This window comes from Crotalus tigris, unplaced genomic scaffold, assembly GCF_016545835.1.
Source record: "Crotalus tigris isolate CLP2741 ecotype Arizona unplaced genomic scaffold, ASM1654583v1 scf7180000017774.6281472, whole genome shotgun sequence".
Classification (NCBI taxonomy): domain Eukaryota; kingdom Metazoa; phylum Chordata; class Lepidosauria; order Squamata; family Viperidae; genus Crotalus; species Crotalus tigris.
Window position 1 is genome coordinate 1743825 of NW_024096625.1, and position 138537 is coordinate 1882361.

A 138537-nucleotide genomic window follows, 5' to 3' on the forward strand; every position below is an offset into this window, starting at 1 on the left:
GCTCTTTTTCTTTACGTTTATGGGCAGCTCGTGTCATCCTTTGTTCTTTTATCTCAAAATTCTGTACAGCTTGTTCCATAACCATCATTGATGAGGCTCCTGCCATAACAGGCTCTTCCATTATCCTTGTTTGTGGGGGTGAAGACGATCTTGCCTTTAAAATAAAATGATAAAAATCTCTTGCCTTCAGAACTGTAGTTAATCTATGACGTATCCCCTCATAATTCACTATTATTCTTCTTGGAATCTCCCATCTAAACTGGATTTGACGATGCTTTAACTCATCAGACAGAAGAGCAAAGTCTTTTCTGCCTCTTAAAATTTTGGGAGGTATTTCTTTTAAAATTATCACATCTTGGTCTGCAATTTGAAACTTTTGTTTGTAAAAAGCCTGTATAATTTCATTACGAGTAAATCTTCTAGAAAAGTAGATGACCACATCTCTTGGTAAGTTTCTCTGTCTAGCAACCCGTGAGTTGACTCTAAAAAATTTTTCTATCTCATTCCCGATTATTTCAGGCCTCCAGCCCAGATTAAGAGCGATATCTTTCACAATAAGAATCTTTAAGTCCTCCTGAGGATTCTCTCTCAGCCCCCTGATACGCAATGCATACTCCATCTCTCTATATTGTGACATGATTTGTTCATCCTGTGTGATTTCTATCTTATTCTCCACCTCCTCCATCCTGGATTCCATTCTTATTGCATTTTCATTAATCTCCTCGATCCTGTCGTCAATCCTTTCTATGTGCAGAGCAAGGCCCTGAAAGGCAAAAAGTATGTCCTCCCTTATTTGCTTATTTTTAGCCTCCAATAGTTCTTCTGTAACTGCCCTCTCTGCAATTATAAGATCTTTTACTTCCTCCTTAATATCCAAAGCATGCTTTTTTAAAGCTTCTTGTAAATCTTTAAGAGAAATTGCAGGAGGAGGAGAGGGTGGAGGTGATTTTGGTTTCTGGGAGACAGGCTGGGTCATTGGGGAAGAGATAGTAGCTTTAGGAGGAGGAGGCAAACGTTTTGAAGCCATTTTCATTAAGTTCTAAGAAGAAAGATTCTTGTTTAAAAAAATAAAAAAAAGGAAAAGAAAAAATCACAGTTCTTTTAAATATTCCTTAAAAAAGAAAAAAGATTACAGAGAAAAAAGAAAAAACAAGAAATAAAAAGACAAATTCTTACTTCTATATTTGAAGCATTAGTCTATATCCGGATTTTAACTTTGAAATGCAGATCAAACAAGAAAGACACAATCGCCATTTTGCCTTTCACTTTCCCTTTCTTCAAAAGGGAAAGTAAACAAAAAAAGAGGGGGAAGATGCTAGTCACAATAAATCTTAAATCCACTTTCTCCTGGTCTGCTCCGTCTGCATTTGAATACTCACAAGCCTCCAAAAAAAGCAGATGTGGGAGCAACGCCTTGCTTCATCCCAGAACTTCGGGACAAAGACGTCCTGGAATGCGGAGTTGGCTCAGGCTCCGAGGGAGCTCTACCCTCCGATCCCTGAAATTATGGGGATCCAGGGGAGCTCTTACCTCTACCTGAGCAGCTCTTCTCTTCCCTTTCTCCCAGGGAAGAGATTCAAGCCACAGGACAGCTGATTGTAAAACTCCTGCTGCTTTTACACAACCCAGGAACGGGCTGCTTTGTGAAAAGCAGCCATCGTAGCTGCTTGATCCACAGGAAGCCTCTAACAAAATGAAATTCAATGGTGAAAAAAATAAGGTTCTACATTTAGGCAAGAAAAACCAAATTCACAGGTATAGTAGAGGTGTTACTTATATTGTAAAAGGGATTTTGGAATCCTAGTGGACAATCATTTAACTATGAGCCAGCAGTGTGCTGCAACTGCCAAAAAAAGTTAACACAGTGCTAGGCTGCATTAACAGAGGGATAGAATCAAGATCACATGAAGTGTTAATACCTCTTTACAATGCCTTGGTAAGGTCACACTTGGAGTACTGCATCCAGTTTTGGTCACCATAATGTAAAAAACATGTTGAGACTCTAGAAATAGAGTGCAGAGAAAAGCAACAAAGATGATTAGGGGACTGGAGGCTAAAACATATAAGGAACGGTTGCTGGAATTGTGTATGTCTAGGGTGACATGATAGCAGTGTTCCAATAGCTTGGGCTGCCACAAAGACGAGGGAATCATGCTATTCTCCAAAGCACCTGAAGGCAGGACAAGAAGCAACGGATGGAATCTAATCAAAGATAGAAGCAACCTAGAACTAAGGAGAAACTTCCTGACAGTTAAAACAATTAACCAGTGGAACAACCTGCCTCCAGAACACTGGAAGTTTTAAAGAAGAGTTTGGATAGTTATTTTTCTGAAATGGTATAGAATTTCCTGTCTGATCAGGAGGTTGGACTAGTTGACCTCCAAGGTCCCTTCCAACTTTTTATTGTTGTAATAGCAGTTAGACTTATATACAACTTCACAGTGCTTTACAGCCTTCTCTAAGTGGTTTACAGAATCAGCATATTATCCCCCAACAATCTGAGTCCCCATTTTACCGACCTCGGAAGGATAGAAGGCTGAATCAACCTTGAGCTGCTCAGAATCGAACTCCTGAAGTGAGCAGTGAGTTAGCCTGCACTATTGCATTCTAATCACTGTAACATCACGGCTCTTGCAATGCACTCAATAAAGAATTCCATTGTAGGAATTAAATAGGACTAAATGATGTAAAAATGTATTTGATTAAAATACTCTTTATGTGAGAAACATCCAGAAAATAAGAATTGGAAGAGAATGTTTATTAGATAGTTGTGCCTCAGAGGTAATTTTTTAAGTATATGACCCTATACGCATGTCTGTGCTTTTTAAAATATATGTATATCTATATACTACAGAACTCCACTCCACTATGCCGCTGCCAATTGTAATTACAAGTGTCTGTTTGCCCTTGTGGGTTCTGGAGCTAGTGTAAATGACCTTGATGAAAGAGGTTGTACACCAATACATTATGCAGCTGCATCAGACACTGATGGAAAGTAAGTATGACATTCTTTTTGAAATCACAACTTTATTATTATAGCTTCTCACTTGGACATAAACCTGATTCACATCTGAACTTTCTTTTGGCTAAAAAGAAATATGTTTTGCTATAAATATTTAACATCATGTTTAATATTTGCATAAGGCAGTACAGTAATACTTCTCTTCCAAACAGGTTTTTTGACAGATTACTTTATATTTAAAAGAAAAATACTTTTAAAGAGAGCAGCCTATTGTAATAGTAATGTTACTCTCCTGCATATTTAAACTGTGTGATTATGAAGCATTTATATGTTATCAAAGAAAAACCAATTCCTATTATTAAAGTATATGACACATTAAGAAAAAAAATTCCATGTTGATTATTTTTTTTGTTAAGATTTGTATTGTAAAATATAATATACAAAATTGTAATTGAAACACAGATCTTACTCAACCTTCTCTCCTCTCAAATTGTGCTAACCAATAGCTTCTATGATTCTCAGCATAGTTTGGCAATCAAATATTAATTATATAGTTACATAATCAGATAATAATGATATAGTATAGCTTTTTTACCAATGCAATTATCCTGCTCAAACTTTCCAGTAAAGAAAACAAGGTAGAAGCAAAGTCTCATTTGTTTGTTCTTAATTCTACTGTTTCCAATATTTTTTTTTTTAATGTAGATTAACTAAGTCATCAAAAGCTTTTGTGGGCTACTTGTTTTTAGATTTCCATATTGTGACTGCTGAATATGCAAAGAACATTGGTTCCTGTTGATGACAAATACATGCATATTATTTAAATTAAAAGAATATTACATTTACAGGAACAAATTATTTGCAATATTGTTGATAATTGTGATTGATTAGATAAGTATTTTTCAAACTTGAAACGTAGATTAGATCCTTTAGAATGCAGGGACATAGTATTATACGTAAGAAAATAAGCTTCAGTATATAATCACTTCACAGACCTAGAAAACTTGTAAGAAAATACTACTCTAGGTCGGATTAGATCTGCATCCCCAGCAATATAAGTCTTTGCCATATTTCATAATACCATCATCTGGGCATGGGAGAAGATTCAAAAATGACTATTTCATGTTAGGCTGTTCCTTCCCATTGAATAATTATATTAAAATTCTATTTATTTTGTTTAGGTGCCTGAAATACTTACTTCGAAATGATGCAAACCCAGGGATTCGAGATAAGCAAGGTTACAATGCCGTTCATTATGCTGCTGCTTATGGGCATCGTTTATGCCTTGAATTGGTAGGAGAAATAAATGTAAATTATATTTAGAAATAAATAATCATTGAAGGACATTACTCCGTTTTAGAAGTAAATTTTGATAAATTATTTTTAAAATTCAGAAGAAAAAAAATGGATAATTAAATTAATAAAGAAAATAAAAGTTTAGTATTGAGTTTTGGAAAGTTGCCAAATTTGGAAATCTTTATTATATATCTGTTCAAATGGATTCCAGATTATTATACCGTATCAAGCCTGTGGTCATTCTGTGCTATTTCCATGGTATCATGTAATACTTTAATTTGAATGTTATATAGCATGAGGCTCAATTTTAATCATGTTTGAATGTTTTTTTTAAAGATAGTCATAATATTAAAGATTTGATGAAATTACTGTAGTAGACAATATCATACTAAATACTACTGGAGGTGACTACTAGATTAATAGCAAACCCCACCTCCCCCCTACATTCCCTGATTCCACCTGCCCACCTTTTAATCTCATTATTCAATTTTCATTGTTTATTATATTATTTCATTATTTTGCTACTGTTATGTTTACACTTCTTTTTTTCTGTTTTTACTGTTGGAAGCCACTTAGACTAGCTCCACAATGAGATAAGCAGCAAATAAATTTAATAAATAAATATTGTATATATAGCTATTTTCATATACATTTTAAATTAGAATCTGCTTGCTTTTAAAAAAGAAAAATACAGTTATAGTTGTATCCAAGCAGTACAGATCCACTTGCTTTCTAGCAAATGGTTTGAGAATTTCTCTTAACTTCAAGGACAGTTCATAATTACCATTTATTCAGTGTCATTGTAACTTTGGATGGTTGCTCAGTGAATGATTGATTAAGCAAGAACTATCTTGCTTAATTTTAAATTGTTAGAATAACTTATCTTTTAACATTTAGACTTAACTGGTATTAAAATTGATTTCATTACAGATTGCCAATGAAACACCTTTAGATGTTGTAAGTACAAGAATCTTAGCTCTGGAAATCTTTATTATAAATATTCTGAAGTGTTGAAATCAAATTGAGAAATCAAAAATACTTCATTAAACAATATAAAGTATAATTCTATTAAAAGTTTTTCAGACTGCACATTCATTCATATGTATTGTCTCCAGCCTTTCGAAACAGCTTTCAATTTTTCTGGTTGCTGGGAAAGGTACTTCTCCAATACTGGGAAAATACATTGTTGCTATAAAGAGATGTAGAAAGGTGCTATGTTTTGTATTCTGACATCCAACTAGCAGCTTCTTACAATAGAATCCAAAGCATCTAAGATTATTATTCCCCAGATAGCTAAAAACACCATGCAACAAGTCTTCCATCCACCCACTTGCCTATCTAGTCATCTACATTTGTCATGTAATGTTTGGATTTTTTTTTTTAGCAAAGACAGTTGTATTTTACAGAGTAAGCCTTGATATTACTTATCTATTAATTAAGATGGAATATTAGGTATTTATGTTAAATTGATTGCATTATTAACTGTATTTTTATTTAGTTAATGGAAACATCAGGGTCTGACATGCTGAATGATTCAGAGAACAGAGCACCAATTAGTCCATTGCATTTAGCTGTAAGTACTCAATTTATCCAATATTCAATGTAGGATTATGTAAAGCTACCTGGTATCTGTCTGATTTAATATTTACAATTCAATAATTATTTTCCTTCGCTAACATCTAAGATATGTCTTTATTTATTTATTTTTTTGTTTAGGCCTATCATGGACATCATCAAGCTTTGGAAGTATTAGTGCAGTCTTTGTTGGATCTTGATGTCCGGAACAATAATGGAAGAACACCTTTGGATCTTGCAGCTTTTAAGGGACATGTTGAATGTGTGGATGTACTCATTAATCAGGGAGCCTCTATCTTGGTAAAAGACTATGTTATAAAGAGAACACCAATACATGCTGCTGGTAAATACATAGTTTTTATATCATAGTGGAAGATTATTTTGCAGATAGAAGCATGTTTATGGCCCCTCCTTTCTCTAAACTGTTTTCATTCCAGCAGGTCCATTATAGAAATGTTTTAAGCATTTGTGTCTTAGTATAATTTTCATCCTTTTCTTCTTCTTCTTTTTATTTATGTAGATGTGTGTGTGTGTGTGTGTGTGTGTGTGTATTTGTAAGCCTATATGCAGAAAATCTTACTGTATTGTTTACATTTACAACACTATACAAGAATTTCAGTTTAAAATGCTTTAAACATTTTAAAATATTTAAAATAATGATAATATTTTTCTTGTCTTTGTCTTGAGTGCAAAATAAAATACATTTGTTAATATACTTTTCTCTCAAAAATGCATAAGAGTAAACTGTTCTTGTATACAGGAAATCCTGCTAATTTATGCTACAGTCACATAATTCTATATTTAAAAGAAATCGGTTTATTTAATTTTATTTCACTGATTTGAATCTGGGCAGCTTACAATATAGCAAAAGCAAGATAAAAGCACAATATAAAATAGATTAAAAAGATGATAATCTGTCTGCTTGGCAAAAAAAATGTACAAAATATACATCCAGCAAAAGTTTTCACAAATACCTCATCCAAGCCCTGGGTCTGGGAGAACAATCAGATCTTTAAGGTCTTCAGGAACTCCATCAAGGTAGGAGTCATGTGGATCTTAGGGGGCTTCATTCTAGAACACCAGTATCATTGTAGAAGGCATAATCCCTGGCTCCCAGTAGATGGCACTTTTTAACCAAGTGGACCTGGCACATACCAGCTTGATCAATTTCTATTGGCAGAAATCATAGGAAATAAGCAGATGCTCAAATAACTTATTTCTATACCATTTTAGCTTTGTAGATGGTAACTAATATTTTGAATCACACATAGAAGCACACTGGCAACCAGAGCATATTAAATAAGGAAGTTCTATATTAAGGAATACATTTCAAAGAATTACATACTTAAAAAATATTTACATATAGTAGATTAGATACAGATATATTCAGATTTGAGGCGATCCATTAATTTCAGCATGAAAATTCGGGATTTTCATAAAACAACTGATATATCAGTGTGATAGCTATCACATCTTAAATATTTTTTAGATAAATCAAGGTTTTTTATGGCTATATATTTTAGATATTCAACTTATTATAAAATTGATAAATTACACAAGTAGAAGTAACTCTTCAAAACAGACTTGTTCTTAATCACTGGTTATGATTACTATTTGTTGATGGTATTTTGCAGCTACAAATGGTCATTCAGAATGCTTGCGGTTGTTAATTGGAAATGCAGAACCACAGAATGCTGTGGACATTCAAGATGGAAATGGACAGTAAGTTTCAAATAATTGTATCTAAAGTGAGGCAAATTGCATAGTGGAATTATCCATTGCAGATAACTATGTAATATAACTATAAAGTGTATCATAACCTTTTTAATGTATATATTAGTATGAATTGTTATATCAAATACATAAAACAATTGTTATATATTATATATTATTACATAATGTAATATAAATTACAGAATATCATTATTATTCTGATTATATACTGCCTTTTTGTGGGGGAGTTTGAGGTGGCTTCAGTAAGAGTCTCCCTAAATTATAACAATTATGAGAAGGCATGTTTGGCTTAAAGTCATCAGAATGTTCCATGGTCGATACAGAAATGACTCATGCACTAATAGCTGTGATAAGGGACTCCAGTCCAAGAAAAGCCACAATTAGTGGAAGAGATGATTCTGTATAAAGGCCTTTCTGGTCATAGCTATCCTTATTCAAAGTAAGGAAGAATTCCTTGATGGAATTACACCAGCTCCATTGCCAAGACAGTAAGGAGTAGCATATATTTTAAGTCCACAACAGCCAAATAAAGTTTGGAAGTAGGTCACCCAAGACACTTATCTAATTCGCTAAACCAGATATGTCAAACACAAGGCCCGGGGGCTGGATGCGGCCCAGTAGGCCGCACCCACCCTCACCATATACCCACCCGGCCCCCCAATGGCAACCGCAATGCTGATGCCCTCAGTGAAATTGAGTTTGACACTCCTGCACTAAACTGTAAGTTCCAACTACTATACAATATAATCAAATTTGCAAAATTCTGTAATCATAGCGACTCTCGATAAAAGCAGTTTTAGCTTTCCTGTGAATTGATGTATTAGTTTAGTTTACCTCATTTGGTTGATATCACCTGCTAATTGAGTAGGTGCTACAAGTTAAGGAAAAGCCCAAAATTACACACCAGTTCTGTCAAAGTGTATGCAACCCCATTTAGAACTAAAGATGACAAATCCATGATACTAAAGGAATTGGGAACATACTGCCACTGAGTTTTGTCACAGATGACTTTAAATCTGTTCCTTCCCATTCAGATTCTAAACGTTTTCAGGCACCGGGATAGATACGATCTCAACAGCATAACTTAGTAGACCCAGGGTCAAGATATACAGCTGAATATTATCAGCATAATGATAAGACCCTTTGTTGATGGTTGATCTCATCTAGACCTTAAACAAGAGGCTGCAAAATAATCAACACCTATGATATTCCACAAATCAGAGATCCAAAGCTCAGCCTCTATTTCCCTGCAAACACCAATTGGAACTGACTGTACAAAGCATAAAAACTATTGCAGCATTGTGCCCCCCATTCTTAAACCTTTCAGTCAGTTCCAGATGTATACACAATTGACTGTATTAAAAGAGCCAAGAAAAACTGGATAGTTGCAGCACTTCTATCCTGCTTCCTGCAGGAAGTCAAAAGTGTAATCATTAGTTTCTCTGTATGCTATCCAAGCCTTAATCACAATTGAAAAGGGTCCAGATGCTCTCTTCCAGATCGTCTGAGGTTACAGTTTATTTACCTTTTCAACAGCCTATCCTAAAAAGGAAAGATTGGAAATTAGACATAAATGTTGAAAACTATTGGGGCCAATGGTTGTGTCATGAAAAGAGAGTACATATATTAGTAAAACAATAAAATGAACAGAATGTATAGTGACTTGGTACACTAGTTCTTTTCATACTACTTTTTGGGGTAGGGAGGGAAAAAAAAGCTTGATTCCTAGTGATTTCATGGATATGTTTATGTAGTTTTCTGGTAACACTATATAAAAATGAAAAAAAATATTATATATTCTGGGATAGTTTTGAGTTTTCCTGGTCAACAACCATGATAATCTGCAGTGATCTCCCACCCAAGTAGTAAAAGGCATAAGGTTCTTTTGAGAAGGAAATGATTTGTATCATTTAAATGTACAGGACTTCGCTGTTGCAGGTTTAACAACTCTTGGATCAGGTTTCCTTGTATACTTCTCACTGCCTATTTAGGCAGGTTATGAGCATGATAATAGAACGTTGTTACTGTACATTGTATCATCTTTGTCTTTGTCTTTCAGGACTCCTTTGATGTTGTCTGTTCTTAACGGGCATACAGATTGTGTCTATTCCCTCCTCAACAAAGGAGCAAATGTAGATGCCAAAGATAAATGGGGAAGAACAGCATTACACAGAGGGGTAAGAGAGACAACAGGTGTGTCCTCCTACCCCCACCCTGCTCTTTGCTTCAATAGGTAGCATTGCTGCAGTTCCAACTAAGGTAACAGAAATATTATGTTGGATCCAGACTAAGCAGGTGTCTTTGAAATCATAACTTCTAAATGCAATTAATTGTGCTAAAATGTATTGCAACTAACTTAGTCTAAATCCAGTTCTGTATTAATCTATATTATTCATAGTGAATGTATAAATCTTATATTTTTCATTCCTATACTTTAAAAAGTATAATTTACATTACCATGGAAGTGTCTCTTCAAAACAATTTTCTACTGTATCTTCAATGTATTATTTTATTCTTTAGAAATATTCCATCTGTATCCAACTTCATATTTTCATCACAATTAGTCTGGCAGAATATATTTTCTCTTATTTCAGATTCTCTTTGCCATCAGCCATAAGGGATTAAAGTGCTGTAATGGGCAACTTAGTTTCTAGGGAGCTACTGATAAGAAGGGAAAATAGACTACCAAGAGCTGGAATTCAATAGTAGGCATTGACAAACATACAGAAAATTGTTCTTAACACTGCTTGCATCTGTGAGATAGAATAAATTGCTAAATATGTTTTATTTTTTATTTCAGAATCTCACCATTTATGGAACTGATAATTTATAACATAAGGATATTGCCCAAAACTTCTTTATTTTCTTATATTAAATTCTGTGTGGTATCCTAGGCTGGGGAAAAGAACTAAAGCAATACAAGAAAATATATTTATCAGAAAACAGAATGGACATTTATTAAAATGATACTCTTAGCAAACAATAATTAGACAAGAATCTTAATATTTAAGAGTACATTACTAGGGCAATTGATAGGAAGCAATTCTATGCCTTGAATGTCAGGACTGAAGATCTTAAACCTTTGTCCATAGCAGGACAGGAAATTTGTCCAAAGCAAAAGTACTTCTAAAGTTGGAGAATCAAGTCAAAGCTATACTTTTGATTTGATTATATATCATCTACAATTTAGTGTAGATGTTTTAGTATAATCCAGGACATCAGCCTGAATATAATTGTTTAGGTTTTAGCTCAGATGTGTATGAATGTATTTGATTAAAGGCATGGTCAGCCAGATAAACTATGGAACAAAATAGATTAATCACAAGATCACATCTGACTTTTTATATCCACAGCTGTCTACCTTTGCTCCGTTGTACTCTCTGAGCGTGTGTGTGTGTGTGTGTGTGTGTGTGTGTGTGTGTGTGTGTGTGTTAGCCAACTAGGTAATATTTTCAATGCACTAGAAGATCTTTAATGCAGTAACATCACCCTACTTAGATAATTAAAGGTCTGCATGAAAATAGCCAAGCTCAGAAAGCACCAAGAACTCCATAGTTCTACCCTGAGCTATAAATATTCTCTTCTATTGGTAGCTTTGCTCCTTTATTGATATAAAAACTAATAAACAACTATATTGCATATTAGTTTTTATATTAATAAAGTAGCTGTAGTAAAATAGCTGAAAGCTGGTTGGATAGAACAGCATTTTTATTTTTTTTATATCTACAAGTGCCTATATGCATAATGCACATTTTTAAAATTTTTTCTCAGGCTGTTACTGGGCATGAGGAATGCGTAGAAGCACTGCTTCATCATGGTGCAAAAGCCACCCTACGAGACTGCAGAGGACGTACACCTATACATTTATCTGCTGCTTGTGGACATATTGGGGTATTAGGAGCACTCTTACAATCATTGTCATCTGGGGATATGATACCTGCTCTGACAGACAATCAGGGATATACATCATTGCATTGGGCATGTTACAATGGTAAGAAAAGAACTATTGTTTCGGAGGGAAAGTGGAAGAAAATAAATTAAATTCCTAAAATGCTACAGGAATGAAAAGATTCTTGCCAAAAGCAGTTGTATGTTTCCAGGCGCTTGTTATGTTGATATGTATATATGAAATCTCTTCAAAATATTGTAAAGTGATTAGTCATAGAATATATAATCAGCAAATTTATAAAAAAGCAACCAATTATGAAGCTTAGGCAGATTTTAAATATCTAGAAGTAAAAAGGAATATAAAAACCTACACATGTACAACCTCACTTTTGATTTTATCCTATAATTATTGCTGCTGAATATCTGAAATACATATGCACACACATATCCAAATAATGGATGAGCAGTGTGGTGGCCTAGTGATGAAGCTGCTTGCCTCCCACACGGAAGGTTGCAAATTTAATCCAAGGTAGCAGCAGATGCTTCTCTCTTAGGGAACAAGAAATAAACATCTGTTGTGAACTCTGTATGGCGTTAGGAAGGGCATCCGGCCATAAGTGCTCAGCTCCATTCAGTTGCCCAGACTCTACCCCAAATTAAGGGATTACAGTGTTATAAAAAAGGAGTTTTTTATACCAGGATAGTTATATATTGCAGCGAGTTATATGTATATATATTCCTTAATAATAAAAAATGAATTGTATTGTGTGCTTACCCTCTGGTATTTAAAACTTTTAGGTCACGACTATTGTGTGGAATTTCTTTTGGATCAGGAAGTTTTTCAGAAAATGGAAGGAAATTCTTTCAGTCCATTACATTGTGCAGTGTAAGCAAATTCTGTACGACCCCAAAATACTTCATTATATCTTTTATCAAACTTTGGTTGTGGAATTAATTTCTTTTAAAATTCTTTGATAGGATAAATGATAACGAGGGTGCTGCTGAAATGCTAATTGATATACTGGGATCAGGAATTGTAAATTCTACAGATGCAAAGGCAAGGTAAAGTTGGAAATACTATACAAGAAAAATACTAAGTATGTTAATTACCCTAGTCCAGGGGTAGGCAACCTTGGCTCTTTTATTCCTGTGCTGGCTCAGGAATTCTGGGAGTTGAAGTTGAAGTCCACGAGTCATAAAAGAGCCAAGGTTTCCTACCCCTGCCCTAGCCTAAGTAAGGGAGACTGTCAAGATACTTATCTAGTGACTAGAGGCTAGATGGGGAGAAACAGACTATGGCTCAATCTTGACATAACAGTGACTCCACCTCCCTCCTCTGACAGAGATATCTCCATTGTTGGTCTTGGATGATGTTGTACTTCTCCATTGAAGACTGATGCACATTTAGGGGTCCTCCTGAAACTATAGCTACTGTTCAAAGAGCAGGTATCAATTGTGGCTAGGAGGCCTTTGTACAGATACATCTTATGCACCGATTGCATTCTTTTTTTGGCCTGCAGATAGTCGCTCACATTTTGGTCATCTCACAACTGCGCTACTGCAGCATGCTCTATTTGGAATCTATAATTGGCTCACAATGCAGCAATACAAGCAGTAATGGGCACTTGTGTCATTACTATTATATGAACTAAATTAGCTGCTAATTGGCTGCTGGGTGCAATTCAATGTGCTGGTTGTTATCTTTAAAATCCTTCATAACATAGGATCTGGTTACCTGAGGGAACATCTTTCTCCCATTGTTTATTCCCCCCCCCCATATTCAGGCAGAGTGGATGTATTCTAGGTCCCTTTTATTAATTGCTCCCATCTTGTGGAATCTAGGCAGCATAGCCTTTTCCGTCACAGTCCCAAAGAGATATGAATGGCATCCTCTCTGCTGATATTAAAAAAAAAATAAAATCTTAAAATCTTGGTTTGTTCCTAGGCTTTATATATAATTTAGTATTATATTTTGTAAACTACCCAGAGTTGGTGAGTGCTATAATATAAATATTTATTCTGGATGTGAGCAGCATCATGAGTTGCAACATTTTATATTTTTTTTGTGTTCTTCCCTTATGTTCTTCCAAATTCAAATTAAACTTTTTAGATATTTTTAAAGATTTATTAATATAGGTTCTCCTTCTATATAAAATCATGGCTGTATTAGAGTTACATTGATTCTTGGTTCTAAGATCATGTTTCTTTTCCTTCTTAGAACACCTCTCCATGCAGCAGCCTTTACAGATCACGTAGAGTGTTTACAGCTTTTGCTTAGCCATAATGCACAAGTAAACTCTGTAGATTCTTCTGGGAAGACACCTTTAATGATGGCTGCAGAAAATGGGCAAACAAATACAGTTGGTAAGACAAAAGCTAATTTTTATTATTACTGTTAGCCAATAATATATTACTGTAAAAAAACAGCATTAGAATCAAACATTTTAAATAAAAAGTACCTAGGTCAGCCCAGAAATTCAAGCAAACAATATTCTCTATTTTTTAATAATCGAATTGGATTTATAGCTAAAAATGTAAAGCTTTGTATAAGCATATTGTTCCTTGAAGTAGAATTAACAAATCCGTGTAGCGAAAGTCTGACAACCTGTGGATGACAGCAAAGAGACACAGGCAGTTCTGATTCTTTGCTACCATCTAATGGTCATTGTTGCTGGCCAGATCTAGTAGTCTTACATAGAGTTGTGAAATTAAAAGAAACTGGTTAGACTTTGCTCAGAAGGTAGCTGCCCAGCCTCCACTTGAAACTGTTATAGATCTTTCCATCAGCAAATCTTTTCTTACAATTGTACTTAAAGGTTTGTAAATCCTTTTGAATATTCAGTATCTCTGCATAAATTTGACCCAAAGTTATATAGCACACAAATATGTAGGTTGGAAAATAATCCAAAGTTACATATTTTCTGTGGCAAAATTATGGAATAATCTATGATTATCATTTGAATGGGAAATTAAAACTCTTTTAAATAATGAAATGATAAGTTTGAGTGTGAGAGATCCTGCCTTATTTAAAGAACAGAATTCTGGGTATATTCACTATCAAAATCTGATCTTCATAACTCAGGAATATGGAGGTGTGCCAGGGCTGAAACAAAACAGATTTCAGTGGATCTCTAAAAAACAGTTGCTGGAAAGCGTGACCAAATTGTTTACAAAGATTTTGGATTTGACCAGTTCATCATCATCCAGATCATGTACAAATGAAGGCAATTCAACAACATTGAATTCTCTAAGAATTCAACTAAGATCACATCAAGAGCAAAATGTGTAGTATTTTGGGAGATGTTTATCTTTATCTGTGACTTGTACCAAGAACATAGCACATTTTAGGCCATTGTGCAGAAATATTGAAACAAACTTTTAAGCACCACTGTATAGTGAAGTAAACCTAAATATACTGTAGGTAGTCCTCAGTTTTCAGTGGTAATTGGGACCAAGAACTCTGTGGGTAAAATACAACATCACAAGATAGTGGCAACTTATGATAGCAGTTCCAGTTGTAAATCATTAAGTGAATCCCACCCAGTTATGAATATGATGACATGTGATTGCCATTTGCGCCCTCTTGACAGCTTCCCCATTGACTTTGCTTGTTGAAAGCCAGCACTGAAGGTTGCAAATAGCAATCATATGACAATATGATGCTGTGACCATCATAATCATGAGCAGTTACCAAGCATCTAAATTGTAATCATATGGGAACATTGCAACAAATACAATTTTGAGGACCAGTCATAAGTCTCCTCTTCTGACCCAAGACATGCAAATGGCAATAGGTGCGAGCAGAGTATGTTTATTAAACAACTACCTTGCTAAAGTAATTTCCCCAAAAAACCTCAAGTTACAAAACCCCAAACTAGTAGATGGTCTCCAAATGCAAGAAGTTCAATAAGTTAATCCCAAAACAACAGATGTAAAACTCAGACGAGCAATGGAACAAAGCCAATAGGTTGTTCTACAAATTTCAAAAGATACATACACCTTATAACAAGTTCCACTAGACAGTCCAGCAGTGAGCAGTCTTAAGTTGAAGTCCCAAGAACTGCAGAACTGACAAGACAAATCCAAACTCCATGAGAGCTGGGTACTGGAATCGCAGAGCTGAAGATGTTATATGCTGATAAAGTGAATGGCTGTCTCCAATGCCATCCCACACACCTGGTTAAATAATTCCAAATACAGTGTTTCTCATTAGGAGGGACGAGATTGCTTCCTCGCAAGTAGCTGCCTCTGTGCTTCCCTTTATTTCTCTCTTCATGTCCGTGGATTGGGTAGGTGTAGCAGCTGTTCTTCATTGGAGGCAGCCTTTTGCCACTCTAGAGCACTAACTGGCAGCAGCTGTGTCTCTGTTTCTTTTGCTTCTGTGAGTGGCTATTCATCTGGTGGGTCGCTTCCCCTGATGCTTGACGATCTGAGATTCTTAGCCACTGGGTTCTCTGAGTGCTCCTGGGAATCCATGGTAACCCCTATCTCAGTGATGGCGAACCTTTTAGAGACCGAGTGCTCGAACTGCAACCCAAAACCCACTTATGCATCGTCGGGTGCCGGGTGGATGTGGCCCATTGGGTGGGTGTGGCCCATTGGGTGGGTGTGGCTGCAGTGGTAACAGCAGACTGGGTGGGACTAAAAAGTTCAATCAATCAATTCCAACTTTGCAAGATTTTTTTTTTCCACGAGAAGTTGAAATTGACTGACTGATTGAACTTTTTTTTTTTTTGTACATGGCAGTGGAGGCCTAAAGGGAAAAGGTTTTATAAAACCCAGCTGAAGGCCTAGGACTGGGGCAACGGCACGCGTGCCCACAGAGAGGGCTCTGAGTGCCATCTCTGGCACCCGTGCTATAGGTTCGCCACCACTGTCCTATCTGATGACCCTGGTTCCAGTTCATCCTCATCATCAGAGCTAACAACCGATGGGGCCATCCCATCTCCTCTTTTAAAGTCTCATAATTTTGAATGGTAGCTGACCAAACAACAGAATGAACCGAGAACTACCTATAGTTGCAATTTTTAGACCTTATTTCTGTTCCTACTTTCTGGTCGCAGTGCACAATATTTCCTGACTATCATCCCTATAGCACTTTTAATATATCTTAATATTAATTTATCCTATCTTTTCAGTTTTATAATTTCAGTTGTAGGATTAAATTAATTTTGCCTTTCAAGAGGCATTTGAAACTTATACAGTAAGTATAGGAAGTCTACATATTCTGGTTAAAATGCCAGGTTTTTGAGATGTAAAAAAAATCAGACCAAGATAGATCACTTCAGAATTCTTTCCACCTTTAATACAACATATAAACTGTATAGCTCAATTGAAAAACAAGTTGAAATATTTAAGGGAAAAAAATAGACATACAATAATGTGGTTGCATAAAGATACACATCCTTAAACTAATACTTTGTTGAAATGATTTTATGACAGCATTCAGTCTTTTGGGGCAGAAACCTATTAGCATGGCTTATCTTGCCTAGGGAATCTTTGCCCACTGTTCCTCGCAAAAGCGCTCCAAATCCAAAGATTGCAAGGGCATCTCCTGTCCACAGACCTCTTTAGGTCACCCTACAGATATTTTGTTGGATTCAGATCCTGGCTCTGGGCGGACCATTTCAAAACTTTGATCTTCTTCTGATGAAGCAATTTTTTTTTGTTGTTGTTGATCTGGAAGTATGCTTTGGGTCATTGTCATGTTAAAGGTGAAATTCATCTTTAATATTTTAGCAGAGGATTGAATGTTTTGTGCCAAAATCCTCTCCATTTTGACTAATGCCCAAGTTCAACCTGAAGAAAAGCAGTCCCGAAGTATAATATTGTCACCAGCATGCTTCACTATAGGTATGGTGTACTTTTGGTGATGCAGTGTTGTTTTTGCATCAAATCTACTTTTTGGAATTATGGCCAAAAAAATTCTACATTGGTCTTATCGGACCATAATATGTTTTCCCACATGGCTTTTGTCAGACTTGATATATGTTTTTGCAAAATTTAGCCAGACTTGGATATTGTTCTTTATAAGAAAAGGCTTCTGTCTTGCCACCTTACCCCACAGCTCAGAATAGTATGGGAGATTGTTGTCACATGTAGTAAGCAACCAGTGCTTACCAGTAATTCCTACAGTTCCTTTAATGTTGCTATAGGCCCCTTGGCAGCCTCTCAGAGTACTTTTCTTCTTGTTTTTTCATCATTTTTGGAAGGACATCGAATTCTTGATAAGGTCACTATTGTGCCATATATTCTCCATATGTGGATGACAGTCTTCACTGTATTCCATGATACAGTATATCCAGTGCACTAAAAAAAAATTGTACATTTTTCTTGATTAATACCTTCTAACAATAAGATCCTTCTGATGTTTTGTAAGCTTTTTGCAGACCATGGCTGTCAGAAAAATCCCAGTAGAGCAGCTGAATTTAATATATGGGCTTGATCGAATCTTAAGGGAATGGAGGTGTGTATTGACTACAATTTAATATCAGTTTGAGTGTAATTAGTTAATCCCTACTTATAAAGGATATGAACACCTATGAGCCACATTATTATTTTTATTTTTTCCTCATTAAGCAATTTTAGTTTGTTTTTCAATTGAATTGTATAGCTTATATGGTATATTAAAGGTGAAAAGAATTCTAAAATTATTTATCTTGATCTGAATTTTTTACATTTCAAAAACCTAGCATTTTAACAGGGCTGAATAGACTTTCTAATCCACTGCATGAATAATGAGCAATCAGCATTACAGAATAAAAAATTAATTCAGAAGTCTTTCAAATTATTTTCATATCAGAGCCATGAATAATCTCTGTTGATAAGAAATGAATTTTAGAGTATAAATGTATACCATGCAAGTGTTGACAAATTTAGCTTTTTAGTTAATAGAGTATTCTATTTTTTCCCCAGAGGTATTGGTTAGCAGTGCTAAAGCTGATCTGACTTTGCAAGATAAGTGTAAAAACACTGCACTACATCTGGCCTGCAGTAAGGTATATACGATTTTCTGATTTGAAGCTTCTGTGATGTATTGCTGCTGCTGTTCTTGTAATTTTTTCTTGATAAATTAAGCTGCTCCAGACCAGCAGTGGCAGTACACCATTTCAACTGCAGTAGGAAGTAAATATTTCTTCTCTACAATTATATGTGGTGAGAATAGAAGGGATTCTTTCTGATTATTATTTCTTGGTCATAACAAGATAATGAGCGAAAAACACATTTTTAACAAGAATCTAAGGGTTTAATTTATTTTATTCCTGAACTATTTTATTTATATAACATTCCATTTCCATAAAACATATCTAGGCACTGGATTTGGCAAAAAGAAAAGCAGGGTGATACCTCAATGAAAAGAAGCAAGAGATTTTTTTTTTAGAAACAGGAAATATAGCCACTAGTGTAAAGGCAAGTGAAGTATTATATAGAATATTCAAAAACCTTGAGCCAGCCATGAACTCTATTTAATAAACTATCTAGTAGACCATATTATTTCTTATTTGTCAATAAAATTCCAGCTATGTGTTCCTTATGTGTCTAAATACATTTGTTATGGATTATTTCAAGAGTAGAAGCTGATGTTTTCTAAGCCTTGAAGAAATAGATATTGCTTTTTTTAAAAAGAGAAATAACATACCAATCTTTCTTTCTCTCTTTTTTTAGGGTCATGAAACTAGTGCCTTGTTAATATTAGAGAAGATTACAGATAGAAATCTGATCAATGCCACCAATACAGCATTGCAAACGTAAGCAAATACTATTTGGTACACTATTATGCCATATTTTTGTAGTGAAAGATTAACCTTGGTTTATGTGCTCTTGGTCTCATGGCTGAGAGAAAACTCTTTCCCTTTTGAGTTAATCATAATTTTTGTCATCTAAACAATAAAGAAGTTAACATTAACTATTGTTTATAAACAGACTACAATAATCTATGGATTTAAAAGCTTTTTTCAATGTCATTAATCCTAAGCAGTCTGTGTAGTGCAAATAATATAACAGATAGTGTTAATCATAAACATTTAGATACAAGTAGATTGAAATCCATATAGCTGCCTAATTTCATGAAATATAGATTCACTAGTTACATATTCTCACTATTAACTCTATAGACATATAACAAGCAATTTATAGATCTGCTTAATAATTATGCTTATTTATTGGTTACAAATATTTTTATGCTTAAATCATGCAGTCATTTTTGGATAATTTATTCAAATGAATTGAGAATTGTTCTTTTTCTTGTTCTAGAAATGCTTTTTGTTACAATTTACATCCAAATTTCTAGTGCTAAAGATACAAAAAAGAAATGCTAGCTATAAAACATTGCTGTATATTGATTCTTGTGTACATTGTTTATTTTTTGTTGCAGTGTTTTCATTCTTTGTGGGTTTTCTCCACAGGCCTTTACATGTTGCTGCACGAAATGGATTAACAGTTGTAGTTCAAGAACTTCTGGGGAAAGGAGCAAGTGTACTTGCAGTAGATGAAAATGGTAAGTGGATGAAAACAGGATGAACTCCAGTCTAATCATGTCAAGCCAAATGCTGCTTAGAAGTCTACTTTGAGGCTCACTGTTTTTAAACAGGATGGCTTGAATTCGTCATTACAACAATTGGGATTTATCCATGAATTTAATGGTTCCTTTGATGGTTTCTATAATGTGAATATAGTAAATTTATTGCAAATATTTTCTTCCATTTTTTAAATACAGTTATACACATGACATTTCTTTAAAAAGATACTGAACAAGTCCATGCCAAATTATAGACTTTTTCTCTATTGCTTTAGCTATAATCTATGAATGGATTTATAAATAAATCTTGCCAAATATGTGTTTCTTAAGGATGGGGGAATTGGCATTCAGAAGGTTACTTATCAGCATCCCATCACAAGTGCACCTTTTGTTATTCACAGATATTTTTCCTCTCTCTATATTTGCTTTAGAGAAAAACAGTGTGATATTCTGTAAAGAAATAATAGACAAACATTTGATGTCGAAGGAGGCTGTTTTATGGCTTACAATATAATATTTTTAGCATTTCCCAAAATGTCATGAAATTGCATTACCAATTTTCAGTAGAAATGGGTTTAGTGGCATCGAGAAGGTATTCATGATATTAAATAATCTTTTGGCTATTACATGTTACCTGTTATTTAGGGTATTTTAATAACCAACTTGTCCAATAACGTTGCTTCTAATATCTTGGTTTAGTTGTAATAGATTGTGTATCTTTCACATTAGAAGTTCTGATTCATTTCTATTTTTAATTATTTTTAATGATTTCAGGAATATGTGCTAATGTTTTTCAAAGGTCTGGCCCCATAATTATTTAATTTAAAAAGCAAAATTATAATGCAGTCAGAATAATCATATATTTGTTTTTTAAGCATAATGCATTTTGCTTTTACATCCACTGACAGAACTGAAAGAAAGTAAAAGAAAAGAAAATTACTACATTTCTCTTGTCTCTAGGTTATACACCAGCATTGGCCTGTGCTCCCAATAAAGATGTGGCTGACTGCTTGGCTCTCATTCTGGCTACAATGATGCCTGTTTCATCAAGCAGCCAAATATCTTCTCTTACATTTAATTCCATTAATCATTATACCACCAGTTCAAAAACAGTCACCTTTGATTCTTCACCAATTACCCGAAGTGAACATAGTTCTTATTGTAGTTTCAACAACATTGGGAGGGAAGATGGCTATCCATATACAGAAGAAGATGAACTTAATGACTCAGATTCTGAAACATATTAAAAAGCTCCATTAGAGGTCTGAGAAGTGAACTTACTTGCTGAATTTCCAGTTTGTTATTGGAGAAAGCAGTCTTGCTGAATACAAAAAAAGGATAGCCCAAGGAAAATATTCCTTTAACGAAAGTATGGGGACACAACAAAAAATATGATTCAAGAGTTTTTTTAAAAGAAGGTTATGCAAAAGAAATGGTTGGAATCTGTGGTGAAAACAATTATCTAGAATGTTATTTAATTGCAATGTATTGGTTTCAGTGAATAATCCCAATAAAGTTGTGCATCTTTCTATAAACAAATATGCAATTATAGAACAAAATGGACAATACATTCAAATCTTAACTGCAAAAACTAAGATCATTTTGAAGGCAATAATTGAGTTTGGGACAGGAGGCATTGTTTATGCTGCAAATTGCCAAAGGACCAAATAACTTAAAACTTTTTTTAAATTTAAAAAACCCTTTTTGAGAACACTTGAACAGCTTAAATAAGTAATAGTCTTAACCATCCCTTAAATTATAACTAGCAATTAATCTCACATTGGTTTTAACTGTTGATTTGTTGTTTTAATCATCTGATATCCTTCCGACACTATTAAATATACCACAAAAATACAGCTTATAATTTGTTAGGCTTTTAAGGTATTAAAGCTGTTACTAGCTGAACCAGGAATTGTCAAAGTAAAATGAGTACAAAAACAGCAACGTAGTAAATCACTAGCTTTCTTTTATTACACAAATAGAAAAAAGAGAGAGAGACGCAAAGATACACAAACAAACACACCAACGGGAATTCTTTGAGTAAGTCAAACTGCATCAAAAATAAAACTGCAATATCCTGATACTTTGTTAGACGCCTTATAGAATACTATTTCTTACAATTCACCCAATGTTTTACTAAATTTAGTGAATGATATTGGTGCCTCTATTTGTGTACATATAATTAAAATGTTTTTAAGGCTAAGAATATGACTGAAGATAATATGATAAAATATTGTTACTCTATTACCAAAAAGGTACAATGTCGGATTTTAGAAACATACAGAAGAGCTTCATTTATAATTTTTTAAATGATGCAGATCCTTCTGTTACCTGTGTTTGTCTAATTTATAATAGGCTCCTGCAAATAACTAAAAATGGAAGAATGGCATTTTCCTCTCAAGTTTGTTTGTTAAAATAGAAGTATTTATTTGGTTGCTTTGGTTATGTACATGTGAGACTATCTTGCTTGATAAGGTTATAGCAAATGGATCCCTATCTTTTATCTTTTTTTGTATTGTGAAACTGGAAACCTTAATACCATTGCAAACTATCAGCTTGTTTTCTGAACATAGTGTGAAAACACAAAACAGTATTTTGATCTATTTGATAATTTTGTGGGTTTTTTGAAGAATTAATGAGCATGTACATAGAAATAGCATTTGCTTGAATACTGTACTTACCTGCACTCCTTTCAGTACATCAAGATTCCTGTGTATATTTTACAGAGTATAATAAAATTCAAATGTGAGAGTTGTATTTAATGAACAATTTATGTATCATTATGGAGTATTGAGAATTAATTCAAATTTATTGTATTGAAACCTCAGATTTATAAACCTTATTGTGCAATGCTTTTTAATTTTCTTGATTCTAAAGCAATAATTAGCTTAACTAGTATTTGAATTAGCAGTAATTCAGATATTTAAATATATATTTTGGAGACCTCATCTTTTTATTTTAACTGGATTTAATTTCTGAAAAAATCATAGATATTGTTATTGGGCAGTTGAAAATCTTGAAAGTCTGAGGTTTTCTTTTCTGTATCACTTTATATACATAATGTCTAAAATGGAAAAGATATAAAAGCCTAGTAATTAGCTGAGTATGAACATGTTCTTCATAAGACTTCCTTTTTACTTCACAATTAACTCTGAAAGCATTGTTTATTTTATAAATGAAGCTACCAACTTTTGGAACATTTGAATAATGATGAACTATGAGGCATTTAGTTACTTGTTTTACTCAATAATCAAATCATTGTTTTGTATTTTTCTCAAAATCTTTAGGCAGGCAAAAGAAAACATAATAAAGCAGTAAAGTCATATTTACCTTCCTTAAATAATATCCTCCAATAGCTTTCATTGATCGATATATCAACAATTAGCAACAAAATAAAATATATGTTAACCAGTTTTAAAAAGATGCAATTCTATTCAGATCCTTATAATTCAACCCAGAGCAGCTAAAATCAGCTAAAACTGATAAATAATGTATTCCTTATTTTTTCATTTAGATCTGATTTTTCTGGTCCAATATGGTTAGGACATAGTGTCTTTTGGAATATAAGCAGGAAATACAAGAAGGTAGACAAAAGATAACTGCTTGATAATTTCGAAGATTATAACTGACACACAATTCAGATAAAAGTCTGGAACCAGTAAAACTAAGACAACAGTAATAAGTACAATATTTGCAAAGAATAAAAAGAATACTGTAATAATATTCCAAAATTTAATACTAATTTTGCTGTAAAAGACAGCATATGAAACAACATAAAACTCATATTTGATATACTTCATATTTCAGAAGTCTTAGATCTGAGGTCCTAGGCAAATCTCCCCTCAACTCAGCCCTCTCATGTGAAATACAAATACACTGTTCCTCCTTGACCACTACATCAACATCTTATAGTCCAGTTTATATCCCAAGATGCCAATAATGCATTGATTTTAGTTTGTTCTAGGGAGATCTACTCAAGTCAGTTTCCTACCTACAGTCAGAATGTAATGTTAAAACAAAAGCAGTTGAATAAAAGGTGACACAGCTTTTGAAGTGAATATGCTTCTATAGTAAAGAATCCTTAAGTGCTTTTCTATAATTAATTGGATATAAAATAAAAGCAGAGGTTACACTCAACACTTGATACAGTGCAATAGAAGTCTCCTGAAAAGGTTCAGTCAGTCCTGTTAAAAAAAAGTGAAAAGTTTCCTTTAGTCCTAAGAAAGTTCAGTTGTGTTTAATATGTATACCTTGAAAATGGTGATTTTTTGTTTACATTTTATATCCTTCCCTCCACAAACCTCACAATATGAGTTCTCAAAAAAATAAATAAATAAAAGGTTATCACTAAATATTGCAATAGTTTTGAGTACAGTTTTATTTGTATTTTCTAAAAAAGTGAATGAATCAATTCAACAAAATTCAATAAAAGAATAATAATGTATTTTTTAACCCTAAAATCCCTTTATTTGGAGTGGAAGCAGGGCAACTGAGCCAGATGCCCCTCCTGATGCCTAGGTGGAGTTGCTATTTTCTCTTTGTGCCCTAATAGAGAAACTTTTGTTGCTGCCTAGGATTGAACTCTCAACCTTCTGAAAGGGAGGTAAGCATCTCCACCTGTAGACCACCTTGCTACTCAGAAGAAGAATAATGTATAAGTCCCTGATATTCTTGGTAGAACCTTAAATGTCTTGATCTCAAAATGGAAATCTGAAGGGATTTTTTTTTCAAAACAAAAAGGATTTTTTTAAGATATCAGCAAATCACTGATTTTCTTCATTTTGCTCTAAACTTTGTCTTATTTTTGTCTAATAGTTGTATTTGCTATGTTTTATTTAATCCTGATGTCTGAATATTAAAGATGGATATCATTTTATTCAAGAGGATTTCCAAAATTGAGTGCAGTGTTTTAAACTGTATAACCACAAAAAATCATTTTTTAAAATGTGAAGATAATTTTCTTTGGTCCAGTTAATCTATTTGCTTAATTACAGGTCAAATGCTACTTTAGTTTCTCCCCAAAGTTCTATTGTGCTGTTTTATTATGTTGGAAAGGTATTCCAGTGAGGGATGAGTGAAGGATCCTGAGAGTTGGCATGAAGATTATCCAGCTGCCCAGACAAAGCTAGCAATACATATGTTGGGCAATAGCAATACAGAAAGATGCTGGAGATAAATAATCACTTTAGTGGCAATGGTAAGAGCATCATTTCATATAGTACAGGAGATTGCAGTGATAAGCATTCTTATATTTTATCAAGAAAACAATGACAGACATTCTGAAATAATTGATGGTATAGTGCTAGATGACAGGCTCCTTGGGTCGGATGGTATTCAATATGCTATCAAGGAAAAGCTGAGGTACTTTTGGATTCTAGAGTTGGTGTTTATGACATGCCTAGAATAAAGCCTTTGGGATATCTAATTGCTAATGTTGCCAATCAGAAAAAGAAAATTCAAAAAGACAAACCAGGAGTATGGTAAGAAACATGAGAAAAGCAGAACTCAACACAGAGATGAAATCAATTGCTAAATGTTGCATTTTAGGTATTAGCAAATTGAAATGACCCTTCAAGTCAGAAAAAATATTGTTTACTAATTAGGATCCAAGAATCAAGGAATGATATTAGTAATGGTAAAAGAACCATACTTAAGAATTACACTGCAGACTGATACTTATTACAGTAGCAATAAAGGTCTTACAAATGTATTCAGATTCTGTGATGTGTCTACAACTACAAAAATAGTTGTCAGGTAGACCAGTTCAAGAAAGCAATTCCTGAACAAGAACAAGGGATAAACATCAAAGGAAAGTGTTCGGAAGAGAAGCATTGACTATGAGGAAGAAACACTGGAAAAAAATAGCTGATTATTCCAAAAGCACAATATTCTTAATTGCAATATAATGGTTGCAAGTTTAGGAATGGTCCCATTTCTAAACTTGAAGGCTTCAGAAAAGGGCAGTTTGGAGTTATGTCTGGATTTGTACCAAAGATATATTTGCTTCCAAATGTAAGATCTCAGAGATGGCACATTCTATACACCTGTGAAATGCACTAAAGGGCAAGGCATTTTGAAATAATTCAACTTTAATCATAGTATGTTCCATGTACTGTATATCTGTAATAAAGGTCCAAAAGCTTTGAATAATCTCATCACAGAATATTTATTTGGTTCTTGCAGTAATAATTTTAAGACATTATTGGTATCAAATATTATTTTTTGTCCCTCTCATACCAACGTCCATAAAGGCCAGCTGTTATTAAACCAGAAGATCCTCCCATTTTGTACATGACATAGGAATTTTTTTCCCAGCCCAAATAGTCAGGAAAATCTAGAGTGACCCCAGATCTTAGCAAGAGAGGAAAGATAAAAGTAGTACTGAAATTTCCTCGGAGCTGAAAATCTATCAATCCAGAAGCCTCTGTGATTTCTTGCCCACAGGTAGAATAGTTAAGTCCACCACATTTCACTAATACACAGGCTTGAACATAGTATGTTCCATGTACTGTATGCAAATCATCAAAAACTCCTAAAACATAAAGTTCATTTGTTTTTTCTAATCGCCTATAGATTAAATTACAACAAAGTATATTGGAACAAACTTCTATATTTCCTTCTACATTTAGTATGGGTATTAAGGTAAAATTATCATACATTATTATTTCATAAAATACTGGTAAAAATTCTTGGGATAGCTTTTCTTCTATTTCACAGTCCGTTTCTTGATCCTTATGGCAAATCTGTTTCTCTGCATAAAAATTCAAAGAACTCTTTTGACCGTTGTGGGACATTGCATTGTTTTCCATATTAGTTTCATGATCTGATGTAGTAACTGGGATTTGTACAACTATAAGTTTCCCATTAATGCTTTCCATATCATAATAAGTGAAAGATTTTGATGGTGTATATATACCACTACCTGTCATACCAAAGTCAGGATGATGGATATTTGCTGCCAAAAGATTTATTTCAAAAGCAGTTGCAAAAGCTTGTTGAAATTCAATAGCAGACAAAAGTGGAAGTTGATTCATCCATGCAGTGGGATATGCAACCTGAGTTATGTTGTATTGCTTTATAAGGGTTACAGCTGGCTCATAAAATAGAATATCAAAGCAAGTAAAGATTCCAAATCTGCCTGCAAAAGGTGTATCAAAAATTGTATAATCAATCTCTGGTGGAGTATTAAAGGCATACTCAAAATATAGGTTTTGTTTTCTATATCTGGCTATGAGTGTGCCATTGTCATTAAATACTACATTAGTATTAAACTGATATCTTCCATCTGGTGGACAGTGGGGATCACTTTGCATGCAGGGCTCTTTAGTTCCCAAATTTACAACTAAAAACATTCGATTTTTCAGCGCCATACAGCTGAGTCGATGCAGAACCTATAAAAGTAAAATATTTTTTAAATTAGAATCCTATCTTATACAGTGCTTTTTTTGTAAAAAAAAAAAAAAAAAAAGGTGCCGGAACTCACACACATCATACAACCCACCTTGCCTACCCTACAAGATTCCATCCAAAAAAGGTGTTGGAACTCCAGAGCGTTCTATGACAATATATATATATATATGTAGGTCTTTGGTTGTTCGGGTTTTCTCCCGCGTAAAATTGGAAGTGTCTTGGCAACGTTTCGACGAAGTCTCATTCGTCATCTTCAGGCTGGTGTTTTCAGCTTCGTGCTTTGAGCAGCAATGTGTGGTCTTAGCTGTTTCTTCCTTTTAACTGCCAGTGGGGGTATGAACTGATTGGGTGGGAGCTTGGCTGTGTTCTGATTGGGTGGAGGTGTGTTCTGAATGGTTAGGGGTTTGGCTGTGCTCTGATTGGCTGGGGGAGTGTTCTGTTTGGTTGTGCTCAGGTTAGTCTGAGTTGCAGAGGGGTTTAAGATTTTGGGCTGCCTTGCTATTTTTTGGCTTCTCGTTCGTGCTTGTGTCTCCTCTTCATGGAGGGTGTCAGTTTGCTTCATGTATGGATTGGAGGGGTTTAAAGTGGCTAATGATGCAGCTGTGGTCTGGCTTCTGGTTTGTGGTCGTGCCTCGTCATCGGTGTGGCTTTGGGTTTGTTTTTTGCGTGGATGTGTGGTGGTGACATCCTGTGTGGTTTTTGTGAGTGTGGGTCTGGTATCATTTTTTGTGTTAGGGAGTCGTTTGTCAATAAGGGCGGGTTTCCAAATGGCTGGTAGGCGGGAGGTATCATCTCGCTTGTTCATGCTGTGTGGGCGTTTTTCTATCTCGATGGCTTCTCTGATTATTCTGTTATTAAAATGTTCACTTTTGGCAATGGTTCTGGTATTTTTAAAGTCAATTTCATGTCCTGTGGCTTTAAGGTGTTGGACCAGGGAAGATGTTGGTTCCTCTTTTTTGACGCATTGAAGAACATAAGAACTGACACCCTCCATGAAGAGGAGACACAAGCACGAACGAGAAGCCAAAAAATAGCAAGGCAGCCCAAAATCTTAAACCCCTCTGCAACTCAGACTAACCTGAGCACAACCAAACAGAACACTCCCCCAGCCAATCAGAGCACAGCCAAGCCCCTAACCATTCAGAACACACCTCCACCTAATCAGAACACAGCCAAGCTCCCACCCAATCAGTTCATACCCCCACTGGCAGTTAAAAGGAAGAAACAGCTAAGACCACACATTGCTGCTCAAAGCACGAAGCTGAAAACACCAGCCTGAAGATGACGAATGAGACTTCGTCGAAATGTTGCCAAGACACTTTACCCGCGAAAACCTTAGAAAACATATATATATATATATATATATATATATATATATATATATATATATATATATATATATATATTCATATTTTTAACCTTTTTAATCGCATATATATATATATATATATATATATATATATATATATATATATATATATATATATATATATATATATATAGCTATTGAATTAGGTACAATTTTAGCCTTTAAATGATTTTTATTTGTAAGATTACATTAAGAAAATAGAGGAAAGAAATTAAATTAATTAAAGAAATTACCTCAGTGTCATTGAATAAGTAAAATTCTTTGCATGGATTCCATATTAGAGAATCCAGGTTTGGAATGAAATCCAAATAAGGATAAATGGATGTCCTTGTGAAGTTGAAACCCTGAATTCCATCTTCAGGAAAGATAATTATTTGGGCCCCCTAATAGTAATGAAAAATATTTATCAGCCAAAGGCTAACGGTGAAACAAAATGATATTAAATAGCTATGGTTTAATGCATATAATTGCTTCCATTAAAAATAATTTCATAATTAAAGGAATATGGACAAATTAATAGATTGTGTTTCAATGGAAATTAAATGGAAATTATGACTGAAACACTAATTTTGGAAATGAACGAATCTATCTTTTGCACATATAGAATGCAACAATTCCTTCCTCAAGCATTTTATAGAATACGTATAACAAACTCTTACAGAAAAGTATAATGCATCTTAACTATCACATTTTTAATTAATTAAGGTGATCGAAGATTCTGGGAACTCATAATAAAAACCAAGATGATAGTCTCTTACAATCCAAATATCCGAAGTCTACATTTTCTTAATCACTATAATACTACTATACTACTACATAATACTATTGTATTATGATTATACAACTGAACCTAAACCATTCACTATTATTTAGGTCTATGTCAATTTAGAAAATTGCGATAAGCTATTTCCAACTGACTTCCAATGGTAGTCAAATTTTATATTAAAAATAGCAAAGACTAATATTCTACCTGTTTTGCTGCATTAATTACTTGCTCTTCATAAATGTCTAGATTCCTCTTCATTAATTGTAATGCAGTGTATCGATCAATGATGGCCGCTGGATTGGGATTCAAGATGGCATGATGTTCATACACAGCAGCAACATAATGTTTTCCTCTTTTAATATCTATGGAAAGAACTTGATGACCAAGAACAAAAAAGATGAGCCTAAAATGAAAGCAGATGAATATGACCGTGACCAATGACATCTTAGATCAGTAATGTTGAACCTTTTGAGCTTGCGATGTCAAAAATTCAGAAATTACCTAACTTGACTGCTGGCATCTAAATCTCTCTCCTCCCAGGTCAGAAGAAAAACAATTCATAACGAAGAGTCGCTTTGGATAATGAGATGGGTGGTATGTAAATAAAATGTAAAAAAAAATTTGTCTCAGGAAAAAAAAAATGCCTATCCAAGGCAGCTCCAGATCACATGATGCCTGGAAACTTCAAAGAATGCAATTGTGTAGCGTTGCAGCCTCCAATAACAACAGGACAGCATGCCCCTTTATGTGCTTTTGGGATGCTCCAGAGTCCAGAGGGTCTGGGGGCCATGTTTTACCTTATTTTTGTGTGACCTTTGGAGGCTCCAAAAATTCACATAAGAGCATCCTGCACTTTTTGGAAGCTTCAGAGTCGGCACAAGAATGTGATATGCTCTTGCATGGCCTCCACATCCTCTTTACCCTTGTCACATGAGAGGGCCTGCTCTTGCAGTCTCTGGAGCCTCTGAAAATTGTACAAGAAATTCCTGAAGTTTTTGGATGTTGCAGAATCTGTTTGAGAGCGGGGTCCACTTGTGTGGCTTCCAGAGGGTCTGAAGGCTGTGTAAAAGTACACCACATTCTCATCGGTCTTTAGGTATGTCACAAAAAATGGCGTGGTATGTCATTTCTGACATAAGTGTCATAGATTTGCCATCAGTGCTAGTCTTTCTCAACTTCATAAATCTGGGGATTTCATGTCGATTACATTAAGTTCACTAGATTGGAAAAGAGTAGCTAGTTATTAACCTTTAATTTTTTTAAAATTGAGTTTGAGAAATCATTAATCATTAGAATCCCAACCACAAAGATAATCTAAAGTTGTCACCGACAACATACAAAAATGATATCAAATGAAATTTAAAAGAAGTACAGCATGGAAAGTTATTTGCCCATTTCATAATGGACAGATCAATATTTAAAATAGTTGTCTTAATACATAAGTTATACAATAATATAACAAGGGAACAATAGAGCAGAATAGTTATTTTGGGCAAATATATATGTCACTTAATATTCAAATCACATTTTCAACCTAATGTTCTCCAGAAGGGTTGGGATTACAGCACCTAGAATTTCAAGACAATGTGAGCTGAGAAATTTGACAGTTGTATACCCAACACATTAGGAAGGCATTAGATTGGGAAATGCTACTGTAACAAATGTGATTGTTAGCATAAGCTATTTTAAGGCAAATTCTGGCTACACTGCTCTGGAAACATGTGCTCCTCTAAGAATGTTCTCTTCTGGTAATTGATTTACTTGCTCTATGAGAACAATTCAGCTGCTGTTTTAGGAAACACACAGCAGAGTTTGTACAGCTTAAATACAAGAAGAAATGTTCCTTTGTGCAGAGCCTATTAAAATGCAGATGCAATTGATGTATGCAATGTAATATATGACTATACAGAAGAGCGATATATTATTCTGCCTAGGGAAAGAACATATTTTTATTTACTTGTTGCAACGCTGTGGAAGGCATGTAAGAAATATATACTATTTTTATGTATAATTTTTATTAAAACTTAAATAAAATAAAAATAATGTTTTTATTAACACTTATATGAAAAAACTATAATAATAGAAAATAAGGAAGAAAAAACAAAAAGAAATCAAAGAAAAAATGTAATAAAGGGGAGAAAAGTTAAAAAATAGAAAAGAAAGAAAAATATATAAAGAAGTAGGAGTATATGGTATTTCATGAAACTTGTTAGCTCTGTGTCAGTGAAACTGTTACTTAGGAAATCATCTTTTAGCAGCATATAGTGACTGAATAAAAAGTACAGCACTGCATTATTACCAAGAACTATACATAAGACCTCCAGCATCGAAGACTTCTGGAAGAAAATAAAGGTGACATTCTATAAAAAAAATTACCAGGATTCTAGCCAAAAGTCTGCTGACGTTGTCTTTATCTGTTAGGCCACACAATGGAAGAAAAATGGTGTTTACACTGTAGGAAAATGTAGTTGAAAAAAATTATTAATTTCTTAATACAGATGTTGTGATTTTTAATGACATTTATGAAAGAAATTGTTTTAATTATTGTGGATTTAGCAACACTTAGTTCTAAGTTTCAAAAGAAGAAAATTGTTTTTAAAATTCTTGTTTGATACAAATGGAAATCTAACTCCAGTGACTGTGTAAGTTAGTAGTTCTTCTACATTGCTAGTATCTATTGCATTCTTCCATTGATTGGATTTTGTGTCAGAGTGCAACATAAGGATTGATCTCAAGAAATTGTTGGATGGAGATCTTACATACATTAGGATGACATTTGCTATTATGTAAATATGTCCCAGCATCCCAACCCTTTAATAAATGCACTGAAAGCATATGAACAGAACGCATGGGTTTTAACTGGAATTGTATGCAAATTCATATTCCAATTTTAACACTAACATGTTAAAAGTTTGTTTCATGTACTAATTGCATTCAAAAGTTTTGCTTCCTTATAGTAAATATGGAGAATCTGTAATCTTTCGAATATCATCAAGGTTATATCAAAACAAGTCCAGCGAACATAACTCACAGGCAAGAACAATATCTACAGGATTTCAGACTTTGTACCGTGGCATACTTTTTGATATGTAATAAATAAAAAGAAATAACCCAACAATCACAACTAACAGAAAATATGATAATTGTTAATTTTATTACTGTTATTAATGTTATTGGTAGCTAATGTGAAATTGTATGAGAAGTGGAAAACCAGATGCTGTTATCTTTGGAAGCTACCAGTCAGTTGAGGCAAAAACCTGAATGCACTTGCCATGATCTGTCAAACTGAATGTCAATCTTTCATGTCGTTGGAGGTAAAACCTGATAATGATAATGAGTGAAAAAGACAGAGGCTAAACAGTAGCTAAAATGGTATTTCCTCCCTGTAAGATGAAACAAAATTATAGAAAAATCAAGATGCCAAACCTAACTGAAAAGTAATACATACCATATATAGCAAGCAGGCCTAGAAGGCTATATGCAAGAAAGTAAAAGTAGCAATGTAATGTAAACAAGTAAAATTGAAATAAACATTTAAGGAGAAATATGGAAAATGTATGTCACCAAGATGTTTTTAACATATTTTTTGTCCTGCAGTTTTCTTTAAAAAAAATTGCTGAACGACAATATATGCAGATGGATCTGTTTCTAATCAAAGAAAAATGGAAATTCTGGAAAACTTCAATAAAAATTAAGTATATTGACTTAAATCAGATTTAAACCTGATTTAAACCTGCAGCATTGTATTGGTAACAGCTTTCAGTTTTGTGAAAAACCTTCCTGTGGATTGATAATCTAGCTTTCTCATCTTCAGATTAATAAAGTACAAAATGTTATGGAAATCAATTATATTTATTGTTCAAATTAACTAAGTATTGGTAACTTAAGACCCAGAACTTCTCTGTGGCATTCATTTTCCTTCCATTTGTTTTATACTTGTGTGTTGGCTTTGCTAGCTGCCTCACAAGCATTCTGATTGGGGATTATAACTCTCTGAAGTAGAAGGGAGAGATACCTAATTTCCAGTAAACTATCAAATTCAACCCATGGATTTAACCCCCCAGTCCATACTTGCTCCCACCCTTTTGACTGCAAACTTCTAAAAGCCTGCTTGTTCTTCAGGCCTTGGATTAGGAAATTTGTCTTTTTTTCTTGATATATTTTGCCTTTAAAAAAATCTGTAAAGTATACAAAGTTGCCATGGAGAAGGATGTCCTTAAAAATGAAATAATAAATCAAATATCTGTTTCTCTTAAAAACATATGTGTTGGGAGAATATGTTATTCTGAATTTCTTAGGTATCTACTATACAATATACAGTATTCAATATCTGTTATTCAGATTTTAACCCCTAATTTTAGATTCACCAGTTTCTTAAAATATTCTCCAAGTTCAGTATTTCAGGATAGATTATTTACAAATTTACAGAATTTACAAATATAGGCTGTTCTCATACACCACACTGACTGGGACCACGTTTTAGCAGTCAGTGGGTTATCAATTTATCACCTAGGATTGTGCAAAGTCAGAAAAATGTCAATAGATTTGGTTCAATATTGGAGTGCTTTAACCTCAGAAAACACGTTTTCATTGGGATGTATACCTTCTTTACTATAACATATTGCATTACACAATTGCTGCTTTTGACTTCTTTCACAGATCCCTAAAGAACCTTGGATCTGCCCCCTTTCCCAACAGATTGGCAAATAATGAAGAAAAGCATGTTGGCACAAGCCGGCCAATCAGAAAGTTCTATCTGATGTCACGTCCTCTTGTCACGTGGCCATCCATCAACCTGAGAGCGAGCTGCTTGACATTCCTTGAGCTGCGCCGTTTCACAAGAATCCGTAAAGCCACGCCCACAAGTTCTTCAATGGCTGGCTTTTTTTTTTAAGCCCTAGACTAGGTTTTCCCCATTGGTCGAGAGAAACGTACCTCAGCATAAATGGCGGGGCTGTCGCCCTTTTCTCCATTGCCAGGAAGATTACCTCGCAAAATCTGGTAAGGATGGAGAAAGATGAACTTGTCAGCGGCGCTCAGCTCATCGCGGAGTCTCTAAAGACACAAGTAAGAGCGCTGCGTGACTCCCGAGTCTGGCTTCAGCCTGAACAGGGGAATGGGAAAGACCATTTCGAAGTACCGCGGGGGTGTCGAGTTGTGGAATATAGAAGATCGCGGGGCTCCTGTTAGACTCCTCCCCTGCACGGGCAAAACTTCTGGCTTGTGGAATTTAAAAAGAGATTCCCTTTGACGCTTTTTGTTTAACCACGGTTTATTGAAAAAACCCATAATCGAGCACATTCACACAATATACAGGATCAAGGCAAAAAAAAGCATATTATGTTTATTGTGTGAATCAAGACATAGTGGTGTTAATCTTAATTAAATGACACAAAACAAACGTACAAGATTCGCTTTAGAACATCTACACAAACTTTTGTGATATATTTGCCAAGGCAGGAGTCGTACATTTCGTGATTATAGGAATTTGCAAGAAAACTACATGGTATTCACCTGCACTGTTCTAGAAAGCTCTTAATCTTTATTATTTTCAGTCTGAATATTTATGGGATATTCATTTGGTGACTGTAATAAATGTTACAGTGGGAACCATATTGTGATTTGCAGTCTAAGTGCTGCTGCTTTTTGTTTCTACTTAATTCTGCAGAAGTGATTTGTAAACAAAATAATTTCTGTTTATTTTAAACCAGTGGTTCTCAACCTGTGGGTGGGTGGGGGGTCGCCAAACCATGCTGTCCGCCATTTTTTTCCCTTTTCCCTAGCTATCCTACTCCCTCTTATTGGTGGCCACACCCACTTGGGGGTCACCACAACATGGGGAACTGTATTATGGGGTCACGGCATTAGAAAGGTTGAGAATAACTGTTTTAAACTAAACTAAGCTCTGTTGTTTCACTATTGCCCTTTACCTTATCTTATTTTGATTTATTTTATTTCTATCTTATCTCTAAAATGTTGACCCTAACATACTGAACAGAATCCATAAGTTTAGATTTTTTGGTCAATTGAAAATATACAGTACTTAGAAAAATAGATGAAAGAAAAGAACATTGTGGGGAAAATGGATTCTTTTGAATTAGACTCATTTTGTGATTAATAGGATATATCTCATATAATATAATTATAACTAACCTTATAAAAATTCAATAATTTTAATATGTTAATAAGAAGAAAAGTCTGGATAGTGTATGTGGCAATACTTGGAGACAGTAGAATAGAAGAAAAAGAACTGGAGAAGATAATAAAATATAGGGACCTGTGAGAATAGAATGCTGTGGCAAAAAATATATATGCAAACATAGTTCCAATAATAATAGACTCTTTGGGTGCAATACCAAAACAACTGGAGCATCATTTGAACACCATGGGCATTGACAAAATCACAACCAGTCAATTGCAAAAGGCAGTTTCACTTAGAACAACTTACACAAATTCTAATGTTGCCTTGTGCACAAACCAACTTCAATTTGCCCTTGATACTCTCAGATTATATGAAATCCCAAATGGGGAGAGGGGATGAGACATTAAAGATAATTGTTTAAATTAAACATATGCATTAAAGTAAAATATTTATTTATTTCAGAAAATTGAGTATATGTTTGGTATTGTTGGTATTCCTGTAATGGAAATAGCAATTGCTGCACAAGCAAGTGGAATCAAATATATAGGAATGCGCAATGAACAAGCTGTAAGTATTTCCTAGGTTAATTAATGTCTCTGCTTGCTCAATAACTATTCTAATCTAAAAGCTTATTGTACTGTTACATAATCAGATAATGACAGCACAGATGTAAATACTTATTTATTGCTGAATTTCAACAGAAAAGTGGTAATTTCTACATGTCTCTGTCTTTAACAAAAGTGATATTTGCCAGCTTTCATCAAAGTATTCCTTGGAATTAGGGGAATGGTAGACAATCTAGTGCATCTCACAGGGTTGTTGTCATAAGGAAAACGGAAGCATCATGGAAGTACGTTATTCATTGTGAATCAAACAAAAATAAAGTAGAATGAAAATCAGTTAAATCTGGACAGGATAATGCAAAACTTACATTAGGGATCAGATTCAAAGTATCCATACTGTTGGTTACAAGATGCAAGAGGGAAAAAACTGTTCAATTAAAAGTATAAAATATACTTTATATCAGGTCTTCAAACTTGGCCCTTTTATGATTTGTGGGCTTCAACTCCCAGAATTCCTCAGCCAGGCATGCTGACTGAAGAATTCTGGGAGTTGAAGTCCGTAAGTCATAAAAGGCCAAATTTGAAGACCCCTGCCCTATACCATTCTGGACAACTGACTGTCCAATCTCTTCTTAACAATCTCCAGTGATGAAGGGCCCACAACTTCTCAAGATAAGCCCTTCCTTAATTGTTCTAACCGCCAGGAAATTTCTCCTTAGTTTTAGGTTGCTTCTCTCCTTGATAAGAGAGACTCCAACCCCCAAGCCCCCTTTTATATGGAGTGATGGGAGAGTTTTGGCTCTACTCTCTTGAGAGCAGAAAGACTCAAATCTGCACTAGTTCAGATTTCTGCTTCTCTTCTAATCCGTCTAGTATGGAAATATCCAGATATATTCCACCAGCGGAACACTTCCACACCAGGACAGTTTTTCCAGTTTGGGCCCTTCTTTATTAAAGGAGAAGCTCAAATCCAAGCTAAGTGCTTGAGTATATCTTTAAGTCGAATCAACATGTAATGCTTATGCCTGAAGCAGGGATGCAGAAAGGATTACCACATCTCATTTGTCTTTCCTTTCTTCTGTTATTTTCAGGCTGGCTCTACCATTAGACAGAGAGGATGAATTTGTAGTCACTGCTCATGGGGTGGGGAGGGAAAAAACGGACAGAAAGGTACAATGCCCTTCCCCAGGAATTCTCCCTAAATTCTTGGACTGTCCCCATTCTCTTGAATAAAGGCTGTGTCAAAAAATAAAGATTGTGGCCATGATAATGCTCCGCCCCGGTGTTTGCTTCTTCCTAGTCTTGGTTGCATCATCTGGTTCTTTTCTTCCAAAATACCACAAACTCTAGAGCAGCATGCCTGGCTGAGGAATTCTGGGAGTTGAAGTCCACATATCATAAAAGGGCCAAGTTTGAAGATCCCTGCTTTATATAGATAGGTTGATGGCAATGGAAATGTCAAACAAACTATCAGAGCTTTTGAATAGCTTTATGAAGTATAATTGAACAATATCTCAGAAACAGGAAAAACATATTTAATTACACAGTACCTTGGTATACAGAATTATGAATTAATGTGAATAATTTGCAGTGTCACAAGTTATATTTTCCTTTTTTTCCTAAGATCCCAGGAAAGATCAGGTATCTATGTGGGAGGAGAGGGGGGTCAAGGGAAATGATGGCATTTGCATGATATTACTATACAAATGCTGCAACCTATGTACTTGTATCAGACTTCAGGATGCAAGTATATAATGCCAGGATTTGTTTATAAGGAAAAAATAATAATGAAGAGCCAGTGTTTTAGGTACCAAGGACTTAAAATTATTGGTTGGAGAAAAACGGGCATAAGAGAAGTTTGGGCAGGCATTGGCTGATATCTATTCATCTATTATCTGTATAATGACATGTATTAATATACTGAAATTTATCAGTAACAAAAATATACATGCAGAAATGGCACATTTTTTATTTATAATCAGCAAAAAGGATTTACATAATTATAAGAATAACCATTCCTGGTCCTACAAAGTTTTATGTAGCATTTTAACTTGCCACTTGGTTTGACAATGTGTTGTCATGGCATCATGGCATGTTAAGTACAAACAGTTTTGCCAAAGAAACACCCACTCTGGATATCTTTAACTATTTCTCACTATATGCTATTTTATTTTTCAGAAATAGAACGGAAATGCATAAATTACCTTCTGGTGTTTGAATTTTGATTTGTCAAAGATGTTATATAAAAAATAGTACTTGCACCCCTCAAGCCATTCACAACCATTATGTTAAATGTGATTAGCAATTTCATAACTTAACTCTAAGTTCCATATTGTCTTCTGCATGATGCTTTCTGAAATTATCAGTCCTAAGAATGTTAATATTCTGTCTCTTGCCATTTCAAATATAATTTTTTTCACCAGCTTCTTGTATATTATGGCTAGACATATCTTCGGGTGGTGAAATCATTTCTTCTTAAAAGATACGCTTTTGGTTTATAGATTATGCAAAACACCTGAAGGGTTTCTTTTAAAGGGTATTATCATGCACCTTGTTTCAAATTTTGAGTCAACTGCAGCCTCTGAAAGGATTGGTATGGGTACTTTAAGAATTAACCCAGGTCATTTCTTCACCATACCCACTTCACTTCATTAGTAGACACTGGAGAATTATTATATTTGTACAACACAGACAACTTGGAAAGACCCTTGAAACAGTTGCATCAAATCTATTAAAGGGAGGGTGCTTCATTTTTGTCAGGCTTTCAAATGCTTTGCCTACCCTTACAAAATAGTATACAAAGCTACTGTTTTGGTGTACTACAGTCCTTCCATTCAGATTTTAATTAATGTTTCATTTTCAATAGGCTTCTTATGCAGCTTCTGCTGTGGGGTATTTGACAGCCCGGTAAGGTGACTATAAAAATTATCCTGATTGGATTCTTTGATATAATAGCTTTTCAGAATTATGAGTATATCTAAGCTTCTTGTAATTTATGTAGCAGTTTTTCTATTAGTCTCACTACCACAACCTCAGTTTTCCATCATTGAGGATAAATGCATAACATGAAAAACAAAAATGAAAAAATGGTTGCTGAAAAAAAATGCTTTAACATTTGTACTCCTCTGAACTTGCAATCTGCAATTGATTTCATTTACATTTCAATCTAATTTAGATTTTATGGTTGTAAACAGCATTGTAGATGAACATGTGAGTGATAACCTGCCCTTCTATCCAGTTTTCTTATTTCTTTTCTGTTTGGTTTATATATTAAAATGTTTTGACTTTCTCTTTTGTATTGAGGATAGAAAGTAGGTTTAAAATCCTTCAGTTAAATAAAAATGAAAATTTGTCTCCTTTTCAAATTAAACCTTGAGAAATGTTTGTGAATGATGCTTTTTTGCTTCAATTCAAAACCTCAGCAGCTTTTCGATTTATTTCTAGGCCTGGAGTATGCCTTGTAGTTTCTGGTCCTGGTCTTGTAAATGCTCTGGCTGGAATGGCAAATGCAAACATGAATTGCTGGTAATAAATCTGTATTTTCTCTTTTATTTCCAAGTACTGACCTCCATGTTCAAATGCCATTTATCAGGAAAGCAGATAACCATATCATATCTTCACCCTCTCACCCCATTTCCTCTCCCATTTTATTCAGTTTTAAGCAGATCACATCTGTGCAGAGGAGAACACAAATATATTTTATCCCAAGAATTAAGAATTGTCTTAATGTACTTTAATTCATTTCCTTGCGCACTTCAGTGAGTGATCTCTACGGTTTAGTTTGGATGGGACTTATAAAGAACATGTTTATCTGACAAGGAAGATTACCAAACAGATTTTGCATAAAGATTTCTGTGCTTTTGTAACAAATTTTTATTAACTGTATATTGCATATAACCTTCACTTGATTTTGAGAAGTTTATAGCATTGCTTGGTGCCTCTTAAAAAAAATAAGTCATTTTTTGGTAACTGTCAAATTATCTGATAGAAACATAAGAATGTTTGCTTTAAGATAAAGGTAGTGGTTCTCTTATCATACAATTGCATTCATTTCAAATGCTAACAAGGTCATGCTCAAAACCTACAAGCTAGGCATCAGCAATATGTGAACCAAGAACTATCAGAAGTATATGCTGGGTTTCAAAGAAGCAGAGAAACTAGAGATCAAATTGCCAACATTCACTGGATTATGGCGAAAGCAAACAAGTTTCAGAAAACATCTACTTCTGCTTCAAAAACATCACAATAAAATAGATCACAATAAATTGTGGCAAGTTCTTAAAAAAATGGGAGTACCAGATCTTATCTGTCTCTTGAGAAATCTGTATGCAAAGAAGAACAGTTAGAACAAGACATGGAATAACTGATTAGTTCAAAACAGGGAAAGGAGTAAGACAAGGCTGTATATTGTCACCTTACTTATTTAACTTATATGCAGTCTATCATGCAAAATGCTGTACTAGATGAATCACAAACAGTAATTATATGACAATTCGGAAATAAACCTCTGTTTGGTTATCAATGACAGACACTTGCAGATACAGAACTGTTATTATACACATTATTGCCCCGACTCTTGTTCTGGATGTCTCGTCTTGAGTTTTCATAAAGTTTCATAATAAACTTTGAAACCGATGGTCAAGCCATGCTCTATGAACTTCGCTAGCAGTACTCCTTTGGCATCCTCACATTTGGCGGGATTTTCTATGGCACCACTTCGGGTGTGGTATTGGTTCACGATAATGCTCACCGGCGCACCGCTAGACTCAGCCAAGAACTTTTGAAGCAATTCTGTTGGGATGTTTTTGATCATTCCCCCCATACCCCACATTTGGCGCCAAGTGACTACTACTAAGGAATTTCAAACCTTGTAAGACGTTATGAAAAGTGCCTCAATTTGAATGATGGTTTTGTCGAAAAGCAATGTAATGTTGTAGTTTTCTAATGTGTAAAATAAAAGTTCCGTATTTGCGAGTGTCTGTGATTGATAACCAAACAGGTTTATTTCCAAATTTCTCTCATATTTCTTGGGAGAAATATCAGATATGCAGACAATACCACTCTAATGGCAGAAAGTGAAGAGGAACTAACAAACCTCTTGATAAGAATGAAAGAGGACAGTGCAAACGTTGACTTGAAAACACAACATTAAAAAAGTAACATGGTATCCTGTATCATCGTTTCCTGGCAAATAGAGGGGAAGAAATGGAAGCGATGTTGTATTTTATTTTCTTGGTCTCCAACATCAACAGACAGCATAGAACAAACTAGTGAGACATATTTAAATCCTAATTGTTTTTCCTTACTATTTCTTCCTTCTTTTTGAATGGATGAAAAGTTCCCAAAAGACTTGATGAAACTGGTATGGGTTCTGGTTCTTACAACATCCTGCCCAGGCAATAAGATATCAGCTTTAATCAAAAGTCAAAGCAAGTAATATTTAGGATTATATAACCTTTTAGTTCACAAGTTGCTTATTCAAAAATTAGGTGAATCAGACTCTTGTTTTTAAGGAATTAAACTTTTGTTTAATTTTTTTTTAAGGCCATTGATTGTCATTGGAGGCTCCTCTGACAGAAATCAAGAGACAATGGGAGCTTTTCAAGAATTTCCACAGGTGCTCATCTCTGTTATTTTTTCATAAAAGAATACCTGGATACTTTAGAAAGCTGTTTTTCAACTTGGTGTTTCTCGACTATTTTAAAATCAGTGGACTTCAACTTCCAGGGAATTCTAGAGTTGGAGTCCACACATCTTAAAATTGCCAAGGTTGAGAAATATCACTGTAGCTGATGCCCTTTAGATTGTTCTCATACCACATAGTCCCCATAGAGATTTTCATATCTCAGTCAGTATTATTGATAGGCATAAAAACTAAAAAAGTCCAGACTGAATTGGATAATCTTCCTGTCCCCTATTTTTATCAAAAGAATGTACTCTCTGAGCCTCTGTAATAAATATTTTACATAAAAATCAGTAAGTTTGCCATCATCAACAAATCTTTGTCATCAACTGCTTGGCTCTTTTAAAACTTTGCTTTTAGACTAATTATTCTGTTTCTATTTTAACGTAAATATAAAGGACAGCTCTTTTGCCTGTTTTCTGGTAGATTATAGTGCTTTCTGATCTATCATACTAAGAGCCAGTTGTAATAGTGATTAAAGGCACTGGGCTAGAAATTGGGATACTGAGTTCTAGTTCTGCAATAATACAAGGTAGCTGAGTATTTTGTGCCAGGGAAAACTGTAGGGATTTATTCCTGTGATCACCAGCAGTTGATAATCAACCCACCTTCCCTTCCAAAAAATAAACATTAAGTAGATATACTCCTAACTTTTCATTAGTCTCCTCCCTAGCTGCTCTCATGCATACCTTAAGTTTCTCCTGGAACAGTTTTGGAATATTGGTGCATTAGTGATATTAAGACTTTGTTTCATTAGTAAACAATTATATAATTAAATATAATCCAGTGTCATTTGCCCCACATATGGCCAGGTGCTATTAACTTTATTTATTTATTCAGCTTACATGGATGCTTGTTCATTTTTTTTGGACTGTTTGAGTTTTTAACTATAAAATAACTTCACTTTCTAATTTTTCAAATGATCAAAACTTTTGAAATGGTAATGCTGTACGTTTTACAAATCATAACCTTTTGTGTTAAGAACAGATTTATGCAAATGTAGTTGGAAGTCTTTATAAAGAAGCTTTTCTACAGATGATTATGATACAGCAATTGGGAGTAATCCTAGCATTATTTGGAAGTACCTAATAGTTGTGGTATTTATAAATAGAACCTCTATGTTCATTGCTAGAGTACCTCTGCAAAGCATTGCAATAGCCCCCTGATTTTCCTTATTATTTTTTTGTAGAAATATGATGTGATTGGATGGATTGTTCAGCTGATCAGATCCTGTTGTAAAATCATATTGTTAATTTAAATAATAATAATGTATGCTTTCGTTTCCAGGTTGAAGCATGTAGGCTTTATAGCAAATTTTCTGTCAGACCAAGCAGTCTAGAAGCTATTCCTGCAGTTATTGAGAAGGTAAAAGATAAAAATTAGCAATATTTAACTCTTTCTCATATAGCTCTTTAAGACACAAATAGCATTGGAAAATTGTCATATGGCTGGTGGTGCTTGAATAAATCAATGGGTTCAGTTATTTATATTTCAGAATAATACATCATCAGATCCAACTTTAAAAATGGCCAGTACCTTTTAAAATGTTAATGTTGTATGTTAATATTATTTCACAAATAAGTTAGCTATGTAATTTTATACAATATAATGATTATAATAATTTATACACACACATATTCTCTTACCTTATAGTATACTAGTATATACTAATGTGATAATTGTTTCGTCAATCAGTAATTGATTGACAAAATCATCTGTCAATTGCTAAAGGCAGCTTTACTGGAACAGCTTACATTCTGCAATAATGCCTTTAACATCATCAGACATCAACATCTGCCTGTCTCAGATCCTTGAGAAGGACTCAATAGGTAGATAAAAATGTAAAATCCAGTCTAAACATCTGGTTGAAACCAACCATGATAATAATGTCATAAACCAGCAGTGCTGGTCTCAGAGGTTATCAGCAATTTAGAAAATCTGTACAAAATCTGTTCAGATGGAAACTAATTCATTAGAGAAGCCTGGGGATCATGCTTATCTAGTTATCTGGGAGCAGTTTGAACCTGGTGCCCCCTAAGGAAATAGACAAAGTCCTTGAAGCGGTTAAGATTGAAGATTAAAAGTGCAAATAATGATACACAAACATTTCTGAAGCATACAAGCTAGCTTCTGTTAAAGTTACATTTTGCATAGAAATGATGTATAAGGATCCTTACGCTACTATAGAGCCTTTGCTCCAGGAATCTTTAAATGAGCCTCTAATTCCATTTACATTTTGAGGAGGAAGTCCTTGTAATAGCATGGCTATACTACTATGCACAATCTCAAGATAAAAAAAGAGAGGTTTGTTACAGAAAAACAAGCCCATTTTGAAGAGCTATCTATCTAGGAGTCAACGTTTGTTGTAGAATTCAGCCAGGGATTTTGATTTGATGACTCCAAGTCTATCTGTTCATAGAACTAAATAGACCAGGGATATGCCCACTTAACAGATTGAATCCAACAGTTATTCATTCTTCAGTAGACAGATGTTCATTTTCTCCATTGTTTACTTAAAGCATTTTTATCAATAAAGGGCTGGTGTAATTAAAAATAAAATAGAATTCTTAATTATGATTACTGCCATGTATTTTATCTTGTGACTTCTCTAACCAATCTAGGCTGTCAGAATCAGTATTTATGGACGCCCAGGTGCCTGCTATATTGACATACCTGGAGACTTTGTAAATCTGACCATAAAGAAAAGCTCTGTCAAGTGAGTTGTTACCATTATGAATAGCAAATCATTTCTACTGATAATGTTGCAATATTTTTACTATATTTGTGGTTTCTCGTGAGTTGTACCCTTAATAAAGGTAAATATTGACTCTACAAATTACCATAACACAAAATATTTTCTGATGTGAGAAACTTTAAAAAAATAGAAGGCAGATGCATCAAAAGATTGTAACCAACTGGTCCCATCCAACGAATTCTAACTTTTAAAATTTATTCTTTGACAAACTTTTATAAAGAAATTATTTAGAATGGAAGATAAAACAATTGATTATTTAAATGAATGTTCAGTTCCATGAGTGATTCAAATGTAGAAATGCATCCTTAAGAACAATTAAATGGGATTTAGTGGTAACCCATTGCTCAAATAAGACATTTCAGATTTTGGAAGGCATGTCAGGATCTCCAAATCCTAGGCCACATCCAGGGTTTTACAAGGAAATTGCCAGGGCATAGGCAGATATCTCAGTCAAAAGTGTGATTTCTTCCCAAGCATGAATCTTGCCCATTTTTTAAATAAGATTTCTTAAGATGAAAACAGGTATGCTACAAAAATGCCAGCACATGAACCATTTTTCCTTTAGAACCAAAATGTATTTCTACATTAGGACAAGTTTCTCATATCTTTAAGATATAATTAAGGAAGGAAAGTTAATCTCCTTTCAGATATGTAGACAATTGTCACATGAATCTTCATCAGTTTGAGAGCCAACACTTATAGTTCATCAGTTGAGAGCCATTTTTGCCTTTCAGTTGCTATGTCTTATATTTCCTTGAAAACTTTACAACAACTTTCCTATTTTTTATTGGTCAATATTATATTAGAGGCAGTAATGTATTTTTTGCTTTTGATCTTGTTCCTTGAGAATAAATATGAGAGAACCCATGTAAAGAAGCATTTGGGCACCTTGATCCACAAAAAATGTCTCGTATGTATCCTGACTTACAGCCTAAATGTTGGAGATGTGGTTGTTTGGATGCTACTTACTATCATATTTGGTGGTCGTGTAAAAATATAAAAGCCTTTTGGATTAAGATATGGTGGAATATTCAAAGAATTTTTAGAAGGAGGGTAAAATTTACCCCACAATTGTTTTTGTTAGGTATTGTTACTGATTGTGATACTAAAGAGACCACATTGATGTTAAATTTAATTACAGCCGCAAGGCTGTTGGTAGGGCAATGTTGGAAGAAGGAATCTTTGCCTACTTTGCAAGAATGGTTTCTTAAAGTTTCTTATCTGGCGGAAATGGCAAAGATTTCGGCTTTTTTGAAGGATCAATCGCAGGAGAAGTATTTTGCGGTATGGAAAAAATGGATAGATTTTATACAATATAAGTTGGATATTAAAAAATACCATTTAGTTTTTCAATAACTTATATTTAAAATTTAAAATATCTTATAGATTTTATTTCCTTTTTTTATTTTTATTTTTTATTCTTATTATATTTTCTTTTATCTTTTTTTGTCTTTTCTTTATTCTTTTTTCTTTTAAGTATTATTTTTTTGGTATTTATGTTTTTATATATATATATATTATTGTTAATTATCTTATAGTTTGTTTAATTAATGTATTTAATATTTAGATTTATTCATGGTTTATATTTCTTTTTTTTTTAAGATTATTTGAAGAAATTTTAATTAAGCCTATGTTCAGCTCTGGGAAGGTCGGGGGAGGGAATGGGAGAGTTGGGGAGGTTTGGGGGTGGGTTGTTTTGTTTTTTGTAAAATTTTAAAAAATTCAATAAAAAAAAAAGAAGCATTTGAAAAAAACTAGCCAGAAATTAACGGAATATAATTTTTAACTGGTTAAAATGAACAAAAAAGTGAAATCATCACATTCTAATCATATAAAAGAAATTTATTTTTATAGAAATTATTGTCCACAGGATCTTTTCTGTCTATGCCAGGGAAATTGAAGTCCACGAGTCATAAAAGAGCCATGGTTGACTACCCCTGGTCTATGCCTACCCATATGCTATGAAGCAAAATATATAATTTGCCTCTAAATGCAATTTTTTATAAGATTTCTGCCTATGTATTAAAAAGACCTTATTACAGAGTAAGCATTTATAAATACACAGAATGCTAGCTTTATTTTTGAAGATTGGTGTTATTTTTTTTCCCCACAACTATCTATATACTTTGCTGCAATGGAGAATCACACCCTCTAAATTGGCTTACTTCTTTCACTTGCTCTGGTAAAATTTAAGCCACTTTCAAATTGATCTCAACTCATTTCACTTTTTTTTTCCTTTAATTTCTGGCTAGTTTTTTTTCAAACTAATCTCAACTTGTGATGAGTACAGGCAGATATCCATTTTGTGGGCTTGGTAACAATATAAAAATGGTTTGCCATTGCCACCTTGCTTAGTCTACATTTCATTTCTGCAGCAACACATTTTACATTATCAGAAAGTATTTTCTATTAGTATCTGCCAAGTGACAAGGAGGTGATTGTCACCTTAACAATACAGGTAGTCCTCGACTTACAATTATTTATTTAATGAATGTTTAAAGTTACAGTGGTACTGAAAAAAGTAACCTATGACTGGTTTTTACTGTTGCAGAATTCCCCTTGACACATTATCAGAATTCAGGTGCTTGGCACATGGCATGTATTTATGACAGTTTCACTGTCCCAGGGTCATGTGATCACTATTTGTAACTTTCCCATTTGGCTTCTGATAAGCAAAGTCAATAGGGGAAGCTTAACAACGGCAGGATTCACTTAACACTATAGTGATTTGCTTAACAACAGTGACAAAACAGTCATAAAATGGCAAAACTCATAACAACTGTCTTAACAATAGAAATTTTGGATTCGGTTGTGATCATAAATCAAAAAATGCTTTTATCTAAATGTTGTTTCAAGAAAATTCCAAAATGTGAACATATTGGACCAAAATTCCCCTGGAGTGCCTTAGCTCATGTGTGAAGATATATTTTTTTCGATCATCCACTAACCAAGAATATATCATTCCTCCAATAGTCAATGCATTTCCATAGCTTTTAACAGGACTTTTCATAGATGCTCCTTTTAGTTCTCTTGTCTGTCTATAAACCTGTCAAATTTCCTACATGTTGTTCGTCCATTGATTTTTCGATGAAGTCCTTGACATCTTGTGGGTTATGGGCCATCAACGATGTGTCCGTAGGTAGCTAATAAGACCGATGTTAGCACGGAATGTTCTGCCACATACTGAACAAAGAAATGTAGACACTGTTACTTCAGCATTTGCAGCTCTGGCTTTGCGGAGTGTTCGCTTTTCTTGTGCCAAGATTGTGCCAAAATTTCTTGTGCCCAAATTTCCTACATAGTTTTTGATTAAAGAGCATAAACAGATACTTTAGTATTTTAAGTTCCAAATTGGTTTACATGCTCCATTATTTATCATTTCTTTATTGAAACAACTAGCTACAAAGAAAGATATCCTTTACTGGCCAAGACAGATGATTTTTATGTTCTATTGCGCCTGATTATGTAGATGATATATTTAATTTTATAATTTCTAACATAAATTGTGGTGCAAAATTACTGCTTTCATACCTAAATTGTATTTTCATAGAGTTCAAATATAGTGGTGGTGATGATGATGATGATGTTGGAAGGGACCTTGGAGGTCATCTAGTCCAACCTCCTGCTCAGGCATGAAACCCTATACCATTTCAGACAAATGGTGGTCCAATCTCTTCTTAAAGACTTCTTGTGTTGAAGCATTCATAGCTTCTGGAGACAGTTTATTCCACTGATTAATTGTTCTAAATGTCAGGAAATTTCTCCTTAGTTCTAGATTGCTTCTCTCTTTGATTAGTTTCCATCCGATGCTTCTTGTCCTGCCTTCAGGTGCTTTGGAGAATAGCTTGACTCCCTCTTCTATGTGTACCCTTCCTGAAGCTGATAGTTAAAGTAGTATTATTTCCACAAGGAAAACTATTAATGGTACTTTATGTTTGTTAGTTTTATTTTTAGCTTTAATACTATGATAAAGGTAAAAGTTTATCCTGTCCAGTCATGTCCAGCTCTAGGGGATGGTGCTTTATCTTCGTTTCTTATCTGCAGGAAACTGTGTTGTCCGAAGATCTTCAGTGATCATGTAGCCAACATGACTATAGGCTGAAGTGCACATTATCTTCCCATTGAAGTGGTACCTATTTGTCCACTCGCATTTGCATGCTTTCAAATTGTTAGGCTGGCAAGACCTGAGGCAAGTAACGGGAGCTCACCCTATCCTATGGTGCTTAGACCTTGAACCTGGGCTGTCACCTTGCCAGCTGACAAAGTCAGGTTTGTTAACTGCTGAGCCATTGCACCTTCTCCCTTAACATTTTGATAGGCTCTATAATAATGCCTATTTAACAATTTTTGGAGTTACACTTAAAACATGCCTTTTAGTATTAGTTATTTACAACCTAACTGCAGTACAGGTCTCTTCCTCCCCTCTTTCTCTATTCAGCAGAAAAAAATGTGTGCTTCTATTATTTTCAGAATTCATATGCTTCTTTTTTTTTGTAAAAATTTTTATTTTCAACTTTACAATACATAACAATCTTACAAATACTTCAGATAAAAAATAAAACAAATTGATACACACCACATTCGGTCTTCCCGCCCATTTCCCCCCAAACCACATCCCACCTCAAACCAACTTATTTCTTTCCCTCTTTTTCTTCACTCACCCCCTCTCCTCCTTCACCTCAACCTTCCTACTTACTTCTCACCTTCTTCTCCTCCCTCTTGATGCGGTCCAGGGGAAATGCCCGAGCAGTTCCTCTCTCAAAATTAAAACATTAGTATTATATACAATAAGACTATTTCTACTTTATCTGAACTACTTAAACTTCAACCCATCCCCCCCATCCCCCTCCCCCCCTCTCCACTGACTTCCCAGAGCAAAATACAGGATTATGCAAACATATTAAACATAATCTATTTAAGTTTACTAATTATACAATGAACAAAATCATAAAAAACCCTTAACTCTCTTCAAACTTTAACATCATAAGTTTATAAACAAAATCATTGCTCATAGAATAAGTGAAACTTTGTAGTTCCATATTTCTTCTGAACATATTCTATCCATCTTCTCCAGACGTTAAAATATCTCTCTTGTGAATGGTCCTTCAAATAAGCAGAAATTTTAGTCATTTCTGCTAAATTAGAAACCTTAAATACCCATTCTTCTAGAATTCATATGCTTCTTTAATGTCCTTTAATTTTTAATCTTTAATTGCGTATATGCTTTTATAATTTTGCTTTGTAATAGTTTTTGCTTACACCTAAGCCATTCCAAGCATTGATTGGAAATAAGTCCAGCAGATAAGCTTGTGAGATCCACATTATATCTTTCTTTCTAGTACAAATTATTTCTTCTCAAAAGGTCGTATTGAAATGTAGGGTTTCCCAACTATGTTCTCAAAGCAGATTGAGTCTGGAATTTCTTTTATGAAACAATTTCAGAATACTTTTCTCCACTATAGGAAAATGGATCATTGAACTTGCTGTGATTGTTTCTTTTCTACAGTGGGTGTCTGTTTCTGTCTAGTGAGATAATAATTTTACTGCAGGAAAGGACTTCTATTATATACTGTTTGGTTTTTTCTTGAATTTTTTTTGAGCTGTTATTGATCTTTGATTTTGTAGCTGTAAGGGAGTGTTGCTCTCTGACTCTTAGAAATGATTTTGGACCTGCCTATCAAAATGAGTAGAAGGAACAACCTAATTTTCAGGATACTTCCAATCACTATAAAAAAATGCTTCATAGTAAGCCAGTGTTCATTTTGGGGGAAATAGAGTATGTTCACATCAGTTGCTCATAATAATAGCCTGAAATTATAATATACAAATAAAATATGGTAAGTGAGTAATTGTCCAACCTACACGAGTTCAAATCCCAGGGTCAGATAGATTACACCCCAAGGTTCTCAAGGAACTGGCAGATGTGACCTCAGAACCACTGAACTATATTTTTCAAAGATCCTGGAGCACTGGGGGACTACCGGAGGACTGGAAAAGAGCTGATGTAGTTCCCATCTTCAAAAAAGGAAAAAAAAATGGACCCAGGAAATTACAGACCTATCAGCCTGACCTCAATACCTGGGAAGATCCTGGAAAAGATAATCAAACAACGAATCAACGAACACCTAGAGGCAAACAAAGTCATTACTAAAAGCCAACATGTGTTTGTCAAAAACAGATCATGCCAAACAAATTTTATTGCATTCTTTGACCAAGTGACAAAATTAGTGGATCAGAGGAATGCTGTGGATATAATTTACTTGGACTTCAGTAAGGCATTTGATAAAGTAGATCACAACCTACTACTTGACAAGATAGAAAAATGTGGGGTAGACAGCATCACCACCAGATGGATCCAGATTGTTGGGGGCAATGTAAATATATATATATATATATATATATATATATATATATATATATATATATATATATATATATATATATATACATATACATTGCTTACTGGTGTACACCGCTTAGAGAGTGCTTGCACTTAAAGCGGTATATAAGTCTCATAAATAAATAAATAAATCCGTAGCTGGCTGACCGGCCATACTCAGCATGTGGTCCTCAATGGAACCTCATCAACATGGAAGTGTGTAGGGGGGTGCCCCAGGGTTCTGTTCTGGGCCCAGTGCTCTTCAACATCTTCATCAATGATTTGGATGAGGGGATACTCATCAAATTTGCAGACGACACCAAGCTGGCAAGAATAGCAAACTCCAGAAGACAGGCTTAAGATACAGAAGAATCTGGACAGACTTGAACACTGGGCACTATCAAACAAAATGAAATTTAATAGTGAAAAAAAGCCAGGTTCTACATTTAGGCAAGAAAAACCAAAAGTACAGGTATAGTATAGGGGATACCTTGATCAATAGTAGTAACTGTGAGAGGGACCTCGGAGTCCTAGTGGACAATCACTTAAATATGAGCCAACAGTGTGCTGCAGCTGCCAAAAAGGCTAACACAGTGCTAGGCTGCATTAACTGAGGGATAGAATCAAGATCACGTGAAGTGTTAATACTACTTTACAATGCCTTGGTAAGGCCACACTTGGAATACTGCATCCAGTTTTGGTCACCGCGATGTAAAAAAGATGTTGAGACTCTAGAAATAGAGTGCAGAGAAAAACAACAAAGATGATTAGGGGACTGGAGGCTAAAACATATAAGGAACAATTGCTGGAATTGGGTATGTCTAGTTTAATGAAGAGGAGGGGGGACATGATAGCAGTGTTCCAATATCTCAGGGGCTGCCACAAAGAAGAGGGAGTCAATCTATTTTCCAAAGCGCCTGAAGGCAGGACAAGAAGCAATGGGTGGAAACTAGTCAAGGAGAGAAACAACCTAGAACTAAGGGGAAACTTCCTGACAGTTAGAACAATTAACCAGTGGAACAAACTGCCTCCAGAAGCAGTGAATGCTCCAACACTGGAAGTTTTTAAGAAGAGACTGGACAGTCATTTGTCCGAAATGGTATAGGGTTTCCTCTCTGAGCAGGGGGTTGGACTAGATGACCTCTAAGGTCCCTTCCAACTTTATTGTTGTTATTGTTGTTATAGTTGCTTAATGAGTCTGTTGTTTGTTCCAAATCTTTTTTGAGGATTAGTTTTTTATCCTGTCTTGCAGGTATATTGACTGCTGTCCAGCACCTCCTATCAGTATGGCTGAAGAGATGACCATTTCTAAAGCAGTTTCATTAATTTTACATTCCAAGAAACCACTTTTAATTATTGGCAAAGGTAGTCCTATTTCAGTCTTATCAAAACAAAGATGAAACTGCAAAATATAATAATTGAAGTGTTTCTTTTCTTGTTATATTGTTTAGTCTATTTATAAAATAAGTTAATAAATTCTTTTGTTTTTTGAAATTAAAATCTCCCAGGGATTTATTTTGATTTTGCCTAATGAGCAAAATATAATAATTTTATCTGAAACTGTTTGGTTGCTGTAGCTTTATATAAAGTAAAAGTAAGCATCTTTTTCTAGAAATTGTGTTTTCAACTTCTAAAACTTCTAGTTTTAAAATTAGCTTAACTGTGAATACGATGGTAACGCAGCGATATCACCGGAGTGGATGGGAAATAAAATTATTTTTTTAAAACCAGGATTGCCTCAAAATTTAATTGATAGACTTTCTAGGAAGCAACATATCTATTTTAGAATTTAATTTAGAGGGAGGGAAAACATTATAAATATGATTGTCCCATCTTGGCAGCATAATTTAGGGAGGCTATAAAAAAGGGATCTTGACATTTACTACACCTTTGCAAAGGGAGAGACTATTAGAAACCTGCTTTGCTATAAAAATGATGCCAGGTGATTGTATAATTAAAGATTCTTAATTATTATTTTAACTAAAGGGCTTGTTCAAAATGTATAGATTATTATTTTTAATTCTTGCATGTTATTAGATCAACAATTTTGATTGTAGCAGTTACTTTCTTTTTATAGGACAGTTTTAATTGAAAACACAAAACTAGTCATTATTGGAAAATAAATCATTTTTGCAATCACAATAAAATATTGTAAACTTTTAAAGTTTAATACTTCTGCAAATTAACAGTATTCTATGTTAAAAGATTATCCTTTTGTATGCAAGACTTTATTAAGGCCAAACTGCATATTATTTTTTTTTCTAACATTCAAATGAAGGTATAAGTGGTTCTCAACAAAATCATCAATAAAAAGCGTTACTTGCTCAAGGATTGATAAGAGTGCTGTATTAGTGTCATGGAACCTTTTATGAGAGTGGTGTGTCTCTTAGGTGCTGCTTATTCACGTGCTGAAAATAGCATCAGGAAATTGGTGGACCAGTGTGGGCTTCCATTTTTGCCTACGCCAATGGGGAAGGGAGTTGTTCCTGACAATCATCAGTATTGTGTAGCTGCAGCCAGATCTAGGTAAATACACAAACTGAGTCTTTCCTTCCAACTTTTGAAATTAAAGGTAAAGAGCATAATATCATTATTACAAGAGCCAAAATAACATATTGGTAAAGGTATTAACATCACATTGGGGAGATAACTTATTCAATAAACCACAATTAAACAGTGTACCGCAGTGATGGCGAACCTTTTACAGACCGAGTGCCCAAACTGCAACCCAAAACCCACTTATTTATCACAAAGTGCCAGGGCTGCATCAGCATTGTGATGCCCTGGGGGGGGGGGCAGGGAGGCGTCTCTGAGTGCTGCCTCTGGCACGTAAAAACCGGGGGCACAAAATGGCCCACCGTGCTGCAAGGTGCAAAAATGGCCACCATCACGCTGCGGAGTGCAGATGCAAGGCACTGCACCACGCAAGAACAGGGCATGGCTAGTAAGTATCACGCAGTCACTAGCCCCGCACCATTTGCAGCATATGTGTGCTTCCAGTCCACCAATCGACAATGGTTGGTGACCTCTGCTCTACCACCTCTATTCGAACTTGCTAGTCGGCCCGCTTTGCCACCTTTGTGCTGGGTGGGGCTCTTGCTCCAGGCAATGGTAGCGGCCTAATGGACTTGCTGCTGGTGGCAGTGGTACGCGTGCCAACAGAGAGGGCTCTGAGTGCCGCTTCTGGCATGCGTGCCATAGGTTTGCCATCACTGGTCTACCATATCAATTTAGGGGAGGTAGGAATCATTCCAAACCTCAGAGCTGTTAATATTTTGGAGTGCTAAAGAGCAACATTCAGTTATAATGATTAAAGAACACAAAATTTTAATGGTTAAGATCTATTCTGTACATTTTTAATATATATGAAAATAGTTTAATTGATTTCCTTTCTTTTTAATGACCAGGGCACTACAATATGCTGATGTGATACTATTACTTGGTGCCAGATTGAATTGGATTCTGCATTTTGGACTTCCACCAAGGTTTCAGCCAGATGTAAAAGTTATTCAGGTATTCAGACAAATATCCTTTAGACACATTCCAGAGCTATGGTTTTAAATAAGGTGCTTTTCAAAGGTAGTTAGATTACAATGCCCAGAATGTTCAATACAATTTTCCATGTTTGCTGGGAACTTAGAATTTATAACTTATTTGGAAAGCAGCATTTGGACAAGGAAGTCTGGTATAGCCTGAGTGTATAACCAGTGCAAGATTTACTGGAGACAGGATAAGTGAACAATAATATAACATCAGTTTAAAAACTTTTTAATCCTCCAAGCCAGAGGTCCCCAACCTTTTGGGCATCAGGGACTGGTTTGGTGGAGAAAGATTTTTCCACGGACCACAGAGTGCATGGTTTTGTGTGCTGCCTGCATCCCACGGATGGGGTTTTGTTTGTGCGGATCGGTTGCTGGCATGCCACGGACCGGTATTGGTCCACGGACCGGGTGTTGGGGACCCCTGATCCAAGCACATCTGCAAAAGACAGAGTATTAAACAAAGGAATTTTTTTTTAAAAAAAAGCATAGTTCCTGATGTAAGCAAGAGTCTGTTTAATTGAATTTTTTCTTGAAAAATAGTTTCCTCAGAGTGCTTTAGAGACAAATTTTATTTGCCTTTCTGGCTTTTTCTGCCCCATGGTTGAGTTTCATCTTTTCTTTTTGCTTGCTTTTAGAAGCAATTTGTCTTATCGAACCTGAGGTTTTTATGTGAAATATGTAGTAAATCCTAGACAAAAGGAGAAAGTTAAAACTAAAGGGAAACAAATAGTTCATTTTTTCTTTGTTCTGAAATAAAAACTGAAGCCCTGGTGTTTAAGGAAAACTTTTATTGCTTAAGTCGCCATTTATTTATTTTGCAAACAGATTATTTGTTTACTTCTTTGCCTTATTGGGGTTTTTTCATAGGTAGATATTTGTGCTGAAGAGTTGGGAAACAATGTGAAACCTGCTGCAGCCTTGTTGGGAGACATAAAAGCAGTGACTGAGCAGGTAACATGCTCTCTTATGTAAGCGCCATCTTCTGTTGGTTGGATGTAGGAGCTGGGTTGAAGAATTTGATTGAAAATCATTTTGGTTGACGAATTGTCAGTAATCTGGCCAAATATGCACCAGTACAGTGTAAACTGTAACAGTACCTTTTTAAAACTAAAAATTTTTGTACTACAAGTGAAGAGATGAAATATTATTATATGATATTATTATATATTGTATCATATCTGTATTATATATTATCTGTAAGCATAATGCTACATTCTTAGCTTTTAGATGAAATTAAAAAGAAGCTATGGAAATATCCTTCAGATACAGATTGGTGGAAAGATCTTCGAGCCAAAGTGCAGAGCAATGAGGCAACATCTAAGGTATTATTAATGATACGTGTCAGGAAGGAGTTTGGCTTTTAAAAAAAAAAGTCTTGTGGCATCTCAAATGTTAATAAATGTATTATTGCAAAGCATATTTCAGTATTATCCAGAGCTATAAGCATGAATACATCTATGCTGGAAGAGATGTAAACTAAATGAAGATTGACATGATTTATACATACAAACACACACTTCTTTGAAAAAGCATTTCCCCTTCAGATTTTCTGGATTTTTTTTGTGTATGTTCTCCAAGCCCCTTGTGCATCTTACTAATATATAGGAGTCTGCTTAAATAAATAACACCTTGGGTTTTTTTTAAAATTAACTATAGCAATCTAATATGCAATGTACCAGGATGCAAAAATTATCATACTCACACAGTTTAGTCAGTTCAATTAAAAGAATGTCTAGGGCCAATTGTACAAGTACATCATTAAACAAAATCATTCCAAAGGTATGACCTAAAATCAGCCAGGTTCCCAGCATGAATCCCAGAACAGTATCCTGGGATCTGTGGCCTGCCTTAACTTCACAAAAATCATGATTTCTTAAAGACATTTGTCATGGAGAATGGACCAGCATTCCCACATAGGATGTTAGAAACTAATAACTAATTACAGGAATTGTTTGACTGCAGTTAGTGCAATTGAAATTTGTGGAATCAGTTACTGAATCCAATGGGTTGATCTTACTTCTTCACGTTGGCTTATTGACACTGGTTTACTTCTGTGAACACAATAAAGCCAGCATTAAACTTGGTTTTATTTATTTACTCAGATTCCCTTGGTAGTCAGAGATTCAAATGGGGAAAAATATAAACATTCATAAAACGCAAAATTCTGGTTTTGTATTCTATATTTTCAGGAGCAGTTGAGCCAATAGATCTTTAACATCATTCGTTTTCTCATTCATTTAAGGCACTATCAGCAGAAAAACAGTTTCCAATGAATTACTATACAGTATTTCACCATGTGAGGGAACTTTTGCCAAAGGACTGTATTCTGATCAGTGAGGGAGCAAATACAATGGATATTGGGCGCACCATGCTCCCAAATTATCTTCCTCGGCACAGGTAAATATATATTAGTTTCCTGAGTAAATATTTTGGCAATTTGTACTCAATTTGCTTGAAAAGACAAATTAAGATAATTTATATTTACGTTCTTGATATTAGCACATGTTGATGAACATATTATTTATTTCACTTTGCATTTTTTCCTCCACACTTTACCATCCAGATAAAGTTCTTAGATAAATACAAACATAAAATGAAAATACTATATATATCATTCTTGTTATGGCAATAGGGAATTGGAGAAAAGTACTACTTCTTATGAGGAATAGATTTTTTTTCCCCACCATCAGGTTACACAATTAAAAATTCCCTACAAAATAATATGTTTTATAAAATTAGTTAAATAAATGAAACTAGCCTTCCGCAAATGAAAAGATTTGTTCCATCAGACTTTTAATTCAACAGAGAATTTCTAGAACATAGAAATTTTCTTTCCCACCCATTTTCTTTTCCAAAAACTATAACTTTCAAAATTTTATCTGAAACATTGGAGGATCTTCCAGAACAACCTGAAAGGTGAACCAATTTTGTATGCTCCCACCTTAAGAATTTATATCCAGAATCAATAAAAAATTACTTCAAATCAAATTTATTTACTTATTCTTTGAATTGAAACTTCAGCAAATTCTGCTAAAAGTTGCAGTGTGTTTGATGAGGAAGGTTTTATTTGGATGTCCAAAAAACTAATAGTAACAGTAACGTTTAATTTGATAATTTAATCTTGGTTCAGTTGATCTAGATCCATCTATAGCAGACTTTCATCAATATGTTTTATATGTGTATAAAATGAAGCAGTGCCAATCTTGTTTATAATGAATCTGGTGATAATCTTCAGCAAAACAAATGCTCTAGAACAGGTATATCAGTATGATCTAAACTGAAACAAGTTCTGTTTTTAAAAACCTAAAGAACACAGTCTTTTCATTAGATGAAGAATACATTGTGAGTAATATTTTTATTTGGTAATCAATCAGTACAATTAGTTCTCAGATTATGATGGTAAATGGGATTGGAAATTTCCTTGCTAAGTCACGTGGTTGTAAAGCATAATGTCACATTATTTAGCAATGGCAGTCCTGGTTGCCCTTGTAATCCCAGGATTGTGTAGGAAGAGGGAGTTCCAGACAGGGAGTGTGGGGGTGAATACAAGTACCACAGAGAGGTACTATAGTGCATGAGTGCTGTAGGGGGTGTGTGGGTGCTGTGGGCAGATGCTAGGGAGCACAGGATAGCTGGCAGGGGCTGTGGGGAATGCTGCAGCAGACATATGTTAGGGAGAGTAGGTGGGAGGTGCTACAGAGTGCAAGATCTCTGGGATTTCATACTCCATAGAAGAGTCTTTGAGAGTAAAAGTTGTGGAGCAACTTGCAGTCTTCCCTATCAGCTTCTTTATTGACTTTGCTTATGCACAGCTGGCAGGGAAAGTCGTAAATGGCGATCATATAACTGTAGCTACATCATACCAAAGACCTACATATATATATATATTGAGCAGCACGAAGAATATATATATTCATATATATTATATATATTATAATATATATATTATATATATTATATATATATATATTCTGAGGTTTTCGCGGGTGTTTGTATGTAGGTCTTTGGTTATTCGGGTTTTCTCCCGCGTAAAATTGGAAGTGTCTTGGCGACACTTCCAATTTTGGTGTGTCTTGGAAGTGTTGGTGTGTCTGATTGGAAGTTTCTTGGCGACACTTCCAATCAGAGCACAGCCAACCACCCATCCAATCAGAGCACAGCCAAACCCCTAACCAATCAGAACACACCTCCACCCAATCAGAACACAGCCAAGCTCCCACCCAATCAGTTCATACCTCTACTGGCAGTTAAAAGGAAGAAACAGCTAAGACCACACATTGCTCCTCGAAGCACGAAGCTGAAAACACCAGCCTGAAGATGACAAATGGGACTTCGTCGAAACGTCGCCAAGACACTTCCAATTTTACGCAGGAGAAAACCCTAATAACCAAAGACCTACATACATACATACATACATACATACATATATATATATACATACATACATACATATATGAATGAGAGAACATACATATATATATATATATATATACACATACATACATACATACATATATACATACATACATACATACATATATGAATGAGAGAACAAAAACAAAAAGGGGATCTGAGGGAACTAGATTGATAGCCATGTCCACTAGCTCAGTTTAATCAGCATGAGTTTTAAAATTTCATAATTCAACTTGAAAGCAAGCAGCTAAAAAAATTGTGTTATAATTAACAGACCATGGAAAAACTTTGTACTGCTGTTCTGCGACCATAATAAAAATTATCTATTTATCTATCTAGAAGAGCTTTGTTCATGTCATAAGCCCAGCATTTATTAATTATTTATAAATCAATATTATTCATCAGTATATATATCTGATATTTGTAAAGACATTCTGTATATTCTTAGGAAGTTGCGATAGTGGATATGAATTAAGAAACCTCCAACAGAAATCATGCTATTATGAAAAATATAGTAACTTTTTTCTTCCTTGCAGGCTGGATGCTGGTACCTTTGGGACAATGGGAGTTGGACTTGGTTTTGCAATTGCAGCTGCTACAGTTGCTAAAACCTGTAATCCTGAGCAGCGGGTGATCTGTATAGAAGGCGATAGCGCTTTTGGTTTTTCTGGTATGGAAGTGGAGACTATTTGCAGGTAAAACTTTTGTACTGCCAGATTTTATTTTAAAACAAAAGTGAAAACTTTTTGCTGTACAAAATGAGAGTTTCTACCACATTATAGTGTTAGAAAAATTTCCTCCAAATGGAAATGTTCCTTTTTATTAATCACTATAGGCATAACTTACCAATCATTATAATCATAATCAACAATAATGGAATATACACTGGTTTGGACTCAAAGACTTGGAAGGATATGCTGAAGCTTGGAGAACCTTCTATGTGGTAAGTACTTTGGTGTTGACTTTGATTAGTCTTTAGAATATTTAACTTTGCTCTTACAAATTTAATGTTGTGCTTAAAGCTTTAAAAGCTATATACAATAAAATATAATTGTTTCAATTTCATCAAACTCTAATAAGATAAATGAAATAAGGGTGAGTGCCATGTTATACTACTTCTCACATTAACTGAGATTACCTGTGCTACATATAGCAGTAGTACCCACCCACCCCCCAAAAATCTGATCTGTTGTGGTCGTCCTTCTAGATCAGTGCTTCTTAAATTTTGCAGCTTTATCTGAGAAATTCTGAAAGTTAAAGTCCGCACATCCTAAATTTGCCAGGTTTGAGAAACAGGGACTTAGATGCTTTCAAATAGAAAGTCCACATTTCCTTTCCGTGCTGGCCATACTAGCCTGAGCAGTTGAACTTTCAAAAATTCTGGAGCATCCCAGAACACCTCTATCTTCTGGAAGAAAAGATGGGAGAGTTCCTCTCCTACTGGAAAATTGAAAATAAAATAAAATGATGTTATCATTAAGAAAGGAAAACCCTGGAATGGGGTATACTTTGCATTCCTACCATTTCTAATCATTGTCAGTATTGCAGTGGTGAAATATTACTCTGCAAATACCCTTCATCTAAGGCAGTGGTTCTCAACCTATGGGTCGGGACCCCATTTGGGGTCGAATGACCATTTCACGGGGGTCGCCAAACAATGCAGTCTGTCATTTTTCCCCCCTTTTCCTTAGCTGTGCTACTCCCTTTTATTCTGTTGGCTTTTGAAAGCCAATAGAATAGACTCTCTTGAATAGAGTCTAATTCTATTGGCTTTCAAAAGCCAATAGGAATTGTCCAGGCTGTCTCTGCCCTGCTGGGCCCGCCAAAAGTCCCATTCTGCAAACGGTGCTGCACCAGTTGAGTAGTCCTCGACTTACGACCGGTTGAGTAGTCCTCAACTTACGACCGGTTGGGGGTCGCGGCATTAAAAAGGTTGAGAACCACTGATCTAAGGTCTTGAGCTTTTCCAAACAGCTATTGGGAATTCAGAAATGTGTAGTCCACTCCTTCTGGAGGACACCAAAAAGTTTGCGTAAATGGAAAGTGGAGAAGATGATAGTGCTTATATAAGTTAAAATCTAAGCATGGAAAAGATGCACATCAAATAAGTGCTATAGTTAATGCTTCTGATAAAGAAGAATATTTGTCACTCAAGATTGAAAAGGGGAAGGGGTTCTTCTTAATGCTTCCATTGCAAAAGAACTTCCATTCTGAGAACTTTACTAAAAAATTCCACTGAAACTTAAAAAACTATTAGAGAGCTTTATTGAAATCATCCAGAATGCTTTAAAACTGAACAGAAGAGATCAGAAGGTATTTCTCTCCCATTGGGATTTCTTCTGGAACAATCTGCCTCCAGAAGTGGTGAATGCTCCAACATTGGAAGTGTTTAAGAAGAGACTGGACAGTCATTTGTCTGAAATGGTATAGGCTTTCCTGCCTGAGCAGGGGGTTGGACTCGATGACCTCCAAGGTCCCTTCCAACTTGATGATGATGATGATCATCATCGCACAGTCAGCCAGATGTTCAGACTGGATTTGGCATTTTGTCTACCTATTGAGTCCTTACCCAGGACCTGGGATAGGCAGATGTAGATGTTTGATGGTATTACAGGTATCGTCGCAGGATGGAAGCAGTTCCTAGTAAGGCCGCCTTTTGCAATTGACTAATAGCGAATTTGTCAATGCCAATGGTGTTCAAGTGGTGCTCCAGTTGCTTTGGGATTGCACCCAAGGAGCCTATTACTATTGGTACTACCCTTGCTTGCTTTTGCCACAGTCTTTCTATTTCGATTTGTAGGTCTTTGTATTTTGTTATCTTCTCCAGTTCTTTCTCGTCTATTCTGCTGTCTCCAGGCACTGCCACATCCACTATCCAGACTTTTTTGTCTTTCTTATCGACAATTGTTAAGTCTGGGGTGTTATGTTGCAGGTGCTTGTCTGTTTGAATTCTGAAGTCCCAGAGCAGTTTAATTTTATCATGTTCTATGACTTTCTCTATTTTATGATCCCACCAGTTTTTGCTTACAGGCAAATGATATTTTTTGCAGATCTTCCAATGCACCATTGTTGCTACTTTGTCATGCCGCTGCTTGTAGTCAGTCTGTGCAATCTTCTTGCAACACCTTACCAAGTGGTCCACTGTTTATTCAGCTTCTTCGCATAGGTGGCACTTACTGTCTGTTGCTGTCTTCTCAATTTTGACTTTATATGCATTTGTCCTTAAGGCTTGGTCTTGTGCAGCCAGAATTAGTCCCTCGGTCTCTTTCTTCAATTTTCCTTTGCCAGGTCTTGTTATTATCTGCTTTTCCCAGCTATTTTTTTAACATATTGGCCATGTAGTGCTTTGTCGTCCCATGCCTCTATTCTGTTCTTCATTTGGTCTTTCTTGCAGGCCAGTTTGGTCTACTATTATTATTATTATTATTATAAGATCCTGTTTTAATATGTTCATAGTAATTAATTGGGTCCTGAGCAATTTCCCTTGGGCATTGGGAAAATGAAGTTGTACTTGTTTAGCAAATTAACAATGACTTTTAATGATGTTTGATTTCCTGCTTAAGACTTTTAACCCACTACCCTAAGCCAAATCTTTTACTTAATTTCAGTGCACCTCCAGTGGCTTTGTTGCCAGATGCTCGCTATGAGCAGATTATGTCTGCCTTTGGTGGCAAAGGGTACTTTATACAAACACCAGAAGAATTACAAGCTGCCCTGAAAATAAGCTTAGCAGAAAAGCTTGTGCCTTCTCTTCTTAATGTTATGATCAACCCACTGTCAGACAGAAAGAAACAAGTAAGTATTTGTGGAATTTGTCATTCTTGTCTTAGTAACATTAACATTACTTCTATTACTTGGCCAGTCCTGAAGAATAGATCAAGACATCTCCTTTATTAAACGTTTATAAAATGATTGAGGTCTAGAAGGTTTTTCGGTATATTCTTGAACACCACAGTCTACTGTACCTTGTATCTCTATAACATTTCTTATAGTTTCTTACCTGAAATTTGAGTATTGCTCTTCCTTTGTATTCTCAGGATTTTCATTGGCTGACCCGTTCTAACATGTAAGAGAAGATGAAAAGACTGGAAGCAAAATGCCTATGTAAACTTAGCAGATTCCAAAGGATAATTACAGTTACAAATTGAACAATCATGTTGATTACCATGTGTAAGGAAAGATTGCTAATTACATACAGATCTACATTTTGCCATTTTGGGAGACAAAAGACATCTAGCTGGTAGCTTCTTTACTTTTTCCACTACTTGCATCAATTTATGAATGCATATACTTTAATGCCTACCCCAGATCTTAAAACCAAGAAGTACATAACATATTGATTTACCTTTGCTTTTTGTATATTTTTACAGCATGGGAATGCAACAGAGCCTTCTTTGTGTCTTTCATTAGAGCAACCTTCCCAAACTATATACCATCTAGATCAGGGGTCCCCAACTTATGAGCCGCAGCCCAGTACCGGGCTGTGGCCTATTGGCCATTGGGCCGTAGGAATGGCTGACAAATGCATGCATCGCACCCTACTTGCACTAGTGCTGCAGCATGGGCACTAGCTAGCGGCCCATTTGCACATGCACATAGGTGTCCTTGCTGCCGTGTGTGTGCATGGCTTGCTTATGCATGCGCACGTGCTAGCACTGCTGCTGTGTACATGCCCGTTTGGGTATGCATGCGCAAGTGCATGCACACATTTCCCTACTCCTCCCTTTCTCTCTGGGGCCCCAATCTGGAAAGGTTGGGGAGCTCTGATCTAGATGTATGATTTAACTCCTGTTGAAATCAATAGTTGCTTAAATCAGCATACTGATTCTAATTGTTGCACTTTTAGAACCCTGAATAAATATTTGTTTACAGTTAAATCACCTTGTTCTTGCTGTCACTTGTATTCTTGCATTTTTATCTATATTTATGTTTTAATTTATTTTGCAGTATGCTATAATAACTATTGCGTATCACTGACTTTGTAAGGTGGGCATACATTTAAAAACAAAAAAAATAAGTCTTATTGTTATGAATCTTCTTACAGATACCATACAGAAGGTAGCAAAAACCTGAAACCAAATAAATTATTATATGAAAGTATTTGATTAATTTATACTTTAGTATTAAATATTTTGTGTGTTTTAATCTGGAAAGATGTTGGATATGTTTTAATTCCAAACCTGCAATTTATGATATACCCATTTTGTACAAATCTTTTTGAAATAAATCTTTTTTCAAAGCCAAGGTAAGATCACCAGAGGGCGCCATTTATTCAAGACTCTTTTAAAAGTAAAAAAATGCAATAATCTAGTTGCTGTTTGTAAAGAAAATGTTTATTTGTTTGGGCAAGGGAAAAATAATTGAATCATAATTTGATAGTGCTAATATCTGTTTTGTATTTTGATTATTATTGTAGGCAAAAGGAAAAGGGGACGGCAGAGGATAGGTGGTTAGATAATGTCATTGATGCAATGAACATGAATTTAGGCAAACTCTAGGACACAGTGGAGGACAGGGGGTCTAGGGTGCTATGGGTCATGGAGTGCCAAGAGTCGGGCATGACTTAGCAACTGAACAATAACAAAATTTTGATTATTGATGATTGATTTAAAAGTCATAGCTATTTTTAAATGATAGATATATTATTTGGATGAAATAATTGTTTAACTCTCTATTCAGGCTTATTGAGAATATTATGTAAAGAAGAAAAGAAAACAAATTATTTTTAGAGATATAAATCAATTAATAAAATGCATACTATTTTTAAAATCGTGAAACCTGAAATTTTAAAAATTAATTTCATTAGGTAATGATATTTTAATGGGTTTAACACTAGTTTTATGTATGAAGAATTTTGAAGTGTTCTTAATTTATGACAAATGCTAAAACTCCAGATATGTTCTGGTTTGGCTGCTGATCAATTAAATTAGAAATTGGTGAAGATTCTCATCAGATTTGATATCATTTCTCATAATCAAATTAATCAATTTTTCTTATATATGTTAATCAGTTCAAGCAAGAATTTCCATATCACATGGAACTGTGAATTTTGGCTTTACCAATTGTCTTTTTGGTAATTATATTTTTGTCTTTCATTTTTCATTCCTTTCTTCCTTGATTCATCTCAAGGACAGTTGATTATTATTCTTATTTATTTATTTAATTTTTGCATATGTCTCTGTATGACTAACAGATTAACAGAGATGGAAGGGACCTTGGAGGTCATGTAGTCCAGCCCCCTGCACAAGCAGGAAACCCTATACCAGTTCAGACAAATGGTTGTGCAGTCTCTTCTTAAAAACTTCCAGTATTGGAGCATCTATAACTTCTAGAGACAAGTTGTTCCACAGATTAATTGCAGCCCCTTAGATATTGCAGCACTACCTTCATGTCTCCTCTAGTCATTTTTTCATCAAACTAGTCATACCCAATTCCTGCAACTGTTCTTTATATGTTTTAGCCTCCAGTCCCCTAATCATCTTTGTTGTACTTCTTTGTACTCTTTATAGAGTCTCACTATCTTTTTTGTATTGTGGCAACCAAATCTGGATGCAGTATTCCAAGTGTGGTCTTACTCAGGCATTATAAAGTGGTTCTAACATTTGATGTTAGTACATTCAATTTGTATATTTGTATATATTATACAAATTAGTGCATTTGATGTCCATACATCAGGTCCACACTTCACCTGATGTATAGACTAAATTCCATACATCAAGTGAAATAGTTTGAAATTAAAGTGGGAAATAGGATGCTACTGTGTTAAGTAATCAACCAGGAACATGGGTTTTGGCAATGGGTTGAAAATTGCCTTACGGAGTATAGTGATGCACATGATTCAGACACTTTTAATGCTCTTGGTAGTGATCAGTACATTTTATTCCACTGTGCTTCCCTATCATGGAAATGTTTTTATTGCTTCTATTTTTTATGAGACAGAAAGAAAGGAAGTCCCCAAAGCTTGTTCATGTGTTCTTTTTAAAGAAGAGATTCTTGTATCTCTCCAAATTGTAAAAACATTTTTCTCTAGCACCAAGATGTGTTCCCATTTTCAACTTGTTAAAAAAAAGAGGAGTTAGGAGTCTTCTAAATTGCTTCTAGTATTGTTTTATTATTCTGAGAGTGGACTTTTGTGTGTGTACTCTTACCCCTTGGTGACCTTTGTGGAAAGGCATAATATATTAATTTACAGTAGTTCCAGCTGGCTTTATACTGCCTCTGGGCAATAGGGAGGTACAATATCAGAAGTGATATCATTGCTCTCTCATGTGATCTGATTCAGATCTTTCATCTGTCCTGAATCAGTTCATAATTCCAAGTATAATTATCCACAAGGCAGAAAACACATGTATTGATTTTTCCATACCATTCATAAATTATAAACTTTTGTCATGCTAAGAATAAACAGGTGATGAATAAATGTGGATTGATTACAAACCGGAGTGACACATATGGAATATTCATATTGATCTGATCTTTTTATATTTATGTGAAAGAAGAGTAAATAGATTGAAAGGCAGAGAAATGGACCAAGAACATTATTACTGGTTGAGGTTGATGAAAACTTCTTTTTAGGCAATGTAAAAGAAATTTGAATTTTTTTTAGTCCCAGTATAGAAAGTCACTACTACAGCATTTCTTGACAGCCTCTATTAAAACACCTTCAGGATGAGAAATACATTTCATACAAAAAAGATAAGAATTTTAAAGAATAAAGGGCATTGTAGGAAGCTGTGTATCAACAGGGTAGCAGCAAGGACAGAAGGGAACGAAGAGGTATAGTGAATTGTGTTGGTCTAAGCTGGAATCAGAATTCCTTTCCATTTCTCTTTATCTTGTGTTTCCCATTTATTTTGTCCACTATTTATCTTGCTGCTTCTGTGCTTTGCATAATGTTGATTTTCTTGAAAGGAAATAGCATGATGGGTATGTTGATATGTGAGTGTGTGCCTTTCTATCCAACAAGATAATTAAGATTGTTAGTAGAAGTAAAATAATCAGAACATAATCTACTGATACAAAAGATGCACAAATATTAAAAATGTATGATGAAAATTCAGAAGTCTTGATTGAAGAATTAAGCCTTATTTCTGATTGAGGGTACACAGAAAGAAAAAAAATCAAATGCAGCTCTCAATGTGTGACATAGATTGGCAGGGATACTGAGAAAGGTCTTCTGCTATTCTTTAAAAGCAAACTATTGAAAAATGGGAAGCATTTTTAAGGAACTTCTGTTGACTTTGGTATGTACACAAGTTCATTTAAGCATTTTTTTATTCTATGTTTGTATACTTAACAAAATATTGAGACTTATTGGGACTTATATAAACAACTGGACATGAAGGTTAGCAAACAAGAGCACTATGTATATGTGAAAAAAGATGGGTGGCAATTGCAGGACAAATGCAAAATTCTGGGAAGCTGGCAACAGCACTTCAGTGAAATCTCTAACATTGAATTTCCATACTTGATAATTCCTGATGGCTTGCCCAAAGCTGCTCTAGTCCCTACATCTTGCTAGAAGAGGTTATCAAAGCTACTTGCGGCATGAAGAATTCAAAAGTGCCAGATCCTGATAACTTACCAGCAGACATTTGGAAGCTGGTGGAATTTAGTGGCAAAGCAGCCAATTGGCTAACAAATTTCTCAAATGCCATTGTGGACTCTGGACAAGATACCTGCTGATTGGATCACATATCATAGTTCCCTTCTTCAAGAATAAAGGTGACCCAGCAGATTGCTCTAACTATTGATCAATTCATCTTGTATCCACATAATGAAAATCTTTCAGCAGATCCTCAACCAGCACCTATGTAACATCGTGAAAATTAGTACCAATCAATGTAGCTTTGTCATAGGTTCTAGCCTGATTGATGCCATCTTCATGATCTGCATGCTAATAGAGAAACACTGAGAAAAGGAGAAGCTATTGTACTTGGCTTTCCTTGACTTTGAAAAAGCCTTAATATCAGCTAATCTGGTACATGCTACATGATCGTGGTGTACCCAAGAAACTCATAAAATGGGTCCAGATGCTTTATACAAATACAAGCAGTCATGTTAGATGTGCTGCAGGCCTTTCCGATAGCTTTCCTATGAAAGTTGGTATTCACCAAGACTCAGCATTATCATCATTGCTGTTCATTCTCATCATAGATACTATCATGAAAGAATTGCAATGTGATATCCCCTGAACGTTGCTTTATGCCAATGATGTCATGCTCGCAGCTGCCACCAGAGAAAAACTGCAGCAATATGTGCAGACATGGAACAATCGCCTTAGCCAACTTGGCCTGCACCTCAGCCTCAAGAAGACTGAACACATAGAGACCAGTCCGAGCACTTTTACTATACGAGTCAGTGGTAAAGATTAGTGAAGACCAATATCTTCTGTTACTTAGGATTCCATCTACAAAGTGACAGCAGCATTAATGACAAAGTGCATGCAAGAGTGAACAAAGTATGGCTACAATGGAAGGAGGTCACTAGAGTATTCTGCAATTGATACATACCAATCTAAAATCAAAGGTGTATAAAACAGTGGTAAGCCCAGTAGCTTTTTATGGCACTGAGTGCTGGCCAATCACCAAATTCACTGAGCACTCTTTATGGAGCATATGCATGCTAGGAGATACTTACATACTTTGTTGGTCATTAGGTGTGTTTCTTGACCATGTCAGCAATGACACAGTACAGCAGCAAATGGGCATTGAACCAATACCTAAGAAAATGCAGGAGAAATGCCTACAACAGTATGACCATGCCCAATGAATAACACTCCCACTATTGCCTGCATTGCCTTCCATTTTAACACAGATGGCAAGCGTCCATGTAGAAGGCCAAAGTAAAGATGGCAAGACCCAAAAATGCAGACATGAAAATTGCCCAGTTGAATCCAGATACTGCATTTGATCATGCAAGATATTTGTCAGTCCAAAAAGTAGACCTTGCACCTGCAGGAATAATGCTGGAAAGATGATGATGATGATGATTAAAATATACAAACTTTATAAATAGAATAAAAAATAGAATTACACATTTTATTTGCTAGGCTATTGCCTAGACCAGGGGTTCCCAACCCCCAGTCCGTGGATCAGTACCGGGCTGTGGTATGCCAGCAAACGGTCTGCACAAACAAGCAAAGCCCCATCTGTAGGATGCAGTCAGCACACAAAACCACGCCCCCTCTGGTCCATGGAAAAACCTCTCTCCACGGAACCGGTCCCTGGTGCCCCAAAGGTTGGGGACCTCTGGCCTAGACCACTATTGCCTAGATCACTTTGTCTCCATTTCACATTTAAGTAAATTGAAGTATCAGCCCATTTTAATGTTTGCAGCCCACTTTAAAAATTGTTTGATGAGCTTGCTAATAGATGAAAGTTCTATACTTTCAGAGGGAACTAAGGTTGCCACCCATGCATTATCTTCCCTTCTTAACCACAGATGAAAAAGCTGTCAAGTTAAAACTGAGGAAGCAGGAAATAATCATTTATTGGATCTCTGCCAACTCAAAAAGAAGCCACAATAATACATTAAGCTTAAATACATTTTGAAAAGTGATTGGCAGCATTTCTGCCATATAAAGTTATTTAAATGATGAAACCAGAGGATTACAAAAACTTGTGAGATTTTCATGATTATTTGAGATTTCAATTTTATTTTAGTGGGAACTCCTCAAGTTCAGCGAAACATATTTTATTGAATCCTAATCTATGACCTTTATGGTTTCTGCGTGGTTCCAAAAATTGAAATGACATTGATATAGAATTTAAGGATTCAGATAGTTAGAAAACTAGGGAATCTTTTACAAAAAGGTATAATAAGGTATAACTTGGAAATAACAACAAGGTATCAGAGTCACATGTATCTCTTGATTTACTATTTAGCTGGTTTTATTTTAAAATCTTTTGTAAGACTTTTGCACATCTGTCTCATCCCTTGAAATAAAAGTCAGAAAAAAGGAAATGTCAAAAAGGGGCATTCAATACCATTAACCTTGGTATCTTTCTGGAGCAGTTTGGGAGTGGGGGGCTCTGTGTTGTCCTGGTGCACTTCTTTCCTCTGTGGTCAACTTTCAATGTTGATAGGTAATGAAAGGTCCAGCCCTCATCCCCTGTTTTGAGGGTCCCTCGGGGTTTGATACTTTCGCATTTCTGTTTAACATCTACATGAAGCCACTGGGCAAGAGAAATCAGTATGCTGATAACACCCAACTGTATGTCTCAGCCTGTGGTGAGTTAAGCAATGCTGTGACCTCCCTCTTGCAGCTCTTAGAGGCCATTAAGGGCTGGATTGGGAGCAACAGGTTGAAACAACCCTGACTAAGATTGAATGGCTCAGGGTTTGGGTTCCTTTGTTCCATGGAATTGCCACCTTTGTCTTGGATTGGGTGGCACTTGATCTGGTGCAAACTCTGAGGGTTCTGACTCATGATGCCTGCTCAAGGAGCAGGTAGCAGTCATGGCCAGGAAGGTCTAGATAAAACTGCGGGTTATGCACCAGCTATATCCTTTCCTAGACCAACAGTCACATATGCATTAGTCATCTGTCTTGACTATTACAAAGCACTCTACTGTGGCTGTCTTTGAAAATATTTGAAAGCTTCAATTGGTTCAAAATGTGGTGGTCTAGATGTGCACATGTGTCATATTTTTGTAAGAACTCTACTGATTTGCTTGCAAGTCCAATTCAAGGTGCTGGTTGTTGTCTTCAAAGCCTTATATGGCTTGGAATCAGGTTTTTTGAAGGACCATCTTTTCCCAGTCATTTACCACCAGATAGGGAGTCTGGGAATGCTACTGGTTTATTCCCTAAGGATGTCCATCTAGTGAGACCAAGAAGAAAAGCCTCCTCTGTAGTTGCTCAGTCCCAGTGGAACATCTTCCTTGCGGAGATAAGGTTGCCCTCCACTTTGACACATTTTCATGAGCCCTGAAGACCTAGTTTTGTCAATGGACTTGGGGAGCCCAGAGTGGGATGGAACCCATCAAATGACTCATTTGAGTGTTGTTGCCAGGTGGGGGTAAAGGGCTATTGCTTTTTATAGTTTCTTATATTGGGTTTTTTATTCTTGAAAGCTGTAGTCTAACAGTGAGTAAGGCAGCCATATAAATTTTCCTAAATAAATAAAAAAAGAGGAACCATAAAGAATGGTGCCATTCAGCTATGCCTACAATTTGCATGCAGTTACTGATCCTCTATAGCAGAATGTATTGGTAACCAAGAGGTAGCTTGGATTATAATTTTTTATAATTTTTTATAAGATTTCAATATCTTTGCTTGCACTGTTCCTGCTCTTTGAAGAGAAGATCTGAAAATCTAAGCTAAGTGCTAGAACTGGATTGTGATCAGTTATGAGATCTTTGAAACTCAATAGCACAGAAATATATATAGAGAGATTGGAGTTAAAGTTTTATAGCTTCTGTTTGAACTTGAGAGTTACATGGAACATGCCATCCTAGCTAAGTGAAAATAAAATGCTCACTCTTATCCATATTTCAGGTATAATAGGGATAATCTAGGCTCCAGTATATCTGCATCATTGCAACTTGGCCAAAGAATTAATCCCTTAGAGCAGTACTTTCCAAACTGTTCTATTTAGAGACCCTGACATTCCTTGGAAGTTTACTAGGTCTTCCCCACAACTGCAGAGTGGTTTCCCTGAAAAACATTTTGCCCTTCAATAATAATATAATTTTCCTATCAAAGACTGTTGCAAAAAAGGGTTTGGATGAAACCCAGGGCAAATTCTGGTTCACAATTCATATAAAACATGAAGTGTATTTGTAACATACTATTTTTTTTACAAGATGGAAAGTTTTAAAACAGACTGAAAAGTCTATTTTATTTTATTTTATTTTGAAAATTCAAAATACATTTCTTGACAAATGGTTATTTCTGTGTCATTACAATAAATGTAAGTCAGACCTAACAATATTTGCTAGAAAAGACATTTCCAACTTCTTTGTGTTAATAGATTATTTGAAATTTTAAAAACATAGATTCAGCATTCTTATGCATCAGAGTGCCTAAGTGTAAGACTAAATAGGGAGTGCTGGTGGATAACAACACAATGTGCGAATGTGGAGAGATGCAGGGTCCAGCCCATTTGTTGGTCTGCCACTTGTTATCAGTAGAATACGCAAAACATGATTATTTTCTGCCCAGTGATAAAGTGAGAAAGGTGGCTTCATTTTGGTGATTTAAGGCTTGATCTGGACACAAAATAAATAAAGCATTCTTATGCATTGACAAAGGTTCTGCAGAGAAAACCCATTACAATATAAAGCACCAATTTACCAAAATACTAATTAGCTCTTCCAAGCCCCCACATTGGTCCTCATAGGCTGAAGGCCTTGCATTTGGTATTAAATAACACTCTAGTACTCAATGTGTTAAATCACGTGAAGTTTTGAAATGAATTATAGACATGGAAACACTATGGGGAAAAAACCATGAGGTTACTATCTGCATGTCCCGGATGTTGAAATTATTAATGGAGTTATCTTCATTCATGAATGGATTTAGCTCAGTGATCATCTAGTTATCAATCAGAGATATGGCTTTCCCACTCAGCTTCAGACCACACCCTCCTTTTCTTCATTAGTGCTCTGGCTATGTTTTAATAGCTGGTATTTGTGATGGGGGCATCTGATCCAATGCTTGAGTTAAATATAGCCCTGTCTAGTGTAAGGAGAAGATTTAATGGGAAATGGTTAGCATTCTTTCTCCCTAAAGAACAGAGGGAGGGTGAGAGAGAGAGAGAGAGAGAGAGAGAGAGAGAGAGAGAGAGAGAGAGAGAGAGAGAGAGAGATGCACACATAAACATCTCGAACCAGTGAGAGGCTGAAAGGAGGAAAGGCAAGCAGAAAAGATAGTGGTCAAGAAATCATACAGCTCACAGCCAGAATGGTTATCCTCAGCTGGATTGCTCTGGGATTTTATCTTCAGCTCTTTTTCTGTTGGGCTTTGTCTCAAACCTCTTTTGTCGACAGTATCTTCTCCATTTCAGCAGGTAAATGACAGCCTTGCTTTGCCTCTTGGTGAGTTACATATCTTCTCTTAGGTGATTTTTTGAAAGAAGTTTTTTGTTTCTAATCCCTTCTAATTACAAAATCTTTGAGAAACTTGATTGCAAATGTAATTGAAGCTGTATCGTATATATGTATGTATGTATATGTATACGTATATATGTGTATATACACACATATAACACACACACATACACACATATATATTATATTATATATAATATTTCAGGATTTAAGAGTGAACGTTTCCTATTTAACAGTAAACCAATCACATCCCCAGGAAATACGTTCTCTCCTGTAATATCGCTGCTTTATTTTGATAGTTCATGTTCACTTGAAGATGTTATTTAACTTGGACACCAGAGAAGAGAGATTAATTATATTGTATTATCCATTTTGTTAATATATTCCTGACTTTATCCTGCATAACCGGGATAAGTATCTTATGAAAAATAATACTTAATAATACTATCAAAAATTCAGATAAATTTGATAGCCAACTGCTGTAAAAAACAACAACATTGCAGACCCAGTGTGAATTGTCTGAGTGAAGGGAGTCTTATTTACCACTCTAATCCTAAACTTTCCTTCAGCTGTATGCAATGGAAGTAGACAGGGAATAGGAAATATCTTCCTTTCAATCAATTTCAATAATAAATTTCTTTGTCAGTAGGCATAATGGAAGTCCGCTGGGATGGAAAGCAACAATTTAAAAATTTAAGTCTACTTTTGAACTCATGCTAACTGGATAACCACTTGTTTGAATGACATTAGTTACTACAAGGTGTAGTTCTAAAGGTGAACTTCCCAGCTTTCTCAAAAGGGATGTTAACTTCCTAAAATTATTAAAGGCATCAGAGAGAACCATTCTGAAGAAATTATTTTAAGAATTAGACTGGATACAACTATTGCATAAAACATTTAATATTTCTTTAAAATATTGACTTCAAATTTAGGTTTCTTATAACTGTTAAACTTCAATATAACTTCATGGCTCAGCTACACATCTGTGCCTCTACTGCACTATATATATATTAGACATATTAGTTATGAAGTAGTTATTAAAAATATTAATTTTTTGTTAGAGGACATTTGACATTTTCAGGAATTATATTTAAATAGAAAATACTGTTTAAAACCCTGTCATCCTTCCCTTCTTGCCTTTGCTCATTTATAAATGTTTATTTAAGCAAATAAATAATCTTGTACCCATAAACTGAACTAACACAAATTAATATAATGACTAGAACAGTGCTTACTGAGATACTCTTTTAAAAGTTCACAAATCCATTTTGTGCAGTGATCAAATACTAATTTGCCTAGAAGGGCAATAAAATCTTATTGTCATTTTGTATTTTCTCTCTTTTAAAAGTCTTTTTTTATATATACAAACATAAAAAGGACCTACAGTTTGGATATCCATTGTCTGTTGACCTCTTGCAAAAGTTCCTTCATCTTTTTTGTGTATTTGATGCTTCAAAGCATCTATACTGAATACACATAGCAAATGTCTAATGGAGATGTTGCACAGCAGGAGGGGGAATCCCACTCTCTTATTTCTATCTGGTACAAGCAAAGGCCTTCTCTCAGGAGATGCTAATTTAAAATGAACAAATGAACAAACAAACTAGCTAAAGCATCTAAACAGGGTTATTAAGCAGAGTATTAAACAAATGCAGCTTGGAAGCAAAATAATTGACTTAGCTAGACTATCACCATGAGACCATGTTGCAGTGATAAAGAAACGTGTGGTTTTACCATGGGTTCGTTCCCCCAACCCAACATCTCCAAAACTAGGCACCATCTTGTTTCCAGAAATAGTGATCCTCTTGGTTTTATCTAGCCCTGATTTGTTGATGCTGAAACATCACTTCTAAAGGAAATGCTTCAAGGTTTTAGGTTACATAAGGTAACGTGTGACCATGATTCTTCATTTCCATCTGGCTCTGCTGTAGCAGATGAGTTACTAACAACAAATCTGCAGGGGTGAAAATATTTATGGATGGGTTTTTAAATGCATTTTCTTTGTTTTGGCCAAGTTCTTACTGGCTTTGCAGCAGTTTTAAAGGAAACCCACCAAATCTGCTTTCTCATAGAGTTTGGAGAGTTCCCATTGGTGGCAACTCTTGCATACATTTGGTCTTAGCTCCACAGCTGTTCTCCCACCCTTCAAAGGGTAGGTCTCCATAGCTTGCCTTGTTGGGAGGGAGGGGCCTCAGCACTGTGATGGCTTGTCAGCTCTGCTGTCCCTTCTTCCAATGAAAAAGTTCAGATATGTGAAATGTAAAACAAAACAGAGCGTGGACGTGGCAGTTCTATTCTCCTAGTCAGCTGGAGAGGGCTTTGATTGTATGAAGTCACCTTCTCTGCACTTTGAAATTAATGGTGGTATGGATGGTTGCCTTGAAACTTGAGAACTGTTTCTGGAGAATGGGGGAAGCAATTGGGAGTAGAAGAAACCTGTACTTTATTTTAGTCTTTCATAACATATCCATATTGGGCTTCAACACCTTCCTGTTATGCAAGTTTTTTTGGCTCAGGTCTTGCAAGAACAACCTGAATTCTCTGTTGCTGAGGAATATTCATAAAGTGCAGTGCTCTTTCTGTCAATGTTTCTGGGCCTCACATCCTTTGTAAGCAGGATGATTTGCTAGCTTGTTTTTTTAAATCAGCTGAGTCATCTCTACAGTAAGCCAGAATGAGATACACATCTCTGGGAATAAATTCTGGGTGCCATGGAAGGGTCACACAATGTTACTTATTTAATTTTGTTGTTTTGATATTAAATGTCATGAAAGATTTTTGTGAGATTTGTTCATCTTTTTGGACCCCTGAGTTCTGGATGCCCCCACCCCCACCCCGCTGTTATTCAGAAAGCAGTAAAGATCTGGCGATTCACTCAGGCCTTTTGTGAGGGAGAGGCAGATCCCTCACTTCATCACACTTGCCATCTTTTATATTTTGGTTGATCACTCAGTCAGCCAGCTGTTTAGACTAGATCTGGCATGTTGTTCCCTGCCAAGGATGTGGGATAGGTAGATGCTGTTGTTTAATAAAATTAAACGTATTGTCAAAGGATGTAAGCTATTCCAAGTAAAGCCTTTTGAAATTGACTGATAGGGATTTTGTAAGTGCCATTGGTGTTCACATGGTCTACCAGGCATCTATTACTATTGATTTCTTTTGTCATAGTTGTTCTATTTGCAGATATTTATATTCTGTGATTTTTCTTCAGCTCTTTCACTTCTCTTCTGCTATCTCCAATTGTTATTGTAGTTTCTTTAGAGAAAAATATGCATGTACTTTAATAAAAGGCATCTCACTCTGTTGGGGTAAATTATAACTAAATGACTTATGAGTCCCCTCAGTAGAGTTTTTCGTCATGAAGTTTTCTGATCTAACTTTCATTAAATGATTACAAAACTATGTCAAACTAAGGAAAATCTTCTGTAAAACAGGATGCGTGGTTTCCTTATTTCATCTGCTGATCCATAGAAATCTTGCTTAGCCTGTTACAATTATTAGAAAAAAATGAATTCATTCTCATTCTCATTCTCATTCTTTCTCTCTCTCTCTCTCTCTTTTTAAAAAAACACAAAATTTAGGAAGCATACTATTACCCCATTATGTTGTGCATGGGAGTAGATTTCATTTCATTATGATAGTTGGTAATTATTTTTTATCAAACTTTTAAGTCAGTAAGCAGGACTTTGAAGATCATGTAAAAAGTACAAAGTGTCAACCCGTATTCTGAGCCACAGCGGTAAAATGGTGTAGCTGTAAAAAAAAATGGCAAGTAGGGGCTACTTGTATGTTATATAAACTAATGTACATTCATAGTAGAGTTTGTAATTTTGGATTCTAGGTCATATTTGTTTTATTTGTTTTTAGGATTGTTTGTCTTCCAGTGTTACCCAGTTTGAGATGAGCAGCTATACCAGTGGTTCTCAACCTTTTTAATGCTGCGACCCCCAACCAGTCGTAAGTCAAAGACTACTCAACCGGTCGTAAGTCGAGGACTATTCAACTAGTGCAGCACCGTTTGCACCCTGTCAATATTAGAAAAAGATTCAATCCACAATTATAGCTTATTGAGGACCCTAAGAGGATGTAAATATTCTGTTTACTATTTACGTGTTTTTTTAATTTGTATAGCTCAGTGGTTCTCAACCTTTGGGTCAGGATCCCATTTGGGGTCGAACGACCATTTCACGGGGGTCGCCAAACAATGCAGTCCGCCATTTTTCCCCCTTTTCCTTAGCTGTGCTACTCCTTTTTATTCTATTGGCTTTTGAAAGCCAATAGAATAGACTCTCTTGAATAGAGTCTAATTCTATTGGCTTTCAAAAGCCAATAGGAATTGTCCAGGCTGTCCTGCTGAGTCCGCCAAAAGTCCCATTCTGCAAACGGTGCTGCACTAGTTGAGTAGTCCTCGACTTACGACCAGTTGAGTAGTCTTCGACTTACGACTGGTTGGGGGTTGCGGCATTAAAAAGGTTGAGAACCACTGGTATAGCTGCTCATCTCAAACTGGGTAACACTGGAGGACAAACAATCCTAAAAACAAATAAAACAGTCAAAACACAATACAAGAAGAAATTCAATACAAATAGTAGCCAATAGAGATTACAATCTGTCAGTGTCAAAGCAGCCAGAAAACAGGGCCCTCTTCGAACCTCAATACCAGTAACCAGGTCTTTCAGGCCTTCCAAAAAACCCTCAGGGTCAGAGATATCCCAATCCCAGGAGAGACAACACTTCAGAGAGTAGATGGTATAGCAGAAAGGGTACATTTCCTGGTCCCTGCCGCAACCTTCCTTGTTAAAATTATAAATTTTATTACAGTATTCCAAAACCTGGTAAGTCAACTTGGCTGTGTTTCAGATCTTGCTTCTCCAGATCCTGCTCTGAGATCACTTTGAGAATGGGGGACAATTTCTAAATGGTTATGACAGTCTAATTGAAGAATTGTTTACTCCATGGTCAGTTTTGAAATAAGGGATTCTACAAAAGGAAAGCAATGAAACCAATGATTAAAGTGCTACTTAGCCGCAGAGTTCACAAGATATTTTGGGCTTTCTCTCCTTCTCCCTCTCGCTTTCTCTAATCTCATTATTCTCTTCCACACTATTTTCTTCTCTACTATTGCATTTCTATTTAAATCCATCCTTCCTTCCTTCCTTCCTTCCTTCCTTCCTTCCTTCCTTCCTTCCTTCCTTCCTTCCTTCCTTCCTGTATGTATCCAGGCAATGTATAGAATTTAAAATATTTCTGGAAACACTAGACTATGGTGATATATAAAAAAATGACACATACAATAAAATAAATTCAGTTTGGTCTTGCCACCATTGGCTCCCAAGTACAATTTTTCTCCATTCACTTAAATTGTATATAGTTTCATTAATGATTTAAGGCACCAGGATAAAAACCAGGAGAGTGTGAATTTTAGTCCTGAAAGATTGATAGGTGCATGAATGGATAGAGATGATAGATAGATAGATAGATAGATAGATAGATAGATAGATAGATAGATAGATTAGATAAGATAGATAGATAGATAGAATAATTGTAAAATCAAACTCTTCCCACAAACTTAACTCCCGACGGTTTTTCTGGTGATAATACAGAAGTGATTTGAATCCTTTCTTTTTACAAGAAGGTAACTGTAGAAAATGAACAGAAGAGAGCAAGCCTTCTTCCTAACTGATGCCAAATGAAATCTTTGCTTATCTGTCTAGCTTCAGAAGTAGAAACTGTTCATTCAAAGGCAATTTGTCGAACACAAAATATTGAAGATGTAAAAGCTACAATAGAGAGCATGACTTGCAGTATAACAGCTGGTAAAACAATGCTGGGGAACATTCCAAGGGAGAGACTTCTTTCAGTCAGGGAACTTCGGGTTTGATACTGAGCCATAACAAAGCTAGGAAACACAGTGATGATGCCAAAAGAATGAGTAGATCCCATAGAATGAATCATAGGTCTATTATTCAATGGCCTTTTAATAGAAACCCTCTTGCTTGTCTTGTGATCCACTGAAGTACAATGTGCTTGTTCACTTACATTCTCCTGTGAGAATCCAGAATCTCCTAAGCAATGTACTGACTGCATGCGTGTTTCAGATGGAATGACTGAGTAGGATTTTTCATGGCTATATTATTTACCATGTGCTTAGAGGAGGTACAATCCTTATAGGAAAGCAGACACCAGGACTTAATTTCTGAAAACTAAAAGAAGGATGGGCAGATTGCAAGATTGTATGACAACTGTACAACTTTTCCAAAAGTGGATGTCCTGCAGACATGTGATCATAAATTCCCAAAATCCCAAGTCAGCCTACTATGACCATAAGTGGAAATAATGGGGTCCACGCACCTGGAAAACATCCAGACTGGACAAAATAGCTCTGTGCTTATATGATCTTATATGATCTGTGCTTATATTGATAAATATTAAGTGTGATGGAGGTGCACTAAATACATTCACTCCAAAGGCCACAATCTACAACTCTAGAAGGGCAGACTATCTTCAGAATTTTAATAAATTTCCACCATTATATTAAAAATAATAGTTACAAATGGCTATAGCTAGGCTTAAATCAAAAAATGGATTAATGGAACTGGAGCAGAGAACTGTTTCAAAGCTATTGGCAGTATTTACTATGAAAGGAAATTGAGTTAATGGGACTCCTTTGGAAGGCATAAAAATATAGCGGTAAAGGAGAAATTAGCCAAATCAGAGAAATATGTGTGACTTGTATTTTACTTTTCTAAAAAATAACTATTAGTTTTAAATTAGCACAAGGACCTGTATCATAGGTTTCTGCTAAATGTGTATAGATACATTGCCTTATTTTATCGGTTTTCCCTAATTATAATAATACACAATACCTAGAAAGAGCTGGGAGATCCCTTCCAGGTTAGGCTCTGTTATACTGATCTCTTTCTTACAATATTGTGGAAGGTTCTTCCAAACAGGGCTTCAGCACAACTCCCAGATTGACAGACTGTGTTCCCTGTGCTTTCACACCACACCTTGTGAAGCAGAGGAACTGATCAATTTTGAAATCCAAGTGCCTCAGGAACAATCACTAAAAACCAGTTTAAATTGAAGTGTTCTCTCTGGGCATGTGAACATTCCTAAGGATGTGAATCTAGCCAGACTGATGATTAGTGAAATGAGTTTTATAATTATGGTGGAAAAAAGCCTATATGTTTACAGGAAATATATAACTGGGACAGGTAAAGCCAATTACATCTTAAGTCCAACAACATGTATTCCATGTATGTGTGCCTGGAAAGACAAGTAGAAGAAAGTGATCTCAGATTAGTAATCTCTTAGATAAAGAGCAAACAAAAGGAACTCAGAGTAAATTCTAAACACTCTGTCCACATACTTCTGCTTCTTGGGTCAGTAACTCATGAGGTTCTGAAAAATCAGTGCCATTAGAATCGGACCACCAACATTTTGAAATGATAAAATAGAGTTAATGGTTATTTATTTCTCTCACTCTGCTTCTGGCTATTTGTTCCTCTCCTTAAAGCTGATTAGCTGCCAAAGCATCACACTATTCGCATACTAATCTTATTAAATTGAGTAAGGGTTGACTTTGTCAGTCATTCTCACAATAATTGGCTTTGCTTTTTTGAAATCAGTAATGGAAAGGAATCAAACGCATAAGACAGAGAATTGGGGGGAGATGGAGCAAAATAGCAAGAAGCTGGTTACTTGTGGTGATTTTTGCCCTCCCATATTAATCAGTAGTTAGTTGGGTCATCCAGAACAACTCTGCATCTTGTGGGTAGCTCTGAGGAAAACAGCTGTGATCTGTTTTTGATTGATCCCAAGGTTTTGAAGACCAAAAATTATAGCTGAGCAGTCCAGATGTAAAGGGAGATCTGAATGGTAGAGCAAAAATATTTTAAGTGGTGATCTTGGTGGGTGAGGGGAATGACAAACTGGATTTTACTTAAAGCCACAAAGGTATTGGAACTATTACTGCTTCCTTCTTATATCTCTATTCTGTCATCTCAATCCCTATATAATTTCTACACAGCTTTAATAATGTGTGCAAGTGTATCTTTCTCCAAATACAGTGAATTATATTACATTTGTGTTTCACAGTACAGTTTTTTGAGAGTATAAATAAAGCTGATCGAAGTCCACAATCTCTCCAACAGCCTTGCCTTGCCTGGACCAGAAGAAACGGATCAATACTAACGGAGGATGCTCTTTTGTCGCTCTTGCACTTCCTCCCCCTCCTCCTCCTCCACCACCACCATTATTTCCTCCACCACACTTCACACATGGGTGGGATTCTGTAAGTATAGATTTAAGCATATATATTTTCTTACCTTTTGTTAGAAACCACCAGATCATATAAAGAGTATACAATGTAGGGCACTATGCAATTCTAATAACTAAACTAGATTAAGACCATAATCTGATAGCTACTGTACTCATTTGAGAGAAGATTGATGGAATTTAACTAGATTTATTTCTGAGCAAGCATGCAAGAAGATTACATTATGATTCTTTTTCAAAAGCATTATATATTTTAAGTACATTTCAGAGCATTAATATAATACAATTGAAATTAATAATTTTGATGTTAAAAGATTTAATTGTAGAACTGTGAATAAAACACTTACAGATTTTAAAATGAAGTGATGACTTGGCAAAGGTTTCTTTAACAAAGTTGTAATTGATAAAGTTATATCAGCTGTCAAGTGTAAGCATTTCCAAGAGTTGCAATGGATCCTGTCTCTCATCTCTACCTCTGATCCTATATGAAAATTCATGCTATCTTGGCTTATGTTTCCCCTTGATTTCATTTTTATTTTGGAGATTAATCATTATGGCTCCAGCCTCTGCATCTTGGGGTTTCAAGCCAAGGAGGTATTTATTTTTGCAACCTGCCTACTTATCCATTGCTCCATATTTAGGATAACCTGCATGTCTTATGGAAAGTGATATATGGCTTCCAATATTAAAGAACATGAGAAGACAAGACATTCATAATGAGAGACATTATGCTCTTTCCCTTAATTTGCAAAGTGTCTGAACAATTTTTTATCAATCAACTGATTCCATCTCATTGCAAGCCAGATCGGCTGTGCAACAGATTTTCACCTGTCTTCAGGTCCTATAAACCAGGGGTCCCCAACCCCTGGGCTGCAGCCATAGAACTATGTTGTGTAAGTGGTGGGTGAGCATGTGTGCACATGCAGCTTCACTCACGCAAGTGACAGCAGTTGCGCTCACATGTGCAGCTCCACTCACATGAGCGATGTACATGCACCTGCCATTCACACAGAACTCTCCCTTCCCCCCAAGCTGGAAAGGTTGGGGACTGCTGCTATAAAGTTCCAAACAGATCCCACATAACACTGCAGGTGTGTTATAATTGCCTACAAAATTAAGTGGAGCATAATCCTATGTCAAAAATGATGGGATTGAGTGCTCACTTGAGAAGCACATATACTAAAAATGATGAGATTGAAAGAAATGAGGAAATGAAAGGTACTATCTCTTCTAATGGGCATCAACTTACATCTGCTGTTTTGCTTGTAAAGATAGTGAGATTGGCAGGACTGAGTTGTCAATCGCCATAGGATTGCACAGTGCTTTTTTTGTAAAAAAAAAAAAAAAAAAAAAAGGTGCCGGAACTCACACACATCATACAACCCACTTTGCCTACCCTACAAGGTTCCATCCAAAAAAGGTTCTGGAACTCCATTCTGGGCGTTCTATGACAAAAAAAAAAAAAAGCCCTGAGATTGCAGATATTTTCTGTCTTTTCCACACCATGTTCCATTCCACACTGTTTTATTCATTATTAATAAAAGCTTCTGAGTGTTTTATTATTCTTTTGATAATGGGCTTTTCCTTTTAATGTTGCATCAGGGATGTACAAGGAATGGAGGTGAGGGTTAAAAAACAGTCAAGGTGATGGACACAATCATTTCATCAAAGTTCCACCCTTTTTATGTGTATTGCCATCTTCATATTTTATTTCCTTCTTGTGGATACTCATGTTACACTTTTCTCTAGGAAACTTGACTTAAGAAAATAGTCTAACTATTTTACTATAATGCCTGGATAGCTCATTATCACAGTTTCTCCCTTTTCCTTATTTCCTTGTACTTCTGTTCTTTGTCCTTTGGTAGGGAATTTTAGGAAGAATCTGGAGGGCTATCAAGACAGGTTTTCCCCCTTATAATTGTGAATGGAGGATGGGGTCTGTTATAATCCTTGAGAAGCTCTGTTGCAAACAAATGAATGGGTGGGTGGGTCGATAGATGTACTTTTATGTAATATATTTTTGTAACTGGCTTGTATATGAAAAATATTGGTTGATATAGAAATAGTATAGAATAATAAAATGAATTTCTAAATAGTATATCTTATGTTAGAAAAAAATACTTGTAGATCAGGATTGAATTTAGTCCATTAGTAATCTCTCCAACAGCTCTCCCTTGACTGGGACCCTTGGTGCTCTTTGAGCTTGGTTATTTTCTTACAGACATTTCATTACCAAACTAGGTAACATCATCAGTGCTGCAAGAAAACAACCATGCTCAGAGAGTACCTAAAGACGCCCACAAACCTTATTTTACAGGCATTTCATATGGATTAATTCAATACTAATGGTTTTTATCCTTTTGTTTTGTATTACAATATAGCTTCTGGCAGATAAATATATACGCATATGCACGTAGATGTATACATACATACATACAATCAGTGCTTTTTTTGTTAAAAAAAAGGTGCCGGAACTCAACCCATGTCACACAACCTGTCATGCCTACCCTACAAAGTTCCATTCAAAAAAGGTGCTGGAACGCCATTCTGGGCGTTCTATGATTAAAAAAAAGCCCTGCATACAGTAATAATGAGTTATACAGAAACATTTATTATGTAGAAAAAGGGTTTTATTTAGCTGAATTGGCAAGGTTTGATTAACAGATAGAGAAGCTGGGATTTGTACAGGGTTTCTATCTGTCTGTCTGTCTATGTCTATATCTATCTATCTATCTATCTATCTATCTCTCTCTATCTTTCTCTATTTTTCTCTATCTCTTTATCCATCCATCCATCCATCCATCTCATCTTACTTTGGGGGAGGTAATGTCACCTTAAAAACAGGATCATCTTCATTTTAAATAGAGTAAGTTGATTAGGTTCAATTTGCCATCTATAAAAATGCAGTTTAACATCAACATCTATGTTTCAAAACACTTAGGCATAAGGCTTCCAGATGTAAAAATAAATAAATAAATCACAAATCAGAAGTAAATAAGAATCCCTTAACATTTAATTGGAGTATGTATCTTTACTGAAATATCAAGATGTTCCTTGATATTGGATAAAATGTGCCACAGTCCTGTCCAACCCCTAATAGTTGTAGAAATCCATTATATCTTCCCAACCTTTGTATGATATTAGTTATAATAAATCTTTACCCACAACATCTTTTCTAATTATTTCATTGCAAATGAAGGGACATAACTGAGACTTAAAATAGATTTAATCTACTCTCTTCCTTGAATTCTTCCTAAAAGTTCCACAAACCGTACTAAAACAATGGGTCAACATGTAGAACACATGGTAGTATAGGAAGAATTTTAGCAATAAAACCAAGAATATAATGGGACTGCCATAAAAATCAGCATGAAGAGGTCAAAAATTCCAGTGAGGCAGCACCAAAAAAACCCTGCTAGGAGAACATGACACAAGGTGTTTTCATGCAACTGAGCTTGCACTGAAGAATGGTAATAGTGTATCTTTTCCCTTTTTTCAGTACATGTTCTAGATTGATCCATTATGTTTCAGTATCTCCCTCAACAATAAGATGAGTGGCATATACATTTAATAAATAAAAAATAAATAAAGCTTGTATGGAAATGTGGTACTGAGTAAAATACATAGAGGTAACTTCCGGCCTATTGGTCCCTGGATGGTCCCCATAGAACAATAGCATTTACACTTAAATACTGCCTCATAATGCTTTACAGAACTCTCTGTAAAAGTATTATTTTCATATTGTTCCCAACAATCTGAATCTTTCTTTTACAATCTTGGAGGGATGGAAGAGTGAGTCTACCTTGAGCCTTGTCAGGATTGAACTTCAGACTTGGGCAGAGTTGCCTACAATGCTGCATTCTAAAACGACTCCACTGCTATGGCTCCATTCTTCTTTGAAAATCTCATTATCAATCTGTTTTAAAGTGTTGGATTTTTCCCTTCAGTTTCCACTGTTCAAAAGGAAAAGGATGAGCTCATTTCCAGCCAGAATCTGAAATAAAAGAAACCCATTCCACAGCCCCTAAAAATCTTCAAAACACTTGACATAGAAAAGGTGCAAAGCCTTATGCTACACTCAAGTACCTAATACAATTTTATGCTTTCTTAAGATGAAAAATGCCAGGAGGATAAGACTTTTCATTATTCTGTATCTTTATTTGCTTGCAAATTTACTGGCTGAATTCAATATTCCAGAAAGGGACAGTCTAAGTCTCTTGCCCGATCTGTACTATATAACTCCTGGTGAAAGAACATCATGTATGCCCTCTGACTGTTACTTCATTATTCTTTTCTGATTGCTTTGCAAGGAGCAGAACTTTATTTCTCGCACTCAGTAGAAACTTCATAATCCATACAGACAGTCTTCGATTTATGACCAGTTTCTTAGTGACCATTCTAAGTTACAATGGACCTTCCCAGGCAGCTTATGACTTGGCTTGCTTATGACTTAGATGCAAATTCTGACAGCTAGGCATCCACTACCCTATGGTCACATGGTTGCATTTTAGGTGCTCAGCAACTGGTCCACATTTATGGCAGTTTGTAGCATGCCATAGTCACAGGATTTTGATTTATGATTTTTTTTTCAGGAAACTAATTTTTACTTCTGGTTTCCTATAAAAAACCCCTGTTATGGGCAATGGATTTGGTTAATGACTATGGTGATTCACTTAACAAGTGCCACAAAAAAGCTTGTAAAATCAAAAGTAGTCACGTGGCGACCCGTTTAAAATTCGACACAATTTATGACTCTAATCCCAGGCTCAATTACAGTCGTAAATAGAGAACTACCTGTATTAGCATCATATGGCAGCTGTTTTACTGGGAGATTCTATTTCTGGGATCATCTGCTACTTGCAATTTGTGCTACCAGCAGGAAGGTCTATTTTGGTTGAGGAAGTTGTGTTGTAGAAAGAAAGTGAGAAGAACCAGATCAAAATCCAGGGTAGTCTAGTATTCTATTTCCACAGAGGCCAAACAGGAGCTACACATATGTGAGCTTAGGAGCAAGCCCTCTGCTCATGTGCCCAGAAACCTCTATTCTATTAGTAACAGCAATTGCTCCTAACCATTGGCAGCCTTATTCCCACAAAGAATAACCTTTGCTATGGCTTAGCATGTTGACTTTTATGGCTTGTAAATCATGATGTAGAGTTTAGTGTCATAGGTTAACCCAGCTACCTCTAGATTATGCATCAAACCATCACTTACGGAATCCAGTTATTGAGCTATAACTCTTTTCCAAAAACATTGGATAGAACTTGGGAAATCAGAAATTGGAAAATATCTAAATGACCCATGAATTGATGAAAGAGGCATGTGGATGCTGAATATACAAATTTTATTATCCTGCTCTGTCATTGGCCTATTGCTCATGTATATTGGGCATTTGGGCCAGGAAGCTAAACAGGATTGTGCCTGGTTAGTTCTTGGATGTAAGATCTCCAGGAAATTATGGGAAGAATCAGGAAGCTGAAAAGACATTCCAGGAGCAGAGCATACATATGATTTTGTATTATTGCTAAGAAAAAAATACTTGGATATATCAGAAAGTTCCTAGACATCAAGCTCATATTCTAGTGGAACTTTATTCAACAGATAACTGTACCTCATCAACCTTATTGGCTCTCAGAAGCTAAGTTGATACTTGGATGGGAAGCCAAAATAGAATTACCAAAGCTTTAGCTAAGCATCTAGAAAAAGTCAATGGCAAATCCCTTCCATGCTCTTACCCAAAAAATTGCATGGATATATCCATAAAATTATCAAGAATCAAATTCAACTCAAAGCAGATTTTACTTTTTTATGTCCTTTTGTGCCTCCCCTCCCCTTTTTAATTTCTTAGATGTTGTTTTCTCTGGATCTGAAAAACTTGTGTCAAGAGCTTCAGATAACACAATCTCCCTGTGCAGAATCTGTATGCCCCCCAGGATCTCCTGGCCCCCAGGTTAGTATTTTATTTTGGAAGGACAAAATTGGGTCACTGAGGACAGGTTTTCTAATAAGTTACTTTGTCAGATGGCATGGAAGAATAAAAGGGGCACAATGAGAGGAAGACGGGGAATGATGCAAAAGAAAGCAACTTCCTTACTTTAATTACAGTATATTTATAGGACCTTCATTTGGTTAATATACTTGTTGAGACATCAAGGCAAAAGTTTCTTTTAGTGCTTTTTAAATAGACTGGTGAAATAATTGTATAACTATGTAAGTAATTAAATATTAAATAAATGATATAAATAAGCAAGGAATCCAATGTTTCTATAGGTCCATGAATAATTAAAATTCTATGATTCTGAAATCTTAGCTCTTATTTGATAGGACCAGATTGTTTTAAACAAAGAAGAAACATTAAAAGCTTCAGAAACATTTACTTTAAACTATAATTATTTGCTACTCTTTGAACATGCCACCTCTATTTGATTTTGAGACTTAGGTAAGCTTTTATTTTCTACTGAAATACCTAATTTTGAAAAGGGCTCAGTGGAGGCAGTGGCATACTTAGGACTTAACCGGTGCCCATATATCCCTTCTCAACAAGTCCAGGTGTCTGGAAAGCTAACATGGCTGTTGCCGCCACATTCTTTCTTTTTAAGTTTCCCCATTGTTGTAGCATAAGGTTCAGGCAGATGTGCTTGCCAGCTTCATTTCCATCTAGGCCAGTTCTGGGAACCTAATCTAACCGTAGCCAAAATGGTTTTTCTACTTTTTTCATTGGCTTTGCTAAAACAGAATTACTCCCCCCCCCTGCAAATTCTAGAAGTTAAGCTTCCATCCTATCTCTCCACAATATTTTACGTAGTGTGTCTATATGAAAGGCTCTGAATTCTACCAAATTAAAGCACCATCTAATTGTTCCTTAAGGAGTATTTCTAGAAATAAATATGCAGGAAGATGTGAAGGCAAAGGATAGAGTTACAAGTGTAAGAAAATGTCATTTGGAGTCACTAACAAAATTCCAGAGTTTATCAGGAGGTTGGACAATAAAAGCCTTGTTGGAAGCATCTTTCATCTGTCATTAGGAGTAAAGACTTAAAAACTGAACATTAAATGAGGCCAAAATAGTAGAGAGTGCTCTAAACAAACACGAACCATGTTGCATGTGAAGTTTTCTGTCCAAATTGAAGACAAATTAAAGTGAATAAACTTGGTATAGATTCTTTCAAGAAGGAATAAGAAAAGCTCTGCTAAGTCACAACTTATCACTGACAAGTCAGTGAACAAATTGTATGATAAAGATATTTAAACATCGTACTTCTATTTTTAGGGCCCACAAGGTATTCCTGGTGTGAAAGGACCAAAGGGAGTAAAAGTAAGCTCCAAAGTTGTTTTGTTAATGTAAAAAAGAAAGCCTTGGGGAAATTTGCGCATACAATATGCAAATATGGAATGCAAGCAGATTATGCTGATTGTTGTAGAAATGCAAATTACCTGTAAAGAAGGTTACCATATCTAGCTTTTAATACCAAATGGCAGCAAAGGGTTGTTTTTTTAAAAATTTCATTTGATAGCAGTCTGGATTTTTGCAGCAAAAATGCTACTTTAAGCCATGCGTATCAAAATCTAAAAAACTGTGGGATAAAAATATTAAACTTACTAAAGCAGTAACATACAAAGAAAACTTATATAAAATGTTTTATAGATGGCATATGACACCAGTTCGCTTAGCGAAAATGTTTAAAAATTTATCGGATACATGTTGGAAATGTAATTAAAAACCGGGTACTTATTATCATGCCTGGTGGACATGTTCTACTGCAAAAAAATATTGGTCTAAGATTCATAGATGGTTAGAAAAGATGATGAAAATCCAGATAGAATTTAAACCGGAACTGTTCCTGTTAGGTATATTAAGACCTAACTATGGCAAAGAAAATGATTATTTAATATTACATGTATTAACAGCCGCAAGAATAGTATTTGCCCAATTTTGGAAAAGTGAAAACCTACCATCAGACCAGATTATAATTTTGAAAATCCTAGATTGTGCAGAAATGGACAAATTAATGTTAGAGATGAAGGAGAAAGAAGATTCTTACAAAACAAATCCCCTCCCCAAACCCCCCCACCCTCCCATACCCTCCCCCACCTCCCCAAACCTCCCAAACCCTCCCCCAACCTTCCCAGAGTTGAGTACAGGCTTAATTAAAATTTTTCAGAAAAAGAAAAGAAAAACTTAAAACACATATAAATCCTAAACAAATCTAAATACATTAAATTAAATAGGTTATCTTCTCTAAAAAATAATAATTGCAATCATTAAACACATTATAATATACTCTAAACATTTTCTAGTATCATACTTATATTATTATCCATCATTCTGTATAAACTCCCTCCAAAACACAAATTTAAACATTACTTTCTTTGAATATCTATACCTACAATATAAAATCTAATCTCTCCCTCTTTCTTTATCCTAGAACACAAAAATAAACATATAAACCTTCATTATACCATTAAAACTAAATACTCTTTGAATACTTAAACTAAATACTTAAACTTAAACTTCTTATCTAATATTTTCATTCAATCTCCATAATCTCTCTCCTATTAAAAAAAACGTAAAAGACATATAAATCCTAAACAAATCTAGGTACATTTAATTAAACAAGTTATCTTCTCTTAAAAATAATAATAATAATAATAATAAAAACCCAATCATTAAACACATTATAATATACTCTGAACCTTTTCATATCATACTTATGTTATTATCCATCATTCTTTATAAACTCCCTCCAAAACACAAATTTGAACATTACTTAAAACATTAGAATTCCCTTATACACATTTAAATCTTTACCAATAACAAATTCCATCCACAATAAACACATTCCTTATCAGTCTCTCTTGTCCATAAACCATTAAAATTCCCTTATACACATTTAAATCTTTACCAATAACAAATTCCATCCACAATAAACACATTCCTTATCAGTCTCTCTTGTCCATAAACCTCAAAAGAAGTGCTTTGAAAACTACCCTTAAAACTAACTCCAAAAAGTTTGTAAATCTTGCTTCTCCCACAGACTCAGTACTCTTTTGAATACTTAAACTAAGTACTTAAACTTAAACTTCTTATCTAGAATTTTCATTCGATCTCCATCCTTGTCAGTCTCTCTTATCCATAAATCTCGAAAGAAGTGCTTTGAAATCTGCCCTTAAAGGTAGCTCCAAAAAGTTTATAAATCCTGCTTCTCCCACAGACTCAGGAGCCAATACTTGTGAGGCTTCCTTAAGCGCCTTCTTCTGTTGCTCTTTTTCTTTACAATTATATGTTGCACGGGTTGTCCTCTGCTCCTTCATCTCGACTTGTTGAGGCCCCTCAAACTGAGATTTCCCATTTTTCATTAATATAGGCTCTTCAGACTGCAATTCTACCCTTAAAGGTTGCTCCAAAAAATTTATAAATCCTACTTCTCCCGCAGATTCAGAAACCAATAGTTGTGAGGCTTCCTTAAGCGCCTTCTTCTGTTGCTCCTTTTCTTTACAGTTATATGTTGCACAGGTTATCCTCTGCTCCTCCATCTCAACTTGTTGAGGCCCCTCAAACTGAGGTTTCCCAATTTTCATAAGTATAGGCTCTTCAGACTGCAATTCTACCTTCTTTTCTTCCAAAACTTTAAACTTAATAGATGGCGATGAACATACCCCCAGGACCGAAGTATAAAAGTCTTTTGCTTGAGAAACAGTATTAAGTCTATAACATATCCCCAGGTAATTCACCACCATTCCAATCGGAACATCCCATCTGAACAAGATTCGTCTCTTTTTAAGTTCATCTGCTAAAAAAGCAAACTCCTTTCTTCTTCTTAAAATTTTAGATGGGATCTCCTTTAGAATTATAACATCTTGTGAAGCAATTTGAAATCTCTTCTTATAAAAAGCTTGTATAATTTCGTTGCGCAGAGATCTTTTCCCAAAGTAAATTACCACATCTCTTGGCAAATTCTTTTGCACTGCCACCACAGAGTTAACTCTAAATAATTTTTCAATTTCACTAAGTATTTCCTCTTTTTCTTTATTCAAAATCACAGCAAAGTCCTTTGCAACCCTCTCTCTCAGATCTCCTTGCACAGACTCTCCCAAACCTCTAATTCTTAAGGCATATTCCATTTGTCTATATTGAAGCATAAGAATCTCATTTTCCATTTCTTTTTCCATGCTTTCAAATTTTCCCTCCATCAATTCCACTTTTTTAACTACCTCTTCTACACGAGAGTTCAGCTTTTCAAGAACAGAGGCAACTCCTTTTAGAGCCAAAACTATCTTTTTTGCTCAAAATCTTATTAAAATCCTCTAAAATTTCTTTCATTTCTGCCCTAATTTGAGATATAACATTTCCCATCATATCTTGCAAATCCTTCACAATTATTGGCTGTACCAAGGAAGAGGGTGAAGCTATTGATTTAGGTTGTTGCACTGATGATAACACCGAAGAAGAAACCACCTTAGGAGCTGTAGGAATTACTGGACGCTTTGGAGCCATCTTAAAAAAAATCTTTACTCCTTCTTAAAAATTACAAAAATTAAGCAAAAGAAAAAGAGAGATTAAGTCCCAAAAAATTCAAAAAATCCTTCAAAAGGAGATCATTATAACAAAAAAATACTGAACGCTTTGGAGCCATCTTGGAAAAATCTTTACTCCTTCTTAAAAGTTACAAAAATTAAACAAAAGAAAAAGAGAGATTAACTCCAAAAAATAAAAAAAATCCTTCAAAAGGAGATCATTATAATAAAAAGAAAGGAGTTAAAAAAAGAAAAGGGAAGAAGAAAAAAATAATTAAATAGAAAAAATCCATTCCATTTTTTTAAAAGTACAAAAAGCAAAACAAAGAAGTTAAACAAAAATAATAATGCTTCTAAAATCCAAACCCAACATCAAAATCAAATCCACATTCCGTTCCAATCATTAAAAAAAAAGGAAAAGGATAAAAAAAACACCAAAAAGCCTGCCGATCGCCATTCTACCTTCCCCCCCCAAAAAAACCGAAAGGCTTGCCGATCACCATTTTACTTTCCCTTTCAACAAAAGGAAAAAAAATAAAAAGAGGGAATATAAAAGTAAAAGTAAATCTTTAAACTTAAAATCCAAATAAAATCAAAGAAAGCAAAAGCTAGATCCTCTACTCAGCTCTGTCCGCCTCTAAAAAAAACTCACCAGATCACTTTAATCGCGGAGGTGGTTGCAGCGGCTTGTTTTGTCCCTAGGGACAAAAGCAGCTGGGAAGCGGAGACAGTCTGAACTCCGTGGGAACACTCCTCTCACCCCCCCCAAAAAAGCCTTGGGGGTGCATGAGAGTGGCTCTACCACTATTCAGACAACCCTCTTCCCCCCCCTTTGCCCGGGAGGGGGATTTTGAACCGCTGAACAGCTGATGGCCGCTGTTCATAGCGATTCAAACACTTACCCAGGAGGACGGCTACAAAGTAGCCGCCATCGCGCGCGCAGATCCACCGGAAGTCCCAAGGAGAAAGAAGATTCAATCTTTTATAAAACCTGGGGAAAATTTTATCAGTGGATTGAAACACGTTAGAATAAGAAGAGATTTTAGAGTTTTATTATATTAAGTATTAAGGTTGATGATTGGAAATAGTTGTTATGCTATCAACTATGTTAATTATTTAAAGGAATATTAGTGTTTTACCAAATGTCAGTTGTAACTATACCGATTTATTCTTATAAATGTCTAGTATTATATAAACAATAATACTTAATATGAAGACCCGGACGACAGCTTGTTTGCTGAATTACGTATTTACTGTAGTTATCCATACCCTGTCCTTTTTATCCCAATTTTCCTGTACCGCACAGACCGTACCTTTTCCCTACCCATATAAAATCTAATAAAATATATTTTTTTAAAAAAAGAATACAAGATTGCATTTTAAGGCTAGCAGATCTGGGCTTTAAAAAATCCATATAGATGGTAGCAAAGAGATTCATAAATTAAAACTTTGCTGCCATCTAGATTTTTGTAACCCAGATTTGATTGTCTTCATACCTCAGTAGTCGAAGTTTGGAATGCAACTTCTGGTTCTGGACTTTTCTCTTGACCATTTTAGGTTAAATTGGAAAGGTTGAAGAGAAGCTACAATTTTGACTTATTGGAGATGCTTTCTGTCCTCTGGATGGTCAGAATCTTGATTGTGTAAGATTCCTGCTCAGACAAAGAACAATCTAACTAGGTCATCTAAAAACACATTTACAGATTTTTTTTTCCCCAGCCAATTTAGGGAAGTCATCTGATCTTCCCCCAGACTTGTCTCCTCAAAAACCTGGAAGAGCCTCAGTGTTTGAGGTCAACACTGTGTTTCCCTCAGTATTCAGTTTATGAGTTTTTATCTTGCTCTAAAGTGTGATCTGTCTGATTAACAGAAGTCCTGATTATAAAAAAAGAATATAGAGATCTGTCACATGCTGTTTTCCTCTGTTCTTGATAATCAACCAAATTAAAAATGTCCAGCTACATTCAGATTGTTTGTGCTTGCTACTGATGTATTATTTTCTCTGGCAGGGTGAGATTGGAAGACCAGGAAGAAAGGTATAAGACAAAATGCATAAGATATCTTATATTATAAAGTTTGCGGCAATCATCTTAAACCTAGTACCCTTGTGGTATGTTAGACTGCAACCCCTGACTTCCACTCAGCAAGGTTACGCTAGATGTGGGTGATGGAAGTTGTAGTCCAACATATTTGGAAAGGCTGATTTCTAGAAATTTTGTCCAATTTAATTTCATTTCAGGTGTGGACTTCAGTGGCCAGAATCCTCCAACCAATATTGGCATTGCTGAGAATGCTGAAAATTGAAGTCCATACATTTAAAGTGGATTCAGATTGGGGGAGGCTGCTTTTGTGCATATGCTAAGGCATGTTATAAAAGTTCTACGTGTCATTAAACACTGATAAACATGCATTAATCTGAGATATATAGATATCACATATCTATTCTCTAGAGTTGAAATAGAAGTTCTTCCTGTCCCAATAAATCTCTTAGACTCCCCTTCTCTTTCACTTCCTGGCCAAGACCTTCCTATTCCAAAAGCCATTTACTTGCCAGATCCAATTCTCTCTTTCCTGAAATCTGGTGGAATGGCTTCGTTGAAGTGACAGATGAGAAAAGGATGAGCACATTGGATTTCTGGATGCTCCATGGTCACGACTAATTGCTAGTTGAAGTTACTCTATTATACATTACAATCATTTTGAATCTTTAAATTATGTGATCACCCATGCTAATACACCTGATTTTTCTTTTTCTTTTCTTTTTCAATTTGATTTACTCCATTCTGTTTTTTTTGAAGGGCAGTCGAGGTCCTCCAGGTGTCCCTGGAATGCCAGGATCTATTGGATGGCCTGGTCCAATGGGACTAAAGGTAAGATTAAGCTATTGATGAATGATTTGTCAAGCAGCCTATTTATAATGTAAATTATAATGCTATTGAAACCCAGGAAAGGGAAGTTTGCTAATACAGTAAATGATGAGTTTCAAAAATCTGTTGTTTACTTTGGGCAGATGATGTCCAAACCCCAGATTTCATATAAAAACAAAGTTTAACTGATATTAATTATTCACATTGAGTTAATAGGTATATGTTTCTGGAATTGTCTGGAATTGATAGCACTCCCACACCTACAACCCAAAATATGGATCAGATGTTTAAACCTTTACCATAATAAAAAAGGACCAATTAACAAACATCCACAAAACTATCAGCAACATCTTCAAAGGAATCCAATTCACAAGGGAAGAAAAAAATAACAACACACTACCTTTCATAGATATCCTTATCAACAGAGAATGAGATGGCAAACTAGAAACAAAGGTGTACTGAAAAACCATCCATACCAACCAAGTGCTCCACTACAGAGTAATAATAATACAATGCAATGCAATGCAATACAATACAATACAAGTGCCACAGTTGGAAGGGACCTTGGAGGTCTTCTAGTCCAACCCTCTGCTCAAGCAGGAAACCCTATACTATTTCACACAAATGGTTGTCCAATCTCTTCTTTAAAACTTTCCGTATTGGAACATTCACAACTTCTGGAGGCAAGTTGTTCCACTGGTTAATTATTCTGCTAAGAAATTTCTTCTTAATTCTAGGTTGCTTCTCTTCTTGATTAGTTTCCATCCATTACTTTTTGTCCTGACTTCAGGTATTTTGGAGAATAGCTTGACTCCCTCTTCTCTGTGGCAACCACTGCTTTATTGGAACACTGCTATCATATCATCCCTAGTCCTCCGTCTCTTCATTAAACTAGACATACCCAATTCCAGCAACCAATCTTTATAAGTTTTAGCCTCCAGTCCCCTAATCATTTTTGTTACTCCTCTCTGTACTCTTTATAGAGTCTCAACATCTTTTTTACATCGTGGTGACCAAAACTGGATGCAGTATTCCAAGGTGTTATAAAGTGGTATTAACACTTCATGTGATCTTGATTCTCTCCTTCTGTTAATGCAGCCTAGCACTGTGTTGGCTTTTTTTGGCAGCTTCAGTAAACTGCTAGCTCATATTTAAGTGATTGTCCACTAGGACTCCGAGATCCCTCTCATAGTTCTACTATTGAATGAGGTACCACCTATACTATACCTGCGCATTTGGTTTTTCTTACCTAAATGTGGAACTTTATTTTTTTTCACCATTAAATTTCATTTTGTTGAATAGCACCCAATGTTCAAGTCTGTCAAGATCCTTCTGTATCTTAAGTCTATCTTCTGGAATGTTGGCTATTCCTGCCAGCTTGGTGTCATCTGCAAATCTGATGAGTTCCCCATCTATTCCCTCATCCAAATAATTGATAAAGATGTTGAAGAGTACTGGGCCTAAAACAGAACATTGGAATACCCCACTGCACATTTCCCTCCATGTAGCTGCTGTTCCCTTGAGGACTACACGTTGAGTGGGGTTGGTCAGCCAGTTATGAATCCATCTGTAGTAGTAGTAGGTTGTGGTCTACTTTATATACTTTATCAAATGCCTTACTGAAATCCAAGTAAATTATATCCACAGCATTCTTTTGGTCTACTAATTTTGTCATCTTGTCAAAGAACGCAATAAGATTTGTCTGGCATGATCTGTCTTTGGCAAACTCATGTTGGCTTTTGGTAATGACTTTGTTTGCCTCTAGATGTTCGTTGATTTATTGTTCGATTATTTTTTCCAGAATCTTCCCATGTATTGAAGTCTGTATTTACTGGATTCATTTTTTCCCCCTTTTTTGAAGATGTAAACTACATCAGCTCTTTTTCAGTCCCCTGGTAATGTAATAGTAATAAGTTGGAAGGGACCTTGGAGGTCATCTAGTTTAACCCCTTACTCAGGAAGAAAAAAACTATACCATTTTAGACAAATGGCTATTCAGTCTCTTCTTAAAAACTTCCAGTGTTGGAACATTTACAGCTTCGGGAGGCAGGTTGTTCCACTGATTAATTGTTCTAACTGTCTGGAAATTTCTCCTTAGTTATAGGTTGCTTTTCTCTTTGATTAGTTTCCATCCATTGCTTCTTGCCCTGCCTTTGGGTGCTTTGGAGAATCGCTTGACTCCCTCTTCTCTGTGGCAACCCCTGAGATACTGGAACACTGCTATCATGTCACCCCTTGTCCTTCTCTTCATTAAATTAGACATACCCAGTTCCAGCATCCGTTCTTTATATGTTTTAGCCTCCATTCCCTTAATCATCTTTGTTGCTCTTCTATGTACTCTTTCTAGAGTCTCAACATCTTTTTTACATCATGGTGACTAAAACTGGATGCAGTATTCCAAGTGTGACCTTATCAAGGCATTGTAAAGTGGTATTAACACTTCACATGATCTTGATTCTATCCCTCTGTTAATGCAGTCTAGCACTGTGTTGGCTTTTTTGGCAACTGCAGCACACTGCTGGCTCATATTTAAGTGATTATCAAATAGGACTCCAAGATCCCTCTCAAAGTTATTACTTTTGAGCAAGGTACCACCTCTACTATACACTCCAGGATCTTTGAAAGATATAGTTCAGTGGTTCTGAGATGACGTCTGCCAGTTCCTTCAGAACCTTGGGTATAATCCATCTGGTCCTGGTGGTTTGAACTCATTTAGTTTGGACAGGTGCTCCTTTACCATTTTCTTGCATATTTTAACTTGTGTTTCTAATCTGTTTTTTATGGCACTGTTTTTCATAGGTAGGACTGTTTTTTCCCTTTGTGTAAATATAGATGCAAAAAATGAGTTGAGTAGTTCTGCTTTCTCCCTGTTGCTTGTCACCTTCTTACACTTTCTCCCACTAATAGACCAATCATTTCCTTCACTTTTTTCTTCTTTTTTTACATGTTGAAAGAAGTTTTTTGTTGTTGTTATTTTTGACTTTTGTCACAAATCTTAGTTCATTTTGAGCCTTAGCTTTCCTCACTTCCTCTTTGCAGGCTCGGGTATCTGCTAATATTCTGCCTTAGATATATACTCCTCTTTCCACTTTTTATACTTGTTCATTTTGTCTTCCAATTTATCAGAGAGTTCTTTACGCAGCCATGCTGGTTTTTTTTTAGAGCTGTTACTTTTCTTCTTCGTTGGTATTGTGCTAGACTGGGCTTTTATAATCTCACTTTTCAAAATTTCCCGAGCTTCTTGAATTGTTTTCCCATTGAAGATTTTCATCCATGGAATCTTTCTCAAGCTCTTTTTGAGTTTATTGAAATTAGCTCTCTTAAAGTCCGAGACTCTAATTTGACTATGTTTTACTGCTTTTGCTTGCACAATATTGAATTCCAATATTGCATTATCACTCCCCATCCCAAGGTTCTTGTAGCTTCAATACCTTATCTATCATTTCATCTCTATTAGTGAAAATTAAGTCCAATATGGCTGATCCCCTAGTTCCCTTTTCTACTTTTTGGGAAACAAAGTTGTTTGCTAGGTTTGTCAGGAACCTGTTTGATCTTCTACTTGATGCAGAGTTTGTCTCCCATTATTATTGTGATCTTCTTCCTATATGCCTTAGCTAACTGACTAGCAAAAAGTTCATCCATTTCCTCTGTTTGGTTGGGTGGCCTATACCATACACCTATCGTAATATCATTCCACCCCTTTTATATTGACCCAAATGCATTCAAGACTATTTTCATCATTGTTGTGCTCTATTTCTGTAGAAATGTAGTTATTTCTTATATATATAGTACAACTCTACCTCCTCTTTTATTTGGTTTGTTTCTTTTAAATAATTTAAATCCCTCTAGCTGTATGTTCTATTTGTGGGTTTCATTCCATCAAGTTTCCATAATGGCAACAATATTATATCTGCCCTCATTTACTTGGATTTCTAACTCACCCTGTTTATTGCTCATACTCTGTGCATTGGTATATAAACATTTGAGTCCTTTATGTTACACACACTGATAACCCTACTAGTTTTAAATTGCTGGGGACACAAATGTTCTATATCAATTAACTATATCAATTAATCCAATCTCTCACAAGAGAAGCTATGTAAGAACACTATTTAGATGAACAGAAAAACACTGCAACAATCTTGAACAGCACAAAAAAGAAGCAGATCATCTATATAACATCTTCCAACAAAATGGATATCTAGCAACTTCCTCGATAAGTGCCTGACCGCTCAGTCCAATATAGCATAACCAACCCAAACAAGGAAAACACTGTCACACATCAAAAACACCTCAGAAACCATGGGTTGACATAATTGTATCTATCAGAACATGTTTTCTTTTCAGAGCATCTGTGAAAAGGCAGTGGGAGAGTTTGCTGCAGTTGGTTAGTTGGAAGCTAATCACATAATCAATGTGTCTGGTTAATACTTGAATGGTAGATGACCAGAGAACATTAGGACTATAAACTTAACCAATCCACTGAAAAACTTGAAAGTACAAGAAGAGGCTCTCTTTGTTGCAATCTCTTCCACCCTTCTCAATGAAATTTGGTGATGTGATTGCTGACAATTGGTGGGATAGTTTCCTAATATCAGAAATGCAGAAATTTGGGAGCATAAATTAGTTCAACACCCTTTAAAAAATGGGTAAGAAAATCTTCCTAAATGTTTCATGGCCACTGAATCCTATTGTCTCCCTTTTCAAAAATAAATGTGACCGTAACTTCAGACCATCAGAATCTGCCCGCCCCTGCTTTACACTGTGATACAAATCAGCAGATTGGCTCAGTGCCATCCAGGTTAACTATATCCAATGGTAAGAAAGGCAAGGGAGCAATCTGAGCAGCCTATGCTCATTTGCTTACTGTTCGTACAAAGAACTTACGTTGAACTCAGTTTATGCAGTGTAATTTTTCATGATATGGATGCATTAAGAAATGTAGAAATTTCTCTTCTCTGATTATGAACTACAGCTGTCAGCCAGTGCAACCAGTGCAATAAGATCTGGCCATTAAGAATAATTTTCTCTATTGTTTCTTTTAGGGTGAAAAGGGAGATGTAGGTTTGATGGGATTGCCAGGCACAAGAGGACCAATGGGCTTCAAGGTTTGTTACTCCAAGCACTGTGTTCTCTTTTTGGGGGGCTAACAACTACTGTGTTAGAAGATAATTGGTGTACGTTGTAGACAGGTAACATTTATGATTTTGGGGATGAAGAAGAATAATGAAAAGATACAGACTTTTTCCCACAGATACAATGAAAATATTATAATAGAGTGTGGAAATATTTGTTTTTCCTCTCTTCTTTATCAGATATCTTGCAGCAATGTAATAGTATACATGAGTTGAACAGAAGCATTTACAAGGAAAATCCAAAAATTAAAGATGATGGTTGCAATCACATGATTAAAGCACATGGAAAAGGTGTGAGGCTTTGATAAATGTGATCATGGCATCTTGACTTTTTTACATTCACTCCTGCAGAAACCCCTAAGGCTGAGCTACACAATATATTAAATGTATTTTAAGTACAGAAATGGCTGAATAAATGAAGTACTCTTGGTATTATCACATTCATTCATTCAATGTATTTAACGTGCAATTGTTTTGTTTTGTTTTGTTTTGTTAGAACAATTATCTGGGTTTGACCTTGAACCTGGTCAGTGGGCACTGTGGGTAGGAGTCTTAAACCTTCTCAGCTTCTTTATTTACAAAAATTCTTCCTCACAAAAAACACAGATGCACTTTTTGTTACATTTTAAAAGTCCTCTAAGGTCACTTGATATTTTACAAAGCAAGGAGCTGGATCTCTAACATCTGTGATGTAAGGCTATTGCCTCCAGAAACAGTATAGTGTAAAGGAGAATTGCTTGCTACATATTTACCTCTAAACAGCTAAACCCAGCTGTTATTTAGGATCTAATATTCTCAGAATTATATCCTTTACACTTTTTAGGGCAGGGGGAAGTTTTCCCTAAGCTGATGTACTTTTTTTTTTTTTTTTGCATTGTTAGATGTAACCATTTGTCTTTTCCTGACCCAATGGGCTATTGACTTACTTATATATACTGCTCAAAAAAATAAAGGGAAAACAAATGTATAGGATCCTATACGTTTGTGTTCCCTTTATTTTTTTGAGCAGTATATTTATTTAACATCTGTTAGAGACTAACCTGCCCCAACACGCAATTGACTGACTACTTTTAAGTCCATTTACATACAGATAAGCTGGAAATGGATAACATGTAGAAATCCTGACCTGCTTTTGAACTGATATATAGAGAAACTAGAACAGAAAGTAGCATGCCACATTCATATGTGAGAGATAACTTTTATAGTTCCTTAATTTTTAATTAATTTTTAAAATAATCTTAATGGCCTTTAGAGCAAAAGATTGCATGTACATTTTAAAAATAATAATTCTGAAAACAAGAATATTTATTATATAATGATTGTTTGATCTAAATGGCAAAATACCATGCTTCAAAATGATATTTAATATTCATTTGCATTTTTATGACACAGGTACATATTGACTTCACTTTTTTAATATTTAACACTCAAAATTTTACAGTATGTGAATTCAGTAAAAGTTTTAAGATTAACTATTAAAATGCTTGTACTGTAGATATTGCTACAAACGATTATTATTTAACTGGAAGCCCAGTAAAAGACAATGTCAGAAATGTATCTATACTAGATAAGGGAAAAAGGTGAAGATAATGATTATGACAGAGATTTCTGTAATTATAATTATGTTAGTTCTTGCACTGATTGTTGTTTCTTATTAAACATCCAAACCAATGTCACGTATGTCTACTATGCATGATTTCTTGTCATCTTGGTTTCTAGGTTGAGATGTGATACTGTCACTTCTTATGTTTTTGTCTTTCAAAATTTTATTCTAGGGTAATACAGGTGGTGTTGGAGAAAAGGTGAGTGATAAAATTACTTACAAGCACTTGGCAATAGTCTGTATGAATAAGTATATTGCATCCAGTTAGTGTAAAAAAATGGCCACTTGTATTTGATTCAGGAGTAAAAGAGATTAAAGCAATTAAAGAATACATAATCATCTTGGTCTATAATTTCTTAGGTTGATCTTGCTAAGTAGCTCCAAGATCTAATTCTCCAGACAAAAGATTTCATACTCTTACTCTTACTCTTATCTAAATAGGAAAAAAAATTGTACCAATACAACACAGCAGAGAATAAATGGGTCCATCATCCTGGGCTGATAGAAACTACTCCTATTCCACATCTTTATATACTTAGTGCTGAAATAAAAGCAAGATTGAAACAGTGAGTTGTTTCTGAGTGGCCCTACCATTCCTGCTTTCCATATGTATTCACTCCTTACAACTTACTCTCTAACAATAACTTTTTTTCTTTTCTTATAAAGTGAAAACACATGGCACAAATGCTGTTCAAGCAAGGCCATTAACTGAAGTAATATTGAATGCCTTCTACTGTGAAAGTATTAAATTCAGGAAGAAAACATTTTATTGATTTGAATTATTTCAATGACGGTCCACTACTGCTCTGATCTGGGTAGAAAGGGGTTTTTGTGCAGGGACTGCATATACACAAAGAGTTTTTTTTGGTAGAGTAGAAAGAGATGTTTGCTCCAGTCTGGCACTTCAAAGGGAAGCACGGCTTGGATGCAGCATTTAATTTAAAAAGGATTCTTCATATTGCTGAGTCCTGCTTCTCCTGAGAAATTCCACAGCCCAGTGACCAACCAGGTGTCCAGAGGAAATCAGCAAGGGTATCAAGGAATGAGTTTCCTCCACTGTTTTTCAGCAAGAGTTATTCATGTGAATATTATACACCAGGCCACTTATGCTTATGGAAGCCATGCCTCAGACCCCTGTGTGGACCCAATCCCACCACATCTCTACTATTCATTAAAGCAGAAATCTTTCATTTTTCAGGTTTCTGTGTGAATCTTCAGAAAAGTAGAATTGCTTTAAGGACTCAGCTTGTTTAAAGTTAATGACACTTTTAAAAGTACAGTTGTACTTTTTTTCATCGATCCAATGTGAAAGCTTGAAAAAAAAGATATGTGTTAACTAGTAGCAGAGAGATTGTTCAAACCTAATGCTCTTAGCCCAAATCATTTCCAAAGCTGGAAGAGGAGAAACATAATAACAGCATTTTTTACTACTGGCAACTTCAAGATGTGTGAACTTCAACTCCCAGAATTCCCCAGTCCTAATAAATAGCCACTGCCATTGTATGGAAAGCCAAAAGTCTACCTAACATATCTTCGTGACTGTGGAGATTTTGTATTTAATTTAACACTGGATATTGGAAGAAACAGAATTATACTTTTAACTGCTATGTTATATAGTTCTGATATGGTTTTCCACAGGGAGCTCAAGGACAGAAAGGAGTCAAAGGCAGCAAAGGTGATAAGGTAATATTTTCTTACTATAATATCAAGCAATCTAAAGAGACATGAGGTATTTTTTTTTCTTGTTTGTTCTTCAGACCAGTTTGGCATCTAGTATCAGGCTAGAAACTAGGAGACTTGAGTTCTAGTCCCGCTTTAGACATGAAAGCCAATTGGGTGACTTTGGACCAGTCACTTTTTGTCAGCCCAATTCATCTCACAGGACCACGTTGTGAAGAGGGAGGGAGAATTAGATATGTTTTCTGCCTTTAATTATTTATAAATATAATAAAGGTGAGATTAAAAAATTATAGATTAGTGGGCATAGTTTTACATTTTGGCATGTAAAATAGTGGGCATAGTTTTACATAGTTTTACATATTTATAGAAGAATTCTGTTTCTTAGGATGTTGTATAAGGAAACCTCTGTACAAGGAACTTTATAAAGTCCTAGATTTATAAGATTGGTTTCTAGCTGCATGTTGCCTCCCTTCATTTCAAGCCTTTAAAGAAGAAAATGAGTGGTTTAACTTCCTCAATACTAGTTTTTTTCAAACTTGACAACTTGAAGATCTGTGCACTTCAACTGTCATTCAATCCCTAGCCCGCATTTGCCAAGTTTGAAAAATACTGATTTATAACATTCCTGATCAGTCAGGCTATATCTGAAAAATCTCTTCTGGCTCTATATGACTAACTCTTAAAACCCCAGGATTTCTTTTCAAGAATGGAAATAATGTTATAACTATGTAGGGCCGAAGTGTAAGTTCAACACAGCAGGATGTCGGATTTTCCATCAAGAATTGACAGATGTGGTATAGCCTGCTGAAGAAATGCATTATTCCAGATGTTCATTTTAGGTTGTCAGCATTTGAAATTGCACTAGTCTTTTCTATAACAAAATTATGATTATTCTCAAGTACTTGTGCAGAGCAACATATGTTAAACAGTATAAGAGATGCAAGATCTCTTTTCTTCTTTGATGATGGAGATTTCATTTATGTGAACTTTAAAAAAAACCACATATTCACAGTCTTTATATTAAGATCAATATTGTCAAAGTAATTTTTGCACCAATGTATTAAAGATGTAATTCTAAGATGTCATTCTAGGACAAGGCCAGGGACCGAGGTAAGAATAGGGAAGATAAATGGGTGATAGATAATTGAAGAAATGCTCATTTAAAGGGAAGTCTCAGAGTGTAAAGACAAAATCACAAAGAGAAAAAATTAGCATAATATCTATAGAGATTCTCAGTCATCCAGGTCATAATTATCCCAATGGTGCTTTTTCATGAGACAAGTGTACTTTCTTGTTTTTCTTTGAAGATGTTTCACTTCTCATCCAAGAACCTTCTTCAGCTCTGACTCTTCTGCTCTTTTGAAGACAGCAATGTCCACATTTTGGTCAGAGAGGAGCACTGGTTTGAAAGAGGGGTCAAAACTGAATAGCCATCTATGTCAAAACTGAACAGCCCTCTCTCAACAGAGGGGGAGGGATACAATATCATCTACCTCCAGTCTACAACACAGTCCTTTCAGCAGTTCCAAGAGGCTCCACACCCATTTGCACTACTCAGGTGACCCTGACAACACAAATAAACCTCCAGGTGGCCTCAATGACTCTCTAAAAGAATGCAAATGATCAGCTGTCTGCAAAGAGTATAAATCGTTCCATTCCCCACCATCCAGTTAGAGCTGAAGAACTTTTCTTGGATGAGGTGTGAAATGTCTTCAAAGAAAAACAAGAAAGTCCAGTTGTGAAAAAGCACCTTTGGGATAATTAGTATAATAGGTGAAAAATGGAAATGTTTTAAAAGCAAATACATAAGATATACCTATGTTTAAAAGTTACATTCGTCCTTGTTTATTGTTAAAAAAAGCATGCAAATTATGATTACTTCACTCAGGACTGGTTAAATATAACTATAATTATCTCCGTCCTTATATCATTTGAATAGATTATATGGTATACAGTGTTGTATATTAACAGTATACAAACATTAGAAAAACAGATTTTCAACATGCTAAATCAAATGTTGATTCATTCGTTTGTGTCTCATTGCCAATTTATTATTTTAATAAGTTTTAATATAATATACCATCTTGTTTTAGTTGGTTATTAGTATATTTTCTTTTCCTTTTGTGTTGTGCCATAGTCACATGATCTGATTTGGGCAACCTGTAAATGATCTATAAAGAAATAAACACATGCAAGATCAGTATCTATGGAGATTCTTAGTCATCCAGGTTATGATTGTCCCAAAGGTGCTTTTTCAAAAGACAACTGGACTTTCTTGTTTTTCCATGAAGATGTTTCACTTCTCATCCAAGAAGCTTCAGTCAGAATTGAAGAAGCTTCTTGGATGAGAAGCAAATTGCCTTTTGAAAAAGCACCTTTGGGAAAAATCCAAGATCAACTCCCCAAAACTTTTAATTAAAGGATAGCTCATTTTTATTCACCTTTTTCTTTGCAGGGATACATGGGTTTCCCTGGAATGTTGGGGCAAAAGGTAAGGTACATCAGGGATGCTCAATCTGTGCACAGCATGGACACATGTTGGAGTTAATATTGCATAGGGATTTTGAGAGACAATTTAGTCCTAACTATCTACTCCTAACTATTAAGTATTCAGTGGGACTTAATATTAAATAAATACGGATAAGATTGCCCTGTTCATTCCCAACTCTTGTCATAGTCTTGCCACTATGGAAACTCAAATGGCATAGATTCCCTTCACTCTTTGCAGCCCCCAAGCAAGGTGAGTAAACTGTAGACAATGTAGAATACCTATTGGCCTCTACTTTGTACCTATTTTGTATATATATTGAACCAAGTTAAGGAAGTTTCAGAAGCAAGATCTGTAGAATACATTAAGCTGCTTCTGATTAGGTCAATGCAGTGTTTTGGCAATTTTAGGATGAATCAACTTCTTGATTTCTCCAGAGATTCTGGAAATTGTATCCACACATCTTAAAGTTAATAAAACTGAGAAACATTGCGTTAATGATTCAAGATAATGGGATCAATACAGGTATCAGCTATTCAGTTCCAGATAAAAATGTGAAGTTGGAATGATTGTTTAAAAATCTGAGAATATAAAGTACTGGAAAATTCACAATTTGTGCAATTAAATAACGTGAACTGTCATGCAGCTCTTGTTAATTTAATTTGGACTAGTGGATTTTTGCCATGACTATTACACCTGAGTTTTTAGAATTGTATACATATCTGGTTAAAATAACCATCTGATCATAACTGTAAGGACCACATTTTCTTTTACCTAGAAAATCCATTAATATTCTTCAAGCTAATTTCACACTAGTTAATCATTTGAGGGAGAAAAAGTAGATTGATTTGAGTAGTTGTAGAAAAAAGTATTTGGTGCTGCTGATGTCATTGCTCATTGTTTCATTTCTAATTTTGATGTTCCAGTAATGTTCAGAGGAAATGGCTTTCTCTGTCCTAAAAGAAAAGTTGTAACTCCCCTTGGAGTCCATATGCTGCTAATAAGCAGGACTGAAGCGATTAGGGAATGGGACACAAGGAGCTTTCATACATTTCATGCATCTTCTCTTTCTCCTTTCTCATATCCATAAATCTGACCTTGTGTTTAAAGATGTTTGAAAGATGGAAAGGCTTTCTATGCTTAAGATTTTGAGCTTGTCCGTTTCTACTTAATTATCAGAACCCTTTCTATAACAGGATAGAGCAGTGATGGTGAACGTTTTAGAGATCGAGTGCCCAAACTGTAACCCCAAACCCACTTATGTATTATCGGGTGTCGGGTGGGCATGGCCCATTGGGCGTGGCTGTGGTGGTAACAGCAGACTGGATGGGACTAAAAAGTTCACTCAATCAATTCCAACTTTGTGAGATCTTTTTTTCCCCGTGAGAAGTTGCAATTGATTGATTGATTAATTTTTTTTTTTTGCACATGGTGGTGGAGGCCTAAAGTGAAAAGGTTTTATAAAACCCAGCTGAAGCCCTAGAACTGGGGCGACAGCGCGCATGCCCACATAGAGGGCTCTGCGTGCCACCTGTGGCACTTGTGCCTTAGGTTCGCCACCACAGGGATAGAGAGTTTCTTGAGTTCATATTTATTTGGGCTGATGGTTAACAATCAGGTGGGACTGTCTATGGAGATTCTCAATCATCCAGTTCACACCTGGGTCCAAAGATAATTTTTCATGAAGCAACTTAACTTTTTGTTATTCTTTGAAGACATTTTGTTTCTTATCCAAGAAGGGTCTTCAGGTCTGACTGGATGGTGGGGAATAGAAGGATTTATATTTATCAAATCCCAAAAAAGACCCAGCAAGAGCTCCTCCAAAATAGACAAGGAAGAAAACAATAAATGAAGCAATATAGTCATTCCATATATTGCAGGAATATTGGAAGTGCTCAGGAGGATCTTCAGCCAACACAACATATGTGTACACTTGAAACACAAGAATACACTAAGGCAGAAGCTTGTCCACCTCAAGGATAAAACATCCAGACACAAACTGAGCAATGTAGTATATGCAGTACAATGCAGTGAGCCATCTGCATATCTGTACATTGGGGAAACAAAACAACCACTTCATAAATGCATGGCACAACATAGGAGAACAAACCCATCAGGACAAGATTTGGCAGTCCATCTGCATTTAAAAGACAAAGGCCACTCTTTCGAAGACAATGAAGTCCACATTTTGGACAGAGTGGACTTCTGGTTTGAAAGAAGTGTCAAAGAGGCCATCTATGTCAAAACTGAACAGCCCTCTCTCAATAGAAATGTCTTGGATGAGAAGTGAAATGTCTTCAAAAAATAATGAGAATTGAAATGTCTTCAAAAAATAATAAGAAAGTCCAATTGCCTTATGAAAAAGCATCTTTGGGACTCAGGTGTGACCAATTTTCTATTCCTGATAGAGAGTGAAGCGAGAAAAATATCTAGAGTTTCAGAACAGGATGCAAGCACTGGATTGTTGCTTCATTGACCAAGGAAAAAAGAAAGTGAATGAAGCTTTTTATTATTTAGTGTACTAACAGTATAATCATTAAGAATTTTTTCCAAGTTGATGGAGCTATAGTCCAGTATTTCAATGTCCAATGTACTTTAGTTAATATTATTTACACAAGCTTTTAGAAGGATCTCCTTTTGGCATGCATATGAGTATCTGCTGAGTTTTGAGTAAGACAGTTTCATAACCAAGTGTATATTTTTGCACTGAAGATTTGGGTTTTATCCTTTCCATCCCCATAAAGGGAGAAATGGGTCCAAAGGGGGAACCTGGTGCATCAGGACACAGAGGACCAACTGGACGGCCAGGGAAACGAGGCAAACAAGTAGGAATCCTGTACTATATTTTGTTTATTTTGTTTTAATCCTAACTTCCTTAATATATATTTAATTTTTTATATAAATCTAGATAAAATATTTTTGTTTCTCTAAAGGCCTTGTTTATGATAACTTAAAGAGCCTTGAAGATCTTTGGATTGCAGAAATCAATTTTATTTTCAGGTGCAGGGTGAAAACAATTTAATCTAAATCTCATTTGATTGATTGATTGATTGATTGATTGATTGATTGATGCCTCCTCATACTTCTTGTCTGAATCACAGTGCTGTTGTTGTTGTATATGGTTTCTAGCATGCTACTTAAATATTTTCCTTAAAGACTTTGTTAAATTGATGTATTCTCCATTCACTGTTGTCATCAAAAAGCTACGCTGGCATTAAATTTGTTGTGCACAAGACTGACCATTGGTCTATATTTCTTATCAATTTCTCCAAAGTCTAACAAAATTTAAATATGTCAAGGCTATTACTATTCCTACTGGTCTTATTTATGTTATTAGGCAAATCTCATCATAGATCTAACCCTTCTTTATGTTAAATGTTGTTTTGAAACTTCACAGGGAAGAAGCTAGATGGGTACTTAATTATTTGTTAAATAAGAAAGACACTTCTCACCCACTGAGTCATTTCCTGCCTCCAAAGCCAGCTGACGTCCTCATATTAAATGCCTGTGGTGGCAGCTAAATTAAGAAGCTGTTACTTCCACTTCCATTCTGAGATGCATCTTGCTCATCTCATTGACTCCTTTAAGTTCGTGCCTGGAGTCTTCTCAGGTTAGATGCACTAAGGATATATATAGGCCTAGTCTTATAAGTGCCAGATTAATCAACATCATCACAAGCATGACACACACTCTATTCCAGTTGCCAGTTTTAGGAATTCTATTATTGCTGGTAGAAAATGTCTTGAGAATATATAATATTTGTGGGGAATGCCCCTGTTTTCAGACCTGTAGTCATCAACCTTTTTCTGCTTCTTTCTCTTCACTTTTCCAATTTCTTCTCTCCCTTACTCTCTGTTTATTAATTGTTTTTGAATCTTGCTATTCTCTGTTTGTAGTGGTTTTAAGTCTCCTTCATCAAAGATAACAGACAATTCACTATAAATGTTTTAAACAAATTAGTTCATCTATAAACTCCTACATGATTGTTTTGTATTACTCACACTTTCCTTTTCCTTAAAAAAGAGCAAAGCAAAAACATTGGCAAGAAAAACCAAATGCACAGGTATAGAAAATGTGATACCTGGCTCAACAGTAGCAACTGTAAGAGGGATCTAGGTGTCCTAATAGGCCATCACTTAAGTATGAGCCAGCAGTGGGTTGCAGCTGCAAAAAAAGCTAATGCAGTTCTAGGTTGCATCAACAGAAGGATGGTTTCAAGATCATGTACAGTGGTAGTACTGCTTTATACCGCACTGGTAAGCCCACACTTAGAATAGTTTTGATCACCATGATACAAAAAAGATGTTGAGACCCTAGAAAGAGTGCAGAGAAGAGCAACAAAGATGATTAGGGGTCTAGAGATTAAACCATTACAATGAACAATTGAGGAAACTAGGAATGTCTAATCTAATGAAGAGAAGGACTAGGGATGATAGCAATCTTCTAGTACTTGAATGGCTGCCACAGAGATGAAGGAGTTAACCTATTCTCCAAAGCACCTGAAAGCTAGGCAAGAAGTAATAGGTGGAAGATCATTAAAGTGAGATCCAACCTAGAGTTAAGGAGAAATTTCTTGACATTGAGAACAATTAATCAGTGGAACAGCTTACTTCTAGAAGTCATGGATGCACTCTCATTGGCCAAGAAGAAACTGGACAGCTATTTATCCAAAGTGATATAGGATCTTCTGCTTGAGTGTAGTAATCAGTGCTCAGTCATTGCAGGGTGCAAATATGGCTGACCGCCTTTGCAGCGTTTATTCTTTTTATACAGTTTTCCAAGCAGCAAAAGTTTAACATGGCAATAGCGTAGCAATAGCATTTCATTGGTTAAACTCCTTACCAATCCTTAAGGATAGAAAGCCAGAGGCCCAAAACATCCTGTTGATGTAAACTAGCTGATATCAGGCAGGTGAGGTCATTGTACCAGCCTGGGGTAGTTTCCCACATTGCCATGGTGATGTATAGGGATGAGATCATGTAGAGAGAAGAGGCATGCAAGCTTTGGAGGGGCAGTTTGCTGCTCACGACCTCTACCTGGTCCCAATCTCTACACTTGAGCAGAGCAGCCTAGGTTATTGACAGGAGTCAAAATTGACTCAAACACACACACACACACACACACACACACACACACACACACAAATCAAAACATAATTAGTAGAAACAAGTGCTTATCTTAATGCTGTTCTGGGCCATTGCTGTGGAAGTACATATGAAATAAAGCAAGAAATGCCAAGCGCTATAACTCTTAGCCACTGGTTGGAACTAATGGCATTAAGCAATGTATTCCCTCAGCATTTCTTCCATTAAAAGATTGCATGCCAGAAACATAATCATTTATCTCCAAGTGGTCTTTCAAAAAGCTGCCTAGGTCTTTTGTTACTGCAGATCTTGTGATGGTATAATTATATCTATCCACAATAATAAATTGTTACAAGTAAAAAGTAAACACTTCTTCGAGTCAAATCTGACTCCTGATGGCTTCATGGTTTTTATTGTCACCTGTCTGGTTTTTTGTCCTCCCGGTCTTACTTATAACCCTGGAAGTTTCAGATAGCAAACTGTCCAAGAAGTAGCCCCTGTTTAGCTTCTCAAAATCTGCCAAATTCAGCTCGGCAGCAGTAAAATACGTCTTTGTAAATTAATTTTTCCTGGAAATGATCTGGTTTGAGAAAAAGGATTCTCTTATACCTAAGCAAACATTATTTTTGTCTTGGAGAAATTACCCATTCATGGAAAATGCAGAATAGGAAAATAAAGAAAATATTTTTGACACTATATAAATGCATGTTTTGCTCAGATAGGTACATGGACACATATAGGAGCCCTGAGGAGCTGTGGGTTGACTTTATTTAAAATAAATTCTTACTTTGGATTACCAAACTATATCTGAAGAGTTTTATTGTTTGGATTAACAGGCGTGTTAGATTTATAGTTTAAGACAGTGTTTTTCAAGCTTGACAACTGTAGAAGTGTGGGGCATGTTTTCCTGGGGAACTCTGGGAGATCAAGTTAAATTGCCAGGTTTGAAAAATACTGACCAACGACATTCTAATTTCCTTTATATTACAGCTTATAGTGTATATGTAAGGAAATAGTTATGCGGTTCTTTTTTTAGGGACAAAAAGGAGACATAGGACCCCCTGGAAGTATAGGCCCACCAGGTAGGCCTGGTCTTCCTGGAGTATCAGGTCCACCAGGACAGTTAGTAGCAGGTAAGACTGGGCTTTCTTAATAGCTGCTCTTATGCTTTAATTTTAATAATATAATAATGCTAAACAGAATATACCTTTCATGTTTGTTCAATCATTAGATGAAGGAATTTCATTGAGATAGCATTTTAGGGGTCAATAGGCTTTGGGGAGGGTATAGGTGGAATTCAGTAAGCAAACTGCCGTGGCACATCTCCACACACACCCCTCCTTGATAATTACACTATATGCTGGAGGGCATTCAGTGGTAGGAAAAACAGAATAGTATTATCCTTTGACTCCTTGAAGTTGTGATAAGCGTGGAATTGATAGTTGATGTGATACATATCGTATAAGAGATAAGGCAAACAAGGAACAGATTGTTTCCCTCCCTATCTGAATTAGATAAGAGAGATGTGCAGAGATATCAGTCACTGTGCAGTCGTCTTAAATTGAAGATTATTGATACGTTCATCCATTTTATGGTACAACATTAATGTAAATGCAGCATTGTGTAGAATTCTAAAGCTTATGATACCAGCATTTTAACATGATGTCCATGCGTCCTTTTGAAGTTTGGGAAACCGTGGTTTTCTTTGAGCTAAAACCATTTCTTCTGATGTATCAAAACTAGGCTTTTTAGGGACAGCAATGAGAACAAGCTACAAGCATTAAGAGAAAAACAAATGGGGTAGGAAAGGAGATGCAACATATTCTTATCTAAGTTGTTTGTCTTTTGTCATGTCTAAAGAAAGCAAACAAAAGCATTATAGCACATAAATTACCTTTGTTTTTTCATATGTTGCTTTCTGATATACCTATCATATAATAAAAGTATGTACTGTAGCCTATGTAAAAACTTGACCCGTCTTAATAAACTTTTTTTTTTTTTTTTGCTTTGCCTGAAGTACTTGTAGTAGTATCAGGAAATGAAAAAGTCACTTTGCAAAGGTATTGGGTGCTTTTCTCTATTCCGAAACTCCATGTCAAGTCAAGTGCCCAGATTTTGGGGGCAAAGCTGCAGCCCATGAAAAATATAGGCTGAATCAAACAATGGTTAAAAACAGTTCAGTTGTAGCTTAGAACTTGAAGACAGGTAGTCTATGCAAGAGAGCATTGTTTGTTTATTTATTCAATTTACATAGCTGTCCATCTTATGTTTACATGACTCTAGGTGGTTTACAATAAAATACATAAAATACACACTATAACAAAATAGAAAATAAAAATAAAACACATAGCAGTCAAACATTGTATACCAATCATCCACACAGTCAGGAAAAAGGCTCTGTCCCATACCCGGGGCTTCAGGCTCAGGTACCAGGTCAAGTTTTCAAGGCTTACAAAACACCAATAGGGATGGGACCAATCTATTTTCAAGGGGAATGATGTTCCAAAGAGTGAGTGCCACAGAAGAAAAGATTCTTCTTCTGGCTCCATCAGACAATATTCCCTAGATGACGGTACCTTCCTGCCAAACCTGGTAAAGAAGAGATGATCCCATACGCATCCCAATCTTAACCAATGAAGGACTTTAAAGATGACAATCAGGACCTTAAATTGCACCCGAAAGCACACTGAAACCAATGAAGATCACAGAGTAAAGGTTTCACCTCTGTTGAGTAACTGGCACTAGTAACTTCCCATGCTCTTGCATTCTGTGCCAGTTGGAGCTTCCAAATACTCTTAAAAGATAGCCCACTGTAAAACATATTGCAATATTTCAGTCTGAAGATCACAAGTATATGAGTGACTGTGAGCAAGCCCCCCCCCCAGCCTAGGTATGGGTACATATGATACACAACCCAAAGCTGCACAAAGGCCCTCCTAGCTATGGGTGCCACCTGTTCTTCAAGCAGGGGTTGCAAGTCCAAGAGGATCCTTTAACTGGGTACCAGCAATGCCATCCCTGACCAAAACCAAGGATGGAAGGTTTATACATGTATTCTCCAGTTTATTAGAGTTAAAACAAAATATATTTACAGCACCTGTGCATTGTAAATATTAATGGTTTAGATGGTAATTAAGGCCCAGTTTGCTTTTTCTAGTATGTTTGTGTCTATTTCAGAACTTCCTAATTTGGCAATCTGATATTTTTTAGGGCAACTAATGGGGCCAAAAGGGGAAAAAGGACTTGCAGGACCTCCAGGGAAATGTCTCTGCAACTCTCAGTCAAATGTGAATGGCCCACCATATGAGGAGCCACTGTTTGGAGATGCCTATTCCAAAGTACCTGCAGTAAGTGAGTTTTGACAAGAATTAAGATGGGCATATTATGTAATTGAAGCATGACAGGATTGCTTTGTTGATGAACTGAGGTAACTGTAATAACTAAGCTAAATGCTTTTAAAGTTTCATTCTTCAAACACACAGGTAGTCCTGACTTACTGACTGCCTCATTTAGCAATTACTTAAAGTTATGATGGTGTAAAAAAACAGCTTTGCAACTAATTCTCGAATATACAATCATTGCAACTTTATGCAGTCATGTGTTCACCATTTGTGTGCTTCCCAACTATCTTACAATAAGCAGAGTTAATGAAGAACACGGGAGAAAAATAGTAAGTTGCGGTCACATGATGTCTTACTTAATGATTGCAGTGACTTGCTTATTTTTTTTTTTTTATTATTAAAAGTTTTATAAATTTTACAAAAAAAACAAGAACAATACAGAACAAAAAACAACATATACAAAAGAGAAAAAAAAAATTAAACAATACATATAAAAAAAAAAACCCCACCCCACACCCCTCCCAAAAACCCTCCCTTCCCCCCCCCTGAGCTTCCCAGAGCAGAATATAGGCTTAAGAAATAATAATAAAAAAAAAATAAAAATTAAATTAAAAACTTTATATTTATATATATAAAAAAGATATCTATAATATATATAAAAATAAAACTTATGAAAAAGCTATATAATATTTTTGTATACCCAATCTAAATTGTATAAATTTTATCCATTTGTCCCAGATAGCAAAAAACTTCTCTTGCGTTTGTTGCTTTAAGAAAGCCGAAATCTTTGCCATTTCCGCCAGATAAGCTACTTTAAAAAACCATTCCTGCAATGTAGGCAAAGATTCCTTCTTCCAATATTGTCCAACTAACAGCCTCGCGGCTGTGATCAAATTTAACATCAATACAACCTCCTTTGTATCACAATCTGTAACAATACCTAACAAAAATAATTGCGGAGTAAATTTTACCCTCCTTCTAAAAATTCTCTGGATATTCCACCATATTTTGATCCAAAATGCTTTTATCTCTCTGCATGACCACCAAATATGATAATAGGAAGCCTCCTTGTAACCACATCTCCAGCATTTAGGTTGCACGTCAGGGTACATGTAAGACATTTTTTGTGGATCAAGGTGCCATCTATAAAACATTTTATAAAAATTCTCCCTTAAATTCTGTGCTTGAGTAAATTTGACATTTCTCACCCAAATAGTTTCCCAGGTGTCCAATGAAACTGGCTCACCAAAGTTCTGCGCCCATCTAATCATACAATCTTTAATTAGTTCCGTTTCTGAGTCCAATTCAACTAAAACCCCATAAATTCTCTTAATGTGGGTTTGTCTTTGATCCTTCAGTTGCTTAATAAGATTTTCATCTTCTCTAAGAAAACCCACCTTACAATCCATCTTCCATCTATCTAGTAGTTGCCTATATTGGAACCAAGAATAAGTAAAATTTTCTTGTGCTAATTCTTCCCGTGATTTTAATTGCCAGTTTTGTCCATCCCATTTAAGTAACTGTCTATAAGACACCATATCCATTTTAACCCCTCTTTTTATTCCTTCTATCGCATGCCAAGGTATAGCCCATAATGGTACTTTAAAATCACTTTTATAATATTTTCTCCAAATCCTAAGTAAAGAAATTCTTAAAATATGAGATTTAAAAGCCCAATCTATTTTTTTATTAAATATTAAATAGGCATGCCACCCATAAAGTAAATCCCATCCCTCTAGATAAAGTATCTCAGAATTTGTCAAATTTACCCAGTCACTAATTAATGTTAAAACCACCGCATCATAATATAATTTCAAATTTGGTACCTTGAGTCCACCCCTCTCACGGAAGTCTTGCATAATTTTGAACTTAACCCTTGGTTTTTTCCCTGCCCAAATAAATTTATTGAGACCCTTCTGCCACTCATTTAAATTAATCTCATTTTTCAAAATTGGTAACATTTGAAACAAAAAAAGAAACTTGGGTAGAATATTCATTTTTATCACTGCAATTCTTCCCATGAGGGATAATTGCAGCTTTTCCCAGTTCTTCAAGTCTTTCTGTACCCCGACCCACAACCTTTCATAATTGTTTTTAAATAATTTTGCATTAGAAACAGACAGCATCACCCCCAAATATTTTACCTTATTAACAATCTCAAAACCCGTCGAGTTAACCAAAATCTGCTTCTCCTGACTCGACATATTTTTAGGTAAAATTTTAGTCTTATTTACATTAATCTTAAAACCCGAGACCAAACCATAATGGTGAATCAACTGTAATAAGTTTACTACAGAATAATCAGGTTGCGACAAAGTAACAACCAAGTCATCCGCAAAAGCTCTCAACTTATATTCTTTTTTATTAACATATATTCCTTTAATTTCCTGAGACTCTCGAATTTTAATCAATAATATTTCCAATGTTAAAACAAACAACAATGGCGATAAAGGACACCCCTGTCTAGTACCTTTCTCTATTGTGAAAACCTCCGACAAACCTCCATTAACAATAAGTTGTGCTGTTTGTTTTTGATATATTACCTTAAGGGCTTGTAATATGTTTTCACCAAAATTCATTTCTTCCATTACTCTTAGCATAAAATGCCAATTCAGTTGGTCAAATGCTTTTTCAGCATCTAAAAATATGAGCCCTGCAGGAACTTGGTTGTTCTTATCTAAGTATTCTAATAAGTTAATAATTTGTCTAACATTGTTTTTCATATACCTTCCTGTTATAAACCCTGATTGATCTTTATGCACAAGATGATGCACCACCCTCATAAGCCTATTTACCAAAATTTTTACAAATATCTTATAATCCACGTTTAAAAGAGATATAGGCCTATAGTTTTTTGGTAAAGTAAGATCTTGATCCTCCTTTGGAATCAATGATATAAAAGCACTACGCCATGAAGGAGGAATCTCTAAACCCTGTAAGATACCATTAAAAAGATCATTTAATGGTTGAATCATCTCCTCCATTAAAGCTTTATAATAAACAGCTGTTAACCCATCCGTACCCGGTGCTTTCCCTAATTTCAATTGTTGAATTGCTGAGGCGATTTCCTCCTTAGTGATTAAACCATTAATTTCATATTTCTGATCCTCAGTCAGTTTAGGAAAACTTGCCTCAGCTAAATATTTATTTATATCTAACAGTTGTACATTAGTAGATTTGTATAGGTTTTGATAATAATCCAAAAAAGATTTTTTAATTAATTCCTTCTGAGAAACTAGTTTACCCTTATAATTTATTTTCTCTATTATTCTCTGTCTCTGTTTCTTTCTTAATTGATAAGCCAACCATCTCCCCGGCTTATTAGCATTACAAAATGTATTTTGTTTCATAAATAATAAATTGGTTGCAGCTTGATCTGCTATCAACATATTAAATTGTGACCTTAATAACTTTACAGATTCTTTAGTACTTTCATCAGAAGGATTTAGAATCAAAGCCCTTTCTTTTAGTTTAATTTCATCTTCAAGTTCTCTACGTTTCTGAATCTGATTTCGCTTATAAAAATTATTCATTTTTATCAAAACACCGCGCATAAATGCTTTACCTGCATCCCATACCATTGACATTGAAGTCCCCTTGTACATATTCAAAGCAAAATAGTCCTTTAAACACTCCTTTAGTTTTTGAACATTCTTCTCTTGTCTAAACAAATTTTCATTAACTCTCCAGGATCTTCTTTCCTCTTTCTCTTGAATCAACTCCATCCAAACTGGACTATGATCCGTCAGTGATCTAGGAAAAATCTTTACATTCTTTACTTTATTATACAAATCCGTGGTAATCAAGAAAAAGTCAATTCTTGAAAAAGATTGGTGTCTGTCAGAAAAAAAAGTAAAGTCTCTCTCCTCTTGATTACGTTCCCGCCAATAGTCCCTTAATTCCCAGTCTTCTTTCATATCAAAAAAGGCTTTAGGTAGCCTTGCTTGTTTAAGAAAAGGAGAGGAACCTTTCTTATCCCTTTGTGTATCTAAGACACCATTCCAATCACCCATTAATACCACTGATCTATAATCAAGCAAAGTTATTTTTTGGTGTAACTGTTTATAAAATTGTTCCTGTTGTTGATTTGGAGCATAAAGTCCAACTATAAGTACTTTCTTACCATAAATACCAAGTTCAATCATCACATATCTCCCCTGGGGATCTGATTCTACCAGACAAGCTGGCAGGTTTTGTTTGACATATATAACAACTCCCCCTTTCTTCCCAGGTGCAGGAGATATAAAATGAGATCCCAAACGAGCATTAACTAAATATTTCTGATCTTTAAGTAGAATATGAGTTTCCTGTAAACAAATAACATCATTGGTATGTTGCTTCAAATAATAAAAGATTTTTTTCCGTTTCTGAGGAGAATTCAATCCATTAACATTCCAGGTCAAAAACTTTGCCATCTCCCTTGGCACGCAGCCTGGAGAAGACACCATCAAACTCTGACAGAGCTGCGTGTGTTGCATAACTCTTGGGTCTTGCTCCTCCCACCGGCGGTGATGCACTTCCAGGAGAATTCTCTTTGGGCTCTTTTTTACGTTGCTCTTTCTCTTTACGCTTATAAGCTGCACGAGTCATCCTCTGCTCTTTAGCCTCCGTTTGGCGTTGCTTTGCCACTTCTATCATCCCTGCGGAAACCAAATCTAGTGCCTCAGATTGCTGCTCAGGTTCCTTAGCACTCAAAGATTTCCGACCAGATGAAGTTGAGCCTGCACTCAGGACCGAAGTATAGAAATCTCTAGCTTTGTCAACTGTGTTCAATCTGTAACGTGTCCCAGCATGGCTCAAAACGATACCCATCGGAATTTCCCATCTGAATGGCATCGATCTAGCTTTAAGCTCATTGGTTAAAAAAGCAAAGTCTTTCCTACTTCTTAAAATTTTAGATGGGATTTCCTTTAGAATGATGACATCTTGGGCGGCAATCTGAAATCTTTTGTTGTAAAAAGCTTGTATAATCTCATTCCGCAGGGACTTCTTTGTAAAGTAAATCACCACATCTCTGGGCAAATTCTTCTGCTTAGCAATCCAGGAGTTGAGTCTATAAATTTTTTCTACTTCTCTCTGTAATTCTCCTTTATCCATATCCAAAGCCAGCGCCAGATCACTAAGAACCACCTCCATCAAATCTTGATTCATATCTTCCTTGAGGCCTCTAATCCTCAGAGCATACTCCATCTGTCTGTACTGAAACATCAAAATATCTTCTTGTGAGGAGTCCACCTTCCTTTCCACGTCTTGAATTTTGTCATCTAAAGAGTCAACTTTGTCTTCCACTTCCTCAAGCCTTGCATCGAGCTTAACCACCACAGTAGCCAAACCTGAAACAGCTGCCAGTATATCTTGTCGTAATTCATTATTATTTTCTTGCAATTTAGACTTTATCCCCGTTATCTCTTCTTTGAGATCAGATTTAATTTCTGATTTAATCTGTGAAACAAATTGAGTCATTTCCTCTCTCATTTGAACTACAATCTCTCCCATTATGCCTCTAACCTCTTGCACTGAAAGTCCAGGTAGAGGAGGGGAGGGTGGTGGCTGAGCCGGTGGTGCATGTTTAGATTGTTGTTGTAGCTGTGCAGTGGAAGTTATAGGAGAAGAAATAACCTTGGGTATTGAGGAAGGCTGCTGCCTCTTTGAAGCCATTTTAAAAAGCACAATTGTCACTTCCCTTTCCCCTCCAGCCAAAAAGGGAGGAGGAAAAAAAGAAAAAAAGAATTTTTAAAAAGAGACAAACTATAATCATTAAAAGTCCAGAATAAATCCCAAGAATAAGTAGTAAAAGAGCAAACAATTCAAAAGAAAAAATTCTAAGCCAAAAGCAAAAGCAAAAGCAAAAAACAATCCTTAAAAAGGGAAAGTAAAACAAAAGAGAAAGGAAAAAAAAACTCCGACACTTTCAAAACGCCATCTTAAGTCCTTTCACTAGTATAACAAAGAAAAGGAGGAAAAATAGTAAAAATCAAAAGATAAAAAAAATAAACACCTAAAATATAACAAAAAATCCTTTAAACTGCTCCGTCCGTTTAAAAATTACTCACCAAAATGCTGTAAACACGGAGATAGAAGCGGCGGTTTCTTTTGCTTCCAAGGAAGCAAAAACAGCTGGGAGGCGGAGATCAGCAAGAGCTCCGAGGGAACACTCCTTTCACCCCCTCTAGAAATAAATCCAGAGGGGGTTCAGGGGTTCTACCTCTACTCTTGCGTTCTCTATCCCTTCCCTTTGCCCGGGAAGGGATTTCCGAGCCGCGGGCCAGCTGATGCGCGCTGCGCTCCGCGGCTCTGACACTTCCCCAGCTGGACGGCTAAAAGCTAGCCGCCATCGCCGTCGCCTCCCACCGGAAGCCTCCGCAGTGACTTGCTTATTGACCAAATAAGAAGTGATGTTGTAAATTAGAGATGGAGTTGCTGATACTAATTTTGATTGCTAAGCAAAGGCTACTTGTACTTAGTTCCTGCAGTTATTGGGTTAGTAATTTGCTTCTGAATGAGAATACAATTTAATGATACATTTCAAGTACCATTAAATTACATGCTTGCTCTAAATTCCTTGTATCTTTGTCTATGGCAGAATAGCACAGGAGGAGTATAATCCTATGTTGTTTTTACCTATATTTTTCTCTTTATAGGGAATAAGCAAAATATCCATTTGCACATTTTTACATATTCTCTTCCAATCCAAATATCCATTTGCACATTTTTACATTTCTCTTTCAATCCATTTTTCTTAAAAAAAATATTACATGCATAGCAAGTTTACTTTTTCTGCCTCTAATTACACAGGGGCAAGCATTTGAGATATTGCTTAATGATTTCAAATCCATAACATTTTTTTCTGAATTTGAGGATCAGCTGGAAAGGTCCATAATATTTATTCCAAGCTATTCAATTTTTGGAATCATCTCATATAACTGTACTACAACCTACTGCCCTGCATAGATATTATGGTGATGTAGTCTCCCTCCTTTTTCTATTTGTAACTTCCAGATTTTTGTAGTGAATAATCAGGAAGACCTGGAAAGATTAAATACAGAATATGCCCTAGCATTTCGAAGAGATCAGCGGTCTTTATATTTTAAAGATACTTCTGGATGGTTCCCAATCCAGGTAAAAAGAAGAAGAAAGTGTAACTTTGAAAGCATTTGATTTCTTGATTAGTAAAAGGCATACAATTATGTTTTTTTTGTACCTGATGTCTTCTTTTTAAAAAGTGATAAACCAATTATTTTTTGTTAATTTTGGGAAATTCTGGTCTGGAAATTCTTCATGGGGAAAAACAGCTGGCCCTTATTCTGTCTTTTAAAAGGGTCACAATTTAGGCATTTGAAAGATGGGGATCAAATTGTCTTTTAGATTATTTGTAATTTTTTTTAATTAATCTTGCTTTTGTATTTGTTATTTTGGGTGTGCTAGTTTATTTATTTTGTTTTATTCTTTTGTAAGTGATTCTGGGCTATTCCGAGAGAAGATTAGCATAGTGATAAAATATACATAAATAATATCAATATCTAGGGCACACTGGAATTTAGACTGTAGTCTTACTTTGAAATTAATACCACTGTATTTGGTTCTGATTTTATTCCAATCTACAGGGAAAAAAAATGTTGCAATCAGTACATATATGTTCTCTTTTGAGGTAAACAATTAGATGCAAAATGCAGACCAGAGTAAGAAATAGTAAGCAAAAGACATTGGAGGGTCAATGAAAAAAAGAGACGGAGAAGTAAGAAAAGAGAAGGAATAATAGCTGCATCTAATTTATACCTACTGCATTCTCTATATCTCCATGTACTGTGTATCCCTGCAAATCATCCTTGCTTTCATCATATTGTTGCCTAAATTCACACATTGCCTTTTGTTCTTAAAGAAAAATTGATGGACTTTAATTATTCATAACTAAAACATTGAATGGAATTCTATTAGTCTGATTGATTAAGTTTGGATCCAATAACATAATATTGCATGACAAGCATCTCTATTTTGTATATATTAATGTATTTTTAGTCTTGCTGTATGTTGTCCAAAGTCACTTGTTTGTAAAATGGGCAGCTATATAAATTAGCATATAACTAATAACATCATGTCTGTATTTGTTCTTAGTTATCATGCTTTAGGTAATTGGATTCATGAAAAAAAAGTTTTGAAATCATACTCCTTCATATGTACATTATGGCTTCTACTTTGGCTATACATTTTTATCACAATTCCCCCCCCAAAAAAATAACTGATATAGTATTCCCAAGAATACACTTAGTCAAATACTTCCAGAATACTGGTTAAAAAAAGAATTCTTTCTACAATGAACCCAAATTATATAACTCTTCTTCTTTATCAGCAGCTAAAACCTTCCTATCCACTGGATCATCTGATAAGAGATAGTAATGTTTGTGGAGATGGCATCATCCAAGATGGAGAAGAATGTGATGATGGCAATACAATAGTGACTGATGATTGTATAAGTATGTTTACGCCATTCATTTCTCAGTTCCTTATTCTAGCTTATATACAAACTATGGTTAAACAAAGCATAATTCATACACACAGTTGCATTTGGATATAAGTGCGGTGCAGTTTTTTTAACATGATGCTTGCTAACCAGTAATAGGATTTGTCTTAAAGCAGTTGCTGGTGGAAACATAAAGTTTTATGTGGATTGGGCAAGGCTAGTTATTGGAATTATCAGTTTAAAAACTTCCTATTAAATCTGGGGAAAATGTTTTCTTTGAATAAGTTTCAGACTAATTCTAATTTCTGATTAGCAGCATCAGTATTTGTATAATAATTTGAGTACTAAAAAAAGAACATATTATCATCAATTCTGTATATAATATGACACACCTTGGATTATGTTAGGCCAGTTTTTATTTCTGCCTTTCATTCTTTTTCTATTTTTTTAGTAAATAGTGTAGGAAAGGGCAATCTGATACCTTCCAGATTTATTAGACTATGATTCTTACAATTGGACTGAACTTTTAATAAAAATAGGCCCCAAAAGGATGACCATTGGTTGAGAATTATAATCTAAACTATTTTGTTGGTTTAGAAGTCTCTGTTGAGATTATGAAAAAAAAAAAACCTTTTCAGTCAATTGTACATTGGTTTGTTTTTATTTATTTTATATCATCAAATATTAGCTAATTCTGTTTTCTACTAAAATTATTTTAGTGTATTATTTTACATTGCTTTTGTATATGCTTTTTTTTAAAAAAAAGTGAATATGACATATGTCTTTTTGTATGATTTCTGAATTATTACTTTGAATTTATCTTGAGATATCTCTGAAGAGAATGAACTGGAAGGCTTGTCTGAAACAAAAATATATAATTCAAATATAAAATAGTTTTTATATAAATATTTATATTTTAGTATAAAAAGTTTGGAAATAGTTCTTGTAGATTTGCAGGTTATCTTAAAACAAACACTTCTTTTTCCACAGAATTAACTGCTTAAAAGAAGATTGAAAGCAGATTATGTGGAATAATTAGCTGGTATTCATGTGCTCCAGAGTAACAGACTCAAAAAGAATTATTCTTTATATCTCTTTCACCATATTTTAACAAATTGACATTACATTTTTGAATAAATTTAGTTCTGTGAAAACCAGCCAGTGCCAGATGGATTATTTATGGCAGGGATATAAAGACATGCTTCTTATTTTTAACTGAACCACAGCTAATTCAAATTAATTTTCTGGAACAGTACAACTTATGGAACCACAGATAAATGGCCTTGCTGAGGTCATAAATATGTATAGAGGAAAATGTGGTTAGCTAGTTTGTGATCATCTGCTGATTGCTGAGTGCATTCATGCAAAATGTTTAATCTGGTTACTCATTAACTTGTTTTCTGATTTCATACAACATCCTGATCCATATACTATTCATCCCAGGAGTGGATTGGGTCCACACAATATGAGAAGCTACACAAAATCACATTAAAACTAGCCAAGCAGTTTGTTTGCAAGGACAAGATCTTCAACTAGCATACTAAAGTATCTTGTTTAAATATAGTGAGTAAATGACATGGAGAAAAACACTATGATTTCTTTCAAGTTGCCAATAGCTAAGCAGGGCAATTCAACCCTCTTATGATAATTTTCTGACTAGTGACCAAACAGCTTCTTTTAGGACGAGCCAATCATTCTTGTACCACTGTAACCTTATCAAGGTCAGGCTTTTAAATCTTTTTGTCTCAAGATAGCTAAGCTATGCTAAAGGAAATTGTCTTAAATCTCTGCTGTTACACAGCAAATCTGGGCATGCAGGAATATTGCTCTGAGTGAGAAAGGCCATGTGCCACTGAACATTCAGCCAGTTGAAAGGAAGACTTTAAAGTTTTACATACTGTATGTTTGGGTCAGAGTTCCTTTCTTTTATGGATAGTGGTTGTGTATTATTATAATAATTTCTAAGCCTGTATTAATATCATATTGATGTAAAGATAACTTGAACTGATAATTATCAATTGATAACTTAAATTGGTATAAAGATAATTGATATAATCTAAGCCAGTGGTGGCAGACCTATGGCACGCGTGCTAGAGGCGGCACTCAGAGCCCTCTCTGTGGATACGCGCACCGTCATCCCAGCCCCACTTCCCCTTCTGGCCCTCCTCCTCACCAGCAGCCCCCCCAGAATAGAGATATCCACGGGCTCAACCTATGTGGAACAGTGCAGCCAAGGACATGGCAGCCAGGCAGTGGGGACAAGACTCCACCTCACGCCCATCATGCGCAGTTGATGCTGCGGGGTGGGGGTGGAGGGTGTAGTCACCATGGCACTGCTGGGCCACCTGGGCGATCTACAATGGGCTCTGGAGGCGGTGAGTGGCCCAGCGGGTGGGCTGGGCAGGGGGTGGGGGGTGGACCGGGATGGGAGGGGTGGTGAGAGGAGGGGCGGAGCAGGTGGGATGAAGAGGGGCTGGTTTTTGGGCACTCAGTCTCCAAAAGGTTCGCCATCACTGCTCTAAGCTATATTGATATAAAGATAACTATGGCTCCACAAAACAATATATTTTTTGTTTTCTATTTTGTAATCAATAGGATGCCACCATGCTTATTGTGGGGATGGCTATCGATATGAAGGTGCAGAAGAATGTGATGGAAATGATTTTGGATACTTAACTTGCAAAACATATCTCCCTGGGTATGATCATTTATAACTGAATTATAGGAGAAGTGTTTTTGATTAAACAAGTGTAAACTCAAAGGAAGAAGGAAGAGGAAAGGAGTATAATTATTTCCAGGGAAGGGAGGAGTAATTAAAAAGGGAGAGATAGTTGATTTATAGAAAAGATTCCTGAAGCCTAAAGAACAAATCTTCTATATTTGCTTAGAGGTGATAAGAAGGATTAATTTCATCCTAAATCAATAGTTGCAGAGAAATAGTGAAATGAGTCTGCAAAATTATTCATTCACCTCTGATTACTTGGAAAATAAAGAGGAATGAAATTCTGAAGTGAAAAGATTGGAGGAGTAACTGCATTCTAGAGATAGTTGCATATCCTCAGGAATATTTGCTCTCAATTATATAGACACACAAAAAGACACGTGCTTAGGCACAGATCACTTTCCTTAGTTCTCAGACAACTGTGGAAAAGGGCATGTAAAATCAAGGGGTGACTCCAAAGGACAAAACATAATGGAGAAAGGTGGCAGTCTCCTCAAGTTTGCCACACTCTGGAACTGGAGAGAACTAATCAGAAAAAAAGCTATCTTAGGTTTAAATGTACTTTTGTTTGAACTGAAATTGTATTGTTTGTTCAACAGACCTCCACCTTTTTAGTTTTCCACAAGGCTTTAAATGTTTTTACCCCAAGCATTGGGAGAAGATTAGATGCACCTTAAAATTAAATGGTGCCAGATTTTTATTGTTTCTTTATTGTTTTAATTAGTTGAATGTTATGGTTTTAAGTGATTTTATGCTTTAAATTTTTATTGGTTGTTTTCAAAGTTGATTGAAAGATGGGCAACTACATAATTCTTTATAATAATAAATAAATACTGTAAAAGGCTGAAGGCCAAACTGTGAATGTATATTCAAAATATGGATGAGTCCAATTCCAAAATTAAAAGTGACATTTGACTATGTTTAGTTAATTAAATCCAGTTTAAACAAACATTAAATATTTAGTTAACTATATCCAGTTAATCATTTCCCTTTGCATTTCAGTTCTTTTATTGTATGGTAGCATCTGAGTGGGTTCCAAGGAATGGACTACAGTTTTGGAGTGGAAACGGGCATGTGGTTACAGATTTACTTTTCTGTGGCCTCCTAAACATGAATAGATATAAAGGCGATGAGGATTTTTATAAACCATCTTCTCATTCCCCAACTGCTGTTGAATGTTGGTTCCATGCTGCTTGGAACATTTCTAAGAGAAAAAAAAGAACCATATACAAGTAATTTTTGGCTAATATTACAATAGTACTGAACAGGTTTTACTTACAACAGATCCTCAACATTGTGCCTGTTGTAGCACATCCACCATCACAGAATCGTGATTTGGGCACTTGGCAACTGGCTTGCATTTACAATGGTTGCTGTGTCCTATGGTCACATGATTGCCATTTTGGGCCTTTCATGCCAGCTTTCCACAAGCAAAGTCAATGGGGAAAACAGCAAGGGAGGCAGCAAGTTGTTTCTGCTCCCCTTGCTTTTTCTCTTGAGGAACTCCACTATGGAGTATGAGATCCCTGCCTGCACTTGTGTAGTGACATCCCACCTCCACCTGTGCTTGCGCCAGGCCACAACATCCAGCCCCTGTGTATTTTCACTCCATAGCACTTACCCATCCACCATCCTACTTGCAAGTTGTCTAAGATGATTGTGATTTGCATCTTCCTGTTGGTTTCCCCATTGACTTTGCTAGCAAGAAGTCTTGAGTGATGGTTATATGACATCCTCCCTTAACTACCTGTGATCCTTACTTAATGATGGCAGAGAGGAGTGCCAAGATCACATGAGATCCCATTTTAGGATTGCATCACTCAGCAACATAAATTCTTGTCCCAATTACTGAAATTGTGAGAACTACTCATAATTACAACCTTTGAGTGGGGAACACAATTTTGCCCCCTTTTTCTCTCCAAATGGAAAACATGTTTACTATTGAATCCTCTGTTCACTTCATCTGGGCACCCACGGCATCTACATTCAAAGATCCATGTTACTACTAAGATATAGAAATGTGTTTTGAAGGCTTTCTTTGCAATTGTCAGCCCTTCGAGGCAGACCAAACATGAACACAAAGTCACAAATACTTAAATTTAATAAAAATTATTTTTATTATAGGGTACAATACCAGAATCTGCAAGTTTGAATGTGTCTCCCACCCCTGCCCTTTATCTACATGAAAATTAGGGAGGATAAAATCTGAATAAAATTCTCCTCCTCCTTTTCCACAAGGTTATTCTCATTTCTTCAGTTCTTCATCATTCATATACTGGAACTTTCTCCAAAAACATTGCTGTGGTTCTTCCCAGCAGGATACTTAACTTGGATTTTTGCAATCCGACTTTTATGTATTGGAACAAATAGCTTTCTTTGATCAGCAACCTTTTTATCTATTGTGGCCGTTGTTCTGCATGCTGTCAGATGCTCTCGCTATTTTACTGGAAGCATTTAATTTGTAAATGAAATTATCTGCAGAGCCCTCATGGGATATTTTAATTGGCAGGAATAAGAAAGATAGTTCTGCCAAAACTCTGCTGTGTCAATGGCCTGTATCTAATTGTAACTTGCCTTAGCACCATGTCTTGCTGTAGATCTATTTTGAAAGGCAAATGATTGTACATACATAATTGATACAAACCCTGAAAAAAAATACCAATAGTGAAAATTAAAAACAGGGCTTCAATTCCAGAGACCCTCTTGGGCAGTTTCCAGGTGAGTTTTTCATCTGCAGGGTGCCCAGTTTATTATAAGAGCTCACAGAACATCTAGATGATTTTGTAATACTTCAGCCCACATTTTGTAATCCTTAGCAACCTACATTTTATCTGCCATTGGTTGTTTCCTTGCTTCTTTTTATGGAATCCACATAGGCAGAAAAACCTGGAAGAGAAATGAAAGTATGACAGGCGTAATACCTCCACAAAATTTCACTCCTTTGTACTTTCTTTTTTCTTTTTAAACCCACCTTTATTATCTTGCAAGTAACTCATGGTAGCAAAATACCTAAAATCATCTACTTATTTTTCTCACAACAATCCTATGAGATGGATTGGGTTGAGAAGGAGTTATTGACCCAAAGTAGCTACAACTCACAGTCTAGAGCAGCACCTTAACTCCTGCACCACACTGACTGTTTAGTAGTATGTATCAACAAAGCTTGATTAGGAACATCTCCAAAATAGTGGAATAATGGATATAAGTATTGCCCTTATGCTAGAAAAGGGAGTTACTTTACATTATCTTCATATGACAATTTTATGTTTCTTTCCTCAGAGAACAGAATTCAAAACCAATCCTTAATGACTTTAAATTTAATTTAATTTAATCTGATTAAAACTATCTATTTAATTGAGTACCATTTTCTTCAAGTTTGGATATATATATAAGATATATGTAATATATATATATATATATATATATATATATATATATATATATATATATATATACACACACATATATATATATACATATATATATATGTATATATATGTATATATATATATATATATATATATATATATATATATATATATATGATAACTTTCAGTTTTTTTAAGTGTTCATTTTAAAAAAAATAAGCCTTAAGTGTGCTACAAGTAAAAAAAAATGGTGCAAATGGAAACAATCAATATATACAATATATCAATTACAAAAGGCAGCTTTACTTGGAACAGATTACATCCCATGACAATATCATTAACACCATCAAACAAGAACTTCTGCCTATTCCAGGTCCTTGAGAAGGACTCGATAAATGGCAAGGCCAGTCTAAATATGTGTCTGACAGTGCAGTGAACTATAATAATAAAAGTATTTAAATTATAATATATAATCTATATGTCACGTCTGCCTTATCTTTTCTCTTAGGTCTTATGGAAAATTACGCTGTACTTCTTATTGTTATATTGACTCAACAGATTGTCGCTATTTTACATGAAAAGGGAGTGGTGAGAGAGGAGTATCTATATATGACATGCATGCATCAGGTGCTACATTAGTATCATCAAACCAAGACTGGACGATAGAGAAACAATCAATGCTAAAACAACCATTGTCATGTTGCCATGATAATTGGAGCTAAGTGTTAATTGCCTGCTCACAGTGGAAAAAAATCGGACCGTTCTTTCCTGTCTTAATAGAAAACATCCAGTGACAGTAACGCTTAAGATTTGCCTTTTCCATGACTGACTAAAGGAATTTTCCTGTGCATCAAGAACAAAAACAAACCAAAAGAACGCTATATTTCACTTCATGCTGTTAGGTTATTAAAATACAATAATACCTCAATTTAGCACTGTTAGTTCTACAAATAAGCTCTTCAGGTTTTCTTAACAAGATTTTTCCAGGATAAAAACAAATCATCTTCTGTTGGCAATGTGTATAAGAAGTCTTTCATTTTTGTTTTTGTTTTTTAATTATTATTATTACAATGTGAACTTTGTACATGCTTTAGTTGCATGAATTATGTGGAAACACTTTGTTTGTTGATTTGGGTAATTTGAGCTGCAGCCCAAGATCCTCTAATATCACTGAACTCATTCTGATTTAACTTCTGTGCAGATGTGCCCAAGTAAGAGCCAAAGGGAAATATTATTTTTAGGTTTTTTTTTAATAAACCCCATGTTAAAATGAGAGAGATGCAATGAGATTAAATTATACTTGCTGGCAGCTTTAAGTGGGACAATTAGGAAGGAACCACATTTGCTGGCTAACAATACCAATGAAATACATAGACATAGTTCAGAATCCTAGGAATAGGATCGGCTATTCAGCTTATGCTGAAATAACACCTTAGATCATATTCTACTCAGCTAGAGCCACCATGTCCAGCAGATGAGTAATGATGGAAAGTACAGTTCAGCGACTTCTGGAAGACTGCAGCACATTGTATTTAAAAACTAAGGACTCCTATGCAAGTTTATAAAGATGCCAGTTTCATGTCCAGTAGATCTAAACATTCAAGAAACTGGTTAGGGTTGTAGTTAGATTTTCTGCAACTTCAGGACAGTGGCTCACATGGAACAAGCTACTGAATCTACTTTTCCATGCATTGCATTCATGAAAAGATTTGGAAATAATAAGATCCTAAATGAATTCATCTAACATATACATTGTTACATTTACCATTGCATTTGAAAAGCTGAGTTGCATTAATGATAATTACTGAGAAGCTTTCAATTCCAAACTTTAATTCTGGCTTATTTGCCAGGAAGCGTTAGCTAGTCACTCACTTTTATTGATTTCCAGTCTGATAACTGCTTTCTAGTCTCAGCTTTGTATAACATTCAGTATATATGTGTATATATTCCTAATTGTACAGCTTAGTCTAAATGCTGTATAGGTTTTATATGTATATAAATGGCTTTTCTTTTCCTGTTTTCTAGAAAAAAATTATCAGCATTCAGAATATTATTTATTTTATAGCAGAAATTAAAAAGGAAATTTTACATTGGAAATATGCTAAGATACAAACAGAAACTTTAAATGTAGGTAGATTAATTTTTCATTTAGTGAAATATCAGTTCAAATTAAAAAAAACTAAGATAGGCCACTCTTTTCCTGCTATTATTGATCCAAAATATATGTTTAAAATGCATGAAACTTGTTAAACATTGGTTACTATTATATTCTGTTTTTTCTGTAGATATTAAATACAGAGGACAGCACAGAATTATAATAACATTTAACAATTATTCATCCTTTTTACCATAGATATGTAGATTATTTTAAGTCTACATGTGTATAGTATTGAGAAAATATTTTTTTTAAAATAAAAACCATTCCATTATTTAGATTGGTCCTCCTTTTTCTGAATTTCTTTTATTGATTTCTCCCATTCTGGAATGTTACCAGATGTGCTCAATTACAGCCTTAGTCATGCGGAGTAACCTTCTAACTATATAGAGTGTCCTTCAACACTTCTGAAGGATTCTACATGGCAGAAGACTTGTTTACATTAAAATAAAACTTCTGGGCCCAATCCCATGAATGTAAGATGTGCCAAGGTCACGTAAGCTCTGTGGTACAACTTTTAGGATGCTTTTAAATTGTGTTTGAGGGTGTCAAATTTACAGCCCAACAGCTACAATATTCCATGGTTTTGGATTGTGGGCTGTGCTCAGGGTAGGGTGCTCAGAAGACTATATTTATACTACATATAACTTCTCCTTTCTTCAGGGTTTTAATTGCACATCCATGACTGTATTTCAAGTCCATGACTGCTTTCTCTGAAATTGTTCCAATTTGTCTGAATCCTTTTTAAGAATGTATTGCCCAGAATTGAGCTATTCACTATTCAAGAAGAGGACCGATTAGTGCAGAATAGCAAGAAACTCTTTCTTCTCCTGATTTGGAAATTATCACTGGAAACAATCTCCATTTGAGTAGGACTGATTTATCTTCACTCAGAGATCAGCTCTCATTCAAGGCCATGTATTCTTGTTAAGATGATGTAAATTTGGGGGGAAGTATTGTTAACCATTGGCAAGAATATGTTAAAGAATTTCAAGCTGTCTTGAAACCTCGTACTGCAATATAAGGACATTCTAGGGAGGCTATAAAAGTTTATACAATCGTCATTATATGATGCTGCTGGCCAGAAGATGAAATGGAAAAAGTAACTTTCAGTGTAAAATCTCTCTCTATTCATCAGTTGTGAATTGTGAATATCTAGCTAAAATCTATTAAGAAATCCCATTATTTATTTAGCATAGAAAAAAATCACTCTGGAAAAAAGATTACAGGTTTAAAATTATAAACTGGGTTTCTCCCCCTCTAGCCTTTACTTTTCATTAGAAAGTTTCATTTTTTACTTTCTTCATTATTATCATTAGTGAACACCAGCAGTCTTCTTCCCCCATTTCTCATTTCTCTATCGCTTTTTGGCAAAATGTCAAGTTCTAAGAGGCTGCAGCAAAAAGTCTTGTGGTATGTTTTGATTGCATTTGTGATCTCTGAGCCAGTTAAGATTGATGCCAATTTGATCAGCAAACTATCTCTGATAGGGTCAGCTAACTAGGTTGTATTAAGGAAATGCATTCCTACTGGAAATTACATCATGGATTTTTAAAATTTGTGGGGGGGGGGGGTTGCTTGTTTTTTTGGAAAAGAACCAAGGTTTTTTTTTAAAAAAGGATTATATTTATGTACAAACACCCTACTGTTTTGCTGGTATTTTTATGTTTTTAAGTGTTTATCCCCATGGGTAGGTTTTATTTTGGTTTGTTTTCCGGGAGGTGTAAGTAGAATAGGAATTAACAAAATGTATAAAACCATCAATGCTTACTATCTCTATTCCCTTATTTTATTTTTCCTGTGACAACTAGGGTCAGAAAGGATGACTTTTTGTCTATTTCACCAAATCAGCTCAAGATTGAATAAGTCAAATTGTCCTCAAAGTTATGACTGCTGCACTCATTTTCCATCCCCCTCCCCCGTCACATTTCGGGCATTGACAATCAGATCTGTTTACAATCAACTGCAGTCATGTGACTGAAATTTTTGACATCTTTGCTGGTTTGAGACTTTCCACAGGCAAAAGCATGCAATTTGTTCTCTATTATTTCAAGAAACTTAAGAAATATGTATTTACAACTCTAATACTGTTGAAAAGAAACAGATCAAGAATAATAAATGTAAACAATAAACCATGGTGAACTTTCTAGGTCCTGTAAAAGTTTTTGACAGTGAGTTTATATGCTTTTTTTTATGGAGTCCTAAAATTACAGAATATACATAAGAGCACCATCACCCAAGCATCTATTCACACACATGGCTCTCATGCTACTTTTTAGTATAATGCTGCATTTTTGAAGGAATGGTGAGATGCTTTCTGGCCCTCCAGATTCTACTTGCAGTGAGTGTTTTTAGATGGCTACTCCAAATAGCTGTCAACTACATTTGATCTGTGCATCTGTCTCATGCTATTTGCTCTGTTAAAGAAATATGGCTTTTTCCTTTTGGAATCCTCAAAGTTGGATAAAGCAACTGCAGATAAAACAATTGCTACAAACCTGCCTTCCACTGAGGACTTGTATACTGCACAAGCCAAAAAAAGGGGGATAAATTGTTTCAACTTCTACCCACAAATGACACTATAGGGCATTGCATGCCAAAACAACTATACACAAGGACAGTTTCCCCTCCCCTCCCTTGACATAATTCTGCTAAACAACTAGCTCCCACAATACTGTCAAACTATTTAATAAGACTGTATTACTATTATTCTCACCTTTCCTAGTAGCTTTCTCCTTGTCTTCTTATGACTATAACTTTGTTGCTTGTATCTTATGATTTATATTGCTTTATTTAGTATCCTAGTATGATTTATGTTGATTGCTCATTTTAGTATCCTATGACTAAGTATTGTATCTTATGATTTATAATGAATGTATCTTTATGATGACTATGATCATAATTTACTACTTATTGCTTGTATGTACACTTAGAGCTCACACACCAGAGACAAATTCCTTGTATGTCCAATCACACTTGGCCAATAAAAAATTCTATTCTATTATCAGTACTGTTTGATTGCTGGACAGTCTATCATTATTCAGCAACTCAAGGAAGCAATCTGTTTTCTATGGGCATCAACTGTAGCACGAGGTAAATTTATTATTTTATTACTTTTATTTAAATAATTTATATGGCCACCCATTCACATAGTGACCTGAGATAGCTTGAATAGTTTGGCATGCTCAGCAGCCTATAGACCTCAGCTTAGAACTACAAAATTATAAAATATAGAGATTCTGTGAGAGTAGAGCTTTGAATGTCGGCATACATTGAATTGATAGAAGAAAATAATTGATCCAAATGTATTTAAACTTGCAGTGTAAAAGCTTGGGAAACAGAAGGTCTGGTGATCTGGAAATCCTCAACTGGTAAAATATTTGTATTCAGCTTTCCTTGTCATGGGGAGACACAATCACTGTGATGGAAGATTTATTTTCATTTGCTGTCTGCCTGCTCTTAGCAGGAACAAGACGTTAAATTAGAAATGCCATTCAGCTGAATCAAATATAAACTGGACAATATCCCATTAGTGTATGGCATAACAAAAACACAGCTGGAAGATGTTGAATTAATCTTTATGTACTAAAAGACATCCACAAAAGCTTTAAAAGCAACAGTTTCACCCCAAACCATCCCATTTTGAGTCTTCTAAAAAGGCTAACTGCAACTGCAGTTTATATAGCACCAATTCACTGTGAGAAAACAAATGGAATAAAATCCTATAGGGTTGAAAGAGGGGACAGTGGGAAAATCCAAAATCTTGAATACTCCAAAATTCCCCGGAAAACAATTTTGTTCATCCAGAAAAGCTAGAGCTACAATGAAGAAAAATGCTGATAGCAGTCACAAAAGAGAGCTGAAATTCGTCAGATCCTACTTGGGAGATTTTTATGAGGTAACTACTTCATTTTTCCCATTAACTGTAAAATGGCTGTGATCAACTGAAACATTAATGGAATAGATGAAGTAAACTATGGGCCAAAATGGAATCAACCAAAATCCTTGCATGTTATCAAGGACCGTCTCTTCTGATACCAGCCTGCCATAGCTTTAAACACATCAGGGATGTCTCCTGTATCCTATTGATAATCGCATCATCGCTTAAGCACAAAGGTGGCTACGTTAACTTTGCTTGTTATGAAACTCCAGTCTGTTTGTTTAGTTTGTAGTTCAATGGGTTGTGTAATAATATGGGGTTGAATAAAATATAGTTAGTTAACCAGAAGGAAATGCACCATGCCAATTCAGCCTATGTAACAAAGCCACATGTGTGACTGTGGGCCAGTCACTTTCTCTCTCAATCCTAGAAAGCAGCCAATGGCAAATCACTGCCCAAAAAAACTTGCCAAGGAAACTGCAAGGACTTGAATGTATTATCATCCCACAAAAAAAAGAAGAAGGGAGGGAGGAAGGAAGAGCTTCCCATCTGGAAAACACAATTCCCTTTCCCTTTTAATACTAATTTTATTGATGATTACAATTATAACAGTAAAAACTAATACAAACTAAAAGAAAAAAAGAATATTCAGATAAGAAAAAAGGGAAAAATATAGAAATATAAAAAAAATTAAAACAGCCAGAATTGAGAAGGCAGCAACAGCTAGCAAGCACTGCCTCTGCAAAGAAGCTGAAAAAACAGTGGAAAAAACAGTGGTCTGCAGCCTCAAAAAGATTGCACAGACTGACTACAAATAACTGTACAACAAAATAGCAGCAGTAGTGCACTGGAAGATCTGCAAAAAATACCAAGCAAGAACTGGTGGCACCATAAAATGAGAATGTAATGGAAAATAAAGAAGCTAAAGTCTTCTGGGAGTTTAAAATTCAAACCAACAGGCACCTGCCACATAACATTCCAGACTTAACAATTGTCGATAAGAAAGATTAAAAAGTTTGGATAGTAGAGCGGTACAGAACAGAATAGAAAAAAGTGGAGACGATAACAAAATACAGCTACCTGCAAATAGAAATAAAACAGCTGTTGCAAAAGAAAGCAAAGACAGTAGCAATAGCGATAAGTGCCTTGCGTGCAATCTCAAAACAGCTGGAGCACAGCTTGAACACCATGGCATTGACAAAATCACCACCTGTCAATTGTAAAAGGCAGTTTTACTCAGAGCAGTTTACTTTCTGTGACAATACCTTTAACACTATCAACAATCCATACCTGCCTATCCCATGTCCTAGGGAAGTACTTGATAGGAGGATCCAAATCTAATCTGAACATCTGGCTATGTGACAAGCCATAATAATAAAGAAAAATAAAAGAAATATATAACAAGTGATTATTTCCTTTATCATAACAAGTGTAAACAATTTTACTAATTTATCATTTCTTGAAATACAACAAATGATCTCTTCTTCCCTCTATAAAGCCTACAGTTTCAATCCTGATGTCAGCAAAAGTCCATCAAGAGTTATTGGAGCTAATCACATACATGTTGTCTTTGACTTACAACCACAATTAAGGCCAAAATTTATGTTGCTAAGTGAGGTAGTTGTTAAGTGAATTTTGTTCATTTTACAACCTTTCATGCCACAGTTGTTAAGTGAATCACTGCAGTTGTAACACAGTTGTTAAATTAATTTGACTTTCCTTTGACTTTGCTTGTCAGGAAGTTGCAAAAGGTGACCACATGACCCCAGGCCACTGCAACAGTCATAAATATGAGTCAGTTGCCAAGTTTCTGAATTTTGATCACATGCACATGAGTATGATGCAACAATTGTAAGTCTGAAAATCAGTTATAAGTCATTTTTTTCAATACTGTTGTAAGTTCAAATGGTCACTAAATGAACTTTTGTAAGTCAAGACTATCTATTTTAACCTTGATCAGATAAGTCAATTTTAATAATAATAATAATGATAAAGTTGGAAGGGACCTTGGAGATCATTTAGTCCAACCCCCTGCTCAGGCAGGAAACCCTATATCATTTCGGACAAATGGCTATCCAGTTTCTTCTTAAAAACTTCCAGTGTTGGAGCATTCACCGCTTCTGGAGGCAGGTTGTTCCACTGGTTAATTGTTCTAACTGTCAGGAAGTTTCTCCTTAGTTCTAGGTTGCTTCTCTCCTTGATTAGTTTCCAGCCGTTGCTTCTTGTCCTGCTTTCAGGCGCTTTGGAAAATAGATTGACTCCCTCTTCTTTGTGGCAGCCCCTGAGATATTGGGACACTGTTATCATGTCCCCCCTCGTCTTTCTCGTCATTAAACTAGACATAGCCAATTCCAGCAACCGTTCCTTATATGTTTTAGCCTTCAGTCCCCTAATCATCTTTGATGCTCTTCTCTGTACTATTTCTAGAGTCTCAACATCTTTTTTACATTGTGGTGACCGAAACTGGATGCAGTATTCCAAGTGTGGCCTTACCAAGGCATTGTAAAGTGGTATTAATACTTCACGTGATCTTGATTCTATCCCTCTGTTAATGCAGCCTAGCACTGTGTTGGCTTTTTTGGCAGCTGCAGCACACTGCTGGCTCATATTTAAATGATTGTCCACTAGGAATTCGAGATCCCTCTCATAGTTACTACTATTGATCAAGGTACCACCTATACTATATCTGTACATTTGGTTTTTCTTGCCTAAATGTAGAACCTTACTTTTTTCACCATTGAATTTCATTTTGTTAGATAGTGCCCAGTGTTCAAGTCTATCCAGATCCTCCTGTATCTTAAGCCTGTCTTCTGGAGTGTTGGCTATTCCTGCCAGCTTGGTGTCGTCTGCAAATTTGATGAGTTCCCCATCTATCCCTTTATCCAAATTGTTGATGAAGATGTTGAAGAGCACTGGGCCCAGAACAGAGCCCTGGGGCACCCCACTACACACTTCCCTCCATGTAGATGCAGTTCCATTGAGGACCACACGCTGAGTACGGCCGGTCAGCCAGCTACAGATCCATCTGGTGGTGATGCTGTTGAACCTGCATTTTTTTATCTTCTCAAGTAGTAGGTTCTGGTCTACTTTGTCAAATGCCTTACTGAAGTCCAAGTAAATTATATCTACAGTATTCCTCTGGTCCATTAATTTTGTCACTTTATTTTGTCATTTTATATTCCTTCCCTTTACTTTTGGCAACCTTGAAGTTAAGATCTAGAAGGTTAAGGTTCTAGAACTTAATTTCATTTTTTTCTTTTGTACCTTCTCACAAGTTTTTTTTTATAATTTTAACAAGCTCTTTTGTAAATCCAATGTAATAAAATTATGAAGGTTGTTTTCTTGATTTATTATTTGTATACCCCTTTTAATTATTAAGATAGCAGCCTATTTTTATTTATTTTTTAGGTATGTCCAGCTCCAGCATAACATCTTTTTCTATGTAATTCTTGCAGTCTGTCACTTTAAATTCACTTTCAAATCAGTCTCAATCTTGCCAGGTAGAACTTGTTCCTTTTCCATAACATATTTTAAACACAGTCTATCTAAAGAGGCATAGTCTTAAAATTAACTTCTGGGTTCATTGTTCAAAAACATCCTTTGATATCTCCAATGTTAAAATATTTTACTTCGTTCTATTGTAAATTCAGTTTGAGTGAACTTGCAATTATAATCTTTAGTTCTCCTTTAGTTCCCAATTTGTACATCCCCTTAGAAGGATTCTTTATAGTTAATACAAAAATCTTATTTAAATTTATCCGTATCCTTAGTCCATTTGTAACTTTCCAGAATCAAAGTTTGAATTATCCTTTTGCTGTTTATTGCAAGAAAAGTTTAAAAAAATTCTTAAATTTGTAATTAAAATTTCTTTTGCTAGGGATTGAAGATAATTCAGAATGCTGTAAAACCTGA

The 138537-nt window shown here is 35.4% G+C and overlaps 4 protein-coding genes across 7 annotated transcripts; 3 read left to right on the forward strand and 1 right to left on the reverse strand.

Moving 5' to 3' along the window:
• The first annotated feature begins 4149 nt into the window (after positions 1–4149).
• On the forward strand, positions 4150–24325 carry LOC120307311 (serine/threonine-protein phosphatase 6 regulatory ankyrin repeat subunit A-like). Its single transcript, XM_039341959.1, has 14 exons — positions 4150–4255; positions 5189–5215; positions 5757–5831; positions 5975–6176; positions 7468–7555; positions 9627–9744; positions 11339–11558; positions 12254–12341; positions 12434–12517; positions 13674–13819; positions 18371–18453; positions 19121–19203; positions 19861–19952; positions 20934–24325. Exons 3-14 carry the CDS (start codon positions 5760–5762, stop codon positions 21218–21220), a joined length of 1563 nt encoding a protein of 520 aa, XP_039197893.1. The 5' UTR covers positions 4150–4255; positions 5189–5215; positions 5757–5759; the 3' UTR covers positions 21221–24325.
• A 1795-nt stretch (positions 24326–26120) lies between these two features.
• On the reverse strand, positions 26121–34592 carry BTD (biotinidase). Its single transcript, XM_039341960.1, has 4 exons — positions 34454–34592; positions 29723–29921; positions 28986–29135; positions 26121–27364 (listed from the first exon to the last, which is right to left on the reverse strand). The coding sequence occupies exons 1-4, from the start codon at positions 34489–34491 to the stop codon at positions 26189–26191; spliced, it is 1563 nt and encodes a 520-aa protein (XP_039197894.1). The 5' UTR covers positions 34492–34592; the 3' UTR covers positions 26121–26188.
• Positions 32852–64244, forward strand: HACL1 (2-hydroxyacyl-CoA lyase 1). 2 transcript variants are annotated; one of them, XM_039341958.1, is made up of 17 exons: positions 32852–34519; positions 36123–36227; positions 39090–39130; positions 39668–39748; positions 41768–41840; positions 43194–43271; positions 44528–44622; positions 52293–52405; positions 53431–53566; positions 54448–54553; positions 55450–55533; positions 55803–55904; positions 56825–56979; positions 59532–59690; positions 59831–59938; positions 62604–62790; positions 63033–64244. In XM_039341958.1, the coding sequence occupies exons 2-17, from the start codon at positions 36135–36137 to the stop codon at positions 63063–63065; spliced, it is 1644 nt and encodes a 547-aa protein (XP_039197892.1). In that variant the 5' UTR covers positions 32852–34519; positions 36123–36134; the 3' UTR covers positions 63066–64244. The 2 variants fall into 2 exon arrangements, with proteins under 2 accessions (XP_039197892.1, XP_039197891.1); XM_039341957.1 differs by having other exon boundaries at positions 34455–34585.
• Positions 64245–72854: 8610 nt separating this feature from the next.
• On the forward strand, positions 72855–131083 carry COLQ (collagen like tail subunit of asymmetric acetylcholinesterase). Of its 3 annotated transcripts, none has more exons than XM_039341961.1 (17): positions 72855–73009; positions 81206–81345; positions 87178–87279; positions 88600–88644; positions 93854–93880; positions 94643–94714; positions 99757–99819; positions 101622–101648; positions 103088–103132; positions 105585–105620; positions 108362–108442; positions 111738–111834; positions 113912–114048; positions 121042–121161; positions 122390–122513; positions 125096–125198; positions 129099–131083. In XM_039341961.1, exons 1-17 carry the CDS (start codon positions 72904–72906, stop codon positions 129166–129168), a joined length of 1395 nt encoding a protein of 464 aa, XP_039197895.1. In that variant the 5' UTR covers positions 72855–72903; the 3' UTR covers positions 129169–131083. The 3 variants fall into 3 exon arrangements, with proteins under 3 accessions (XP_039197895.1, XP_039197896.1, XP_039197897.1); XM_039341962.1 differs by having other exon boundaries at positions 122393–122513; XM_039341963.1 differs by lacking the exons at positions 87178–87279; positions 88600–88644; positions 93854–93880.
• The last annotated feature ends 7454 nt before the right edge of the window (positions 131084–138537 follow it).

Bases quoted from the DNA above. Each gene is read 5' to 3' on its own strand.
- LOC120307311 (XM_039341959.1), top strand. From the start codon at position 5,760: ATGGAAACATCAGGGTCTGACATGCTGAATGATTCAGAGAACAGAGCA. The intron at 19,204-19,860 runs GTAAGCAAATAC...TTTTCTCCACAG, and splicing joins ACCAATACAGCATTGCAAAC to GCCTTTACATGTTGCTGCAC. The intron at 19,953-20,933 runs GTAAGTGGATGA...TCTTGTCTCTAG, and splicing joins ACTTGCAGTAGATGAAAATG to GTTATACACCAGCATTGGCC.
- BTD (XM_039341960.1), bottom strand. From the start codon at position 34,491: ATGGAGAAAAGGGCGACAGCCCCGCCATTTATGCTGAG. The intron at 29,136-29,722 runs GTAGAATATTAG...CATTACTATTAG, and splicing joins TAATTAATGCAGCAAAACAG to GGGGCCCAAATAATTATCTT. The intron at 27,365-28,985 runs GTAATTTCTTTA...TTACTTTTATAG, and splicing joins ACTTATTCAATGACACTGAG to GTTCTGCATCGACTCAGCTG.
- HACL1 (XM_039341957.1), top strand. From the start codon at position 34,526: ATGGAGAAAGATGAACTTGTCAGCGGCGCTCAGCTCATCGCGGAGTCT. The intron at 39,749-41,767 runs GTAATAAATCTG...TTTTTTTTTAAG, and splicing joins AATGCAAACATGAATTGCTG to GCCATTGATTGTCATTGGAG. The intron at 41,841-43,193 runs GTGCTCATCTCT...TTTCGTTTCCAG, and splicing joins CTTTTCAAGAATTTCCACAG to GTTGAAGCATGTAGGCTTTA.
- COLQ (XM_039341961.1), top strand. From the start codon at position 72,904: ATGGTTATCCTCAGCTGGATTGCTCTGGGATTTTATCTTCAGCTCTTT. The intron at 73,010-81,205 runs GTAAATGACAGC...TCTCTCCAACAG, and splicing joins TATCTTCTCCATTTCAGCAG to CCTTGCCTTGCCTGGACCAG. The intron at 111,835-113,911 runs GTAAGACTGGGC...GATATTTTTTAG, and splicing joins ACCAGGACAGTTAGTAGCAG to GGCAACTAATGGGGCCAAAA.